The sequence below is a fragment of the Biomphalaria glabrata genome, chromosome 1 (assembly GCF_947242115.1).
Source record: "Biomphalaria glabrata chromosome 1, xgBioGlab47.1, whole genome shotgun sequence".
Lineage (NCBI taxonomy): Eukaryota > Metazoa > Mollusca > Gastropoda > Planorbidae > Biomphalaria > Biomphalaria glabrata.
Genome location: NC_074711.1, coordinates 50,936,209 through 51,080,387, shown reverse-complemented (window position 1 = coordinate 51,080,387; position 144,179 = coordinate 50,936,209). Strand labels below are relative to the sequence as shown.

Here is a 144,179-nt window from a genome sequence, read left to right as displayed (position 1 = left end):
TTCTGAATCCGGCCTGTTCTTCCCTTAGGTGTTCATCACATGCTCCCTATATTCTGTTTAGTAGGATTCTGCTGAAAATCTTGCTTGGTACTGACAGCAAAGTGATGCCTCGCCATTTCTCAGATTGTGATAGATCTCCACTCTTTGGTATTTTTATTAGCAAGCTCATTTTCCACTCACCCGGAGGTGTTTCTGTTAACCAAATTTTGTTAAATAGTTTGTACATTTGGTCAACTATTTCACTTCCTCCTTCTTTTAGGACTTCGGGTGGTAAGTTGTCAATTCCAGCAGCTTTACCTGTCTTCATTTGTTTGAGTGCATTCCTTATTTCTTCTTTTGTTATTTCTTCCATGTTTATGTCTAGTGTTGGTCCTGCATTTAGATCTGGTGGATTTCGTGGTTTAGGTCTATTGAGCACTTCTTGAAAATATTCTTTACATCTTTCAAAATGTTCATTTATTGAAGAAAGTAGTTTTCCGTATTTGTCTCGGACTGGAACATTACAATTAGCCTTTTTGGTACTGAGAAGTTTGGTGATTTTGTATAGTTGTTTTATATCTCCTTTACCTGCAGCTTCTTCTGCCTGTTCTGCCAGATTATTGTAAAATGATCGTTTGTCTTGTCTAAGCATTTTGGTGACTTTCTGTGAAACTGCTTGGTAGTCTTGTTTTGATTGTTGCTTGTGGTTTCTTGTTTTTGCTAGGTTAACTGCCTGTTTAGCGCATTTCCTCTCTTCAATTAATTTCCATGTCTCATCACTAATCCACTGTTTTTTCTTCTTAGGGTTAAGGCTTAGTACTTTATTGCTTGTTTCAGTAATAATTTCTTTGAAATTTTGCCAAGATTTATCAACGCTTTGTTCTGCCTCATCTAGTTGTAGCACAGCAAATCTATTTTGAAGGGATAGTTGGAATTCTTTTTAATCTGGGTGTTGTGGAGCTTGTCTAGTTCAAATCTTTTCCTTTAGTTTCTTTCTGTTTTATTGCTGGCCAGCTTCATTTTTAGTTTGGCAACAACTAGGTGGTGGTCTGAGCCAATATCGCTCCTCTTCTGTTTCGTACATCTAGTAATGTGCTTCTCCAGTTCCGCCGTATGGTAACGTGGTCGATTTGATTCTCTGTTTTATTGTCTGGTGAAACCCATGTCACTTTGTGGCATTTTTTGTGGGGGAAAATGCTGCCTCCTATCATTAATTCATTAAATGTGCAGAAGTCTGCAAACATTTCTCCATTTTCGTGCCAAGTCCATGGGTGCCCATACTTTTCTCTCTCTCTCTCTCTCTCTCTCTCTCTCTCTCTCTCTCTCTGTTGTCACTTCCCACTTTGGCATTCAAGTCTCCCATGACGATCAAAACATCTCTTGTAGGTATTTTTCAACTATACTTTGCAGTTGGTCATAGAATGTATTTTTGTCAGTATCACTTGCAAGGTTGGTGGGAGCATAGCACATAATGATGTGAACATTTTTGAACTTAGACAAATATTTGGCTCTAATTAATCGTTCTGAAACTGGTTCCCATTCTAAAAGACTTTAGAAAGCTTCCTTGTTTAGTAGTAGTGCTACACCATTTTCAAGTAAGTCATCTTCTTTTTCCTTTCCAGAGAAGAGAAGGGTTTCTCCAGATTGCAGTCTTGTTTCACCGAATGTGTTCCATCGAACTTCACTCATTCCCAGGATCTGTAGTTTGTAGTTGGCCATTTCCTTGGCAATTTGTGCACATCTACCTGGTTCTAGTAAAGTGCGGACATTCCATGTTCCCAAGTTAAATGCTGCCTTCTGAATAAGGTTTAAGTAGAGTGGTCGGCCTCACAGGATTCGTTCGACGTTCCCTGCACAGCTTCATGAGTCTCCTTTGTGGAGCTCTACTTTCGCCCCTGACAATGTTTAGTGTTTGTGCTTTTGTTCTGGTTTCTATAACACTATTTTTTTCCATGGACAGGTTGTTAGCCTATCGCACAACCCCTGTGTCCCGGGGAGGGGGAGGCACCTTTTGTCTGGCCTCTTTCCTAACAGACCTGTCCGGCTTGGTAGTACCTGTCAGGAGTGATGAGCTCCCGCCGGTATAGCTCTGAGGGTCATTGAGGCACTCAAGCTGTCACACCACGGCAAGACATGTGCATCAGGTGACAGCATCATGAATATACATACATAAAAAATCTTAATCAACCACAATGGTTATGTATGCGCTAGTGTGGCAAAATATGTAGGTCACATCTGGGGCTGCGTAACCACGGAAATTACTGCATTCTTCATTAATCTTCGGACTCGTAGACAATTATTAATATTGCTAAAACTAATAATCACGTTCTGACTTTGTTCAACAATGTATAGCTCAAGTTTTAGGTCCTTATTACAATAGGGATTTGAAAACTGTAAGTTTATCTCGAAAAACTATAACATCTAGAGTCATATTTAATTAATACATTAAATTTCCCATCACAGTTAAACCTCAAGGATTAGTAGATGAAAACTCTGCTCCTTTGATATGGACCATAGACTATATATTACATGGACTGCCAACACTGCCAACACTAAGGTAACTAAGAATAAGTTCCATTCACCGAGGCGTCCTTGGTTGCATGGTAAATTGACTTCCGGTAGAATTTTTTTACTATATAAAGAAACCATTCCCGAAGATTTTTATGACCACTTTTACAGCAAATCATAAATGGAAACTTAATTGTCATATAAGATGTTACAGAGGTAAGTGTGCACAAATCAATTTGTGACTTAGATCTATGACTATAAAGCTTTGTAACTGGTTTTCTTAGCCAATATAGATAATTAGCCAAGCCTGTATTTCGTGTATTCTTGTTTACGACATTGATTGTCTGCTAATTGGTGCTGCCAGTTTGGATTATTTGTTTTTCTTTTTTTTCATCACATTTGATAATTATTATTTTTTTTTTACAATGTATATTTTAAATGTGATATGCGATTTACTGTAAGAGTCAATACATTTTTTAGAGTGTCATTTATTAACTTTGTATATAATGGGTCAGTGGCGTACCGAGGGGGGGGCGGGGGGGGCATCCGCCCCGGCGCCGGAGAGTAGGGGGCGCCAAAATGGGTATTACCAGTGGCGTCACTAAGCAGGTGCGGGGGGTGTGGTCCGCACCGGGTGACACCCATAAGGGGGTGACACCCAAGTGAAAAAAAAACAACTTTTCAAAAGCAGACAACTTTAAATCTGGCACATATTGCGAACTTATTTACGCAAGTAGAATCTCCTCTCTCTTTTTTCCGTTCTCTGATTCTCTCTCTCAATATGTTTCTATAAATAATTTTGGTTCCATCAAACGCGGGCACGTTGCCCTGCCTCATCGTGGCGCCCGCGTGGAAACGGCCATAAGAGGAATTGGCTAGGCAAAATGGGTAGCAAAACATGACTCCCGTGGGGATGCCCACGGGTAGACGAGAGTCAACCCATAGCACGGGCGGGGTTGTAAAAAAGTCCCCACGAACACGTCCCACATCCATGCGCTGTTCCTCAAAGGGACCGTTACATCAATGGCGGTTCCCACACAGCTAGCTTGGTACAACGAAGGAAAATGACGGTGGCTCCCGGTGCCCTCGGCCTTCGGCCATGTGCAGCCAAGCATGCGTCGGGGCCAAAGGCATTGGAATCAGCAATGTTTTACATAGGCATTGACTCGGGTCCCTCTCAAACAGAACTGTGTTCCCACAGGTTTGTTTTTTTTTTTACTGTTCGGCTGGACGACCAAACAGGTTTTTTTTTCAAACTTAGAGCTCGAAGAGCCTTCGGCTCAGCTCTTAGACATCAACAAGGTTCCATCAAATGAACCAAAACGTTACACCATACTAATTTTACTAGCAAAACATTACACCATACTTTCAGCGGCATGGATCGGAAAACTTCTTTGATGAATGGAACTGTGTCATCGAGGCTATTGTGATTGTTGCAAGCTCTTGTCGCATTGTGCGATGGTGTAGAAGTTTACTGTCATTTTTTTTAATTCCCCCCTGTATTAAAAAAAAATCCGCCTATCGTGTTAACGAGAAAGAGGGACAAGTGCGGTAGGTTAATAAAACATTGATGTGTTGTAGAGTAAAATAAGGGGTGACAATTGGATACTCTTGAAATAATATATAAAAATGAACTCACATGGCACAGTTGCCAATAACAAATTATTTACAGATAAATCCGGGTAAATTTTTGTATTAATTAAAGGAAAAGTAAGTTTTTTTGTTGTTTATTTTGGATAATGTAGAACTATAAATACTAAGTTTTAAGCATGCAGATAAAATTAATTATCAATTAGAATGTATTTAACGTTTGCAACTTCAATCATTGTAATGTAGAATATTTGTAAATATGTATTGAGCAGCTAATGAAAGAAAGTATATTTGAGGATTATGATAACAAATATCAAATAAGAGTTATCACATTACAATGTACATTGAAATTGTCATTTTAAAACACTTTAAATTAACTAGTAAATACAGATTTAGATCTGGGTATTACACGCTCTATATAGGGGAGAGCACCCATGAATAGGCTATCAGTCTCGTAAATGTTTTGCTAGATTTGTACGGTAAAATATGTCAAATTCCCTATGCATTTTAAAGTAAGCGATAATAGGCAGCGATTACGCTGAAGATTAAGGCAGACGCGTTTTTGGAAGTGTAACCAATTAGAAAATTTCACATTTATTTAATTTAATCCATCAATGAATTTCCATGACGCAGCACTGGATTTAGAAGGACTGCAGCAACGGCTAAGTAGCATTCGAGAAGATGTTTGCATCACTGCAGTCAATGCAGCTAAAGTTCTGTGTGAAAAATTGGGAATTAGGATAGAAGGAAGAATTAAACGTCGAAAACAGATGCCTGGTGAAAATGCTGGTGATGCAGGACTCGCTGCGGTTGAAGAAATAACTCGCATTATGAAATCAGTTATTGATAGACTAATCCAGGAGATGACAACACGATTTGGTCGTCTGAAGACGTTAGATGAAAAGTTTGGATTTCTATTCAACATCAGCAAATTGTTTGCTAATGATACCTCTAATGATATGTGGTGGGTTCAGCACAGAATATGACAACCAAAATGACGAAGCAAGTCAGGAGGCTTATTTCAAGTTTAATGTACACAAAAAACCTGCCAAAGGCAAACATACAACATGATTACTAATGAGCATAAAATAAACATAATTATATGGTCTAAATGAACAGACCAATTTGTAAAAAAATGTAAACAAAACATCAGGTATAAATACTAGATCAAGTAAAAACAAAAAAGAAAATCTTATAGTGTGAACCAATCATCTCTTTTATAAACATAAGAGAGATGGAACACCACCAAACATTAATAAAATAAATGAAAAAGTAATTTTCAAAAAATAAATCAACTAGTTCTATAGAAAACTAACATACATTGAAGAGCTTCGCTCTTACATTTTCTTACAAAAACTATGACGATTAAATAGAACAAATCTATGCACGGTTTCTTAACAGCCAGTATCTACAACTGGTTATAGGAATATATTTACAAGAGGGACAATTAATATGGTGAGCTTGACTCACAAACAAAAAATACAATGGGCTTGGCTCATAAGATATGAGCTCAACTGACAAGAAAAAACAAAATAGGAACTGAGGTCCCCACATTATATACAGAGTGGGCCTTCCTTCCAAAGGCATCTCAAAACTACAAAACAAAGGTAGTCCGACAATGAGGACAAAACCTGGGTAGCAATATGCTATATAAAAAATAAACAAGAACATAAGATATACAAGAAACAGTAAAAATGTGTTTACCTGCAGCCTTGGTCAAAACAATGAACTTAGGACAAACACAGCAGGATCAGACAAGGTGGTATTGGAGTAGGTGTGTAGCAGCAAGTTTCAATGGAGGATGCCAGCAGGAAAAGGAATTCAAATCTCAGCTACCGGGGCAGAGGTAACTTGACCCTGTGCTGACCGGTGCTTGGTCAAGTTCAGCCGACCCGTATACCAGGTCCTCCCCACTACAGATATTCAACAGCACTGTGCTACGCTGGCTGACTTTTATAAAACTGATATCGATGGAACTGAACTGTTCGTAGAAATCAGTGACTGCAGTATGTTGCTGAAAACCCGGCCAGATGCTACCCCAAGCAGCCCATTAGAATTACTTTCATTTATTATTTCATGTGGCAATGACATATTTCCAAACTTGCGAATTGCTTTGCAAATTATGCTGACAATCTCTGTGTCAGTTGCTAGCTGTGAGCGTTCTTTTAGTAAACTAAAAATCATTTTAACTTATTTGAGAGCTTCAATGGGTCAGGAGCGTCTGTCAGACTTGGCATTGCTAAGCATAGAAAAGGAGCTGGTCGAAACAATTAATTTTGATGATGTCATTGACAACTTTGCTAGTGCAAGATCACGAAAAGTAGTTCTATAAGAAATGGCTAATGTTGCTTCAGATTGTTCATTAACTTTGTTTACAATAAAAACATTTAATTTATTGATTGGTGATTGTTTTAATGCAAATATAGATTACGCATACTAATAGGGGGGGGGGGGCAACAGACTATGCCGCCCCGGGCGTCTGGCACCCTCGGTACGCCACTGATCACACCCTCTATTAGGCAACTATTTCTGTTTGACTGCCCCAGACTTGCTGATCTCCGTCTCGACAGGTCTGGAAAACCAAGAATTCTCGACCTGTATGGCGACATTTATCATGGGCGTAGCCAGGATTTTTTTTCGGGGGGAATTATTTTCTTCCCAACTCCCCTCGCCCCCCCCCCCCCCCGCAAAAAAAATATATTTATATGTATGTATATGTGTTTGTGTAATACTAATACTAATAATAATAATAATCTTTATTATCCGTAAGGAAATTTGTCTTACAATTTGTGCATTACCAAACAAAAAACATTATAACTATAAGAAACCAAAGTGTACATTCACACCAGACTCACTCATAATTTACATGTGACAAATTTTGTACCAGATTGTTCTTATTTAATGATTTGATTGCCAGGGGAACAAAAGAGTGTTTGTGTCTGTTTGTCTTTGCTATCGGTGTCTTGTATCTCTTTTGTGATGGTAAAATCACAAAATCCTGACACAAAGGGGGATTCTTTATTTCAAGGATCTTGTTAGCTTTTTTATAGATGTTTGTCTCAAACAACTGCCCAAATGGGGTTTGTTTTTTGCCAATGATTTTGCCAGCAGCATTGAGGATTCTATTAAGTTTATTCCTATTTTTAATGCTCAGATTGCCATACCAGGCAGTGATATTGAAACTGAAAACATTGCAGATGTGAGCGTGATAAAACATAGCCAAGGCCTTTTCGCTAACATTAAACGAGGACAGTTTTCTTAGTAGTCGTAATCTTTATTACATTCTGACCCATCATTCTCTCGGAAGACGCTTATTGTTCCCTAGAATAGGTTCTTCCTGGAGTTAGTATGAAAATTATAGACTCCCCGCCATAGTCAGCAAGGGGGTCTGGGGGAGCGCTAAGAGCTCCCCAAGCGCGGGGGGGGGGGGAGCCCCGACGCCAAGCACTATTTCTGATATTGAAAGCCAACAAAATGCATATTCTGAGGCATCTACAGTGCATTTTCTGCTATTAAAAAGTTTTATTTCAAAAACCTAATGTGCTATTCTTACTAACTTAGACCCTCCCGCGCCGTTCGGCGCATTTGCCGTCAAGCTGTTTTCACAAAAATCTGTCACTGGTAATGTCTGAAGCCTCTTCCCACCTGCTCTGAGGCCCTCCATCAATGTGTGGCGCCAAGTTGTACTAGGATGTCATCGCAACTCTTCTTATGCGTAATTCATTTTGTCGGAGAACATGTCCCGCAAACCTCATGCGACGCTCTGTCACAATCTTACTAAGGGGCCGCTTGCGGGGGTTTAAACTCAAAATCCCTTTGGCTGCGCTCATAGATTTCTGAGTGTGTAATTTTCTTTTTTATATTGAAGATGTATTTTTTAGCTTCAAACTCCACTGGAGGGGAGTTTAAACTCAAAACCCCTTTGAATACACTCATAACATGTTGAGTGTATAATTTGCTTTTTTTTTAATATTAAGAGGTATTTTGTACCTTCAAACCCCGCTGAAGGGGGGTTAAAACTCAAAACTGAGTCAAAACCCATTAAGCTACGCTCATACCATTTTGAGTGCATAATTTGCTTTTTTTTATATTGAAGAAGTATTTTTTAGCGTCAAACCCTACTGAAGAGGGGGTGGGGGTTAACTCAAAACCCTTTGGGTACGCTCATAGAATTTTGAGTGAGTAATTTTCTTTTTTCATATTGAAGAAGGGGTTTATCGTAAATTTTGGAGGGGGGTTTAAAAATAAAAATCTTCCGTAACTGTGCTCTTGAAAATTGTGGGATTGTCGTTTGCATTTTTTTTTTGTTTTGTTTTATAGAAGAGGGGAATTTAAATTAACTGCGAAAACCCATGGTGGGGGGGTATTAAACTCGAACCCCCCTGGTAGGGGTTTTAAACTCGAACCCCCCTGGTAGGGGGTATTAAACTCGAACCCCCCTGGTAGGGGGTATTAAACTCGAACCTCCCTGGTAGGGGTTTTAAACTCGAACCCCCCTGGTAGGGGGTTTTAAACTCGAACCCCCCTGGTAGGGGTTTTAAACTCGAACCCCCCTGGTAGGGGGTATTAAACTCGAACCCCCCTGGTAGGGGTTTTAAACTCGAACCCCCCTGGTAGGGGGTATTAAACTCAAAACCTCCTTTGCTGTCCTGGGGCAAGTGATAGTTTAGTACTAAAATCTCACCTAAAATAAACGAAATCAAAGCAAAAAATCAGTCACTAAAATCCGTTCCCCCCTCCCCCTGCGGGAGGGGGGATCTCATTTCGGGGGGGGGGGGGTGCCCCCCTGCTAAGCCCATGACATTTATGCACTACGCAAGACAGCAGGGTTTCTGTCCAGGGCTTTTGCAAGAGAGGATTTGAGCCTCTCAAGCCCTCACTCAAATGGAGTTTGATGATGATGATTAGGCAACTCTAGTGTAAGCCTATCAATTCAGAGGAGTGCGCGTACATGGTCGAACATCAATGCCTATGCCATAGTCTAGGCCCTACTACAAAATTAACGTATTTTTACAACTGTAGATCTTATTTCAGTAGAAGCACTTGTTGTTCGTTGCAATTGCTACTTGGAAGTAACACCTTCAGTAAAATCACTAAATTTAGAAAGCCTTCAGGAGAGAAGACTCAGAAGTAAAGTAGCAATTATGTATTTTTGAAGTAACGTCTGTATTATATAAGATAAGATAATTGATTTGATGGTGCAAAAAAACAAAAAAAAAAGCTAGAATTTGGCTAGTCAGAATCCAGGGGGGTACAAGTTCACCTTTCCTCTGCGGACGCCCATGGTCAGAGAGAGAGAGAGAGAGAGAGGGAGATCTATGCTATGTCGCCTATGCATTCATCTCATTGTTTTCGGGGAGACTACTCTAATAAAGTGATATAAATCTTTTTTTTTTTTTTTTGCCGCGAAATATTGTTGACATTTGGTTTCAGGCTTTACACTTCTATTCAGATATCTCATCTAGATTCTAGATCTAGACTATTTATATTTTAAATAGATATAGATATATAGATCTATAACTATATACTAAATCTAGATTCTACAAGATCTAGAATATATATCTCTTCTAAGTAAGTATAGGATAGGGGGTAGGTCTGTGGATCTAGGATTCTAGGCAATCTAGGCCATAATTCATAATCATAATGATTCATAATCATTCATAATGCCATGATAATGATAATCTAGGCCATCTAGAGTCTAGGCATATATCATATATATATATGATAGTCACACTATCAATGTCAATACTATCATAGTGCCGCATAGGCTATAGTATAGGACTAGTCCGACTAGGTCTGACAAGGCGGATAGGACATAGTGTCACATAGCAGCGACATAGGACAGGTCATATATACTTATAAGAGATTAGGTGTAGGCATTGTTATTGTAGGCCTGTACTGCTGTAGTGTAGGTCTAGTACTAGATCTAGTAGTAGTACTAGTTACTAGATTTAGATTAGTCTAGTTAGTCTAGTACTTACTAGAGTTACTAAGAGTTAGAGTAGTATAATGATAATCTAGTACTACTCTAGATAGTAGATAAAGTAGATCTAGAATCTTATCTAGAGTCTAGGTCTAGATGTAGTTACACACTCAGTAACTACTAACGTGAGTAAGAGTCACTCAGTCAGTACTAGATGATAGATCTAGACATTCTAGAATAATCTAGAAATAGATGTAGATCTAGACTAGTTATTAAAATATTATATGACATAATCAGTATAATCATAGTATAATGAATAATAATGTATATTAATAATAAAAAATAATAAAAAAATAAAATCAGACTAGATTCTTGAGACCCCCCCCCCTGTTTTTTTCTTACTTCTGTAATACTATTAATCTATTAATGGTTTTATTTTTATGACAATATCTAATAGATATAGATAGAGAAAAAAAAAGAATAGATATAGAACAATCTGGCAACAAAACTCATGATTACGGCTAGCCACCATTATAATACTAGTCTAGACAGTGTCACTCAGTGAGTAAAGGAAGCGCAGTTGCTGGTTGGTGGGCGCCTAGCTTAATTACGAACCAGCCAGGAGTACTGAGTACTGGGTTCGAATTCGGGTGAAGACTGGAATTTTGTAGGGCACCAAGCTCAAATGTGCATCTAACATTAAACATGGGCCACAGAAACAGAGATGACATTTTCATCATCTACCTCATAAAATGCAAGATAGATCTAAAAAGGAAACTTTTCTTAACTTTACTTTTACCATAACAGGAAACCTGATGAAAGCAGTTCCTTACAAGAGAGCAGGGGTGGGCAAATTACGGTCCGCGGGTCACATGCGGCCCGCCAACACCTACAGAAGTCAGGTGTGCCCACAGTGGTATATACTTTATAAAAATGCAAATATATATATTAAAGATAATATAAATATAAATTATTGAAATTGGAAGACAGATTTCATGTTTCATAATTGACATTGCAATGAGTATTTTGCATATGAATAATGAAATGTAAATGGATGTTAAATCTTTTCAAACAAGGCCATTTCTACAAGTAAGCAAAAGAAAACACGTTTTGTCATTTTCCTTTGCTGAAAGGGGAAATTATTTCAGTGAAATGATTAAAAGTACAACACTTATTAAGATTCTTTAATTTTGCAATTATTTTAATAAAAGCAAATTTTAAAACGTCAAGAACCGTTTTTCAATACCATTAGCTAACCATTTAGCGCAGAAGCTGATTTAGCTCCAGAGGACATAAAAACTCCGAGCAAAGATAAGTTCCAGTCAGTACTTCCACAGGAGTCTTATGAGTGCCAGAATCTGTATGCCAACACTTAAAAAAATGTGCTGCTGTTCACACTATTTGTGTACACATACATCTGTTCTTCTTCTTCTTTGTTCTCATTTTACATGTTGGAGGGTTCAGCAGACATGCCTACAGTCCCGCATTATGCGGAACCGTCCCGCAAAAGCATCAAAAAAGCTCACATGTTCCGCCGTTCCGCATTCACGATTTTTTGTTCCGCCAAGTCTGAATTCCGACACAAAAAAAAAAAAAAAAAAATCGCCGATTTTTCATTATTTATTAATAATGCGAAATTAAAATACTGAATGCAAAATAAAATATATATAGGTCTGTGTTTATTGTTTACATTTCATCTTCTCCCGGACCCGGTGTGTCCTAAATTTACGAAGATAAGGTTGAGCTAGATCTAGACATAGATCTAGTACTCTAGGTCTAGATACTAGATCTAGATTTATTCTTAGAATCTAGTAAGTGCTAATTATGCTAATAAGCCAAATGTTTCATTCAAATCCCTTTCTTTTCCCGACAATGGCTATACTACTTAGTCTACTTACTTGAGTACTTACTACTAGTCTAGACTAGATCTAGACTCTAGACTACTCTATCTCTAGACTATTGGCAATTGGAATTGCATTTGCCGTATTGCCACTATTGGAGTCTATAATTAGTATAATCAGAGTATTGTCACTATTCTAACAGTAACTAACACTAACTCAACTGGTTTCTTAGGTTTCTAAGTCCTAATTAATCTAGAAAAGGATTTTTTTAAAAAAAATACGTTATTAAAGATCTAGATACTAGATCTAGACCTAAATGTAATTAATTTTATTAGACACAGTAAGGCTAAGGCCTAAATAAGGCTACAGTTAGATCTACTATTCTACTTATTAGTATTATTACATCTTATAGTCTAAATTAATTATTAGTTTAGTTTCTAGATCTAAAAGTAAAAGTAGGACTAGCACTTCTGCTAAATCTCTAGAGATCTGTCTAGAAATAGACTTAGAAGGTGATAGATTAGATTCTAGTTTATTATGTAATAAATTTACTATTTATTTAGATCTAGTTCTCAATAAGTTGAATAAGTCTATAGATTAGTCTGATTAGTATAGATCTAGACTGACTAGACATTAATATTTAGATCTATAATCTATAATATTATTTTTATAATCTGTGTTCTTAGACTTATTAGGACTTATTAGATGTAGGTCTAGACTAGGTAAGTCACTAGTAGACTCTTAAATTATTTTAGTTAGATCTAGAACTAGAGACAAGATCTAGGGTTATTAGAGTGATTAGAGTAGAGCCCTAGAAAAGGATAGATAATCAAGTAGATCTAGAATAATCTAGATCTAGTCAGTAGATTTATATCTAGTAGTAACAAATAAAAATAGATATTAGTAACATTTGAGTCTAGGTCATTAGAATACATTTTAGTTAGAATTCATCATTTAGGAGTTAAGAACTATTGATTTCAAACAAAGGACATAATTATGAATTAAAGGTTTTCTTACTTTTAATTATAATATTTACATCTAATTTATAAGAAGCATGCTATTGTTGTTTTTAAAGTAATATAATTGAAGTTTTATTTATATTGCGTACAGTATTGCAAACAAACGCGTTTATGTTCCACATTGGGGCTCAAAATTCCACATTTTCAACCTGAGTGTTCCACATTCTGGGTCTTGGGGGTAGGCATGTCTGGTTCAGATCAGTAATCCTATATCTGAGATGAACCGCACAATGGTTTCCAGATCAGGCAGTTCTCCGAATATTTTTGGTTCTATAGGAGGGCCTTGGGGCCAAGGTCCTATTCGGGTCTCTGATTGAAGGACATGGTCAGCATTCTGTGGTGATGCTCCAAAAGGGAAAGTTTTGCTCGTCCCGACATTTAACTTCCGGAACATATATTGTCTCATCCAGTGATTGTTTTAATGCAAATATAGATTACGCATACTAATAAGGGGGGGGCGCCAACAGACTATGCCGCCCCGGGCGCCTGGCACCCTCGGTACGCCACTGTAATGGGTGATATAGGCCTAAGTTAAGTCTGTGAATGAGTCAGTCTAAATAAAATAACAATATAGTGAGTCAATAAGCCTACAATCTTACATCTTTACCAACTTTTGTTTAGAACTACAAATATTTTTTGTATTCAATTTGATTTTAATTTCTAGATAATGTGCATTTTTATCTATAGTAATGAAAAATCAACCATACAAAAAATGAAATCAATGATGTATGTATGACTAACTGAAAAATCTGCATAAAAATGTCGGCCTTCAAGTTTTTAGTTGTTTTCTTTTTACTAACTAGAATCCCAAATAACATCCAATTCTTCTAAAACCTATAAAAAGATCTGATATTGTTTTGAATAATTCTTCGCCCAATAAAATTTTAGAATCATTAGGCTCTACTTCAATAGAAAGTGATTGTACACATAAACATGTAGACTTTCACCCAGATGTAGTGACCTATTGCTATAAATTTTATCTACAAATACGACCGTACACGGTACACAACACACTACTATATATATATATATATATCATGGGCGTAGCCGGGGGGGGGGGGGGGGGGTTCTTGGGGTTCAACACACACACCCCGAAATGAAATATCCCCCCCCCCCCCCCCCCCGCGCGCAGGGGGGGAACGGAATTAAGTGACTGATTTTTGCTTTCATTTTGTTTATTTTAGGTGAGATTTTAATACAAAATCATCACTTACCACAGCACAGCCGAGGGGGTTTTGAGTTAAAAACCCTCTACCAGGGGGTTTTGAGTTTAAAACCCCCTACCAGGGGGTTTTGAGATTTTAAAAAAACCCTATCAGGGGGTTTTGAAATACAAATCCCTCTACCAGGGGGTTTTCAGTTAAAAACCCACTACAGGGGGTTTTGAGTTTTAAACCCCCTACCAGAGGTTTTTGCAGTTAAATCCCTCTCTTCTATAAAACAAAACAAAAAAATGCAAACAACAATCCCCAAATTCCAACAGCACAGTTAAGGAAGATTTTGATTTAAAAACCCCCTCCAAAATTTCCGATAAACCCCCTCTTCAATATAAAAAAAGCAAATTACACATTCAAAATTCTATGAGCGTAGCCAAGGGGGTTTTGAGTTTACCCTGCCCCCTTTCCAGTTGGGGTTTGAAGCTAAAAAGTACCTCTTTAATATATAAAAAAAGCAAATTACACACTATAAAATCTATGAGTGTAGCCAAAGGGGTTTTGAGTTGATGGCTTTTTCTTTAAAGTTTAAAACCCCTCCAGATGGTTTTGAGTTTAAAATTCCCCTACAGAACGTTTAGAGTTGAAAACCTTTCTCTTCAATATTATTTTAAAGCAAACTACAGTCACCAAATTCTATGATCGCAGCTAAATGGGGTTTTGAATTTAAAAAAACAACAAAAAAAACTCCAGAGATTTATTGGTTTAAAACCCCTCAACAGATGATTTGACGAAAAAACTTTCCTTTTCGATGTAAAATCTAAATCGAAATACAGGCATGTAATTCCAAGAGCGTAGTCAAGAAAGGTTACAAATTTCTACCAGTGGCTTGGGCTCCATTAATAGGCCTAAAGTGTCTTCTGTCGAAATTGAAAAACATTAAATGTGGCTCAACAAGGATGGCTAGGACAGATTTTAGGAGTCAGTCATAGAGATCGGGTCTAAATCAAAGAAATCATATGCCGAACTGGGAGTCGAATCCTTAGTAAGGTTGTGACAGAGCGTCACATGAGGTTTTGCGGGACATGTTCTTCGACAAAATGAATTACGCAAAATAAGAGTTGCGGAAACAGCTTGCCGGAAAATGCGCCGAACGGCGCGAGAGGGTCTAAGTCAGTAAGAATAGCATATTAGGTTTTTGAAATAAAACTTTTAAATAGCAAGATAATGCACTGTAGATACCTCAGAATATGCATTTTGTTGGCTTTCAATACCAGAAATAGAGCGCTGCGAGCTCCCCAAGACCCCCTTGTTGGCAAGGGCGGGGAGTCTACAATAAACAATAAACGTCTTCCGAAAGGGTCAGAATGTAATAAAGATTAATTATGTACACACACACACACATATAATTTTTTACACAAATAATTTTTTTCTGCTGGGGGGGGGGGGGGGCGGAAAAAATCCTGGCTACGCCCATGATATATATATATATATAAAGAGAGAGAGAGAGAGAGAGAGATCTATATATAAATGCCCCTTTTTTAAGTTGGTAAAATAATAATTTGTTTTTATAAAAATCTGGCTATGCCTATATATAGTACTCTTAACAAAATTATGACTAAAAATATTATGAACGGTCGAGTTGCTAGATTCATCATCTTTTTGTGTCTGATAAGCCCAGAGAATCAAGATATACAATCTATCTAGACCCCCTATTATTTAGAATCTAGCTTTAGTCGACTCTAGACTAGATCTAGGATAAATCTCAAGTCTAGATGATCAGATTCATCTTACCTTGATCATGGCACGATAAACATGATCATGATGATTAATCATTAATCTGACTTGTTAATTTAAACTTCCCCTTAACCTTAGTCTTAGGCTAGGCGCCTTAGCTTCTTCATATGTGAATCATGAATGGAAGTGCTTGGCTCACAGTGACAGTGTCACAGATCGTTCTTTAAACTATTTGAAGATCTACTTTATCTTAACTAACGACTCTATATCTAGATCTAGTTTATATCTATATTTTATATAATAATAATAGACCTAGGCTGGCTAGACTCATATACTTATATTTATAAAAATCTAGATCTATTCCTATACACTGATTATACACTACAGATTTAATGTTTCTGATGAGCAATACTACTGTCTACAGCCATTGCCCATTAACATAGGCCCTATAGATATACTCATGTACTAGATCTAGCTCTTTTGATCACAACTTATATCTTGCCTAGATATAAACAACTGCACTAGATTGGACTAGACATTCTAATTGGTTATATTTTCTTTTTTCATTATTCTCAGACATTCCAGTAGGTACCAATTGTGCTATTCTTCACCTAGATCTAGATCTTAACTTTTCTCTTAACTACCAAAGAAGTACACAAAGGATGTTGAATGGTACCCAAAGGGCTCTAATTGCTACCATTCAATGTGTGGATTCAAGTATTTACCCAGATACTGCCACAATATGCTCTTATTGTTTTCAAAGGAGTTTGCACACAGTGCCATAAGCTGTATAATGTGCCATAAGCTGTATAAATACATTTAACAGTAAGTTTTTAAGTAATTATTAATTTATTTTTAAACGTTATGTAAGTCTATTTTAATTGTAAGAATCCATGTGCTATTTTATTTAAAGCTAATTTGTAGGAGAATATTTACACAATATTATTGCTATGTTGTAAATAAAACATATTCAGCCTGTGCAGGGTATTTTTAAAGAGATAATTGGCTCATGCAGGCCAATACCACTCTTTTGTTATCTAAGGTGTTTTCCTTCAAATTATACTTTCTTGCACAATTAGAAGTACAGATTAACCAGTTATCTTGGTGGAAAAGGATGTCAGATGAGTTGAGAAAATGTTTAAAGAAAGTCTTTACATAATTCTTTGAACTAAGTCACTATAAATATTTTGGAGATTTTTAAAATTTAATTAGAATTTTATTATTGCTCACATTTAAAGCAATTGTTCTTTTCTTTTCCGCAGATGTATATTTCAAGAAGAAATGATGCTTTCTTATTCCTAAGAGTTTATCAATAGGATGGATGCCACAAAACTCACTTGTTATGCCAGAAACTCTTCCTACGAAACTTCCAGTAAGTAAATAAAAAGTTAAGTTTCCCTTTCAGACCTTGTGATCGATAGGGCAGATGATGTAAAGATCATCTGTTTCTGACATCTGTTGCCTACGGTTAACGAGGGTGTCATGTGGCCAGCACAATGACCAACCGCCTTTACTTTCCCCAACTAATGTCAGGTACCCAGTCTTCACCAGGATTCGAACCCCTGTTCAGAAGCCAAGGGCTTTACCGCTAAGCCACCAGGCCTCCTTCCAGTAAGTAGGGCAGCTTAAAATTTAATACTTTTATCTTAGTGCGAAAAGAATAAAAGCAGTCTTCAAATTCTCCCTTTAAATTTGCAAAGATATGTTTATAATTTAATGTATGCAGTAAAAAATTATGTTTCAAACACTCAGTACAATATTCAATGACTCTCTTTATTTTGGTTACCTCAGCATGCTTGTGCAGAAAATTTCCTAAATTTTTTAAAAAATCTGTTCCCTTCACTTTCAAGTGCATTTAATGATTCATTAAATTTTCGTAATATTACTGAATATAATGTCAAAGATTAAATATTGTTATTATTATACTATTCCTTTTTTTTTGTAATATTTTTGTTTCATAATTTGTTCCCATAGCATTTTTTAGGTAAAACCTCTAATATACTTTACTATACTCCTAGTATAATTTTTAAGGAACTGTTTTGTTAGATGTTTTCAGAATTGATTTTATCCCTAAAAGACTTGAACATATGGAAGTTTGGTACTATATGAAACTAAGATTGAATTGGTGACTTGTTATGAATTTAATGTATGTTGTTTCTATTCCATGAACAGTACTAGAATTTGTCCAGTGCCTGTGATCCTCCGAGTTGAAGGAGAATGTGCTCCATAATATCTACTAGGAGCTTGCTGATAGCTGGAAGTTCATGAATACTATGTTGTCCTTGATTTGATGATTCTGAAAACTACCATTTCTCAAGACTTGAGCATTATTTCTAATATTTAAAAAAATCTTTTCAGGAAATATTGTGTTTATAATACTAAGAAAGTGAAGATAATATTGTTCTTACTAATATTATTGACATATTAAAATAGAAAGCACATCATTACCAATATTCACTTGTCAATAAATATTAGCATTATTCAATTTTTAGTTACATGTTCAGACTATTAAATTTTATTATTTAAATTATAGCAACTTTCTCTTTCAGTCAAGCTTAAGATACATTCCTGTAAAAAGTCTAGAATAATAAGTTAATGTCAAGTAGTATTGTTCAGACACTTACAAGTTTAATCATCTATACTTCACAAAAAAAAAAGTGTTTGAATGGTTTTCATTTGTTTGTACATCAAATATGTATTAATATAATTATCATTTTTAAATGAAACATCAAATACTGAAGATGACCATTTCAATTTCTGATGTAGGTCTATTCTCATTTCATAAAACAAACAGAATATTATCTGAAATTTCATCCCTTCATTGTAACTGTAACTGGCTTCTTAAAAAAATGGAGTGATGACTGGATTGACTATACATTTTAGTATAAATAATGCATCAATGAATGTAGCTTATACTGTTCTTTTCCTCATCTTGAAATGTGTGGACTGATAATTTGCTGTTGCATTTTGTTTTCATAAGTCAATGACACATGATACTCTAAATGACAAATATACTCATTACAATAGCACATTTCCATGCTGTTTGTCTAAGTGGAAGCAGATAAAATTTGTTCCTCTATTCTTATCTTATCTTCTTATGTAATACAGACGTTACTTCAAAAAAGAAGATGATTACGTCCTACGCATCATTCATTTAGTCATGCATATTAACCAATGATTTAAATTCTGCCAAGTCACTGGTTTTCCTAGCTAGCTAAGAAGGAGTATTTGTACAAATTTGTCCTAGCATATGGGACGAGGAATGTGCCTTTATCTTTGTGTCTTTCAGAGTATTTTATTAAATTTTGTTTTTGTATTTGAAGATTATGGTTCAGTGTTTTATGTATAATTGCTACTTTACTTTTGAGTCTTCTGTCCTGAAGGCTTTCTAAATTTTGTGATTTTACTAAAGGTGTTACTCTAGTCAAATGTGAATATTCGTTTGTTATGAATCTCACTGCTCTATTTTGTGTCTGTTCCAGTTTCTTAATGTTTTCTTGAGTTGAGGGGTCCCAAACGGAGGATGTATATTCTATTATTGGCCTAACCAAGGTTAAATAACATTTTAGTTTTATGTTCTTATTTGATTTATAGAAATTTCTTTTAATAAACCCTAATGCTTTGTTGGATTTTTTTATAGTTTTATCAATATGTGGATTCCATGACAGTTTTTCATTTATTATAACACCTAGGTATTTAGCGTTTTTAGTCTGTGTTACTGGTTTGCCATGAATAAGATAAGTGGAATTAATTTGCTGTACAATCTCAAAGAAATTAAAACTAGTTTAGACAATATATATATTTTGCTAATAAAAAATGTAAGACTACTTTATGTTACAACAATGGAGAGCATCTTTTAAAGCTGATTTCAATACAATCACAAGAAATAATTTTTTCTCTACAGTTAGGCCTGCTTTACTGATTTTTTTTTTAATGTAAATAAATTTTACGCATAGGATTAAATATAACATGTACTTAAGGTGATTTTTTACCTATTATTTCACAATGACAAGTAATTTAAAGTGATACATGTATGTTTTTAAAAATTACAACACACAATGTTATTGGAGAAAGTAAAAAAAAATCTCACTTGTAGTAGATTCCCTTCAATTTGAAATTTAGTGACAATCAAATCAGGTTTTTGGAAGTAGTATTCACCTTTAGTAAAAAATTTTAAAAATGCATTATAAAAAATTTTCGTTTTAAATAAAATTTCTCTTGGGTGACTTGAGTAGAAAGTAATAGAAATATGAACTTCATTTAGCAATATGCTCCCACTAAGCAGAAGTGGTTTTTACTAGTGAAAATTGTCTGTCCAAATAAGCTATTGAAACTACTGTCAGCTTCACATGATAGGAACTGTAAAGTTTGACAGTTCTTACTCTAAGACTTTTAGGTACCGGTATTATCTATCAAGAGCAGGGTAAAACAAGGATGGGTTTTGGCCATCGACACTATTCGGAATTGTTTCGTCTGTACTCTCATAGCGCCTTGGAAGATGGAGTATATATCCACAGTAGATCGGATAGAAGGCTTCTTAAACTGTCTTGACCAAAACGAGAAGACGACATATCCTGATTAGGGAACTGATGTTTGACGACGATGCGGCTCTCACTACCGTTCACAGTAATGATTACAAAGGCTAGTCAATACTTCGACAGCTACAGGTCACTAGTTCAGTCTTACAATAACTCTCACCAAGACAGAAAAAAGGGCATAAAAAATCAACATCATCAAACTCCATTTGAGTGAGGGCTTGAGAGGCTCAAATCCTCTCTTGCAAAAGCCCTGGACAGAAACCCTGCTGTATTGCGTAGTGCATACAGGTCGAGAATTTTTGGTTTCTCTGACCTATTGAGACGGAGATCAGCAAGTCTAGGGCAGTCAAACAGAATATGAGGCATAGCCGTGAGAAACATGAGGCAACAGGACAGTGGCCTGTCCTGCACTGTGTTATAATAACTTGCCATAAAACATCACAGAATGTACTTTTTCTATTTTATCATCGAAATCATATATAGGACAAACGTATTTTTCTTACATTTTTCAACTTGGAGAAAACTTTACATCTAGACTTATTACCTTTACTTTAGGCCTACACATAATATAGGACTATCTAAAAACTTGTAAACGAAAGGTCATTTTAGCCTATTATAGTAAGAGCATATAGATCTAAATTTACCGGGTTATCCTTCTGAATAAGTCTTACTATTTGGTTTATATATATATATATATATATAGGCTATGCTCTCACAAGAACCTCAATTCCATCAATGTCGTAAACAAGAAAATACACGAAATACAGGCTTTGCTAGTTAGTCTATATTGGCCAAGAAAATCAGTTATAAAGCTTTACAGTTATAGATCTAAGTCAGAAATTGATTTTTGCACACTTACCTCTGTAACTTCTTCTTTAACAATTCAGTTTCCATTTATGATTTGCTGTAAAAGTGGTGGTAAAAATCTTCGTGAATGGTTTCTTTATATAGTAAAAAAAATCTACCGGAAGTCAATTTACCTTGCAACCAAGGACGCCTCCGTGAACGGGACTTGTTTATAGAAAAATATAGGCTTAGTGCGTAGAGTTGGCAGTCCATGTAATATATAGTCTCTGATATGGACACACGTACTGATGCGACTAATACTGTGAAATAGATCTTCTACAATAAGAAAATGTATTTGTTGCAATTGGTATTATCTGTGAAGACTATTTTTTTGTTACTAAGAGTTAGTATAAATGCAAAAGGTCCAGATAATTTTCAGGAATTTGTGGAAGGTCTAAGAATTTCGGAAGTACCTACATCAAGAATAAGCAATATTACATCAGATGGAGGGGGCGCGGTGGCTGAGTGGTTAAGCGCTTGGCTTCCGAACCCTAATTGCGCCCCTGAGTCTACTCAACTCTAATGGAACCTGACTTTAGTTGGGAAAAGTAAAGGCGGTCGGATGTTGTGCTGGCCACATGACACCCTGCTCGTTAACCGTGGGTCAAAGAAACAGATGACCTCAACATAATATGCGCTATAGATCGCAATGTCTGAATCGGGGACCTTATATAATGGAGCTCCTAATAATGACTACTATGAAAACGAAAATCTCTAATATGTCTAAACTACTCTGAGAACAAAACTGTTTCCTTTTACATCAAGACATCATGTATAAAACTGACGGAACTACTCTGAGAACAAAACTGTTTCCCCTTACATCAAGACATCCTCTATAAAACTGACGGAATTACTCTGAGAACAATACTGTTTCCCTTTACATGTATCAAGACATCCTCTATAAAACTGACGGAACTACTCTGAGAACAATACTGTTTCCCTTTACATGTATCAAGACATCCTCTATAAAACTGACGGAACTACTCTGAGAACAATACTGTTTCCCTTTACATGTATCAAGACATCCTCTATAAAACTCACGGAACTACTCTGAAAACAATACTGTTTCCCTTTACATCAAGACATCCTCTATAAAACTGACGGAACTACTCTGAGAACAATACTGTTTCCCTTTACATGTATCAAGACATCCTCTATAAAACTCACGGAACTACTCTGAAAACAATACTGTTTCCCTTTACATCAAGACATCCTCTATAAAACTGACGGAACTACTCTGAGAACAATACTGTTTCCCTTTACATGTATCAAGACATCCTCTATAAAACTCACGGAACTACTCTGAAAACAATACTGTTTCCCTTTACATCAAGACATCCTCTATAAAACTGACGGAACTACTCTGAGAACAATACTGTTTCCCTTTACATGTATCAAGACATCCTCTATAAAACTCACGGAACTACTCTGAAAACAATACTGTTTCCCTTTACATCAAGACATCCTCTATAAAACTCATGGAACTACTCTGAGAACAAAACTGTTTCCTTTTACATCAAGACATCCTCTATAAAACTGACCGAACTACTCTGAGAACAATACTGTTTCCCTTTACATCAAGACATCCTCTATAAAACTCACGGAACTACTCTGAAAAAAATACTGTTTCCCTTTACATCAAGACATCCTCTATAAAACTGACGGAACTACTCTAAGAACAATACTGTTTCCCTTTACATCAAGACATCCTCTGTAAAAATGCCTGAACTATAAAACCTTAATTTTTGTCTAGTTTTTGATGTATAATAAAGTTTGTAAATACTATTCGCTATAAGGGTCTACAGACTATTACAAAAGTCCCTTGATTCCGTGCAAGATAAATACGAAGATAAGAATATTCGGATTCAGCAGTGTTCGCAGATCTTCTGATACAATGAAAAATAAATGTAGTGACGATATCAGGGAGGGGCCACCTTAGAGATTTTATTTAAAAAAAAACTTTCTATTTTCAGATAAGCTAGCTAATACAAAATACTTTTATAAAATAATTTATCGAAGGGTAAGAACTCCATATGTACAACTGCATCTATATATAATGTAGAAGTTATTTTTGTTCCATATAAAAAATAAGTAATTACCAAGAATTATTTGATTAATTAGATGTTTTTGTTGTTTTTTTTTTGTAAATTAATTGATGTTCTGTTAGGTACAATAATAATCTTTTTGAAAGTTTTAATTTGAGCCGAGAACGGGTGTGAAAGAAAAAAAAATTGTACAATTATATATGGGGACAAAACACCAAATATTTAGCCATGTCTCCATACTTAAGCATTTCTCTTGTCGATATCAAACAAAAAATGTATTGATGAATGCATTGTATATGGTATGGTATGCCAATGAGTAATTGTGCAAAGTTTCAACTTGATCCGAGAATGGGTGTGGGGAAAATCACGTGTACAAACTTTTAAACAGACAGAGTGACAGAGAGTTGATATAAGTTTTGTAAAAACCTTAATGACGACGGACTCAAGACGAAGCAGTTTACCGTCCTACCCAGAACGAAGCAGTTTACCGTCCTACCCAGAACGAAGCAGTTTACCGTCCTACCCAGAACGAAGCAGTTTACCGTCCTACCCAGAACGAAGCAGTTTACCGTCCTACCCAGAACGAAGCAGTTTACCGTCCTACCCAGAACGAACAGTTTACCGTCCTACCCATAATGAAGCAGTTTAACGTCCTACCCATAACTCTACCCAGAACGAACAGTTTACCGTCCTACCCATAATGAAGCAGTTCACCGTCCTACCCATAATGAAACAGTTTACCGTCCTACCCAGAACGAAGCAGTTTACCGTCCTACCCAGAACGAAGCAGTTTACCGTCCTACCCAGAACGAAGCAGTTTACCGTCCTACCCTGAACGAAGCAGGATCTACATATTTTGATTTGTAGTCAGGATCAAAATATTTTGCTTTGTTGTCAGTATCAAAGTATTTTGATCAGGATCTAAGTACTTTGTTGTTGTTGTTTTTTTTCAGCATCTAAGTATTTTGATTTTTTCAGCATATAAGTATTTTGATTATTTCAGGATCTAAGAATTTTTTTTCAGCATCTAAGTATTTTGATTTTTTCAGGATCTAAGTATTTTTTTCAGCATCTAAGTATTTTGATTATTTCAGGATCTAAGTATTTTTTTCAGCATCTAAGTATTTTGATTATTGCAGGATCTAAGAATTTTTTTTTCAGCATCTAAGTATTTTGATTATTTCAGGATCTAAGAATTTTTTTTCAGCATCTAAGTATTTTGTTTTTTTCAGGATCTAAGTATTTTGATTTGTTGCCAGGATCAAAGTATTTTTATTTTTTCAATATCTAAGTATTTTGATTTCGGCCTCACTGTGGACGAAAGATGTTGATTCGACCTCCCCTTACTTAATGTTCAAGATAGAAGCCGTTTGTCCTTTCTGGCCGCATGAGAAATCCTTCATGTTCTGCAAAAGTTTCAAGAAATAAAATCCAAACTTTTTTTTACTGGCAAAGCTAGAAATCAAACAGACCTTCTTTATACTGCCTATGATAATCTAACTAAAATGGGAAGAAATATTCAAGTAAATAATAATAATAATAAAAGCATTATGAGATTGTTTTCTTAATATTGTTTTTTAAATATATTATCTCTACAGCTACTTGGCCACTTTTACATTGAAGGTTTTTTTTTTATTATTTTTCAACTTTAATGATATATTATATATATAATGATATATTATATATATAATGAGGTTCTACTGAGAATTAGCACTTTGACTGATTGATGGAAGATTCCATTCGACTATAGAACTGCCCACCAGGTTGTGTTGTATACATTGAAACTACGTTGTGTTGGATGTGTTCAAATAAACTAAGAAGTTCACGCTCTGAATATTTCTCAAACGTTGCCCGTAGCACTGTGATTCAGGATTAAACCTTTATTTGCGAAATCTTATTCTTTAGGAAGGTTCATACAGCTTCCACTAAGACCTTGATAGGAAGTACATTTTAGTTCACTGTTGGATCCCATTCTGCTGCTCATGTCCCTGTCAGTTAGACTTCTGTTGGTCGCCCCACATTCGGACGTACTTCCCCTGTAGTCGCAGCTGCAGCTTAAAGTGGCAGATCTGTTATCTCGTGAGGATAAAAGTTTGGAATTGTAGGAGATAGAATTGGTCTGATATGGGTTAGACATGGATGCAGCAAATACAGGACTGTATTTTGAGGGCGTATTGGAATTGATTTTAAATCTTGACATTGAGCTAGACGAATACGGAGTTTGGGATCTTGCCTCGCTGAAGGATCTTCGAGGTTCATAACGGCAGCCCGTCTTCATGCATTTGTCGCTTTTAAAACCCGAGCCAGTATCCCTTAGGGAGGAAGAATAAAGTGCAAGCTGGGAAGTGGAACGCCCGCACCCGCTGCCACTATAATCGTTGAAGCGTGTGGCTGTGTCCATGTAGTGATTTCGCCTCGAGGCTGCGCTTAGACTTCTGTGGGAAGGGAGAGTGGAGTCTTGCTGTACGCGCTTCCAAGAGCTGGTATTAGTGTAACTGGGTGTTTTCTGTGAGGAGCCAGCCTCCATTTCGCACGTATTTGCAGAGCAAACAGGAAGATACGTTATTCCTCGATCATTACAACAGTAGTCGTTACATTGTGATACAGGGCAAGTGATTCTTCGCGGCAGGCATGCCGACGACCCTAAAGTCTGTGGAAAGCATGAACATTTGCCTTGTGCTCTATAAGACTGTCTAAAAGAACGTAAAGCCTGACATTCGGGGCTGACGTTTGGAGTTGCCCTTTTTCTAGATACAGGGCTAGAATTGAAGCGTTGACACAATGGTGACTGCGGGCCGCTTTCTTGAGCTCTAGTACAGCATCTTCTTGATGGAGACATGTCTTCGTGCTTCAGGCAACACATTTGTCTTGCTGGCTGAGTAATTCTCATTGACGGATTGTCTCTGGAAGGCATGCATTGCCTTTGATTCTGGTATCCTGTTCTTTCAGTCATGTGTTGACATTTTCTGGTAGTTCCTGTTGGTTCAGAACGTTTCGACCACCACTCTTCACGTAGTTGGGAAGGAGAAGTGTTACATTTGGGAGCTCGCCCCATATATCTGTTATCGTTATTAAAAGAGGTCGATCCATGCACATAGTGACGACTTTTAGGAACGTCGTAGTGGTCTCTATCGTCGTCTCGATATTGACAATACGTGTCCCTGGTGCTATCAGCTTTCGGCTTCCGGTAAGATTGCGTTTGTCTGTAATCCATTTCCGGCGACGTAGAGTAGTATGACTTTTTTTTTAAATCAGACTCTTTCTGGTCGGGAAGACAAAACTGTCTGTTTCGGTGAGCTTGACGCTCCTCATTGTTGCAAGTGCATGGCCCCCACGTCTCTTTTCTTCTCACGCCATCTTGTCTGTCCCAACACCTATCTCTTGTTTGCTCATATTGCTGTGCTCTCATCATTTTGTCTCTGTCAGACTCGCGATCTCGAGATTTAAAGCTTTTGAATTTTTTGTTTTCATTCTCTTGATAGTCTTGAGAGCACCAATCTCTTTTACCATCTCTTTTTTTTGCTGAACTCATTTCTTTCCTAGAGTCATCACCTTTCTTGTCTGCTTTCTCATTGTCCGTTTCTTTACTAGCCCTTGACGATTGCTGCTTCTCGTCTGCTGACGGTCTTGTTTTCTTTTTACTTTCACGATCTGTTTCACAAGCTTTATCCTCTTTGCTGCCGAAGTCTTGTTTTCCTGGTTTATCGGACTTACTTGGTTTTTTGCTATCTGCTTCCTCTTGTGTGTGGTCATCTCGCCCCTTCGATTGACTAATTTTAACATCGTCCTTTTCTGAAGATTTCTTCTTAGGCTTTTTCGGCTCGTCAGGAACGTGCTCCTGAACCTTTTTGTCATCGTCTGCTAATTCATCAGAAGTCGGCTCTACTTCTTGTGTATATCTTTCAGAAGCTTCAGGAGACAAAGGATCGGTTTGTTTCGGGGAAGGTGAAAACTCGTTTGTGCTGTCTTCGTCACCAGAGACATCGAGTTTGGATTTCTGCTTCGAGGCAGACTCGCTGGGAAGATTAGGACTTGATAAAACCTTTTCTTTGCTTTTAGTGTCCTTCAGTTTGGTATCGCTTTTTCCTTTTTCGTCTTTCCTACCTTTAGGGTCGTCTTTTTTACCTTTAGGGTCATCTTTTTTACCTTTAATGTCTTCTTTCTTGCCTTTACCTTTCTGTTCTTCCTTGGAGTATGTTTTTTTTGGTAACGGTTTGCTCATTGTTAAATCTAGACAGTCTTTAAACTAAAGTCTGACTGTCAATGTTCACACTTAAAGCTCTTGAACGTCTTCTGGGCAACACAAACATGTCAATGACATAGTGCATTGAAGTCATTGGGAAATGCAGCACTTTCAAATATTGCTTCCTGCTGCTTGGTAGTTATACGAACGTGATTGGTAGAAGTTTTCTACGTTAGTTAAAATGAGCTGTATTCTTTTGTTCCTTCTTTGAAGAGTTCCTATCACTTTTGTGGTTGGACGTCTATCATTTTACAGTTTCCGTGTGCACTGAGGACTAATAGAATATGTAAATGTAATGCAATCATTAGATTAGACTCTGGATTGTATGATTTAAATCAGTGATGCCCAAAATAAGGCCCGCGGGCCGGATTCGGCCCGCCGAAACGTCGGCACAAAGTGGATAAAATCCCCCATCCAAAAAAAAAAAGTTGAAAAATGTATCTTTACTACTTTAGGACTCTTATATTTTCTCTGATGTATTGATACCATGACCTTTAACGTTTGTGCGTGTATAAATAGGAAATGTAGAATCTACCAGGAAAAGTGGGCGGATCTTTACCTAATAAGCCAATATATTTGTTTTATAAAGAAAGTGATGTTTAAAAAAACAACATATATATCAGCAGCAGCATTATAAAATAAATATGGCGGCATCATTGTTTTGAACCACAAATAAAAGATTGACTACAGCTAGACCTTAGAGGATTGATGGGAATATTCACCAAAACGAGACAAGAAAATTAGTCGGTTTTAAAGTCACCTACACTGTTGCTAACCTTTTAAGTAAAAAAATGAAGCTATTTTCTGAAGTGGAAAAAAATAAAATCGTCAAATATCAATGAATGTAGCACTAAATCTAGGCGGTTCTGGTAAAATAGTTTCAGAACAGTTACATTTAGTTTTTGTAGCTTTTCGGTCATGTGGCTCGCGAGACGAGTGTTGGAAATTAAAATAGCCCTCAGGTCGAATTAGGTTGGGCATCACTGATTTAAATGAACAATTGCTATCAAGATGTCATGTAATATACTTTTGGCTTGTTGGTTTTATTGAAGTCTATGTAGTCATCTGTGGCTCCCATTCTTTGCTTAAATGCTTAGACTCACACCCTTCTTCGTCTATTTGAATTTACTAGATCTAGTGCTAAGCTAGTCAAAGGTGTAGCGCAACAATTATTTTCAGTTTCACAATAGACACAGTTTCTCTCACCGTCAACTCAGAATATTACTGTTATTAATTGTCGGTTCATCGTGGCTGAGTGGTAAAGCTTTATGCTTCCAATATGAGTTTGAATGTCGATGAAGCCTTGGATTTTTATTTCGGAAACTTTTAGGACGCATCTGAGTCCACCCAACTCTAATGATTTAAGTTAGGGAAAGTAAAGACTGTTGGTTGACACCCTCGGTAACCGTTGGCCATGGAAACAGATGACCTCTACATCACCCTATAGATTTAAGGGTCTGAAAGTGAAACATAACGTTTTTTTAATGCCTGTCTCTAGATATCTGTCTCTAGATGTATGTCTCTAGATGTCTGTCTCTAGATGTCTGTCTCGAGATGTCTGTCTCGAGATGTCTCTCTCTAGATGTTTGTTTCTAGATGTCTGTATCTAAATGTCTGTCTCTAGATGTCTGTCTCTAGATATCTGTCTCTAGATGTCTGTCTCGAGATGTCTGTCTCGAGATGTCTCTCTCTAGATGTTTGTTTCTAGATGTCTGTATCTAAATGTCTGTCTCTAGATGTCTGTCTCTAGACGTCTGTCTCTAGATGTCTGTCTCTAGACGTCTGTCTCTAGACGTCTGTCTCTAGATATCTGTCATGACTTTGCATATGGAAAACTTTTTAAAAATTCCTTTAACGTCAAAGAATCACAATTACACGATACTAATTGCGGTACATTGAATTGTTGCGGGTGTAAAAGAAATATGACCAGTTAATCTGTAGAACAAGAACACATCCCAAAAGTGTTCCGTTTTTAAGGCAAATAAGAAGTCAGGTGTAAGATAACAGTAGCAAGGTGTGGCATGTCAATAGCCTAATAAAGATTTAAGTTGTGAGACGTAAGTATGAGCTTGTAAAAGTGAGTAGCGTGATTAATTTAAAGTGAGATGTAAGATGTAGGTTGTCAGTAGCGAGATGTAAGATGTGAGTAGTGAGATGTAAGAAGTATGATGTCAGTAGCGAGATCTAAGATGTAGGATGTCAGTAGCGAGATGTAGGATGTCAGTAGTGAGATGTAGGATGTGAGTAGTGAGATGTAAGAAGTATAATGTCATTAGAGAGATGTAGGATGTCATTAGCGAGATGTAGGATGTCAGTAGTGAGATGTAGGATGTCAGTAGCGAGATGTAGGATGTCAGTAGTGAGATGTAGGATGTCAGTAGCGAGATGTAGGATGTCAGTAGCGAGATGTAGGATGTCACTAGTGAGATGTAGGATGTGAGTAGTGAGATGTAATATGTAGGATGTGAGTAGTGAGATATAGGATGTGAGTAGTGAGATGTAAGATGTAGGATGTCAGTAGAGAGATGTAAGATGTAGGATGTCAGTAGCGAGATGTAGGATGTCAGTAGCGAGATGTAAGATGTAGGTTGTCAGTAGCGAGAAGTAAGATATTGGATGTCAGTAGCGAGATGTAAGATGTAGGATGTCAGTAGCGAGATGTAGGATGTCAGTAGCGAGATGTAAGATGTAGGTTGTCAGTAGCGAGAAGTAAGATATTGGATGTCAGTAGCGAGATGTAAGATGTAGGTTGTCAGTAGTGAGAAGTAAGATATTGGATGTCAGTAGCGAGATGTAAGATGTAGGATGTCAGTAGTGAGATGTAAGATGTAGGTTGTCAGTAGCGAGATGTAAGATGTTGGATGTCAGTAGCGAGATGTAGGATGTAAAAAAAATCAGACCAGGAGATAGAAAGTGTCTTCTACTAGCTATTGATCTTATAAACAGTTTGGGCCTGCACCTGAATACAAGGCAACTCAAAAACTCATTTTAAATATCACACCTTATTCTATCTAGATAAAGAATGAATCTAGATTCTCGATCTAGCACTTGATTTTATCATTAATGTTGCAGTTCTCCTGATTTGGAACAATGCTCCACCATTGTTAAGCACATAACATTGTTTCCCAGTTTCAAATGACATGAAAGATGGAAGTCTCGGCTATTGACTAAACATTTTGGCGGCATTTTGTAGACTGAAATAAAAGCAGAAAAAGCTTTTATTTTTTTCTAACACATTTAAACACTATTGCCGCCATTTTATTTCTAAGTGCCACTTCCGTTCTCTGCATTAAAGAGGTTCAAGACTTCGAGTGTGAATTTCAAATTGAAACACATCTGCAGTATTCTAAAGAAGAGCTTAGCGCAACTTGTGAGCCAGGCCAATTCAATGTCTAATAATTTGATGGTGTGGCTTTTTTAAAAATAATCTTTAAATTATTTTTAAAAAACTAAATGTAATTATTCAGAAAATGCAATTATTTATTGAGTGTCTTGATGCAAGCATTTCAAATGACTCACAATTTAGTCAATGTAGGCTATTTCTTTGATCCAAACTTTAATTCCGATCTCTCTGTTCTCTAGTTCTCCTTTCACATATAAGACTGTTTTTTTTTTCGCTATCAAAAGAAAATAAGAAGCCTATTATTTTACAAATAATTTTATTTATTTTCAATGGCGATTTTTTGCATTTCAAACCTAGATTCGACTGGATCTCCATCGTTGATTTTACTGGATCACCACTGACCACTCCATTGTAGCTTTTATTTTATCTCAATCCTAAACGCAGTTTTAATGTTTCAAGTGTAGATTCTATAAGAAACAGTTTTCAATGCTCGAATTATCTTGCACTCGTTTCCTTTATTCAACAACTAATTTATCGACTACGGTCTGTTGGTTGTTTGATTATTTATTGTTTACTTATTTGGCGATTGCTTGTAAGCAAACATCTGGTCTGTTCAAGATATTTGTGTAGAGCACCTAGTTTTTTATGTATGAATTTATGTTCATACAAACATTTCAACTAGTCATTAAATAAAATATAAAATATACAAAGCTTAAATTAATAGAAATGTATCAATTATTTTTACTCAATTATATAGTTAATTTGTAATAGATCAAGAACACCAATGCGCTATGGTTCAATCACTTGTGGGGACCAAGCTGAGCAAGAAGATTTCAAGGCTGGCTTTTCAAAAGTCATTTTTTTAAATTGCTCGACTTGCAATCCACCTGGAGGACTGAAGCCTCATTGGTCTAGCACTAAGCTAGACAAGTGATTATGAAAATAAAAGGTTTTTTAATTCTATACACAAGATGATAGAAGCTTTGTACCAACAGACAGAGTGAGATGATAGAAGCTTTGTACCAGACAGACAGAGTGAGATGATAGAAGCTTTGTACCAGACAGACAGAGTGAGATGATAGAAGCTTTGTACCAGACAGACAGAGTGAGATGATAGAAGCTTTTTACCAGACAGACAGAGTGAGATGATAGAAGCTTTGTACCAGACAGACAGAGTGAGATGATAGAAGCTTTTTACCAGACAGACAGAGTGAGATGATAGAAGCTTTGTACCAGACAGAGTGAGATGATAGAAGCTTTGTACCAGACAGAGTGAGATGATAGAAGCTTTGTACCAGACTGACAGAGTGAGATGATAGAAGCTTTGTACCAGACAGACAGAGTGAGATGATAGAAGCTTTGTACCAGACAGACAGAGTGAGATGATAGAAGCTTTGTACCAGACAGACAGAGTGAGATGATAGAAGCTTTTTACCAGACAGACAGAGTGAGATGATAGAAGCTTTGTACCAGACAGAGTGAGATGATAGAAGCTTTGTACCAGACAGAGTGAGATGATAGAAGCTTTGTACCAGACTGACAGAGTGAGATGATAGAAGCTTTGTACCAGACAGACAGAGTGAGATGATAGAAGCTTTGTACCAGACAGACAGAGTGAGATGATAGAAGCTTTTTACCAGACAGACAGAGTGAGATGATAGAAGCTTTGTACCAGACAGAGTGAGATGATAGAAGCTTTGTACCAGACTGACAGAGTGAGATGATAGAAGCTTTGTACCAGACAGACAGAGTGAGATAATAGAAGCTTTGTACCAGACAGACAGAGTGAGAAGATAGAAGCTTTGTACCAGACAGACAGAGTGAGATGATAGAAGCTTTGTACCATACTGACAGATTGAGATGATAGAAGCTTTGTACCAGACAGACAGAGTGAGATGATAGAAGCTTTGTACCAGACTGACAGAGTGAGATGATAGAAGCTTTGTACCAGACAGACAGAGTGAGATGATAGAAGCTTTTTACCAGACAGACAGAGTGAGATGATAGAAGCTTTGTACCAGACAGAGTGAGATGATAGAAGCTTTGTACCAGACTGACAGAGTGAGATGATAGAAGCTTTGTACCAGACAGACAGAGTGAGATGATAGAAGCTTTGTACCAGACAGACAGAGTGAGATGATAGAAGCTTTGTACCAGACAGACAGAGTGAGATGATAGAAGCTTTGTACCAGACTGACAGAGTGAGATGATAGAAGCTTTGTACCAGACAGACAGAGTGAGATGATAGAAGCTTTGTACCAGACTGACAGAGTGAGATGATAGAAGCTTTGTACCAGACAGACAGAGTGAGATGATAGAAGCTTTTTACCAGACAGACAGAGTGAGATGATAGAAGCTTTGTACACACAAAAAATGAAAGTCAAGTAGATCTCTAGACTTCAGACTTTATAGAACAACGAATGAGTTCATATTTGAATTTTGTAAGTGAAATGGTTCAAATAGGTGAGAAAATACTATTTCAAATTAATATTTTCAAAGCGTCGTTACCAATAAACAACGTGATGAATTTGAAATTGTCTGGAATCAAAACTAATGGGCAACCAATTTGCCGTCTATGTTTGTAGTGTTTTGGACAGAACAATAACACTGCGCTTCGGAAAATCAGTGTCTACCAAGAGGTGGTTCTCTCAACCCTTCTTTATGCATCTGAGACATGGGTATAATACATAAAGCAACTAAGACTACTTGAACGCTTTCACCAAAGATGCTTGCGCTCCATCATGAACATACGGTGGCAAGACCGCACTACAAACAGATGTCCTTGCGAACGCCGGTATAGACAGTATAGACTAGTATAGAGGGACTTCTTATGGTCCGACAGTTACGCTGAGCAGGGCAAGTATCCAGTATGGGGGACGAACGTATGCCAAAGGCAGTCTTTTTTGGTGAGCTAAAAGGTGGTCGACGTAACAGAGGTGCCCCACGGAAACGCTTTAAAAACTAGCTTGCCTTAGCTGACATAGAAGCGAGCATCTGATTGCATGCGGCCTCAGAACGAGACTGATGGAGGTCACTCACAAAGGCCGCGGGATACACCTTTGAGACCAAAATAACATCCGCTGTCAAGGACAGACATAGACGGCCAAACGAAAATCTAAATCTATATTTGATATCAATCTGTTAGATAAACTGGTCAACTCATTGTCACACACTTTCATTTCCCTCCGCTGCCCCGCCAATAACAACACAAAAAAAGCTAGTCCTAATGTAGAATATTCTTCGGCTTCTCAATTCAATATTTAATATACCCTATGGTTTTTTTTCTGCCGCAACTACACATATTCATACACAGGATGCATATATATTATATTACATATATATATATATATATATATATATATATATATATATATAAAACAAACAAACAACACTAGTCAAGAAACGACGATAGTCTCATTGTAAATAAAAGTGCAAGTTTTCATTTAATCTCGAGAGATATTTAGAGAGAGATATTTAGAGAGAGAGATATTTTGAGAGAGATATTTAGAGAAAAATATTTAGAGAGAGATATTTTGAGAGAGATATTTAGAGAAAAATATTTAGAGAGAGATATTTAGAGAGAGATATTTTGAGAGAGATATTTAGAGAAAAATATTTAGAGAGAGATATTTAGAGAGAGATATTTAGAGAGATATTTAGAGAGAGATATTTAGAGAAAAATATTTAGAGAGAGATATTTAGAGAAAAATATTTAGAGAGAGATATTTAGAGCTTTGATTGCAAACAGTTGGATTTCTTGGCAGACCTGCAGACTAGTTGACATTTATTATAGACTTTGACTTGACCTACTTTACTTAATCCTGTGCACTCCCATGGGAGCATAGGCCTCAACCACACCTCTCCACCAAATTCGGTTCTAAGCAGCTTTTTTCGTCTGCTCCCATGTCATTCCAGTATCCTCAGCTTCACTGATGAATTACCTCTGATTCCTAATATCCGGCATAGGCATCTGTTAACAAAGGTCTGGAGCTTTTCCATATTTATTTTAGTGACTCTGCATGTCTCTGAACTGTATAGAAGGATACAGGCTGTGACATTAAGCATACTTTAAATCCCACAGGCAACACAAAACCACGATACACAGAGAGAAGAGAGCGAGAAAGATACAAATTTGTTTATTGATGTTGGTGCATACATGTGTGCACAAAACTAATTTTACTAGAACATAATTTGATCTATAACGAGAACATTGTCATAGTGAATAATGAAAGTGAAATCAATATATTGGAGGTGATATTAGAAACAGGATGATTGGTAGCATAATCTGTAGTGTTGGAATAACTGATGGTAGTAGATATCATTGGCAATGGAAATCGGTTTCGTCCACATGATTGATGGTATAATCAAAGGTATCCCTGGATGATTGCTAGTCAAATCACTGAACAAATGCTGCATTACTTTTTCACAACTATTGTCTTCTCGTCAGCATGGCTGTCGCAAGCTTGAATAGGATGAAGCACAGATAGAGAAAGACACAAATGCAATACCACTTGTACATAATACAGTCCATGCTGTAAGACTTGTCATGGGAAGCTGCTGAGTCCGAAACAAACAAACAAGATCAAATAAACGAAAGAATACACAAACGTTTTGTTTGGTTCTAGCTAAACCTAGATTTGTGTTTTGTTTGTCTTATCTAAACCTAGAGTTATGTTTTGTTTGTCTTATCTAAACCTAGAGTTATGTTTTGTTTGTCTTATCTAAACCTAGAGTTATGTTTTGTTTGTCTTATCTAAACCTAGAGTTATGTTTTGTTTGTCTTATCTAAACCTAGAGTTATGTTTAAATCCTTCCAACTGTAATGTATGGGTGAAAAAATTAAGTTGGAAGCCCAGAGCAATTAGATGATAAGTCACAACTGAGCGGAAAGAGACTTGTAGTTGTTTTTTTTTATTTATTTCTAGGTTAATGCGATTCTACTTGACTTTCTCATTTCTCCAGACTGTCCTACATTTCTCTGATAGGCCTACTTCTTCTAATCAACTTTTTGCTACAGAGCTGTTGGCTCTTTTGTAGACTGTACTAAGTAAAAATAGCTTGTATTTTTTTTTCATCAGCTCAGCACTTCCTTACGGTGTGTTGGTTGGGTTGTATTGGTTTTAGGGTCTGCCTACGGGGACTTAAAATTAGGTAAAGATGTAGGCTACAGCTCCATAAAGGTATACGCAGTGTCTACAGATAGATGGGTGTAATGGCCGTACAACGATCGCGTCCATTAGATAACTTAAAGAACTAAATTACTAAATGAGCTTGTGTTCAAAATACTTTTTCAGGCATCACTTGACCAGGGAAGAATACCAAGGGACTAGAAAAAAAAGCTAATGTCACTCCCATATTTAAAAAAAAAAGGAGATGTAGCCTATCCGATCCAGAAAACTCCAGACCAGATCACTCAACAGCATCCTGTGTACAATACTGGAACACGGAATATGTAGCAACCTCAAAAACCACTGAGATAAACATAATGTCCTTTCTCCATACCAACATGGCTTTAGCCTTTTAGGAAATATAAGTCATGTGAAACATAACTACAAGATCTAATTGATGTTTTTTTCATAAGGCTTAGATTAAAAGAATTGGAGATAATGTTTTCTTAATTTAGTAAATACAGTAATCTGTTTAACTTTTCTCAGCAAGTCATTCCCATGGCTGTTTACCTTCTGTCCAACCAGTGAAGAACTGAAGAGGATGCTGTTCAACCAATGAAAATACACACACACAGTGCGGTGCCAATAAGAACTTTCAAAACAGTTTAGCTGTAACTTAAACATTTCGTAAACCTTTAATTAAGGCACCTACATTCCAAGTAGCACTTGACAATATCAATGATAAGAAAGAATGACAGATCAAAATTTATTTCCAAAGGAACTTCAAAACTTCTCGAAAGCATTTTTTTTATCAAATTAAAAAATCTGAAAAGTGTAGGCCCTATTTAACAGTTTGCTAAAAAGATTTTTTAAGATTTATATTAGTATTAAATTATCCATGAGAAACTTACACATGATAATAGTGTATCTTTATTTGTCAAAGCTGACTTGTGCGTGCGTTGAAGTGTGACAGACAGACTTCTCTAAGGATGAGAGTTACAAACTGAGAAAATACAAAAAAAGACTTATTTGAGTCGTCACTTACATTTTGTGGTTAAATTTTAGATTAACTTTGAATCAATCATGGAGAAAATTGTGGATACGTGATGAATAGGTTGTTGATGAATTTAAATAAGTGGTGAAATAAGTTGTTGATGAATTTAAATACGTGGTGAAATAAGTTGTTGATGAATTTAAATACGTGGTGAAATAAGTTGTTGATGAATTTAAATACGTGGTGAAATAAGTTGTTGATGAATTTAAATACGTGGTGAAATAAGTTGTTGATGAATTTAAATACGTGGTGAAATAAGTTGTTGATGAATTTAAATACGTGGTGAAATAAGTTGTTGAGGAATTTAAATACGTGGTGAAATAAGTTGTTGATGAATTTAAATACGTGGTGAAATAAGTTGTTGATGAATTTGGATACGTAGTGAATAAGCTGTTGATGAATTTGGATACGTAGTGAATAAGCTGTTGATGAATTTAAATACGTAGTGAAATAAGTTGTTGATGAATTTAAATACGTGGAGAAATAAGTTGTTGATGAATTTAAATATGTAGTGAATAAGTTGTTGATGAATTCAAATATGTAGTGAATAAGTTGTTGATGAATTTAAATATGTAGTGAATAAGCTGTTGATGAATTTAAATACGTAGTGAATAAGTTGTTGATGAATTTAAATATGTAGTGAAATAAGTTGTTGATGAATTTGAATACGTGGTGAAATAAGTTGTTGATGAATTTAAATATGTAGTGAATAAGTTGTTGATGAATTTAAATACGTGGTGAAATAAGCTGTTGATGAATTTAGATACGTGGTGAAATAAGTTGTTGATGAATTTAGATACGTGGTGAAATAAGTTGTTGATGAATTTAGATACGTGGTGAAATAAGTTGTTGATGAATTTAGATACGTGATGAATAAGCTGTTGATGAATTTAAATACGTGGTGAAATAAGTTGTTGATGAATTTAGATACGTGTTGAAATAAGTTGTTGATGAATTTAGATACGTGGTGAATAAGTTGTTGATGAATTTAGATACGTGGTGAAATAAGTTGTTGATGAATTTAGATACGTGGTGAATAAGCTGTTGATGAATTTAGATACGTAATGAATAAGCTGTTGATGAATTTGGATACGTAGTGAATAAGCTGTTGATGAATTTAGATACTTAGTGAATAAGTTTCGATGAATGTAGATACTTAGTGAATAAGTTGTTGATGAATTTGGATACGTAGTGAATAAGCTGTTGATGAATTTAGATACCTAGTGAATAAGCTGTTGATGAATTTAGATACTTAGTGAATAAGCTGTTGATGAATGTAGATACTTAGTGAATACGTTTTGATGAATTCAAATACTTAGTGAATAAGCTGTTGATGACTTTAGATACTTAGTGAATAAGCTGTTGATGAATGTAGATACGTAGTGAATAAGTTGTTGATGAATTTAGATAAGTATTAAATATGCTGTTGATGAATTTAGATTAGTAGTGAATAAGCTGTTGGTGAATTTAGATACTTAGTGAATAAGCTGTTGGTGAATTTAGATACTTAGTGAATAAGCTGTTGGTGAATTTAGATACGTAGTGAATAAGCTGTTGATGAAGTTAGATACTTAGTGAATAAGCTGTTGGTGAATTTAGATAATTAGTGAATAATTTTTGATGAATGTAGATACTTAGTGAATAAGCTGTTGATGAATGTAGATACTTAGTGAAAAAGCTGTTGATGAATTTAGATACGTAGTGAATAAGCTGTTGATGAATTTAGATACGTGGTGAATAGGCTGTTCATGAATATTGTAGATAAGGTATTGTTCCAGCAAATATCTTCCTTAGCATTATGACCTATGTCCGCGAATTGTCAGTAAAGTGTATGCCCACCTAACGACCTGACGTTGAACTGTTCCAAAAACAAGCAGGCCTACTCTATGTCGGTTCCCGTAGGCGCTGGTTGTTTGTGCTCTTACAAGTAAACCAATTTAGTCAACGTTAGACGTGATCATTGACATGGTAAAGAAAAAGAGCCCTTCCAGTGTTTGGACATTTCATTTAGTAGCTTAGGCTATAGTGTCTCTTTCCTGACAGTGTAATTAGGCCTACTTTATCATTCGACTCTATCAAAGCGTTGGATGAACACTTTTTGTTTCAAGATATCTTCAATCTACTTAAGCCCAATACAAGGATTTAAGCATAATATGTTAGTCAAATGTTTAAAAATTAAGTAGGACAGTATAGATTTAGGCTTAATATATTATTTTGAGATATATATATGACTATGGACTAATTTGTAATAACAAGCTAATCTAACCACTTCCAGTGTAAGTTCCGCGATAGGTAAGATTTCTAGTCATAGATATTTCAATCTACATTTATTCAGTAATACTACACTCTATGGAGGCTAGATGTAGGCTTAAAAGCTTATAATTAGCTACTAAATCTAATCTAGTAACCAGATTTTGGTCTGTATCTGTATCATATAGTTTCTGAGTTTAAGGCCAGATTGAGATTCAGCTGCAGCAATTAATTAATTTTGATGCTTTAAGAAAAAACTCCCTTAAAGCAAATCATATCTATTATCAATAAAAATTTACTGACATACTTTGAAATGAAATGGATAGAATGAACATTTCCAATTAGATTTCTATAGACCTACCTAGATTGGTGGTAATCATCATAAATCTAGGTTCAACTGTCAGAAAAAAAAAACTTATAAATACGACTATAGTTGAATTTGTTTGCTTTAACGGAAACTTTTTCCCCCGGAAATCTACTTTATAGACACGAGAACTGTTTGCGACTTCAGCATCCTTATTTTTATCACAACCTAGAGACTTGATAGTATATGGTAAAGTATATGCATGTTAGCAATATTTTGCGAAGTTGAATGACAATCTAGATGCAAAATACAATCCCACAAATAATTTGTTGCAGAAAATGTGATTCCATCTTATGTAGAACTCTTTACCTGTCTCTGATTCCATCTGGTGTAGTTGAACCTATTTTCAAGTACTCTGTGTACGTTGGAACTATAAGTTTTATAACAGAGTTTTTTCTTATCAGCTTTGTGACTAGACTGCGATAAAGTGTTTAACACTTACTGGTTTGACCAATTTTTTCTGGGACGCTGTCAAAACACACATGTCAGTTGCACTACGCTATCTCGCTAACCTAACCCTTGCCTCATGCTTAAACCTAAAAGATGATTAAGACAAAGTTCATCTGCGCCCAATACTCATAATATATTGGAACAGGAGCTTTAGGTAGTAGTTGATGGACATGCTTACGCGATAACAGCTTCATCTACTTTAAATTAGTGTCCAGAAATCTGTCCAATAACATTCTACGAGGCAGCAAAATGAAAATGGACGTTTCTCTTGAAACTTGATCCTTTGATAGAGAATTGTTTCAAGATTAAAGCTAGCAGCGCATTTTCTTCAAAAGAGATCGAAATAAATCTCGGGTCTCCTGACAAAGCTTAGAGTACAGAGTATCTGAAACGCTTCCCAGAAGTGCAATGAAGACCAGCTCAGAAATGCACATGATAAGCTTTGGTGGAGAGCAATTTCAAAAGACAGCGGGAACCAAGGAAGTCTAGTGAAAAGCGCAGAAGATAGCTCCGTCTATTCTAAGGCATTGTGGGAAAATTTCTATCACATCTGCCTCCTCATAGGCACTTGCGATTCTGCAAAATCTTTCATCTTGACGACTTTCGCATTTATCCTTCAAAATAGATGTCGATTAATGCAATGGTTTTCCTTTCTCCAGCACAAGGCAGACAAGTTCCCCCAGATGAAAGTACGGTTGGGAATGACAGCAGTGTACGAGCACAGACATGGAGTGAATAGCGTTGGTTGTACGGCACGCTCAAAGCACTGGTTCCGTGAAGACAAAGATTAGAATTAGACGTTTTAAGCTCATTGGTTTAGTATTGACCTACATGCTACGATCGTTAATTTGTTCCAGACATAGCCCACTTTATAAATAATGGAACTAGAAAAAGGTAATGTAGCGGTACAAACAGGGAGAACTGACAATGTGGTTAGAAAGTATTCTGTAGGTAAGCATTTACAAATATATATTCACTGCGAACAGCTCATCTAATTATAGATCACGAGTTCTGCTCTAAGCTCTACAGCTTAAAACAACCAGTGAATCCCCGAAACCACTGACAGACTGACACATACTGATAACCTAAATAAAACAAAACAACTGCCCACGAGACACATCCTTTATTGGAAGAAATCACAGACATAAATTACAGTTGTCAAAATTAGTTAAAAATTAAAAAAAAACAAAAACATGATGAAAGCACACAAGTGATGAGTAGTTCATGATGTGAAGAGAACAAATGTGTTGAACTGCTCCAGTTTATTTGTGTCTCTACAAAACCAAAGAATAGATTGCAGTTCAACTCCATTCTAAAACGTTACACTCATAGTTGACAACAAAGGTTCAAAGTGGTAAGAAGGTGTCAATGATCTATGGAGTTAGAACTGAGTTGTAAAGGACTGTGAGACATGGAATGTTTCTTATGTTGACACTGAACTTAATTCGCTCTAATAAAGGCTATCACATTAACAGTACAATTTATTGCACAGCCTGGTAGTAGCCTTTTATTAGAGGCTAATTAGCACAATGGTTATTTCTTTTTTTGGCAATTACCAAAGTCAGGCCAGGTTATTTCTGAAATATAATGGCTGAAAATCGCTCAAAGACTTCATGTATGACTTAGATCTAATGGTGATTGCCCACAACAACAAAACCTGGCACATATTAACCAACATATAGCATAAGAAGCTAATTTACAAGCAAATGATACATTGTATTATGTCCCTATCAAACTGGGAACAAAGACAAACTTAGGGTAAGCCGTTCTCATTAAAACAAAAGAAACATAATCATTATAGACATTAACAGTTCAATACTTTGTTATTTTTGTGAATACAATTTAAATATATCAAAGTTTGTAGAAATGTCCACCTCTAACTAGAATATATCAAAGTTTGTAGAAATGTCCACCTCTAACTAGAATGTATCAAAGTTTGTAGAAATGTCCACCTCTAACTAGAATGCAATCTATTGGCCACACACTAGTCAATGTGTCAATAGTCAAGAGATCAAACAAGTTATTTACTTCACAAGTTCTATGGTGGTTTTTTATGTTTCTATTTCCCTGTATGTCAGTGGTTCATTGAAAGTCATTTTTTTTTTTATATTTTGAAGCAAAAACAGTTATTACTGTAAATAAACACTTCAAATCATAGCTGAATTTTTCTTTTTAAAAAAATGAAAATATGTATACAAGTAAAAGAAAAAAAAAATATGGGTAATCTAATTTTGGAATTCTTTAATTATCAAAAGGAAACCTTTACTGGATTTACAATGTCAATGCAAGTTTCTGCATAGCATTGAAGTAACATCTGTAATTTATAAGATAAGATAAAAAAAATTAAAATGTGACATTAAAGTATTATTCTGGAACATTCTGTACAACAAAATTCAAACTACACAAGTCCTACCAACGTAATCATTTTATCCACAAAACGAGCACAAAATGTCTTCCCCTCCTAGTCCATGTGTATTTGTGTCCTAGTCATATATCTCATGAACTTCTCAGGAATCACTTCATTTGTTGAATATCTCTTATATATGTAGTGATTACACAGCTTCATAGAAAGTGGCATTAAATAAGACTTTGTGACTGGGTTCCATACACCCATAAATAAATACAAATATGATCAATTAAGATCCTGAACTTTTTTGTTTCATTGTACTTCATGAGTCAACAAAATATTAAGTGCCAAATCTCTGTCTTGAACATATTGTTTATGTCAACAATATAAATATATTTATAGAGAAATACAAAATAATACTCATGTAAAAATAACAACAAAAATATTGAAACATATAAAATATTCAAAGTTAAAGAAAAGTTCTACTTTTTGGTTGCTATTTTATTCATTGTTACATATCCAAAGGCCCTAAATCTAAACAAATTCTAATAAGAATTCAATCAACAAGGCCTTAAGTTTAACAACCTACTAGAATTATGTTTGTTAAGATCCTAAACCAAAATATCAACTAATAGAGATGCTTTTCTCAAGATCCTAAGTCTAAAATTAATTCTACTAGAGCTACATATCCTAAGTCTAAAATTAATTCTACTAGAGCTACATATCCTAAGTCTAAAATTAATTCTTATAGAGCTACATATCCTAAGTCTAAAATTAATTCTTATAGAGCTACATATCCTAAGTCTAAAATTAATTCTTATAGAGCTACATATCCTAAGTCTAAAATTAATTCTACTGGAGCTACATATCCTAAGTCTAAAATTAATTCTACTAGAGCTACATATCCTAAGTCTAAAATTAATTCTACTAGAGCTACATATCCTAAGTCTAAAATTAATTCTTATAGAGCTACATATCATAAGTCTAAAATTAATTCTACTAGAGCTACATATCCTAAGTCTAAAATTAATTCTACTAGCGCCTTACCTCCCAAGATTCTAAGGCTTAACTTAATGATCAACTCGAAGTAAAGGAAACATTCATGTATGTACAGAATATAAATGGTAAAAAGTTGTTCACTGTACAATATTAAGTCAAATGTTTTAAACATCATACAATACAAATTAGTGCATTAATAGAATCTGAATAGAAGAAATACAGAAATGATTATTAATAACTCATTTCTTTGTAAGCAAACAAACATTAATATAAGTATCAACCAAACATTAATATAAGTATCAACCAAACATTAATATAAGTATCAACCAAACACTACCAAAATCAAAGGCTTATAATTTGAACTAACTTTACTAGTGTTCTAATATTTCAACAACAAAAAATCCATCTTTTAGAGTAAGGCACAGTAGAGAAGACCTTGTTTCATCTTTAGCTAATCAGACTTTTAGGATATATTAGAATTTAGCTAATCAGACAATATATATAATCAATAGCAATATATATCTTTAAATTTTTAACAAAATAGAGATTGAATTTTATCTACAAAACCAAACCATCCAGCAGATTTAGGAAGACTTTTGTTATTGTTTGATGTTGCATTACTAGACAATTGAAAGAGTAATGCTGCCAAAGTAATTGGCAATTTGTTTTAAAAAGATTTTTAGACAAAGACATTTTTTCAATGACTCAAAGCTGTAGAGTCATGTTGTAAACAAAAACTAAAAGAAAAATATCTGAGCATGTCATAGCATTAAAATTGTATTTACAGTCTGGAATTACTTACTACCCTAAAACAATACCATTTACTTCAAGCAAAGACTAGAGGTTTTTGTATGTCTTAGTATTGAGTCTTAGTATTGTTCCTTATTCTGCTATTCTGAAAATTTGTAAAAATAAAAAATTCAGGCACTTAGTACCCCAAAAAAATCTTGACCATTATTTTCTTGATTGTAGCTTTATCAACATTTTTTAACATGTACCCAAAATGAATAAAATATATCTAGGTAATTTTTCAGTACAAACACATGGCAGGTTTATGCATCGAATCTTTGGTATGGGGCTTCATCTTTGACCAAACCTGAAATGATGAAAAAATTTGGTTTATTCTAAAATACAATAAACAAAAATATATTTGTAGCACTTTAAAAAAATATGGATTCATATTAACATCAAAAAGTTTGTAGCAGCTGTATTATATTTATTTATATTTGTATAAAAATATACATTTAAATGTATACAAATCTATAATATCTTTCTTTTTCTCTCTTATATATGTTACCGGCAAAGTGCGAAATGCAGGAATTCTATAGAATTTCCTACTTTACCTTGGCATTCTATAGAATGACTAGTTCTGCATCATGCAAAGTAAAAAATGTTTTATTTAGAAAGAAAAAAAAACACACTTAAACAACAGGATTTCTTAAGACTAAAAATAAATTTTTAGGTCCATGTCTATACCCTATGCTAAGTGCAGTTTCAATTTTCAAAAAATCAAATAATTCTTGAAATCAACGAATCATTACTAGAAATAGTAATATTCATAAGTAAATATAAGACTGTTTCATTTCTTCTAGCTAGACTACAATGATGCTGAAACAATGAGCGGGTAAAACTGTCTACATGCAACAGCAAAAGAGGATCTAAACTCTTAAAAGCTGCGCTTATTATAACATATTTGTTTTAGTTTCTTCTTAAATATAAAATCAATATAATTATGTTTCAATCAGTTGTCTTAATTTATATAATAAAAAGGTACTTTTAAAAATCTGCTGCTAAAGCAAAAAAAAAAAAAGTCCCATCTACCACATGTTCTGTTTGTCATTGAATTTAAAATGAGAAAATACTTTATTATAACTATTTTAAACATCATTTCTTTTTTTTTTCTTTTTGTAAAATAGCCCACTGAGTTAATTAAGATCAAGATGAGTTTATAATAATGGGATATAAGCACTTTTGTGTCTCAGACAAAAAATTAATTGTACTGAAGCCTTGATTAATATAATAAATTAACATGTGTTTTCCACGATCGTCACAACAAAATGTTTTATCCACTTTAAAAATCCATATCTGGTCAAGTAGTTCCTTCTTGGTAGTTTTATTTGCCTTGATTACATAATAGACATACTTTCTTTTTATGTTTCATACAACATAATAAGACAAATCTTTTGTATCAACTTATTCCCAAGTACAATGTAGCTGTACAAAGCATATACACTAAGGCAGTTGTAATTAAACACACTTTAAAGAACAAGATTAAATTATTTAGATTACTAGAAAATAGAAATATTATCTGAGAAATGTATATTCTTAATAAACTAATTTAAATCAACATTTCACACATTGCCTAAAGCAGTTCTAGTCATTCTTTTTCATTAACTGTCTACAGTATATCTATGTTTTTATACCAAAAAAAAAAACAACATTGTTTGAATAATTCTAAAAACACAAAAAAAACATTGTTTGAATAATTCTAAAAACACAAGAATTTTAACTAAACAAAGGAGCCTGGGTGTGGTGTGGGGAATAGAAAAAAAAACTGGAATAGAATAGCTGCCAACATTTAAAGAAATGGTCATTTGAGCATATTTTATAAGACCTATTTTTTTTTTTTCGATTTCTACAATACGGCTTGTCTTTGAGTCCAAAGATTAATGAATAGTGCAGTAGTTCATGTGGATACGCAGCCCAAGCTGTGACCTACATATTTTGCTAAATCCACAGCAGACATTACCATTCTTATCCAGCGATCAATTCTTTTTTTCGACATCTACATCTGTCCTCGGCAGTGGATTTTCTTTTGGTATCAAATGTGTATCCCGCAACCTGCAGTCAAGTGCTCTTTTCTATGTCAGTTAAAGCAACTTGGCATCTAATCTGGTCTTTAAAACATTTCTGTGGGGCACCTCTGTTACATCAACCACCTTTCAGCTCACCAAAAAAGACTGCCTTTGATATATGTTTGAAATTACTATTACAGTATCAATTTACTTTTTTGGTAGCCCCATTAGGTAACCAAATACTGCCTGCTTAGCCTGGTGAAAAATGACCACAGCAGACATTACCATTCTTATCCAGCGATCAATTCTTTTTTTCGACATCTACATCTGTCCTCGGCAGTGGATTTTCTTTTGGTATCGAATGTGTATCCCGCAACCTGCAGTCAAGTGCTCTTTTCTATGTCAGTTAAAGCAACTTGGCATCTAATCTGGTCTTTAAAACATTTCTGTGGGGCACCTCTGTTACATCAATCACCTTTCAGCTCACCAAAAAAGACTGCCTTTGACATATGTTTGTCCACCATCCAAGTTACCTGTCCTGCTCAGCATGACTCTCAGACCATAAAAAGTCCTTCTATCCTATCCAAACTGGCATTTGCAAGAATATCGTTGTTTGTAGTGCAATGTTCATGATAGAGTGCAAGCATCTTTGGTGAAAGTGTTCAAGAAGTCTTAGTTGCTTTCTATATAGTGCCCATGCTTCAGATCCATATAGAAGGGTTGAGAGAACATGAAGCTAATTCAGAATGGATAAGATTGTAGGTGGGCATCCAAGCCTGGTCAAAATCCTCCATAAGCCATCATGACTGACCATGTCAAAAGCTTTGGTGAGATCCACCAAGCTAGTGTATAAGTTTTGAAACAATCCTTTCAAATCTAACACCAAACAAATGACTGTCAAACTTTCTTTGAAATGTATGAGCCAAAAAGTTTAAATCAAGCATGGAACTTTCAGTATGTTGCAAGATGCAAACTATTGTGCTTAAAAAAAAAAATGGTTTCAGTTGCTAAACAGAAAGTTTGAGACCTTCCTGCTGACTACAAAAGTCAATTGTAGAGAAAACTGTTTGGATGGAGTTCAAGAGTTCAACTCAATGTAAAATGTAGACCTCTAGGTTGCATTACAATACAAGGTGGGATAGGTTAAATTTCAAATAGTGAACTCCTCAAATAGTGTACAACACTTCATTGTACCAGAGTAAATGGACAGACCTCAACATTTTATCAAGGAATATATAAAATATGAATAGAGAAAAATCATATGAAAAAGAAGAAGCAATTTTTACTTATGCACTAATATTTTTAAAAAAACAGGACCATATCTAAATAGTTGATACTGTCATAAAAGAGATTTTTAACAATCACAAGGGAGTAAAAAATAAAGTACACATTTATATGTAGCCAACTCTATTATAGTAATTAAACCAAAAAAATCAATAATGAACATTCTAATAAGCTCTAGATTTAAAACAGACTGAAGAAAGTGAATAATTTAAAATTGTCAATGCATGTATCCAATGCTAATTACATGTACTCAGCCTTGATGGGAAGTCTTAAGATAAGATAGATGCTCTTATTTATTGACAGATATGTTGTGGGAAGGTGGAGCAAGGGGAGACTAAGGTTGGAAAGGGAACCAAATGGATTGATTGTACCTGTGCTTTACTTTTTGTCTTGAAAGCCTGAGAGGAATGGGCAGAAAATAATGCTATATACTGTCATTTTTGTCAGCAAATAACTAAATTTAAAATACTGTATTAAATTATTCCCAACAAAATTGTTTTTGTTATTTCTCAACAATGTTTGATTTTTTTTTCCAATTGCATATCACATCCTCCAGATTCAATTGTGTGAAATAGTTATAGGGAAAAGCCACCTTGCCTTTGTGTTGTTTGTTCATATCTCAAAAAAGAAATGTGACATTGAAAATTCAATGTAGCTACTGGTTTAGTTTAAAAAAAAAATGCAACAGTTGGTCTTCTGAAATCATAATTTTTAAAATTAAGTTGGATAAGTAATCACATACATATTGTTGCAATATATTCAGATTCTATCCTAAACACCATTAGACCTATTTCAATTTGTACTAAACACTCTTAAATACTAGTTTTGTATTCCTATAGCAGGGGTGGGCAACCTTTTTGTATCGAGGGCCACATTAAAAAAAGTTTGGGAATGGCGGGCCGCATATATGTATATATCTTAGAAAGATACGCTTGCTAAGTGTGTAGAATGTCTTTTAATTCATATTTACACTGTATTATATTCACGTTTCTTTTTTTTTTGTTTCCACAATCCACGTTGAAAAATTACAACAAAAGTTAGCAGTTTTTGAAACCAATTTTACGATTTTTTTAAATTTCTGTTGTCTTTTTATAGCACAATATCCCCACAAATATACATTTGTACTTATTGTGCAGTATTTTACTTCTTACACTCATGCATAATGTTCTGGAACTGTGAAACTATATTTTTAGTTGTTACCCTTGTGACTGCTGTCAAATTACAGTCAGTCAACATTGACCAGTGATTATACTTGTTAAGTTTCAAAAAAAAAAAAAACGTTTGCTCACTGAATGAGACAATATATGTTCCGGAAGTTAAATGTAGGGACGAGCGAAACCTGCCCTTGTGGAGCATCACCAGAGAATGCTGACCATCTCCTTCAATGGTGCATACTAAATCAAGAACAAGACTCTCCAAAGACTATTTGGAGAACTGCCTGACCTGGAAGCCACTGCGCGGTTCATCTCAGATATAGGATTACTGATCTGAACCATCCAACATGTAAAATGAGAACGAAGAAGAAGAAAAACTGGTGTGCACCCAAATAGTGTGAACAGCAGCAAAGTTTTTTTTAAGTGTGCTTCTGGCACCCATATGACTCCAGTGGTAGTACTGACTGGAGCTTCTCTCTGCTTGGAGTTATGTCCTCTGGAGCTTAATCAGCTTCTACGTCAAATGGTGAGCTGATGGTATTGAAGACTGGTTCTTAACGTCTTAAAATTTGCTTTTATAAATTGCACAATTACGGATTCTTAATAAGTGTTGTACTTTTAATTATTTCACTAAAAATAGTTTCATCTTTCAGCAAAGGAAAATGACAAAAGCTATTTTCTTTTGCTTGCCTGTAGAAATGGGGAAGCCTCGTTTGAAAAGATTTAACATGCATTTGCATTTCATATGTAAACAACCAATTGCAATAGCAATATACAAAACATGAAATCTGTCTTCCACTCTTCATTAGAAATACTGGTAACAAAATCACAGTCAATGTCCTTCAAGTAACATAACAATTTCTTCCTTAAGATTTTATATCTCATTTGCCTTGACCATGCTAAGCTAGCGGATACATTGGATTATTTTGTTGTAAATCGGAACTACCCCTGGTTAACATTCCTACCCCTATTAAGTTTGGTAACTGTAATATTTATGCTTTAATAAAAATTGAATTTTTATGCAGCTTTGTGCAAACTTTCCTGTTTAGAGTTTATGGTTGGGATATTTTTTATTTAAAAAAATATTTTTTTTCTCAGTCAAAGATCGAGCTCCATCAGTTGTTACACTTGCCATCTTGTTCCAACACTCAGAGATTGTGTCTTGAATCGGGTGTATTAATGTATAGCGTATAAGCATAATCTTCGTTTACTTAAAACTTTTATAATGAGACAGTTTCAATAATTTATATAGATATTATTTTTAATATTTACATTTTTATATGTATATACTGTGGGCACACCTGATTTCTATAGGTGTCGGCGGGCCGCATAAAACACTTCGGCAGGCCGCATGTGGCCCGTGGGCCGTAATTTGCACACCCCTGTCCTATAGCAATGATGTCCAACCTATTATAAGACTTTGGGCCATTCAAATGTCTGACATCCGTGATGAGTGCCACAGCACAGAAAAGTAGAAAAAAGAAAAGAAACTGACTTGAAACCATTTTATTAGAGACCTGTGGATCTAGTAGACGTTCTCAATATCGGGCTGCATAAAAGAGACAAAGTCGGAGCACTAAATCTTATGCTCATATGTCATACGATTAGCCAATGCTTCTCAGAAATTTAAACATTTTTAAGAATGTCTGACTTTCTTAGTCAATAAGTTCCAGTTGGATTTTCGAAAAAGAAAATCGTGAAAATACACAGATGATTCTTTCAAAGCCCCTGAATTTGGATACTTCATTCTTTTTGGGAAAGACGAATTTAACTGCAGATCATAGTCTAGAGTGGCACAGGTGGAGTGGGTGCACTTTGTCTGCCTGCTGAATGAAGAGTTGCAGTTTTGTTTGGAAGGCATTTATGTCAGCATAAGCATTAACTTGTCTTTCCTTTGTATGTTGAGTTTATTCATATGTGACATAAGGTCGCATTAATCGCTAAATTTCACAAGCACTAGGGGTCTTTCAGTTGAAGCGATTGCTTGAAATTCTCCATAATAAATATTTCAATTTCATGTTTAAAATAAAAATAATAAAGATATATAGATGGTCTTCTGCTATTTCAAAATTGCTGTTTTTACAGCAAATAAATACCAATAGTGGACTTGTCAGCAGCAATAGTGGACTTGTCAGCGACACTAGTGGACTTATCAGCGGCAATTGATAACATTTCAAAATCTACTGCTTTTGTCTCTTTAATTATTAATCAAGATTTACTCATAGGCTGACGGCTTCAACTACTCATCAGGATGCATTGCCTCCACCACAGTTAGAAAACATTTTTTGGGGGGCAATCTTGCCCTTGCTGCCCAATTATTTTCTTGTCTTTCTTTGGTAAATGTTTTTGTCAATCTTCCAATCTTAAGACCGAAGTTTCTAAACTCAGTCACCTTTATTCATAAATAGCACAGCACCAAAAGAACACAACCCAAAATGCAGAAATGATACCCTGTTTCACAAACCTATGATGTCAAAAGCAAGGTCAGCTCTAAACAGGATAGGAAATGTCTACAAACTAAACATAACTGTCAACTCATATTGCTAATAACATAAATATTGTTTTCTTATCCCTCCCCCCACCCCAAAAAAAAAGGAATAAAATGAACCTAAGAAAGATTGAGAGTGCAACATAGGGAAAGACAGATTTTCTTTTTTGAATTTCTATACTTTTGTGTCTAAGTTATGGGCACCCCTAAACTACAGTAGAAACTACTTTTTAAAAAGGTGTAAATTTAGCCCAAGTTACACAGCAACTCAATTGCTAAAAGCTAAAAAAGGTAAGCTGTGACCTTCAAGGTTACTTTTGTATTATATACATTGTATTGTATTGCGATGAATAGTTTATTATATACTTAATTGTATTATACTAAAAAAGTGATATTATTTTTAGTGGCCCCCGAAAGGGGAAGGGAAAAGACGCTATTAGTTTTGAACGAAATGTCTGTCTGTCCGTCCCATTTAGATCTTGTATACTACAAAAGATATTGAAAATCCGACATCACAATATTTTAGACTATTCAAAGTTCTGATGCAACAGCTACTTTTTTTTTTCTGAAAGCGAAAAATCTAATTTTTAAAATCAGTTATGCAAGCAGTTTTTTAAAGAGAAAAAGCTAATTAGTATGCAATATAAGTTAGACCTAATTTAAAACGAATAATAATCTTGTAAATGTAATTTTTGTGAACTTTTTTTTTAATTGCGGAATTTTTTTATATTTTTTTTTGAGGATTTGATTTAGAGATTGAGCCTTTTCAAAACAATTAGATCAATTATAAGACATCAGTTAGGTCAGGGGAGGCGCGGTGGCTGAGCGCTAAAGCACTTGGCTTCCGAACCGGGGGTCCCGGGTTCGAATCCTGGTGAAGACTGGGATTTTCAGCTTTGGAATCTTTGGGCGCCTCTGAGTCCACTCAGCTCTAATGGGTACCTGACATAAGTTGGGGAAAAGTAAAGGCGGTTGGTCGTTGTGCTGGCTACATGACACCCTCGTTAACCGTAGGCCACAAAAACAGATGAACTTTACATCATCTGCCCTATAGACCACAAGGTCTGAAAGGGTAACTAGTTAGGCCAGGTTCACATCTAACTTTACATTCACTTTCACCTATCCTTTGATCTGCGGGATCGTTGGGGCACTACACAAGATCTGTTAACCTTCTTTCTCCATTCTTATCTCTCATTTGTCTTTGATATAATTTCATTCAGATGTTCTTTCTGAAAATATTGAAGCCTGCTTGGGTGGACCACTTCGGGGGCCGATTTTGAGTTTGTGTTTCCACACAAACTGTCTTTCGTAACCTTGTTAGAAATATATTAATATTTCTATTGCCAAAGTTTATTGCCCTATACAGTAATATGTTTCCACCTACTGCAAATCTATAGACTTACTTCTTTCAAAATTACTATTACAGTATCAATTTACTTTTTTAGTAGCCCCATTAGGTAACCAAATACTGCCTGCTTAGCCAGGTGAAAAATGACCAAACAAAAGTGGTGAACTGTGCTAAATGAAGACAGCCACTAGAAATCTAACTCTGTCATGTTTATCTTTCACAACATAATTGCAATGGGTAAACATAATCTTCCAAAAAAAAAAAAAAAGCATCCAATTTGAACTCCAGAGGTAACAAAAGATCACAAGCAACACTTTCAAATCTTGAAATTGTCAAATGGTTTTGAAATTGGATTTCAGCCAAAGCATAGTTGAAATAAAACTATGACTAATACTGCTTTATTGACCCTTATAGGACATTTGTTGTGATTTCAGGGACTCTTTTCTCAAATAAAAACAAAAACAGACATATAAATAGAACAGACACAACATTCAGAAGTTAATCGAGTGACTGACTACACACAAACGTCTTGATTCTTTTCACACTCCCTAGTCAATAAGTAGCACTGATACAGTCTGACCAAGTAAGGAATGAATGAGTTTTTCTTCCATTCGGTTCCAGTCTTGATGGACAGAAGTTGCACACATCACGACAACTTGAGACAGTTAAAATGGAGCGGGTGGCAGTTGTTTATTAAGATTTTTCCGACTTTGGGGATACATTTTTGTTTTAAAAGTTCATTTAAATAAGAACGAGAAATACTGCTCACTAGTTTTGTCAATACATGGCCTAAGAGTTGCAAAGGTAATTTAAAGAGACACCTAGAATTTGCCAATTAAGCCTTTTTTTTTATTGTAAATCATGATATGGGCAAAATACTTTTGAATGGAAGTAGTTGGCAGCTATGATCCAGTAATTAATTCTTTTACTTGTAAGCTCATAATGTATAAAATGCTAGTATAAATGTCATAGTCACAAAAAACTGTAATTTTGTAATTTAAAAAAATGTGTAGCATTAACATTTTTTTTAAAAATCCTACCATATTTTCTACGAATTTCATCAAGGCGACCTTTTCGCTCTGCTCGACGCTCATCTTGTTTAGCTTTCCTCTCCATTTTTTGTGACTCAAATTTGGCTTCCTCTCGCTCCAATCTGAATTTTGTAATAAAATATTGAATCATTTAACTAGCTGTAAGATTGTTTTAGTGATTTTATAGTCACAATAAAAGAGTCTAAATTTATGAGATAATTACATTTGTTTACACAGAAACTCTACATGATGATTTTATTTAGTCATTAAATCTAACGTATCATTTTATTTCAACATGAAATCTAAGTGATAATTTTATTAAGACAGTAAATTATTTAGACAGTAAATCTAAATGATGATTTTATTTCATCAGGTTTCAATCAAGACTTACTTCTGTTTGTTGTTTCCTCGACAGCAGCAACAATAGATACATGTGCAGGTAATTGTCAGAATGATCACACCTCCAATTACTCCCATGGAAATTATCAGAGCCTCAAAATTGACTGCAAAAAAAAAATATTTAAATACATATACATACAAATACATATACATACAAATATATATAAATACATATAAATACAAGGTTCCCGGTCATTTCATCCCCTGGTTATTTCATTCTCTAATCCATCAAATAATTGTAAAAGTATGAAATTAACAATATTTGATATATTTATTTTTATTTACATGACAAAAAGAATTACACATTAATAAATAAGAATACAATATAATGTCATCAAAAATCTAAAAATTTAGCATCTATAGATATAGAGCTAATGTAAAAATTGTTTTTGAGTGTTAATTGAAATCAATAAGACTATTGATCCATTGATTCGTATTGCTGTAAATCATTTGTAATTTCTAGGCCAGAGTTACATATTTCTTGATGTCTGCGTTTATAAGAATAAACAAAATGTTAGATCAGGGTTTGAAATGGCATGATCAAATTCAAGAAATTACGATTGACAAATAAAGATAAAGTGAAAGATGGCCGTTAGGAGATAATTTATCAGCGGCATGATATGTAATTATTCTCATCTCTCAAAAGATTCCCACTATTTTCACCACACCTCTGCCTTTGATGATAAATTATCAATGCAGAGTGGCATGATCATAATTATTCTAATCGTACTTCTATCTCTCAAAAGATTTTCCCTACTTCCACCACACCTTGGCCTTTGATCATTACATCACGCAATATGCACAAGATAATATTGAGATCCCTACAACAAACAGAAACATTATAACTAAATACAAACCCTGCATAACAATATGTCTACTTATTGAAATATATTCTTTCATTTCTCCACAAGTCTGAAGAGAGTAGGGGGAGCACTATAAACACTGTAATAACATGTCCAAAATATCAAATAGTATTCTAAATAAGCATATTTATATCTTAGATGAAATGAGTGCTTAAAGGCAAATCATTAACAACATAATTATACAATGACTACAAAAAAATATTTAATTGGGGATGAATTGACCGGGGATGAAATGACAGGTCACCAAATACAAATATGTACAAATACATGCATACAAACACATACTTACAAATAAATATACACCGTGGAGAAAAATAAGGTGAGCACACTATTTTTTTTCATTAATTTAGTAGTTACTATAGATTTTTATCTTTTAACAGTGGAATATGTCAAGGTGAAAATACCCTGTGGGTGCAGTTGTTCATTGAACCAATGAGATATCAACAACATAGAAACCCTTTCTTAGTCAGTTCAAATATTTAAGAATGTGAATGCTTCTTTTATCCACTCTTTGACTTACTATGTAAGTCTCTGCTTTGAATGCTCTCAAGTAGTAAATAACTCAAATTACACATTCTGGCAAGAAGTTGATTTCAAAAAGAGATGTTTAATTGTGAAATTTAGATTAAGTAAAGAAATGATAGGTCCCTTGTCAACAGTTTGGAAAACTCACACAATGTTAATTTTCTTGTGCTTGTTTAGTGAAACACAGATCAGACATTAAATAAATAGTTAATTATTTTTTTATTTAAATGACAAAAAAGGTTAACTAGCCATGTAAGAAATTAAACAAGGAATGTTTTTTATGTACCAGTAAATTTGTATAAAATACAATGATGGTTTCAAGTAGCTTGAAAACTAATCTACTCACCCCAGCAGACACCCCATCTAGCATTGGACAAGGAGCAGAGAGAGCTAGGGGGCAGAACTTTTCCAACTGGGTACAGCATACATTCATCATTACTGTAGCAGTAGAGACACTGCAATTATTTAAAAAAAATGTTTTAGTATTTTTCATAATGTATTAAATAGTAGATAAACCAACAAAGTCATGCATATGTTTGTACTTAATCTATTATAGTTTAATTACAAACATTATTTTGTTGTTTTATTTTGTTTATCTAGTTAATATTAAACCAAAAAAAAATTAAATGTTCATTTCTGAGTTTTCTGAACTCCTTGTTTCAAATTCCTAAATGTTGAAACATACAAGCATATTAACAGGCAAAATAAACTTTTACAAATTTATAGATTTTAGATTATTGCACATAGTAAGATCTTAGGAGTTCATTAACCTCAATGACATCTGCCAATATCCCATTTGCCCCCTTTTTTTTTAGGGAGGAAGTTTTATATAATAGACACAGGGCTGGATTTAAGTATGTGGAGACCCCTACACTTTTTCAAAAGCGTTAGTAAAATTAAGATCCACTTAAGTTTCACTTATGAATAATAATAAACTTAAATCTAATAGCATGTCATATATAATGTGTATATTTTTTAGTTTGTGGAGGGCAAGCAGGCTCTTGGTAGACACACTGACGTAAATCAGGAGCTACTTTTACAAATATGAACATGCTACAGGCTGACATTTCTTCATCCCGAGTGTTTCCAGCCATAACTTGGTAAGATTTAAAGTGTTGGTGGTAAAAATGAGAAAAAAACAGTAGAAAAAAACAGCCTTAAAGACCAGTTGAAATTCAAAATATTTTTTATCTCTTTTGTGGAGGACCCAAGGCAGTAGCTTTTTATCACTAGCAGTTATTCCTATTTCTATTTATAGCTAATGGCTATTAAATACCTTAGCATTGGAAACACAATCACTGCAAGATCCATTGTGCTTGCTACATTCTAAAATAACAAACAAAAATCTGTATTTTAGAAGAGAAATGAACAAAAAGTACAAAACCAATTGATTCTAAGAAGATTTGTTTCAAATATTTACTGTTTACATCTATCCAGTACATTACCTTGCTCTGGTGTCAGGGTAGTTGAAATGTGAGAGCTTGTTGTAGTTGAGAATGTTGAGGTCCTGGTTGTTTGTGGGCTTGATGTAGAACTACCATTTAGTGCAAACACAGCAGTAACAACAGCTAGCCCAAGTAGTACGTACAGTGATGAGTTCATCCTGCTTGCTAGAATTAATACAAGTGACTACTTGATGTCTCACTTTTGTTTCTGTAATGAAGTAACAACAGTAAAATTAACCTAAAGCTGAAGATATAAACTAAACTTTACTAGTACAGTCCATTGCACAAGTTACAAGTTACATTAATACAAGTGACTACTTGATGTCTCACTTTTGTTTCTGTAATGAAGTAACAACAGTAAAATTAACCTAAAGCTGAAGATGTAAACTAAACTTTACTAGTACAGTCCATTTAGTCTAATTAGGTCAGATAATGATGTGATCATTCTGATCCTAAAAACAAGCTGGCTCATTCATACTTACAAGTACTACAAAATAATTGCTTATGAACTATATAAATAAACAAAAAATTTCAAGCACATATTCTGAAATGATTTACAAATCAAAGTCTTATTTCCATTCTAAACAAAATACCAGTGCAAAGCTTGAAATTTCTTTTTCAAGCTATTTCTGGGACCCTGCATTGTTGCTTACAACAACTTAATAGGGTATAAAACACCACATTTCTAGTCTACCAACGCTATTATGGTGTGGTGTTAGATTTTAAGAAATCTAAATGGAGTAAGCACAGTGTTCCCAGCGACAAGATCGTTTAGTCTTGTATTCCATCTTGGACATTGGACAAAGTCTCTGGTGTAAAGTAGCACTGGCCTGTGGCCATTTGCATCGATTGACTACACACATTTACCCATATATCCCCACCACACCAAAGATTTAACAATACAATATCTGAAGTGCTTATCGCAAAATGACGGGAAAATATTGATAAAATTTAAAATATTTATTCTGCTAATACAGTGCTTTGGTCTATCGATCTCAAGCCTGACCAAAAACCGGCCTGCTCTGGCACCTGGATACCGGCAGTTTGAAAACACCAAACAAGTTGATCATTAAACATCCGTCCTTCAATTTTGCCTACTGTAGAGGTAAGTGATATGGGTCTGTAGTTGTTCTTGAAGATTAAAAAAAACATCACTTAACAATTGTTAAAAGAGTTGATTTACTGTTGGTGTTATGACATGCCCCAGTAACATTATCCACAAAACAAATATTTTGCCAAAACTGCTTGATTTTTTGCAGAGACAAATGTGAAAACTACATAGAAGGATACAGACTTTCAGAAATTGAAAGCATCGACGAAGACAGAGATCCAATTGTTGTTGAGATTGATGAAACAAAATACATTCATTGGAAATACCAAGAGGTCAGTGGAGAGAAGGCCACTTGGTCTTTGGAGGTGTTGTGTGTTGAAATACATTCATTGGAAATACCAAGAGGTCAGTGGACCTCCTTCTTCCCTAGTGCTATTAGAGCATGGAATGGGTTGCCTGAGCTAGCCAGGAAAACCAGTGACTTGGCTGAATTTAAGTCACTAGTTAATATGCATGACTAAATGCATGACGCGTAGGGCGTAATCATCTTCTTTTTTGAAGTAACGTCTGTATTATATAAGATAAGATAAGATAAGGCCACTTGGTGTTTGGAGGTGTTGTTGTTGAAAGACTTTTCAAAAAATGTTTTCTAGTTGAAGTGCTTAATTGCACTGCAGCAACTTTAACACAAGCTATAACACTTGACAACACATTTGGATGGAACCGACATAATATGATATAATATTGGCTGCTTATGCTAATGTAGCAAATATAAAAATGGAGTCTACAGTCATTCTGAAGAAAAACATCAAGACAACTTCATATACCCAAATGACAACGATACACACAAAACACACACAACTTAGAGAATCTATGGATGAGACATTATTAATTAACATGCATGACTAGATTGACACAAATGAAATTTTGAAATGCTTAGGATGTCTTCTTTTTTTGACTGAAGTACCAATCTACAATCTAGTCTCACCTACTCAGCCTACTGACCAAGGCCTAGCCAGCCTAGGCTTTAAAAAATCTAGTCACTAAGTCAACTAAGTGGCACTAAGTGTCTAAGCCTAGTCAGGCTAGTCACTCACTGACTAGTGTCATACAATCATACTATTACTTCTAAGTAGTAATACTACTAGATCTAGTAAATAAATACTATATATATATATATTATATATATATATATATATATATATAACTATAGTATAATAGTATTACTCTAGACCTAGACTCTAGTCAAGTCTCTACTACTCTCTAGATCTAGTTATTTAGTATTAGTTTAGTAGTATCTACCATTTTTTATATCTTATCTAGAGTCAATAGAGTAGAGTATTAAATTTAAAATAGATCTAGATCTAAATCATTATCAGTAAATCTTAATTATTCTTAATCTAGTCAATCTAGCTAGATCGTAGATCTTAAATCTTATGTCTTATCTTTATTATAATTATAATGATAATCTTATGCTCTAGTTAACTCTAGTTACTATAGTAGCTTCTTATATTAGGCACAGCTCATCGAATTCTCCTTTAAGAAACACGTCGCTTTTTTTGTTTATAATTAATTTGTTTTTATGTTTGGAGCTAAAAACGACGTTTCGGGACAGTGCATGTCCAATTTTAGATAAGTTCCTGTATTTTTGTTCCGCTTTTCCAAAGCAGATGGCAGTTTTTTAGATTCTCGGTAACCAAGTATGTAAAGCTATTGTTTTAACCTCCCCCGCAATTCATACCCATATAAGGGATGAAGGCTATATTATGAGCCTGTTTGATCGTAGGCTGGTGGATCTATGAAAATAAGCTTCCAAACATCTTTAGAAAGACATTCCAATCACATTCATACTGTTAGCTGTTAAATAAAATTAAAAAAGGAGGCAAAATCGTAATAAGAAATATTATTGGGATTAATTAATCTATGATTTTTTTCAATAAATAAATGGTGACCTAGATCGAGATATCTAGAATATATAATTTATGAATGAAAGAAAAAGTGCGGGCTGCTAATTTGAAGCAAGAGACCATGCCCACTGCAGGTGATCACGCCAGGTGAGCGCTGGTGGTGAGGAGAGGTATACACTAAGCGTGTAGTGTCACAACCTATCATACAGGCAGTGGAGGGAAGGGGGAGAGAGTCATGAAAAGAATTATAAGCATCTATGGGAGGGAGGGGATGTTAAGGTGTAACAAAATGAACATCCAAATTATAAAAAGAAGAGGGTCCTTGGATGGGAATTAAAAGAAAGAGACAGAGAATACATGTAGCCTAGTTGAAAATATCATGTTTATTAAATTATATATATATATAATAATTAATGTATAGATCTATAATTATATAGATTTATTTCTGTCTGTTTCTACACATAGATTATATAGGTAGGCATATATATATATATATATATATATATATATATTCTACTATTACTATAAATTATAATATACTATTCTAGACTCTACTACTGCTACTATTAGAGTCTCTAGTTAGTACTCTACTAGAGTCCTAGACTCTAGAGTACTCTAGACCTAGTAGTCTAGTAATAATAATACTTTTTAATACTTTTACTTATTATTATTATTTATTATTAAAATTATATATTTGAAGAGTCAGAGTCATTTCATTATTATCATTATGATTAGTTAGATCTACAATTGAATTAGTGATTAGTATGATTAGTTAGAGTCGAGATTAAATGTAGATCTTGACCTAGATATATATTTTTTTCTAGATGATCTAGGTCTATTTCAGTTTAAGCATAAAAAAGGGCGTGTATTTAATTTATATTCATTAACTTGCCTGGGAAAGTAGTGTTTTTATTTAATCTATATCTAGATCAGAGTAGTCTTGATCTATCAATATCAGCTTCCGTTTTGTCTAGTTACTATTTTTACAATGCAACGTCACTTCCTTATTGATTCTTTAATGATTTAATGCTTCAAACATATAGGTCTGTGGCTTCAAACATATTCCCGGCAGGTTGGGAATAGACAACAAAATACAACATTAAGACGTTCTAATAAATTAAACTGTAAAATTAAAAGATGTTCAACTAATATTTATTGACCAGTGTTTCACAAACTGCAATGTGTTCAGCGGAACCCCAGTGTTCCGCGAAGGCTGAATATGTGTTCCACGAACTAGTAGGCTATCGCGTGAATTAATCTGTGTAAAACAAATAATTAGCAAAGTGTTCCGCTAAATACTTAGAATGTGCGAATAGTGTTTGGGAAACACTGTTATAGCCAATAGCTATCTGATATCCATACTACGCTTCGGTTGAAATAGTTGTATATGTTTATATAGTCTAGATTTAACAGCCCTAATTACAATCAAAACTCTTTCATGTAATGGGCGTAGCCAGGATTTTTTTCGGGGGGTGGCAAAAAAATGTGCGTGCGTGCGTGTGTACATAATTAATCTTAATTACATTCTGACCCTTCATTCTTTCGGAAGACGTTTATTGTACCCTAAAATAGGTTCTTCCTGGAGTTAGTGGAAAAATTGTAGACTCCCCGCCATTGCTAGCAAGGGGGTCTGGGAGAGCGCTGTGAGCTCCCCCAGCGCGGGGCGGATCCCCGCTGCCAAGCACTATTTCCGGTATTGAAAACCAACAAAATGCAAATTTTGAGGTATCTACAGTGCATTATTCTACTATTAAAAATTTTATTTTAAAAACCTTATGTGCTATTCGTACTGACTTAATTAGATCCTCCCGCGTCGTTCGGCGCATTGGGCGGCAAGCTGCTTCCACAAAAATCTGTCACTGGCAATGTCTGAAGCCTCTTCCCACCTGCTCTAAAGACCTCCATGAAAATGTGGCGCCAAGTTGTACTAGGATATCCTTGTTTGCGATTTCCTCGTAATGGCCACCATGTCATCGCAACTCTTAAATATGCGTTATTTATTTTGTAGGAGAACATGTCCCGCAAACCTTATGCGACGCGCTGTCACAACCTTACTAAGGGGTCGACTGCCGATTCGGCATAGGATTTCCTTGATTGAGACCTGATCTCTATAACTGACTCCTAAAATCCGTCTTAGCCATCTTTGTTGAGCCACATTTAGTCTTTTTCAATTTCGCAGATGACTTTTCACTGCACTTTATTTATGGAGCCCAGCCACTGGTAGAAATGTGTAACCTCTCTTGGCTGCGCCCTTGGAATTAGGTGATTGTAGTTTGCTTTAGATTTTATATCGAAAAGGGAAGTTTTATAATCAAAATAATTTTTTGGGGGATTTAAACGAATAAATCTGTGGAGTTTATTTTTAAATTCAAAACCCCCTTAGCTACGCTCATAGTGACTAGTTTGCTTTAAAATAAAATTGAAGAGAGGTTTTCTACCTTAAAACTCTCTGTATGGGGATATTTAAACTCAAAACCATCTGGAGGGGTTTTAAGCTTTAAAAAAGCAATCTGGAGGAGGGGTTTAAACTATAAAAAAAAAAAAACTTGGCTAGGCTACGCTCATAGAATTTTGATTGTGTAATATGTTGTTTTTTTTTATTTGAAGGGTTATTTTTTTTAGCTTCAAACCCGCCGAAGGGAGGTTTGAACTCAAAACCCCTTGGACTATGCTCATAGATTTTTAACTGTGTAGTTTGCATTTTTTGTAGAATGAAGAGGGTTTTTTTTTTTTAGCTTTAAATCCCGCTGAAAGGGGGGGGGGGGTTAAACTAAAAACTCCCTTTGGCTATGATCGTAGCATTTTGAGTGTGTAATTGCTTTTTTGTTTATATTGAAGATGTATTTTTTAGCTTCAAACCCCGCTGAAGGGGGGTGTGGCGAGGTTTTCAATATTTTAAATGGTTATTGGTTCGTTTACTCTAGGGGAAGTAATTTTGAGTTTTCCCCGCTCACATAAGTAAATTTTGAACAGGCACACTATATACGAGCAACAATTAGAACAAATGAACAGACTATATGTTGAAAATAAAAACAATTTAATTTAACAACAACAATATAACTACTAGCTTGGGTAGTGTGTTAACAATGATTTTGATGGATTAATTTCATCATTGATTGCATATAAAGGAGTGGATAAGTGTTTCTATTTTTATTTCTTATCTTTCTTTGATGGTCGGTTGGCCGCTGGACTCGTCTGGTAGATGCAGGAAGGACTCGGAGCTGAATCTTCTTGTAGATAGATGAGGCTTGACTCGAAGAGGAATACGTCTGCAGCGAAAGGGGGGAAGGGTATTCTCAGGGCCGTAGTTAGTGGGCAATAGATGTTGGGCAGCAGACAGCTGGAGTATGGAACTGGGCAGTTTACGCTGGGCAGTAGGTGCTGATCACTGGGCAAGCATCTGGGCACTGGACCGTAGGCAATGTGTAGTGGGCACTGAGCTTTAGGCCGTTTGCAGTGGGCATTACTGAGATTCCTTCTCGCTAACAGAGAGGGACGGGTGGGGGGAGTTCTGGCGTTGTCGGCTCAGTTTTGGTGACGCTGCAGATCCAGTCGAAGCTGACGATCTAACAGGTGTAGACAGTGCAGATCTAGTGGTGAAAAGACTGCACGTCTAGTGTGCGTACTATTGCACCACCAATAACAACCAGGCACGGTTGTTAAAACTATAGGCGGCTTTACGAGGGAAACTAAGTTCCAGCCTTGCCTATTAAATACAGAAATCTGTCTGGCGGGTGTGAGCGTCTGTTATGTGTTCAAGTCCACTCTTATATAGATTGGGACTTGAACTCATTAGCATAGCCACTAGTGCCGGATCCAATGGATTCGGGGTATTTTGAATTTTATTTTAAAATAACTTTCATGCTTGACCAAATGGGATTAAAGCTCCTAAATTCCCAATTTACCCTCGTCCAGTAGAATCGAACTTTGAATTTTTATTAAGCTAACCAAAGGGGCCCTATCTAAACTTGTGATCAGGTCAGGAGTTACTAAGATGGCAATTTGTAAAGTTATCTATTCCCTAGTAACTACTTGGACGGGAAAATGTCACTACCTGACTCTATTGTTGAGCGGACGTTATTCTTTTTATGGGCAGATGTGTCCTGCCTGTGGAGAATGGGATGATGCAGATATCAATCTCGCTGCCCAGTTCGCTGGACTCAGGGAGGGGGGTAGTTAGGTGGATGAAGGTCATCCTGGATGAGTTTTATCACTTTATAACACCTGGTCAAGTTGGTCAAGGGATGGGTAATAAAAAGAAAAAAAATCCTAGTAGCAAAACTTTTCTCTCGAACGTTTTAAAGCACAAATGAAACTTGTATATGCAAGCGTTTACGTATCGTCACTAGGGGGTTAAACTCAAATCCTTTGGCTACGCTCATAGAATTTAAAGTGTGTAATTTGCTTTATTATATTGAAGAGGTGGTTTTTAGCTCTAAACCCCATGGAGGGGATTTTTAAACACAAAACCCCTCTTGGCTACGCTCATAGAATCTGGTGACTGATGTATGGATAGTCTTATATTGAAGAGGGGTTTTATCGTAAATTTCGGAAGGGGTTTTAAAATCAAAATCTTTCTTATCTATGCTTTTGGAATTTGGGGATAGTCGTTTGCATTTTTTGTTGGTTTTGTTTTATAGAAGAGGGGAATTAGACTGCAAAACCCCCCTGGTAGGGGGTTTTAAACTCAAAACCCCATTGGCTGCGCTGGTGCAAGTGATGGTTTAGTATTAAAATCTCACCTAAAATAAACAGAATCAAAGCAAACAAAATCAGTCACTAAATTCTGATCCTCCCCCCCTGCTCCATCTCCAACACTTTTTTCTAGCCCTCAAATTCTATCTTATCTTATAAGATTCTATATATCTAAAAGTTCCTCTCTCTATCTCTCATCCTTTAATCAATTATAACGGCCCGCAACCCCCCTATAGAGTAGGCCTAAGCACAAACATTAGTTGTGGCCTTACTGTCTATCTGTATTAGGGCCTATAACTCCGCCCCGGGAGAGAAAGGCGATACTCGAATTTACGGGCCAGTCCAAGTTATAAGTAAGAAAAAAATAAGGCAGGGAAATCCATGCCAAAATAAACAATATTTTCTATGTAGCCTGAAGATTAAATCAACTTGCATAGCCGGTGAGTAATGCTAGTTTACATATAAATATAATTTTCATCTAGATCTAGATTAGAATTACGAATTCACATTATTGTCACAATAAATGTGAACCTACTGGTATAAAAGCGTGAATATGTTATTGTGTGTGTGTGAGTGGAAAAAATTAAATTACTACAGTTTGAAATGTTAAGATAAATGTTTGTAAAATGTTTTACATGTTTCGGATGTTCCTTCAGAGTTGAAGATAGTTTACTTCCTAGTCCAAACCAGGGGCGGACTGGATATATGGGCATTTGGGCAAATGCCCGGTGGGGCCGGTACCCAAATGGGCCGGTAGAGCAACCGAAATGGCCGCATCGATGTCACTACGGCACGTAAGAAATTGTTAAAGGTTTTATACTATTCTCTTATAAAAAGGCCCTCTGAGCTCTGAGCGTTGTGTTTAAAAGCAAATCTTTCACAGACTCTACAGTGTAATACCATTTTAATTTAACACATTTTCCGAAATAATGTAATGGCCTTCATACGTAGACAGTGCTACTAGTAGGCTTCATCCTTTTAGGGCCTACATACTTAGCGATTAAAAATTTAAGTAACATAATGCCTATATTTCTAATAAAGATGTAGAGTTCACTGTATACATGCATATTAATACATTATCAAACTTGACACAATGACTTTGAGGACAGGTAGACCTAGAAATGGATGCCCATCATATGATATATAGAATTTGTGGGCCGAATTGCATAGAAATGCCCGGGCCGATTTTGACAGTCAGTCCACCCCTGGTCCAAACCTCCCGCAGGACGACGGGGGAAGGGAGCGGGTAGGGTTTCGGTACCCCCCCCCCCCGGCTTAATAAATTAAGTTATTTCAATCATTTCTGGCTTAAATGTACTGTTAGTTAAGAATTTAAGGTACCTTTTACCTATTAAGCCTATATTTATTCTTGGTTTTGGCCTTGTATTTTGAAGAATTTTTTTTTTTTTTTTTGTGGAAAGGTGCATACACACGTGTCCTTAGTACAAAATGTACTAAATTGATAACACGTCACATACACAATGTATATAGGTATGTAGCATTGTTTACTCTCCGCTAACAAAAATTTTTCAACGATTGACCTAGCAAACAACATTATGCAACTTCAAGCATGTCTTTCAAATGGCAACCTTGCGGTCTCTAGATCTAAGACTAGAGTGAAGAGTGTCTAGAGTAGTCTAGTCTTTTAGGTCTAGATATCTATATAGATAAAATCAATGCTTGGGCCAATGTCGCAATGTGGTCGGTTCGGAGTTTGAGTTAACATTATCAAAATGATTATATTTATATTACTAAATAATATTAGTATAATTAGATCTACATCTATATTAGTATATTATTATAAATTATAATTATTAGATCTACATCTAGATCTAATCTAGATGTAGATATAGATTTATTATTATTTATATAAATATTTTATTAAATTAAATGTATTAAATTATAATTATTATTTAGATTTCTAGACCAGAGTTGTACTGGTAACGATCTAGATCTAGTAAAAACTTTTGTAGAGTACTATTACTAGAGATATTCAGATAGAATCTAGAGTCTATATCATATATAACCTGCGATACCGTAATTGACTAATTCTAGAATCTGTAAATACTATGTCTAAATGTATTCTAGATTCTTACTCTTAGTTTAGTATTCATAATTCAACACTAAATTTAAAATTCTACTAGATCTAGAACTCTAGACTAGAGTAATCTATTCTAATTCTAGATATAGTCAATATAGATAATATAGTGTCTAGAGATCTATCACTTAACTAGGTAGTAGATCTATCATCTAATCTAGGCCTAGGAATCTAGACTTACTAGTCTGGAATACTTATTGAATTGATCTAGAATCTAGACTCAAGACCTAGAATTAGTAGAATCTAGGTCAGGGGTGGGCAACCTTTTTCTTTTGAGGGCTGCATTTTAAAAAATTGGGAAATGGGGGGCCACATATCTATTATATTATTATACATCTATATATATATATATTTATATAGAGTAGAGAGAGAGAGACCCTGTCTCTATAAATATAATAGTAACTCTATACTCATGTACATATTGTATAATACATTAATATGTACTTACAAATTAGAAAAATGTGCTAGCTAACTCAATAACTGTGTACATGTCTTTTAATTCAAATTTACAACAAGAGTGTATAAAATGTGTAGTCTATATAATGTCAATAATGTCCTGTACTTCACATTTACAACAAGAGTTAACAATTTCTGAAACTAATAAGTCACCAATATTTTAAAAAATTTTGTTGTCTTTTTACATCACAATTCATAAAAAGAACAGTTGTACTTAATGTGAGGTATTTAACTGTTAAAATTCATGCACGATTTTCCGGAATTGTGCAAGTAGCTTACTAGTTGTTATCATTGTTACCACTATTATTCTATTATTATATTTTCAAACAAGAAAAAAATTCCAGTTCATGATGTATGCGCACCCAAATAATGTGAAAGTTTAGTAGCAAGTTGTTTTTTTAAGTGTGGAAATTCAGCTTCTGGCACCCATAAAGTGATAAAGCTTCTGTGGAAGAACTGACTGACCCTATATAACTTTTTTTACAGGTCTTGATTTGCATGGAGGTATGTCTTATGGAGCTGAATCAGCTTCTGCACTAAATGGTGAGCTGAGGTTAATGAAAACTGGTTTCAAGTTCTTGGCGTTTAAAAAGTTTCCTTCCAAATTCCAAAATCAAGGAATCCAAATAAGTCTTCTACTTTTCAACCTTTTCACCTTTCAGCAAAGGAAAATGACATAACCTGTTTCAATTTGCTTGCCTGGAGAAATGGGAAAACTTTGCTTGAAAAGATTTAATCTGCTCATACATTTTATGTGCAAACAACCAATTGCTACGCTCTCTATGTAAAACATGAACTGTCTTCCACTCTTCATTAGAAATATTAGTAACAAAGTCACTGTCAGTGTCCTTCAAGCAACATAAAGTTTCTTCCTTGAGATCCTATTTTCTTTTCTCTACCTTGCCCGTGCTAAGCCAGGGGTTAATATGCTTGACTAAATGCATGACGCGTAGGACGTAATCATCTTCTTTTTTTGAAGTAACGTCTCTATTATATAAGATTAATACTACAGTGGTACCAAACATCGAAATGTTTTGTTTCACCAAATCTTCAGGTACTTCTCTGAACTGCCTGTGGTTAAGACTTCTAGCTCTGATAAGTTTGATCACTGAGATATTCAATGCAGTTTAGAGATTATGATAGAGATATTGTTCTTTAATTTATTTGTCTAGGTCATAGCACAGACTCCATCAGTTGTTATACTTGCTGTTTTGTTCCATGCCAACTCAACATATTCAAAATAGTTCTTCATAATATTGAATAAATACTGGCCTGAGTTTGTGTCTTGGACTGAATATTTTGAAATAAGAATAGTAATAAGAATAATCTTTGTTTGCTAGAATAGCATGTTGAGGCAATGTTTCTTTAGCCTCTTCATCATAAGTGATAATTGTCAGAAGTTTCAATAATTTATATAGATATTTATAACTATTTATTTCTAAAATATTTGCTTTTTTATATGTATAATATCTATGAGCACACCTGATTTCTGTATGTGTCCTTGGGCAGCATAAAATATTCTGGCGGGCCGCATGTGGCCCGCGGTCCATAATTTGCATTCCCCTAATCTAGATCTTTAGACTAGAGTCAAAGAGTTTTAATCTAAAGACTATACTATAACAAAATTAGTCTATTCTGATACTAGATCTATTGAAAGCCTAGTCGGCCATAATGAGTAGTATTAGTTACTTATACTAAGTTATACTAGATTCTAGGTCAGGTGATCATCTGTGATGAATTTAGATCTAGTTGTCTAGATCTATATATCTAGGTTATAGTACACTATATTAAATATAAATTTTAGTTTAAAATATTTTTTCTTTAAAAAACAAAAAAAAAGGTGTATTTGTAAACATTTTTTTTACAAGCTTATAAGTGGATCTATGTTTGTTATATCAGCTCACTCTGTCTGGTACAATTTTTTTTACATGTTATTAAGTTTGGAATATTTTGCTTGTTTTTCTTTTCATTTTTTTTATATCATATATCTATTGCAGCCTTACTTAAGTTCCTGTATTGTTTAAAAAAAAATGAATTATTTTTTTTCTAAACAATGCCATTTTGTTTTTTTCATTGTTGTTGATGGAAATGTAATATATCTGTCTGATATGAATAAATCTCTTGAAAGTTTACTCCCTTATGACTTTCCATATTACTACCAATAAACTACTATTAATAGAATTGTTAACTGGACACCTGTGCAGGACATCAAAACAAAGATTGCAATGTGACACTTGTCACAACTTAACAGATACATTGGTGTAATTTCATTTCCCAGGCTAGAAACCATTCTCTTGTGGGGTGTTTATAATTATATTTTACAAGTATTACCTTATTTATCATCCACATTCAATGTGGATGTTTCATTTTATACTATTGTTGTTTTTTTGTTTTCAGAAAATTGATTTATTCTCTCAAATTGTGTATTTACAGATCTATGTAAAGAAAAAAAATGCAAGTGGATACCCTGCAGCTCAAGCTAACTCAGACATTCAAATTTCAGATTGTCACTTTCTTTTGCTTAGGAGCAATTTATGGCAGAGGAGCTTGGAATGTGTTTGCTGTTTTATTTTTAGCTGGGACTACAGGACACAGCTGCTCTACCAGTGGTGTACTATGGTTTGGGAATCTGACACAGGAAGGTAGTGAGCACATCACACTTGGAAATCTAACTGCCAGTTATTCCCTTGGAGATGTGACGCCAACTTTGATCTCTGGGGAGTGTGATGTGACCATTGCTACAGAGAATGGAACAAATGTAACAAGAGATTGTCCTCATGGTTGGGTGTATTACAGTGAATTTGAGTCAACAATTATTTCAGAAGTGAGTTACATTATAAACTACACTTAAAATTTAAAAGATTGTGTAATATATTTTATAATAAAATTTGATGGTGCATGTTTAAAAAACAAACCAATCTTACATTCTTTTTGGCTCAAAGTGATTTTTGGAACGAATTGTAGAAGAAACTCTTTAGTGGCTTTATTGAGAATGTACCATATATTGCCAAATAATACATAATCAACTAACTTGCAATTATTTGATGTAACATTAAAACATTATATATCATGTAAGGTTTATTGGAAAATGGAATATTAATTCATTACAATAGACAATTTGGCTATGGAATTTTAGGGAAATACTAGTGTTTTCATTATTTATTTTTTTAATAGATTAGTTCATTTATAGTTTTTATGAATGTATTTGTCCAGCTAAGGCAACAGTTGATACAATGCTTCATAAAAAATTATTTTTTTTCCATTTTATTTTATGTATAGCCTCATATTTATATGTTAGAAATACTGGAGAGATGTACAAAGCAGGGGTGACCATTAACTATCTACATATGCCTATTAATTGTATCATTTAACACAGTATTTACAAAGCTTATTTAAATATCTGTTATCACTGTCTATCTGATAAAAAGTTAGTTCATGTTATTTCACCGACACCAATGTCGGATCAAGCTGAAATTTGGCACAATTGTTTCTTTTACCTTACAATACAAGAATCAATAAATTAACCAATTCGTTAATTAACTATTGGTAAATAATTATTTTGTTTGGTATCTTGAATAAGGGAAAGAATTGTACTTAACTGAAGTGATGGTGTAAGCTGAATTAGTCTCCTTTATAGGTCATGCTCTAAATTGAAACAAGCAATACATACATATTGTTATGACTCTGCCATAATTCTTCTCTAATCATAAGTACCTCATTAGCAGAGTGGTTAGCACATCGGCCAGAGGAGGTGTGAGCCACAAGTTTGAATTCAGGTTGTTCCCCCTTTCTTTTTTTTTTATTGTTACTACTTTTAAAACTAATTCTGGTAAAATCCTCACAGATAGCCCTTCCCCCCTCTTCCATGTTTCCCACTGGTCCAGATAAGTGTGATAGGATCATAGCGTAGTGAGAAAGCTAAAAGCATGAAATAGCGCTTAACAAAAAAAAATTGATCGCACAGATTTATTGTTGTTGCTCTAGATCTATTATTAATTTAATTACATGACTGATCCAAACTTATTGATACAATTACACTTCGTATAGGCTTTGTTGTTTTGTTTTGTTTTTTTGAAAAAAGTATTTTTTGTTTTTCTTGTTTCTTTTGTTTGTCTCCTCAGTGGGAATTAGTGTGTGTTCGAGCCTACCTTTCTGAATTGTCCACAACAGTTTATTTATTAGGATCCATGTTTGGAGCTTTGTTGATCTCTCCTTTATCTGACAAATACGGGCGTCGAGTTGTTCTACTAGTCAGTCTCATAGTCCAAGCTGTAGTTGGCTCTTGTGTTTCACTGTCGCCAAACTATACTGTTTTCACTGCCCTGAGATTTGTTGTTGGATTTTTCAATATGGTAAGCCATGCTGATGTAGTCATTAATATGTAAGAGTTTCTTAACAAACATAGTACCAAGTGCAATCTGAAATTTGCTTTTTTGTTTTTGTTTTAGAGCATTGGTTTGAGCTCATATGTGATGGTGACAGAATTATTTCCTGAAGTCTATTGTACTCTAGCTTGCTGTGGTCTGCAGATATTTTGGGCAGTAGGAATAATGCTGACATCACTGTTTGGTTTTATAGTTAGAAACTGGCGCCACCTTCAGCTTCTTATTTCTTTGCCCAATATACTGTTTATTGTAATGATTTGGTAAGGATTACTTTTCTTACTTTTGTTTTAAAAAAAAAACTATTGCTGTGAATGAAATTGACCCAAAGTCGGCATCCATTTCATTGCAAGTTGTTGCTTAGTTTTATTTGTAGTGAGACATTTTCCACCATTAGAAGTATACACCCCCACCTCTTATGCCTATTTATTTTACCATAAAACTGGTTGTAAAGTTATTTTTGTTTGTTGTAGGGTTACCTTGCTTTAAGGTAGAGGAATTTCTCCAATGAGATATGCAATATTAAAATTATTAATTATACCATTTATAGATCAAAGCAAATAACTTGCGTTGATAGTCAATGATACAATGTTGTCTTAATTTCTTATCATATTATTCTTTTTTGGTCAGGTTTTTGCCAGAGTCCCTGCCTTGGCTAATCTCTCAGGGGAAACTTGACAGAGCTCAAGCTGTAGTGAATAGGATTGCTAAGTTCAATGGTATAAAAAATTTGGATGTGGATGAAATATTGAATGTTCAGCACTATTCACATAACAGACAGACAGCAGAAGAACAGAGACTTGTCCAGCACTCTGACAAACAAAATCAGCTTGAAAAGGAGAATGAAGAAATTGATGGGCAGAAGTTCCAGAGTTCTCACAATGAAGAGAACATAGCTGCACAGAACTATACAGCTACTAGTCAAACTTTAGATCCATGTTCATATTCTGATCAGAGTGACAAGCCTTCAGGAGGAAAATGCAAAAGTTTGTTTATTCTGTGCAGCAACCCAAGGCTAAGATTTTATTCATTGATACTATTTTATCTGTTGTAAGTAATAATGAATATAAATCTAGTAGTTCTTCTAGTAAGTTTTTAAATGTTATATATAAAAAAAAAGGTAAACATGTTTACTTTTTGATGCTATTGGTTTTACTAAGCAGCATTGTGGTTGGCTGACCTTGTCATATGAAAACCACTTCAAGAGATAGTATAAATTGACTGGCCTCACTTTTTTTGTTGTTGTTTTGCAGACATCATTGTAGACCAACAAAATGTGCCCATGTAAAAAGCCATCTTTAATGTATTCTAGGGTACAGCATGTACTGCTATTCATGGTTGGGGTACAGCATTTTGTCAAATGAAATATCTTCAAGTCATAATACATATAGTGGCTCAAGTATTGATGTAGATTATGTTATCTTTGTGGGACACATTCAATGTGCTGCTGTTTTATTGATTCAATAAATATTGTGAAATGTTTACATGAGATACTAAAGTTTGTCTTGCATTAAAATGCTAACATAGATAATAAAGGTAGTGGAGGTTTTTCAAGCTATTTTAATTATAGTCCAATGCCTGCTGTACCAATGTCCTATTAGTTTCTATTTTACACAGTTTAGGCCAAACAGTGACTTACTACTATAGGAAAGAAGTGGGAGTGGTGTTGTGTTTAAAGGTTGGAAGACACTTGCCTTGACTTGTTTGGAAACATCAAGCAACTCCAGGGTCCAAACAGTGACTTACTCCCCCAATCTGTAGGAAAGAAGTGGGAGTGGTGTTGTGTTTAAAGGTTGGAAGACACTTGCCTTGACTTGTTTGGAAACATATCAAGCAACTGCAGGGTCCAAGACTTTAAAAAAAAATGAAACCTCTCACTTCGATGGAAGATGGAGTAGGATATTTTTACACTTAACCAGTTGTACTCACATTTTTAAACTTTTGAACCTGCCAGCCCGATTTATCGGTCTGCGTGTAAAAAAAATGCATGCCCTGCCAACCCGATATATCGGTTTCACGCACCTTACCTTAAACCTAATGTCCGTAATTAAAAATGCAAAGAAAAAAAACAAAAATAACCTGTTTGTACAGTGATCAATTTTATTGCACCAACATAATAATAGTCAACAGAAAATCTACAATAATGCTTTATGTATATAAGTCCATCATAACATATAAAACATTTGAAGAGCTCTTAAAATCCTTAAAAGTAATATTTTTCTTTTAAGGAAAATTTATATTGTAGAAAGAAAATTGAAATAAAGGTTTTTAGCATATTTGGCTAAACACTATTGACTTTTTGATATAAATAAAGATATTAGAATAGATTTTTTCTATGATTAGTAAAAAAAAATTATTTAACAAAACTTTATTTCTAAAATTGTAAAAAAAAATTTTTATTGAATAAAATGTATATCCTTGATTGTTATTCTTACAATGAATGTTACTCTAATAGAATGTTAATTTTTTTTTTTTTTTGTGTGTTCTTTTTCAGTTTTGTGAGTAGTTTAAGTTATTTTGGAATCTCTCTAAGTACACCAGTACTTCATGGTGATCAGTTCATTAATTTATTTCTCCTTGGAGTGGTTGAGATTCCAGCCTACATTCTCTGTGTTGTAGTTGGTGGCAGGTGAGGCTCTATGTCTTTGTAGTCTTGTCGTTTTCTGGTTTTAAATAGTTTAAGATATGAGTTGTAGATGTTTTATGCACAACATTTGTAATTAATGTCCTTTATAATTGAGTACAAGTATGTAGTGATGGGAACTAAACTAAATTTAAAAAGTTAAACTAAAACTAAGTTTCATCTAAAATAAAGTAGTTAAACTAAAAGTTTATCATGAATTTCAAAATATAGCTTAACTAAACTAAAGAAAATTAATTAAACTATACAAACTTTTTCATAACTTTGGGGGGAGGGTAATCTAGACATATGCTATAATTATCCAACTCTGTGCCTACATTTGATCTAATTCTTTTAACATTGTAGAAATATTTATCCATTATAAAATCAGTAATAAAGAAGATGTTTCGTACATAAACGTTAATGCACAATAAAATTTGAAAAAAAAAAAAAAAAAAGATGTCTAAATAAATATGTGTGCTTGTATTTTTGCCTTGAATTAAAACCTTTACCTGGTACTTTTTTCAAATTTTATATTATTAACTTATTATGTAACGGAAGATCTTACTTATACCGTTAAAGTTTAAAATCTCATTAAATAACAGATTTAGAATTTTACATTTAGATCAAGTAACCAAAGCAATAGAAATGAAAGGAGTTTTATGAAACATTTGACCTGTGTAACTATTTTAGTGTAAAATACATGCTTGACCATGTCAATGTGTTATTTTCTTGTCTGACCACTGACCACACAACAAACACTATTGCACAACCGTTAAACGGGCAAGGGAAAAAAACATGGGGTGGTCTTGTCATTATGGACTGCACACTACAGTACACTAGGCCTACATGTGTATGTCTATCTGACCAGGTTGTTAAAATCAGTCAGACACATGGTCTATTTACTTTCTGGGCAGGGTGGGTGTGTAACTATTTTAGTGTAAAGTAGCTCTACGAACATGCTTGACTAACCATGCCAGTGTGTTATTTTCTTGTCTGACCACTCCTCATTAAGCAAACACTATTACATAACGCGCAATGAAAAAAATGCAGGGTAGTCATGTAGTATAATCGACTACACATGTACAGTACACTAGGCCTACATGTGTATGTTTATCTGACCAGGTTGTTAAAATCAGTACCGGTAGGACACTGTTTTTTTTTCTATAGTTGGTTATCCTAATGCTTTTAGATCTTTATAGGCCTGTCAGTTTAAACCTAGATCTCTTAGTCTTAAGACTAGAATCTAATATACCGTATGTTTCAGCTTCATCTAATGTTTAAATTATAAAAAGGGTGTACATGATGTTCCTGCAGTTAATAAATTATTGTTTGCTGCAAATGAATTGATTAAAACCACTAAATATTGACCTAAATAGCTATTCAAATTCCCACTATAAACTGAAATTAAACACTACCACATGACTCAGAAAAAAATTTGGTACAACCCCATTCATAATATTGCATAGAAGCTTTTGGCAACAATGTTTAACAACATTTTATAATACTGCTACTTTCAAGTGCAGATATTGACTCCCATAACTTCTGCTTTACCCTCTTCAAATGCAGACTGACAAAATAGTTGTTAACTGCATAATCTTTTTGATAATGAAAGTTGTTGACATCACATGACCAGAAAACAGGAATGTGCGTTTCAAACCCTAGCACATGTTGAAAAGTTTTACAAATTTTAATTAAACTTTATAGTTGATAACTAAAAAAAATTTAATTAATTAAACAACGATTTTAACTAAACTATTTTTTTCTAGTTAAACTTTGGCCTTAATTAAATTGTTTTTAGTTAAACTAAAAGTTTCTAACTTTTTAGTTAACTTTTGCCCATCACTGCCAGTGTGTAACCCTCTCATATGTATTTTAAAATCATATGTTCGTAACCTTTTGTGATATAACTATCTTCAATATCACATTTAACAGTTTTCATAATTATATGTAGCTATCCCAATAATTTGTAACTATTCCATTATGATGAAGAAACTATAAAAACAAAATAATTGAATTGACGTTTAGTACCGGTAATATTTATTAATGTGTGTTAATAACTAAATAGCCCTAACTCAGTGCATTATTATTATTTTTTATTTCTTCAGGTTTGGGCGTAAAATTCCCTTGTGTGTTTTCCTTTTGATTTGTGGTTTGATGAATATTATTGCAGCGTTTACATCCAATCAAAGGAGTATGTTTCTTTCCTTCATTGTCGTTTTTTTTATTTCAATTAATTTTAGTTTTAATTCGGATTTTTTGTCTGTTCCCATTCCCCCCTTTTTTTTTCTTAACCATGAAATCATTACAGTTATTTTTTTTAGTTCATTTCTGACCTGTTCCAATTCATTTTAAATATTCAAAGCACCAGAATTTTATTTCTACTTCATTTTTAAAAAGGCTTTTTAAACATTAACAAATGCAATCTGATTGGAGACTTTCACCATTTGCTAAACAATCTCAGGGGAGGTGCGGTGGCTGAGCGGTAAAGCGCTTGGCTTCTGAACAGTGGACCGGGGTTCGAATCCTGGTGAAGACTGGGATTTCTAATTTCGGGATCTTTGGGCGCCTCTGAGTCGTCCACCTAGCTCTAATGGATACCTGACATTAGTTAGGGAAAAGTAAAAGCGGTTGGTCGTTGTGCTGGCCACATGACACCCTTGTTAACCGTAGGCCACAGAAACAGATGACCTTTACATCATCTGCCCTGTAGACCACAAGGTCTGAAAGGGGAACTTTACTTTACTACTAAACAATCTCAGGGACACTAAATAGAACTTGCATGTTGCCAACTGACTACAAATACATTGAGCTACAAGAAGAGCTTTTAGAAAATTTGGTTCTGCAGTGCAAAAAATGAATAAAAAATTTCAAATCACTTGAAAAAGACACAACTTAGCAACGCTTCCTTTAGTCCCTAGACTGAATAAACATTGCTTTTTATAGTAAACATTGCTATTTATAGTAAACATTGCTATTTGTAGTAAACATTGCTATTTGTAGTAAACATTGCTATTTGTAGTAAACAGAGCTATTTGTAGTAAACATTGCTATTTGTAGTAAACAGAGCTATTTGTAGTAAACAGAGCTATTTGTAGTAAACATTGCTATTTGTAGTAAATATTGCTATTTGTAGTAAACAGAGCTATTTGTAGTAAACATTGCTATTTGTAGTAAACAGAGCTATTTGTAGTAAACATTGCTATTTGTAGTAAACATTGCTATTTGTAGTAAACAGAGCTTTTTGTAGTAAACATTGCTATTTGTAGTAAACAGAGCTATTTGTAGTAAACATTGCTATTTGTAGTAAACAGAGCTATTTGTAGTAAACATTGCTATTTGTAGTAAACAGAGCTATTTGTAGTAAACATTGCTATTTGTAGTAAACATTGCTATTTGTAGTAAACAGAGCTTTTTGTAGTAAACATTGCTATTTGTAGTAAACAGAGCTATTTGTAGTAAACATTGCTATTTGTAGTAAACAGAGCTATTTGTAGTAAACAGAGCTATTTGTAGTAAACAGAGCTATTTGTAGTAAACATTGCTATTTGTAGTAAACATTGCTATTTGTAGTAAACAGAGCTATTTGTAGTAAACATTGCTATTTGTAGTAAACATTGCTATTTGTAGTAAACATTGCTATTTGTAGTAAACATTGCTATTTGTAGTAAACATTGCTATTTGTAGTAAACAGAGCTATTTGTAGTAAACAGAGCTATTTGTTGTAAACATTGCTATTTGTAGTAAACATTGCTATTTGTAGTAAACATTGCTATTTGTAGTAAACAGAGCTATTTGTAGTAAACATTGCTATTTGTAGTAAACAGAGCTATTTGTAGTAAACAGAGCTATTTGTAGTAAACAGAGCTATTTGTAGTAAACATTGCTATTTGTAGTAAACAGAGCTATTTGTAGTAAACATTGCTATTTGTAGTAAACAGAGCTATTTGTAGTAAACAGAGCTATTTGTAGTAAACATTGCTATTTGTAGTAAACATTGCTATTTGTAATAAACAGAGCTATTTGTAGTAAACATTGCTATTTGTAGTAAGCATTGCTATTTGTAGTTAACAGAGCTATTTGTAGTAAACATTGCTATTTGTAGTAAGCATTGCTATTTGTAGTTAACAGAGCTATTTGTAGTAAACAGAGCTATTTGTAGTAAACATTGCTATTTGTAGTAAACAGATCTATTTGTAGTAAACATTGCTATTTGTAGTAAACATTGCTATTTGTAGTAAACAGAGATATTTGTAGTAAACATTGCTATTTGTAGTAAACATTGCTATTTGTAGTAAACAGAGCTATTTGTAGTAAACATTGCTATTTGTAGTAAACATTGCTATTTGTAGTAAACATTGCTATTTGTAGTAAACAGAGCTATTTGTAGTAAACATTGCTATTTGTAGTAAACATTGCTATTTGTAGTAAACAGAGCTATTTGTAGTAAACATTGCTATTTGTAGTAAACATTGCTATTTGTAGTAAGCATTGCTATTTGTAGTTAACAGAGCTATTTGTAGTAAACAGAGCTATTTGTAGTAAACATTGCTATTTGTAGTAAACAGAGCTATTTGTAGTAAACAGAGCTATTTGTAGTAAACATTGCTATTTGTAGTAAACAGAGCTATTTGTAGTAAACAGAGCTATTTATAGTAAACAGAGCTATTTGTAGTAAACAGAGCTATTTGTAGTAAACAGAGCTATTTGTAGTAAACATTGCTATTTGTAGTAAACAGAGCTATTTGTAGTAAACATTGCTATTTGTAGTAAACAGAGCTATTTGTAGTAAACAGAGCTATTTGTAGTAAACAGAGCTATTTGTAGTAAACATTGCTATTTGTAGTAAACAGAGCTATTTGTAGTAAACATTGCTATTTGTAGTAAACAGAGCTATTTGTAGTTTTTTCTTTAATAATTCTTAGGACATTTTGAATAAAATTTCTGTATTTATTTATTTTTTTTGTCGAATCATTTCAGTTTCAGCCATTAAGATTTTAAGTGATGTGTGTGTGATAATCAGTAAGTTTGCAATAACCGGAGTGTATACAACTATATATTTGTACGCAGCTGAGATGTTCCCGACATCGGTCAGGTATATATTAATTCAAATTGATATCATAGGTCAAAAAATAAATAGCATTGTTGGGGGCATGGTTTCAAAATGGTAAAGCATTTGATTTCTGAACTGAAAGTTATCTCATTTAAATCAGGTGAAAATGTGGATTGTGAACTTAAGGTTTATTAGAATGCTCCTGAGTCCACTTGGCTCAAATGGATACCTGACAAATATTTAAGTAAAGGCAGTTTGTGATTGTGCCTGCAACACGACACAGTCATTAACTTTAAATCTTATGCACTATGGACATGTTATGACTGTGTAAGATTACTTTTTAACATATGTAGTCACCATTTCTGAAATAAGGTGAAATTTAAATGAGTTTTTAACATATCTTGTCATTTGTTCCATAAATCAATTTCAATGTAAATTGTCATTTATATTAGAAGACAGGGAATATCTACTTGAACTTAAATGCATTACCATTTTCAGTCCTTTGTTGCAAATGCTTAAATTTGTCATGGTTTAGTGAGACTTGTATATTGGATGCTTGTCCTCAGTATAGACATTGTGGAAAACATCTTGTTCTGAGTGGCTGTAGGCTTGCCTAGGAAACTCTTGCTTTACATCCTAAAGTGCAGTAAAAAAAGATAAATGAAACATTGTGTTACTAATAAATTTGAAATTCTTTGCACAGAAAAAGGAATAAAGTAAAACCACAAATCTACATACTTGGTTTTAAAAAGTCATCAGCACCAACTCTCCTCACTTTTTTTTTCTTCTGGAGGCGCAGTAAGAATATGCTCTTCTATTGTATCTTTATCTGCGTCATCTAAAAGGTTTCTTTCTCTGCATACTCTTTCCATGTTACCTTTTACAACACATCTTGTCTAACTATATGTTCATACTATTCCAATTATTTGGTGCTTCACATTGTTCAGGAACCTTTATGTTTTTCTGCTAAAGTATTTCCAGCATGAATTTGTAGCATGTTTTCTTTATCTCATTTTATATACTCAGCTTTATTTACTTATATTTATTTCCACTCTCTTAATTATCTATGAGCAGACAAATTAAATAGCCTTAAAATTTCATTTTTTTGCCAATGTTTCTATATATGTTAGATTTTTTTTCAATAACAATGGTCTGGGGAAGGTGTTTATGTTTGAAGTAAAGAAGTTCCTTGACCTAATTTATAAGATTTTGTCAAAAAAAAAAAGTTGAATGCAAAATATTTGTTATAAGAAAAAATAATACATTTGAGATACAAAATATTTCAATACCTATCTATTTTATGATGTATGTAATAAATTCGAGACATGTCTATTTCACTTAGAAATCAAGCCATGGGGCTGTCTTCCTTTTTTGAAAACTTGGGAAGTTTAACTGCACCATTTATTATATTTTCAGTAAGTGAATATTTTTATTTGATGAGTTGACAGTTTGAAAGATGACAAATAGAAAGCTAGATAACATCATAATATCTTTTTGAGGTGAAAACTGGTGTTCCAAATTGTTATGCATCTTCTTATACAAAAATATAATTTCTTGACTTATTCCACACCTCATTAAAGACAATGGATACTTATTCAAAACCTCGTTAAAGATAAAGGATAGCTGACAGAAAACTTTGTTAGACTGTCTGTTGTATGTACTAAAGCAGTTACCCTTGGTCTAGTCTAGTTCTAGTTATAAAGGCTTATAACAGGCATCTAATACATTGAAAAAAAAAAGTGTTTTTAATTATTTAACAATTTATTATTTTATTATACTATTTTGTTTCATATTAATTAATAGGCCAAATCCATTCCTGAATTACCAATGATTCTCTTTGGAGCTGTGTCCATTGTTGGTGCTATTCTTGTGATGATAATGCCAGAAACTCACAGAAGACCTTTGCCAGTTTTTATTGAAGATCTTGAATCTCTAGATAAGCGCAATACAAAAGAGCATCTTGAATTATAAGTTGTTTTCTTTGTTATTTGATTTTTTTATGTTTAATCTTTGAAATGTACAATTGTTGGTTAATGTTATTTATGGTTTTCAAACATACTTTTTTTATGTTGAGAAGATAAACTTACAGCTTCCCCCCTTTTTTTTTTAAAATTATTAAACCTATTATAATTATGGATGAGATAACCAAAGAAAAATGTTTAAAGTTATTTTATTAATATCAAAAGACTTATGGAAAAAGTAGCAGTGGTGTTGCATTATTTTTGTTTTAAATATACTAACGATTCTGCAAACTCTAACTATTTTAATTAGCTGTTTTACTTTTAATCAAAATTGTATACCGAAAAAAAATTCTGTTTTTATTTTTGTTTACATTTGTAAGCGTTTACCACTTTTTTTTTTTTTTTTTTTTTTTAGAAATCTAGTTCCAATTTCTTAGTAACTTTACAGGATTATACTTGTAAACAATGTTCTTTATATTTAAAAAAAAATGATCCCTGAAAAACTATTTGACTTTTAGATGATACTTTTCCAAAAATTATACATTTTTAAAAGAAAAACACATGTGGTACTTATATACAAAGCGTACCTTTATGCTATATTTTTTGTTTTATCATATTTATTGTTAAGTGTTTGTAAACCTGCATATATTTTAAAATGTTTTTCAAAGTGGGAATTTCTTAATATCCTTTTGTTGTTATTTGTTGTATTATTTACAGAATTAGGTTTAATTAATAAATTATATCAGACTAGTCGACTGGCGGCGTAGCATACGCCGCTATTTTGCAGGGCCATTACCTTAGGCCACTGCAACCTATGCGACCGCAGTGGGCCCCGAACTTTTATAGGACCTGTGCTAATATTAGGTGTATAAATTATTCAATTAAACCATTGTATTACTTATAACAGATTTCCTGCTGCCTCCTGTCGATCTCCTGAAATTGAAAAAAATACGAAAATGTCCTGGAAATATCTGGAAATTATTAAAATCTTTTGAAAACTCATACAAATCTCATGTAATATATAAATGAAAATTGTCATTTTGGGGTGTCATTCAATATGGAAAACTCCAATCCTACGCCCGATAATAAAAAAAACCTGGCATTATGCAATACCCGCAATTGTGGAATCTAGTGAAACATTTGGTAATTCTAGCTATTGAGCATGATCTATGTAGGAAATATAATTTTTATGATAGACTGTATGACTTCGCTACACGCGAGGCTCGTAAAGTAATTCTATATGTAGTAAAGAATGAATAAAATGCCAAGACAAATTTATTTTCTAATACAAACTCTTAATTTTCACTTTTTATCAATATCCCTACCCAAACTTGGCCCACGAAATCCGTTTCGCATAGGGTTAATAGTTAAGTCCGGTTCTGCTATCTAGTGACACATGAATACTACTCCCCCCCCCCCCCCTCTTTTTTTTTGCCTCTTACATTACCTAGGATAACTCCCTCCATCCGACTTGCAATAAAAAATAAAATAAAAGAGTGATCTTTCCATGGTGTCCAAACTCTTGAGTATGCTCTGTGTCACCTCGATAGTTACTACAGAGAAGATTACTCCCCCCCCCCCCCTTTATTTTTTATCATGTCTTGGTCACAACAGTCCGGCCCTGCTATTTTGTGACTACATGTTTCCCCTCCCCCTCTTGTTTTCTCATGGACTATCCGCAGAAATAAGAGAGTGATCTTTCCTTTACTTCTTCTTCTCGTTTAAACTGTTGAGGAAAGAAGAGAATTATATATAGAGATATTTATAGACAGATAATGAATCAGATTATTTTGTGTCTTGAATAACACAGTCTTGAAACCAGGCACAATTTATGAACTAATCACATAGAAGAAATAGTGAATCTCTTAGTGTTTGAATGTTTTTGTTCATTTGATCTGCGGTTTTATACATTAGGTATTTTGGAATAGTTTTCATTTTGTATCATAGAGAGTGATACAATTTTTTTAAGGCCTAACATTGATATTATATATTGTTAATACATATTTTTTTTTAGTTATTTTTTCCTTCTAAAACTATATTTAAGTCGAGGAGACTAAGAAAATTAATATTTAATGTAATTAGATTTTCTTTAGTTTTTGTTTTTTTTGGGGGGGGGTGGTTGCTTTACCTCCTTAACAATGTAGATAGATCCTTTTTTTCACTTGACTACATATAAAGGTGTATGCTCATTTACTTATTTTCCTGTTCTCACTCCAAACCTAGAAAATTGTGTTTGTGCCACAGAACATTTTTTTCATTTTCTTTGCTCTTGTATTGTAAGCTAGGTTTTTTACTCCTATATACAGGTTTGTTTTTTTTTATTTGCTTTTGCTTTACGAGTTTATTAATGGACTTAACATTTCACAGCAAGGCTTTTTTTTTCCTATTTTTATGATTAAACTGAATTACTTTAACTTTTTAAATCAGTATCTCACACATTTTTTTTGTGTGCTGTGAATCAAGTTGGCTATTTGAAATAATTTTGTGTTCAAGTTACATTATTATGAAATTTTATGAGGCACTTTAGCTCTACCTTTAACTCAAAGAGTCACATTACACCATTTTATTTATGCTATCAAGGGCAGCTATGCTAATTAGTTAACAGCATTGTAATTCTATTGGACTTAATTCCTAGTGTTCTTAGTTTGTCTGCAATAGCTGAATGATCAGTTTATAAAACAATGATAATTATCCACATGGGAGATATAATCTAGTCCTTGTCTATCTGAAATGTATCTTCAGATAATTTATCCATATTTTTGACAGACATTGTTGCCATTGTGTAGGCTTTCATTTTAGGTTTAATTGCTATTTAATGTGAATTGAAATTGCCTAATTCTACATATGTATTGATATTTTAATTATGGATTCTGTAAATCATACTGGTCATAATGAAATACAAATTAGCTTACAGTTTAAGTTGTTATATCATAGATAACTTAATACAACATTTAAAAAAATGTCATGTTTTTTTTATGACTTCTTAAAATGTTTTGATCTCAATAAACTGTGTATTTATGATGAAATTAATCTACTATATTGATAAATTTTAAATGCAATTCATATTTTATTCCAGATTATTGACATTTTATAGAATTACACCAGTAGTTTGAAATATGTTTTAAATGTAACATTTTTAAACAATATTACATTTAATTTATAAAAAAGTTTAACAACATATATTTTTATATGCAAATGTTTTGTTTTCTTTTGGCTCATTAATCCTTCAGTACATATCATATATTTATTACATGCACAAATATCACCATTTATATACAAACAGCATTATATTGATTTATACATATATTTCAAGTTTACATTGAAAACAATTTGAAGTTCACAGTGGATCAATCATGATATTTGTTGGCTTATGCTTAGATCAAATCTAAACTTAAAAATCTTTAGCATGACCATATCAATATTGACATTATTCCAATGGTCTTCAAAATTTGTTCCATCCAAGGATAATTTGCCATGGCAAGTGAATTGGTTAGAGTTACCAGCCTTGTTGGCTGTTAGCCAACTAATTTAAATTTTGTGTGTGTGTGTACATTGCATTGTGTGCAAGGAATGAGTTTCTGAACATTTTAGAGAGAGTATTAAGACCTTAGGTTGAATAACTTAAGAGTAGCTACTATCAGACTAGAAGCAAAGTTCACCCCAAAGATAAAGGCCTCCTACAATATTTTCTATTTTGTCTAGTCTTGCTAATGAACCAAGTAGACAATGTTATTTACCTCCCCTTCCCTTTGCTAGTCTTTACAAGTTTATAGAACTTTATATACAGGATTTGTTTCAATGTTCATTAAAATTGAAATTAAAATCAAATTTGCACACAAAAAAAAACCCACCCATATTGAGGAATCATTGTTGATGATCTTGAATGCAACTCATTAATCAATGCAAACTTTATTATTATATTCATTAAATAACAAATTCAACAATTTTAATTTAAAGATAGGCCTTATGATGTGACTGTATAATGTTTTTGCAAACATGTTACTTTGTTTATTGTATATATAACAGTGTTAGACAACATTGGAGGTTAAGAAATCTTTTTTTGTTCTTTTACGTTTCAGCTGTGCTTGCATTATTTGCCTTTGAGACTTGCTTTATGTTGAAATCCTCAGTGCCATGACTTATGACTGTGAATACATTTTTTAATTGGGAATTAAAGCTTTGATAAATTGTGCTTAAGTTGTTTCACCTTTGTTAATCAGTAATTACCAGTCAGTTCTTGCTCATGCTTGTTGAACATATTCCATCACTTCAGCAAGCAGCAACAGAAAAGCCCCACAAAAAAAAAAAAAAAAAAGCTTATACGAAGTGTAAAAAGTAAAGTTCCCCTTTCAGACCTTGTGATCTATAGGGCAGATGGTGTAAAGGTCATCAGTTTCTGTGGCCTACGGTTAACAAAGGTGTCATGTGGCCAACACAATGACCAACCCAATTTTCTTTTCCACAACTAATGTCAGGTACCCATTAGAGCTGGGTGGACTCAGAGGCGCCCAAAGATCCTGTAATAAAAAATCCCAGTCTTCACCAGGAAAAAAATAGGGGGGGGGGCGGACTACCTGAATTGCCCTCATTCAGATGTGCTAACCTCTCTGCTAGTTGGGTAATTATGACTGGATAAGATTGTATAGTTATATACTGTTTACTACAATTCAGGGCGTGACCTATGAAGAGGACTAATTCAGCTTATACCACCACTTTAGTCAATTATAACTTCTTTCCCTTGTTCAAAATACAAAAAAAATAATTTATTACAATAGTTAATTAAATAATATGTTAATTTTTTTAAATTGATTCTTTTGTCATCAGGTAAAAGAAATAATTGTGCCAAATTTCAGCTTGATCCGACATTGGGTGTGGAGAAATAAATTGTGCAAACTTTTTACCAGACAAACAGAGTGAGTTGATATAAGCTTTGTAAAAAAGGTTAATGCTAAATATCACTCAAAACAAAAAAAATATCTTCCTAATTATGCTTTGTTTTAATGTTATGTATCATTGGCCATATGGATTCTTTTAAGCCCCAATGATCAATAGATGTTTCCAGATAAATCAGCAGCACCAGAGTTTTTTCTCCTGGGCCTTGGCTAAAGGGATCAAGTTTTTTCATATACATCATGATCCTATCTCTTGATCTTGCTGGTGTGATCCGAAGTTATGCCTCAAGCACCAACTCAGTAGCAGAAACTGTAGGAGGCAATATCTTAAAAGAAATTCTCAATGCTTAATGGGCTTTTTCCTTGAGGTAGATTTCTAAATCCTTAGCACTGCAAGGCTTCAAAGCAGTCTAGCCCTGTCCTAAAGGAATTATCTTACTAAGATGATGAGCTCCATATGCATGAAGGTTCAAGGCTCGAGACCTATACTTTCACCTTTGAGTAAGATCAGTTTTGCCAAATTTGTGTTTAATCCACACAAGACGACTGCAACAAGGAAATTGCGAAAAAGGAAATCCTCATTATTATTGGGAGACTGGAATGTCAGGATTGGAAAGGATGCGTTTGAGCAATGGGCAGGAACTACTGGACGCTTTTGATTAGGAGAAACTAATGCTAGAGAAATGTGGCTCTTAGAGTTTGCCAGCAGCTCTAAACTCACTCTATTGCCAAGCAAACCATCCAGAACAACTACGTGGCACACACCACACAACAAAACGCACAGCCAGATCGACTATATACTTATAGGCCTATTGTTACCTTTGAGGTTTGAATCAAGCATCAACAAAGCCAAAACAAGAGTTTTCCCTGGAGCTGACTTTGGTAGTGACAATGACATGGTTTTGATGATTGTGAAACTGAAATTAAAAACGAACCGCAAGCCTACACAAACCTACGTATTAAACAAACATTCTAAGATCCAAACATTGTTGAAGTGTTGCCTTTGGCAAACGTTCGTCTCCCATACGTGCCCTGCCCAGCGTAACTGTCGGATTATAAGAAGTCCCTCTATGCTTTCCATACAGGCGTTTGCAAGGACATCGCTGTTTGTAGTGCGGTCTTGCCACCGTATGACCATGATGTAGCGCAAACATCTTTGATGAAAGCGCTCAAGTAGTCTTAGTTGCTTTCTGTTTAGTGCCCATGTCTCAGTCCATATAAATGGGTTGAGAGAATCACAGTCTGGTAGACATTGATTTTTGTAGGCAGGCAGAGCTATTTATTCCGCCAAACTCTCACCTGAAGGCGTCCAAAGGCGCTACTTACCCTGACAAGACGGTTATCAACTACCCTTGAAAGTGAGGTGCCATTTGATACTTCCCAGTTATGTGAAATGGTCTACCGCGTTAAGGGGCTGTCTGTTTACGGTGATCTTTGGAGCTGAGTAGGTTTTATTGGGTGATAAAGATTAATTAGGAATACACATAACACCTAAACACCCCCCCATATATATATATATATATATATATATAAATATATATATATATCACTTTAAAAAAAATAGGTGCCAGTATTCAGTGATTAGATGCCGATACTCAGTGATGAATTGCCTAACTTTAACTACTAATATATTAATAATAGTCCTAAACATTAAAATACAAGAAAAGTACTTTTTTTTCCCCACATTGAAAAAGGTGCGGTACGCCTACCGGTGCTTACGTCACAAAAAAGCCCTGTGTGTGTATATATATATATATATATATATATATATATATATATATATATATATATATATATATATAGTTCATCCATCGTGGTTCGATGATGACCACTTTGTCATCCAGGGGGCTGAGGGCTTTGCAGTGGGGTTTTATGCCTCCTCATGTGGCTGGTGAGACCTATGTGAGCCCGGAATGTTTGGCCGCACACTGGGCAGGTTATTCCAGCTGGAGCTAGTGACGTTTGTCTTGCTTTTCTTTTCTGGCGTTTTTCTTCTGCCAGCGTCGTTCTTTTTTCCTCAGCAACCTGTGCGCCAGTTTTCACAGCGCGACGCCATGATGCTCTGTCATGTGCCTCTGTCTCCCAGGTGCCTGGGTCTATGCTGAACGCATTCAGAGAAGCTTTGAGGGTGTCCCTGAAGCGCTTTCTTTGACCACCATGCGAGCGCTTTCCTTCGCTTAGTTGGCCATACAAGAGTCGTTTAGGGATGCGGTGGTCTTCCATTCTGTAGACGTGACCTGCCCATCGCAGCTGGGAATGCATCAGGATTGTGTGGATGCTTTGCAGACACGCTCTTAGAAGGACTTCGGTATCTTGTATTTTGTCTTGCCATTTGACATTTAGTATTTTTCTCAGGCATGTCATGTGGAAGTGGTTTAGTTTCTTTGCATGTTTACTGTACACTGTCCATGTTTCTGGGGCATAGAGCAATGTAGGGAGGATGACGACTCTATAGACCCCTAGCTTGGTGTTTGTGGTGATACCACGTATGTTCCAGACATTTGTAGACAGTCTGCCATAGGATGCACTGGCCTTGGCGATACGCAGGTCGATTTCACTATCGATTTTTCCATTTCTGGAGAGTGTGCTGCCAAGATATGTGAATTTGTCCACTGCGTTTATATCCTGTCCATTTATAGTAATGCTTGGATCCGAGTAGGCTTTCCCAGGAGCAGGTAGATATAAGACTTCAGTCTTGTTCGTATTGATGGTAAGGCCAAAGTCTGAGCATGCTCTTGAGAAGTCACTGACGATACTCTGCAGATCATTTTCAGAGCAGGCATTTAGGGCACAGTCGTCAGCAAATAGCAAGTCTCTGATTACTGCTGCATTTGTTTTTGATTTTGCTTTGAGCCGCCTCAGGTTGAATAGGCCACCATCAAATCTGTATGATATATTTATCCCGTTGTTTTCTCTATTTGTGAATGCATCTGTCAGCATAGCGGAGAACATGATACTGAACAGTGTAGGTGCTAGGACACAGCCTTGTTTTACCCCGTTTGATACTTCGAAGGGCTCTGATGGTTCTCCACTTTCTTGGACACGAGCCTTCATGCCATCATGAAACAGTCTCACCATGGTTATGAATTTTTGTGGACAGCCATACTTTGACATGATCTTCCAGAGTCCTTCTCTGCTAACAGTGTCGAACGCCTTTGTTAAGTCGACATATATTGAGAACAGGTCAGCATTTTGTTCTTGGCATTTTTCCTGCAGCTGCCTTGCTGCAAAGATCATGTCAATGGTTCCACGCTCTTTTCTGAATCTGCACTGGCTTTCTGGTAGTAGACCATATTCTATGTGTTGCATGAGCCGATTTAGTAGGATGCGTGCAAGGATTTTCCCAGCAATAGAGAGAAGAGATATTCCTCTGTGGTTGTCGCAGATCTGGCGGTTTCTTTTTCGCTTGTATAAATGAACAATTGTGGCATCTTTAAAGTCTTGTGGTATTGACTCTTCTTCCCACATAATTAAGAAGAGCTTATGAAGTCTTTCAATCAGGGCTAATCCACCTTTTTTGTAGACCTCTGCGGGAATGGAGTCAGCTCCTGGGGCTTTTCCGCTTGCGAGCTGTTGAATGGCAAGATCGGTTTCCTTTAGCGTAGGGGGGTCATCCATTTTTTCATTTATTGGTACTTGCTGTAGCCTGTCTATGACCGCTTCATTTATGATGGAAGGTGTATAGAGAACCTTTTCGAAGCGCTCTGCCCAGCGTATTAGGATTTCTTCCTTATCTGTCAATAGGATTGTCCCATCAGCATTTAATAGAGGGGATGAGCCTGACTTTGTGGGTCCATAGATTTCGTTTATGGCATGGTAGAAGTTCTTCATATCGTGCTTGTCGGCAAATTCCTGTATTGTTTCCACTTTCTTGCTAAGCCAGGTATCTTGCGTTTGGCGTAGATGTTTTTGCACATTTTTGCGGATGTTAGTGAATGCATCTTTAGTGGACTGGGAGTTTTGGGTTGTTCAGACACAATTTGTGGAGCTTGTGCTCCATATATATATATATGGCGGGGGGGGGGGGCATGCATGCATCGTCCCCTGAAACACTGGCTATGTTGAGGTGGTGTTAATTTTACAAAATGTTGATTCTATATTTTTTGAGGTAAAGTAATTTCATCTCCTTAAAGAGTGTTGTTTTTTTATTTTGATAAAAGAACTCCATGATTAGCCAATCTGTCCTTTCTTTCTTTCTTTTTTTTTTTTCATAATCGCTATATTGATTTTTCTGCATTATACATTTCAGGATGTAGCCATGGCAAGATTCTATTATGTCTGGCTTCTCACTTTCTAATAACATTTCTAAGTCTGCTGATTTGTTCCTAATACTTTAAAGGTTTATTACTAGATTTTGAAGTATAGGCTACTTTAATTGTTAATTGGTATAACTACTTTAGTAGGTTTATTTAAAATGTAATGAGGGTGTTGTATTAGTTTCAGTAGATTGAACAGGAGTGGATCTGGTCGGTGAGCTTGATTTGAGATGGTGGTTCAGACGTATGTCTTAGAAGTGTCTGCATCAAAGGAGTCAAACAGTTCTTAGTATCTAGGCCTATTATTGTATAGATTATGACATGGACGATTTGTTTCTACTTTAAATTCCAACCATATTTAGATCTAAGTAGGCCTACATTATAGTCTATTTAAAAGACAGCCAAAAAGATAAAACATACCCACATTTTTCCAAAATTTCCTCTAATTTGAAGATTTGATTAACATTAAAAATCATTAATATATATATATATATATATATACGAGGCAATGAGGCTAAACGCTATAATGCTTTAGTTTTAGACCTTAGCCTCTATTTTAGCTATTTTTTTAAGCCGAAAAGTCAAAGTTGGCATTTGGACCACAATGGAGTTGTTTAGGCAGTAGGCTAGTTTAGCAGTACTGAATGTAGAGAACTAGGTTTTACTATTATATTTATTCTGTAGGACTACTTCTAGATCTAGATCTAGATCTAGGAGATCATCTTGTCTAGAATCACATCGTTATAATTTGGGTACAAGGGTGCATTAGATAGATCTAGATTCTAAATCAGAGTGAGTTGAATCTTTTAATTTAAAATAAACTCTGAGACATAAATAATAATAATATTATAATAAAATAATAGAATGGAATGTAAAAATGTACATTTTTTATAATCATTTTTAATCTTCTCCCGCCAAACCTGGCTGAGGCATGTTCATGTCATTTAATTCATTTATGAACTGATGTCATGATGTCGAACCTTGTTCATATTCTTCATCAAGTTCATGCCATCCTCATAATTATTCCCAACCCACAATAGGTAGAATCTAGATCTAGATTTCTAGATAGAAAATGCATTAGATTATATAGACTATATCAAATATATGTGTGTACATATCATAATTAATCTTTATTACATTCTGACCCTTTCGGAAGACATTTATTTTATTGTGCCCTAGAAAAGGTTCTTTCTGGAATTAGTGGAAAACTTGTAGACTCCCCGACTTTGCTAGCAGCAAAGCCCCGCTGCCGACCACTTTTTCTGGTATTGAAAGGCAACAAAATGCATATTTCTGAGGTATCTACAGTGCATTATCTTGCAATTAAAAAATTTTATTTTAAAAACCTAATATGTGCTATTCTTACTGGCTAAGACTCTCGCGCCGTTTGGCACATTTTCCGGCAAGGTGTTTCTGCAACTCTTATTATGCGTAATTCATTTTGTCGGAGAACATGTCCTGCAAAACCTCATGTGACGCTCTGTCACAACTTTACTAAGGGTTCGACTCCCAGTTCGGCATATGATTTATTTGATTTAGACCCGATCTCTATAAATAACTGACTCCTAAAATCTGTCTTAGCCATCTTTGTTAAGCCACATTTAGTGTTTTTCAATTTCGGCAGAAGACTATTCACACTTTATTAATGGACTCCAAGTCAATGGTAAAAATTTGTAACCGCTCTTGACTACGCTCTTGGAATTACATGGTAGAGGGTTTTTAACTCAACACCCCCTCGGCTGTGCTGTGGCCTATATTTCGCTTTAGATTTATATTGAAAAGGAAAGTTTTATCGTCAAAATCATCTGTTGAGGGGTTTTAAACGAAATGTGTTTTTTTAAATTCAAAACCCCATTTAGCTACTACGATCATAGAATTTGGTGACTGTAGTTTGCTTTAAAATAATATTGAAGAAAGAGGTTTCCAACTCAAAATGCTCTGTAGGGGAATTTTAAACTCAAAACCATCTGGAGGGGTTTTAAACTTTAAAGAAAAAGCCATCTGGAGGAGGGGGATTTAAACTCAAAACCCCCTTTGGCTACGCTCATAGCATTTTGAGTGCGTAATTTGCTTTTTTTTTTAATATTAGAGAGGTAGTTTTCAGCTTCAAACCCTGCTGGCAGGGGGTTTTAAACTCAAACCCCCTTTGGCTACACTCATAGATTTTATAGTGTGTAATTTGAATTTTTTTTTTTATATTGAATAGGTACTTTTTAGCTTCAAACCCCAACTGGAGGGGGGGGGGGGTTAAACTCAAAACCCCTTTGGCTACGCTCATAGAATTGTGAGTGTGTAATTTGCTTTTTTTTATATTGAGAGGGGGTTTATCGTAATTTTTGGAGGTGGTTTTAAAGTTAAAATCTTCTTGGAATTTGGAATTGTCGTTTGCATTTTTTTAGTTTTGTTTATAAAAGAGGGGGATTTAACTGCAAAACCCCTGGTAGGGGGTTTTGGTAGAGGGATTTGTATCTCAAAACCCCCCGATAGGGTTTTTTAAAATCTCAAAACCCCCCTGGTAGGGGGTTTTAAATTCAAAACCCCCTGGTAGAGGGTTTTTAACTCAACACCCCCTCGGCTGTGCTGTGGTAAGTGATGGTTTAGTATTAAAATCTCACCTAAAATAAACAAAATGAAAGCAAAAATCAGTCGCTTAATTCATTTCTGGGGGGGGGGGGGGGGTTTGTCACTAATGACACTAGGCATCACTAGGTCACAGGTCTATCTACTAGTCTAGATCTAGACTATTCTAGACTCTAGAGTAACTGATGCCACTCAAACACCTTCAATCCTTTATGTTAAGATACTTATCAAACACCCCAAACTGTATTTTTTTTAAATTTTAAAATTCACCTTTATTTCAATGATTATGCCTATGGTGAAACTATCCATAGTCCATTCCTATTTGTGCATCATCCATTTCTTTATAGTTTAGACATAGATCTATAGTAGTCTAATTTTTCCACTTGGTCTTAGATTCAAAGTGAATTGGTATAATGTCCCTTTTGTTTATCTCTTGACACTTTGGGAAGAATGAAGTTGGTCTCGGGTTAAGGGTATTTTTTTTTTTGCCAATGATGTCTCAGCTCAACAAAACCTATATATTTTGCTTCTAATTAGGCACGGAAGCATATGTGCAATTAATTGCCTAATAGAATCTGTGTCACGGCTTTACATTCCGTATCTTGATTCGTTGGTTTCTTCATTAACGTCTCACTTTTCGAGCAATAATAACAATAATAATGAACTGTTTTGCCTGCTTCCAATAACAATGCAAGAGCTGGAACGTGAAGAATTCAGAAGTCTACTTACTGTCAGCAGCCCACAATTCATTCATCGCCAGCTTGTCCATTGCGACTTGAATCTATTCATCAGTAAACTTATTGACAGTTTCGTAAGCCACAGTTGAAGTTTGCAGTTCTTGTTAAAGCTTCAATAGGAAAGCATGGGCTGCACATATAAACTTAACAGCGTCTACAGTAAATAGTTTCTTCACCTGTTTGTTATATATTTCTTTTTAAATTTCATGAAAAGCATTTACAGTGCACTTAATATCGCAATGATAATGTTAGTGAACAGATGTCAGGTAAAAGGTGACGCCAGATTGTTTTCTACAGAGAGATTGGGGGGGTTCAATAGCTCTTTTAATATTCTCAGTACGGTAACAAGAAAGTTGAAAATATAACTATGAGCCAGAGATCACACCTGCCTACTATTCTACAGGCAGCCCTGACTGAACATGTCTATTTAGCACCTTTTTATGGGGGGAGTGGGAAATTGTGGCTTAAATTGCAAAGCAAAAGTTGCCTGTCAGAAATGAAAGTTTTCTAATCCCTGACCCAAATTCTATATTTTTCATTTATGATTTATGAAAGTTAAGTATTGTAATGTATACTTTCACATATTTATAGATTATCATCTCCTACACTACCAACACATACGTGAGAGAGAAGGAGAAAGTGTCTAGAAAGTACAATAATACATGCACAATGACATGGCTAGGAGAAAGTACAATGCTACAGTAAGACATGCACAATGACATGACTAAGAGAAAGTACAATGCTACAATAACACATGCACAATGACATGACTAAGAGAAAGTACAATGCTACAATAACACATGCACAATGACATGACTAAGAGAAAGTACAATGCTACAATAACACATGCACAAAGACATGACTAAGAGAAAGTACAATGCTACAATAACACATGCACAATGACATGACTAAGAGAAAGTACCATGCTACAGTAACACATGCACAATGACATGACTAAGAGAAAGTACAATGCTACAGTAAGACATGCACAATGACATGACTAGGAGAAAGTACAATGCTACAATAACACATGCACAATGACATGACTAAGAGAAAGTTCAATGCTACAATAACACATGCACAATGACATGACTAAGAGAAAGTACAATGCTACACTAACACATGCACAATGACATGACTAGGAGAAAGTACAATGCTACAATAACACATGCACAATGACATGACTAAGAGAAAGTACAATGCTACAATAACACATGCACAATGACATGACTAGGAGAAAGTACAATGCTACAATAACACATGCACAATGACATGACTAAGAGAAAGTACAATGCTACAATAACACATGCACAATGACATGACTAGGAGAAAGTACAATGTTACAATAACACATGCACAATGACATGACTAAGAAAAAGTACAATGCTACAATAACACATGCACAATGAAATGACTAGGAGAAAGTACAATGCTACAATAACACATGCACAATGACATGACTAAGAGAAAGTACAATGCTACAATAACATATGCACAATGACATGACTAAGAGAAAGTACAATGCTACAATAACACATGCACAATGACATGACTAGGAGAAAGTACAATGCTACAATAACACATGCACAATGACATGACTAAGAGAAAGTACAATGCTACAATAACACATGCACAATGACATGACTAGGAGAAAGTACAATGCTACAATAACACATGCACAATGACATGACTAAGAGAAAGTACAATGCTACAATAACACATGCACAATGACATGACTAGGAGAAAGTACAATGCTACAATAACACATGCACAATGACATGACTAAGAGAAAGTACAATGCTACAATAACACATGCACAATGACGACTAAGAGAAAGTACAATGCTACAATAACACATGCACAATGACATGACTAGGAGAAAGTACAATGCTACAATAACACATGCACAACGACATGACTAGAAGACTACAGTAACACATGCACAATGACATGACTAGGAGAAAGTACAATGCTACAATAACACATGCACAATGACATGACTAGGAGAAAGTACAATGTTACAATAACACATGCACAATGACATGACTAAGAGAAAGTACAATGCTACAATAACACGTGCACAATGACATGACTAAGAGAAAGTACAATGCTACAATAACACATGCACAATGACATGACTAGAAGAAAGTACAATGCTACAATAACACATGCCCAATGACATGACTAGAAGACTACAGTAACACATGCACAATGACATGACTAGGAGAAAGTACAATGCTACAATAACACATGCACATTGACATGACTATGAGAAAGTACAATGCTACAATAACACATGCACAATGACATGACTAAGAGAAAGTACAATGCTACAATAACACATGCACAATGACATGACTAAGAGAAAGTACAATGCTACAATAACACATGCACAATGACATGACTAAGAGAAAGTACAATGCTACAATAACACATGCACAATGACATGACTAGGAGAAAGTACAATGCTACAATAACACATGCACAATGACATGACTAGGAGAAAGTACAATGCTACAATAACACATGCACAATGACACGACTAAGAGAAAGTACAATGCTACAGTAACACATGCACAATGACATGACTAAGAGAAAGTACAATGCTACAATAACACATGCAAAATGACATGACTAAGAGAAAGTACAATGCTACAATAACACATGCACAATTGAATGACTAGGAGAAAGTACAATGCTACAATAACACATGCACAATGACATGACTAAGAGAAAGTACAATGCTACAATAACACATGCACAATGACATGACTAGGAGAAAGTACAATGCTAAAATAACACATGCACAATGACATGACTAGGAGAAAGTACAATGTTACAATAACACATGCACAATGACATGACTAGGAGAAAGTACAATGCTACAATAACACATGCACAATGACATGACTAGGAGAAAGTTGATTCCTGTGAGATTAATTCCTCGTGGACCTACAACAGTATAAAGTTGATCGCCCTGATGGTCATGTGTAAAATGTTGTTTCTAATTTTTGTAGCTACTAGTAAAAATTGGTACTCACTATCCCAAACTCAAGATAATCATCTAGCATTTGATAAGATTCAAATGTGTATTACTTGTTTCAGCCATAAGTGTGGCCCCTATATGTTGCTTAACTATCCAGTTTACAATGAACTCTTGTTAGATTTTGGAATACATCTAGTACAAGTACTGCATTAGTTGAAGGTAGAGACTCATGACCGAATGGTCCAAAGACCCAGCTGCATGTCATGGCTCTGATGTTCCTCTCTTTTATGAGCGATTCATTGTAAATTTCGTTGTACGAGTCAACAATAAGCTGCCGTTGTGAGATGCAGAAAGTTTCTACATTACATACCTAACTCTATATCGTTCTCTAGTTGTTTAAGTGACTTAGACATTGCCTTGTCCTAGTCTGTATATGTCTAGTAAGACTCGTGTTTTACTGGGACACTTTCTCTTCACTTCTGTTTACCTGGAGACGGAGCTGTCTTAGTAGACACTGTCTTCACTCAAGGTCACTGATTTTCTGTCGCGTCAAGGGCTATCGTTTAGTGGTCCTCAAACTTTCCTATTACTGCCACTATCCTACAATCTGTGCCTTGTTCAATGAGTAGGACCTTCACACACTGGTACAGTCGCATTGGAGAGAACAAAATAGATTTGTCCAGGTAGGGTCATTTTGTCTGCTCAGTTATCTTGATTGAAAAGATCGTTTCGGAGGGGATTAAAGTTTGTTTTTATTTTGGGGAGCGGGGAGGCATGAAAATCAATTGTTTATTACATTGGAATGGAAGGGACTTACCGACCATAACATTATAGCCTTTTTTGTTTTTGTTTCATCTTTACACTATGTTTGGAATCTAAATTTACCTAATGAATTTTGCTTTTTAAAAGTTTGTATCCTAGAATTTTTTTTTCTGAAGTCATCAGGCTCCCCTGCCTTGTTAGGGGTCCGTGGGAGCGATGTAAATCTTCCTCAGCGGGGTCCATGGGAGCGATGTAAATCTTCCTAAGCGGGGTCCATGGGAGCGATGTAAAGCTTCCTCAGCGGGGTCCATGGGAGCGATGTAAAGCTTCCTCAGCGGGGTCCATGGGAGCGATGTAAATCTTCCTCAGCGGGGTCCATGGGAGCGATGTAAATCTTCCTCAGCGGGGTCCATGGGAGCGATGTAAATCTTCCTCAGCGGGGTCCGTGGGAGCGATGTAAATCTTCCTCAGCGGGGTCCGTGGGAGCGATGTAAAGCTTCCTCAGCGGGGTCCGTGGGAGCGATGTAAAGCTTCCTCAGCGGGGTCCGTGGGAGCGATGTAAAGCTTCCTCAGCGGGGTCCGTGGGAGCGATGTAAAGCTTCCTCAGCGGGGTCCGTGGGAGCGATGTAAAGCTTCTTCAGCGGGGTCCGTGGGAGCGATGTAAAGCTTCCTCAGCGGGGTCCGTGGGAGCGATGTAAAGCTTCCTCAGCGGGGTCCGTGGGAGCGATGTAAAGCTTCCTCAGCGGGGTCCGTGGGAGCGATGTAAAGCTTTCTCAGCGGGGTCCGTGGGAGCGATGTAAAGCTTCCTCAGCGGGGTCCGTGGGAGCGATGTAAAGCTTCCTCAGCGGGGTCCGTGGGAGCGATGTAAAGCTTCCTCAGCGGGGTCCGTGGGAGCGATGTAAAGCTTCCTCAGTGGGGTCCGTGGGAGCGATGTAAAGCTTCCTCAGCGGGGTCCGTGGGAGCGATGTAAAGCTTCCTCAGCGGGGTCCGTGGGAGCGATGTAAAGCTTCTTCAGCGGGGTCCGTGGGAGCGATGTAAAGCTTCCTCAGCGGGGTCCGTGGGAGCGATGTAAAGCTTCCTCAGCGGGGTCCGTGGGAGCGATGTAAAGCTTTCTCAGCGGGGTCCGTGGGAGCGATGTAAAGCTTCCTCAGCGGGGTCCGTGGGAGCGATGTAAAGCTTCCTCAGCGGGGTCCGTGGGAGCGATGTAAAGCTTCCTCAGCGGGGTCCGTGGGAGCGATGTAAAGCTTCCTCAGCGGGGTCCGTGGGAGCGATGTAAAGCTTCCTCAGCGGGGTCCGTGGGAGCGATGTAAAGCTTCCTCAGCGGGGTCCGTGGGAGCGATGTAAAGCTTCTTCAGCGGGGTCCGTGGGAGCGATGTAAAGCTTCCTCAGCGGGGTCCGTGGGAGCGATGTAAAGCTTCCTCAGCGGGGTCCGTGGGAGCGATGTAAAGCTTCCTCAGCGGGGTCCGTGGGAGCGATGTAAAGCTTCCTCAGCGGGGTCCGTGGGAGCGATGTAAAGCTTCCTCAGCGGGGTCCGTGGGAGCGATGTAAAGCTTCTTCAGCGGGGTCCGTGGGAGCGATGTAAAGCTTCCTCAGCGGGGTCCGTGGGAGCGATGTAAAGCTTCTTCAGCGGGGTCCGTGGGAGCGATGTAAAGCTTCCTCAGCGGGGTCCGTGGGAGCGATGTAAAGCTTCCTCAGCGGGGTCCGTGGGAGCGATGTAAAGCTTCCTCAGCGGGGTCCGTGGGAGCGATGTAAAGCTTTCTCAGCGGGGTCCGTGGGAGCGATGTAAAGCTTCCTCAGCGGGGTCCGTGGGAGCGATGTAAAGCTTCCTCAGCGGGGTCCGTGGGAGCGATGTAAAGCTTCCTCAGCGGGGTCCGTGGGAGCGATGTAAAGCTTCCTCAGCGGGGTCCGTGGGAGCGATGTAAAGCTTCCTCAGCGGGGTCCGTGGGAGCGATGTAAAGCTTCCTCAGCGGGGTCCGTGGGAGCGATGTAAAGCTTCCTCAGCGGGGTCCGTGGGAGCGATGTAAAGCTTCTTCAGCGGGGTCCGTGGGAGCGATGTAAAGCTTCCTCAGCGGGGTCCGTGGGAGCGATGTAAAGCTTCCTCAGCGGGGTCCGTGGGAGCGATGTAAAGCTTCCTCAGCGGGGTCCGTGGGAGCGATGTAAAGCTTCCTCAGCGGGGTCCGTGGGAGCGATGTAAAGCTTCCTCAGCGGGGTCCGTGGGAGCGATGTAAAGCTTCCTCAGCGGGGTCCGTGGGAGCGATGTAAAGCTTCCTCAGCGGGGTCCGGTGCCTATCGTTTACCTGCATTCTGAGCTTTTTTGTGTTCCCATGTTAAAGAGGTACAGGCCCAAACTATTATACCAGTGACATTCGATGTACATAGAGGAAGTACAGGCCCAAACTATTATACCAGTGACATTCGATGTACATAGAGGAAGTACAGAGGCCCAAACTATTATACCAGTGACATTCGATGTACATAGAGGAAGTACAGGCCCAAACTATTATACCAGTGACATTCGATGTACATAGAGGAAGTACAGGCCCAAACTATTATACCAGTGAAATTCGATGTACATAGAGGAAGTACAGGCCCAAGCTATTATACCAGTGACATTCGATGTACATAGAGGAAGTACAGGCCCAAACTATTATACCAGTGACATTCGATGTACATAGAGGAAGTACAGAGGCCCAAACTATTATACCAGTGACATTCGATGTACATAGAGGAAGTACAGAAGCCCAAACTATTATACCAGTGACATTCGATGTACATAGAGGAAGTACAGAGGCCCAAACTATTATACCAGTGACATTCGATGTACATAGAGGAAGTACAGAGGCCCAAACTATTATACCAGTGACATTCGATGTACATAGAGGAAGTACAGAGGCCCAAACTATTATACCAGTGACATTCGATGTACATAGAGGAAGTACAGAGGCCCAAACTATTATACCAGTGACATTCGATGTACATAGAGGAAGTACAGGCCCAAACTATTATACCAGTGACATTCGATGTACATAGAGGAAGTACAGGCCCAAACTATTATACCAGTGACATTCGATGTACATAGAGGAAGTACAGGCTTAAACTATTATACCAGTGACATTCGATGTACATAGAGGAAGTACAGAGGCCCAAACTATTATACCAGTGACATTCGATGTACATAGAGGAAGTACAGAGGCCCAAACTATTATACCAGTGACATTCGATGTACATAGAGGAAGTACAGAGGCCCAAACTATTATACCAGTGACATTCGATGTACATAGAGGAAGTACAGAGGCCCAAACTATTATACCAGTGACATTCGATGTACATAGAGGAAGTACAGAGGCCCAAACTATTATACCAGTGACATTCGATGTACATAGAGGAAGTACAGGCCCAAACTATTATACCAGTGACATTCGATGTACATAGAGGAAGTACAGACCCAAACTATTATACCAGTGACATTCGATGTACATAGAGGAAGTACAGGCCCAAACTATTATACCAGTGACATTCGATGTACATAGAGGAAGTACAGAGGCCCAAACTATTATACCAGTGACATTCGATGTACATAGAGGAAGTACAGGCCCAAACTATTATACCAGTGACATTCGATGTACATAGAGGAAGTACAGGCCCAAACTATTATACCAGTGACATTCGATGTACATAGAGGAAGTACAGGCCCAAACTATTATACCAGTGACATTCGATGTACATAGAGGAAGTACAGAGGCCCAATGGAGCGCACGTACGTCTGTAATGGGTGCGATCGTCGTGAGGTCTTTGTGTTAAGTAAGACATCCTGTCGTGGCCATTTTTTTAAACACATAAGTCGTCAAAATAACGATGTACGATATTGGATAGAAATTCAACCGTTCGACATAAGAAAGTCAAGAAGAATCACGTCTTCTTCAAACAGTTTGAAGTCGCTAGTGTTGCAGATGCTTCTCGCTAAAACGTTACATGCTAGGGCCCACAAGGTTCTACTTACAAGCTGAAACAATGTCTGTCTTACTTGAAATAGTTCATTTTGGTCATTTGGTGCAACAAACATGGATTTATAACTACAATGAAATTCGTTTTTTTTTTTCTCTTGAAAAATAGACTGGCCTCTCGCACACCAGTTTTAGAAGCTCTGGTCTATTTAGCTAGCATAGCAGAACTGTTTTGTGTGCATTGCCTTTATTTAATTTAATTTTTTTTTTTTTTTGTTACTTCTACCACGAGTTTTCAACTTGCCTATAGATTTGTTCCTCAATGTATTTTACAAAGCCTATTGTATAGTTCTATAACCAAGTCCGTGGATCACTGATGGTGGCAGACTAACTCGTAATATAGGGCGAAAAGGACAAGTTTCATGGCTGGGATGAGTGGGAGCGCATAAATGGAACAGAGTTGTCTCTCCACAACCCCCTTTCCACCTCTCTCTCTCTCTCTCTCCCTCTCTCTCTCTCTCCCTGGTATCTGTTTTTGTTATTGTCAAAAGTAAGGACTCCCTAGTTATCATTTGGCATGACTATTATCAGCGTGCTTGGATGTGTGTCATTTCACGAACTTCACGGAGTTTCTCTGTGCTGCCAGTGGACTATTCGTTGTGTGTAACTCTACGCTCAGAGTGTAAGCCTACATACCTTAAATGATGCATGGTGGATGGGTGCATTAGAGCGCTTGGCTGCCGAGCGGGACTGGGTTCGAATCCCAGTCTTGCTAGCAATATATTCAGATGAAAAGTAACTGTTATTTTGAGTCCAGATAGATATATCGATCAAAATACACGACAGTATGAAAGAACAAAAAAAGTAGTTGGTTGACAGTTGGCCATTCAACACAACTCGACATCTGAACCTTTTGAAAATATCGCATATGACTTCGTTACTTATAGTTAAAGTAGTCGCCCACGGGAAAATGCTTCGTCTGCGTAACAGGTGCCAAGTTATGCAGGTCGCAGCTGAGTTTGTGTATCCAAGGGAAATATTGCACTCGTCCTTAATTCTGTGATTTTCTTTTTTTTTTTAACTTAAAAAAAATAAAGTTACTTAGTAATTATAACAGCGATAATTGATCATTATAATCATAGAGTACAAAGTTTAATTTTTCACATGGTATAATTATGACTGCGATAAAAATTGAAACACATTCATAATTCTTTTGTTCTTGTCAAGTTGATAACGCTTAGACGGACAATTTAATGTAACGAATCGATTTTAAGGGAGAATCGATCTGCTGGCCTCCATTGTTTAATGATAGGGACGATTTGTACACGACGAAATTCCATTCTTAAAACATTGTCTTGTACCGCCACACATGTGAGAAAGGAACTTTGGGTTCAAAGGTCGATGTTTAATGTTTTTATCTCTCTGTCTCTCCCTGACTCGCTCTCTCTCTGTCTCTCCCTGTCTCGCTCTCTCGTTTCTCTCTCCCCTCCCTGTCATCATTTCAACGTATCACCATGTGTCAAGGAGACTGTGAACTATGTCCAGACATAATGTTATCTCAGAGTCCTGTTGTACTGAAGGCTCTGTTAGCACACTGGTGATCTCTTCTGCTAGCTTTTGACCGGAAGGGATAGACTAAGCCCTGTCTGGAGCATCGCACCCTGGAGACTTCTAAGAAGAAATGTTCAACATTTTTTGAACAGTGCTAAACTCCACATCGTGATTAGTTGTGTGCCCAACAATCAAGTCAATGTACAGCATACAAAGCCACATGTCTCAGAACAATGCTCTCCTATCTAGTGGAGTCGTAGTGTAAGCAGGAGAGTATTCCTTACACCCAGCATTTCTCAACTAAACACTCTAGTACCAAACACACACTTTGCTTGTAAGACAACAAAGGGGAGATAATCATCAACTAGGATTCAAACTGACAACAAAAATCTAACTAAGAATAATGGGAATGAGGGATTCAAACCGTTGCCTCTGACAACAATGCTAACTAAGCATAAATTGTCTAGTTTGAGGAAATAGACATTCTATATCTACCTATCTCTGATGTGTTAGTGCGAGAAGCAGGTTGTCACTGTACAAGTCTTATAGTGAGTGATCAATCATCAACAATTTGTTTTTTAAAGGTTGGAGCTAGACATGTTCCTAACACATATCATGTTCGTTTGTCTAATGTTATATTTGTGTATGGCATTCTTTATTTTCAAATAGAGCTCGAACAATGGCTTCGCTCAAAACATGTGGCTGGAAACTAATTGTAAACAGCATGTGTGGTAGGCTGTGATGAGACGTTACTAGAAATAATCAATTTAGTTCACATAGCAATTTTTTTTTACAAACACTTTACTTAAAACACCACCTATAATGTAGTTATACTGTTGAGGACATGTACTTTGACCCTTAAAACGCGTGTGGTAGTTTAGCCTCTTAACATCAGAATTGTAATTCCAATTTGTATGCACTCATTCTAAAACAGCTCAGCATTTTAAGGGTTAATAAGCTCTTGTAAATGATTCAGATTTTTGAATGTGCGAGTTCAGTGGGAATCTTTAGAATTCCTTTGAAATGTATTTGTAGTGGTAAAAACAAGCAAAATAAAGAAAAATTACTTTAAAAAACAAACAAACCAAAGCTTATCTAGGGGGAAAAAAACGCTAATTTCTGCTGTTTATCTGAAAATGGCAAGGTTTAGCTTTTTTTTTCTGCTATATAAAACACAACTAATTAATTATTACTAATTCATTAACTAATTTAAAAGTAGTATTCATTCCCCTTTTTTCGATATCAAACAAATTAATTAATCACAAGAATTAATTAACTGTTTTTTTGTTGTTGTTATTGTTTTTTAAATTGATTCATGTGTTGTCGGGTACAACGAATAATATTGCAGTCTTAATTTGATCCGAAAATTGGAGAAAAAAAATTACAATTTTTTTACCAGACAGAGTGAGTTGATATTAGCTTTGTAAAAAAAAAAAAAATGAGTGCTTAAGAAACTCAGAACTCTCCTGTCAGGACTAACGTGCAGTCACTGTTTCTTTAGATCCAAGTTTATTCAAGTAATGTTTTCTTGTTGTTAAAGCCTAGTGAAAGTAAATGTCTTTCTTTCACTCACCAGAAAGTCAAGATTGGAATAAACCATGAGTCAAAATGTGCAGTTGATTACTTTTGGCAAGCGTGAATCTTCTCTGGAGCGTTCTCATCATGGCCAGGACGAGACGTGGAGTCAGTCTCCGCTCTACAGGAACCAGGCTGCAGGTGAGAGACACTTTGTACTGTCTTACTTGTTTGTTTGTTTGTTGTAGACTGTTTGTTGTAGACTGTTTGTTGTGTATCTTTCGCTAGTTGGATTCTGTGTTGGCACTTGTAATTGAAACAGAATCTCTTGATCTTGTTCCCTTTATCCTTTTACCGTATCTGATAGGAAGAAACCATTACTTTTCAAACGCTTTTACACATTTAAAACTATATTTCAAAAATCTTTCTCGATATATATATATACACACTCTCCCTCCCTCTCCGTTCATAGAAATCAAAACCGTTTGACCAATCTTAACTTGGCTTGAGCGTTCCTTAGTTAGATACTAGCGGTGTGATCTGAGGATATGCAAAGGTGTCCTACAACATAAGAGTTGACTAGATTTAGGTCAATGATGCATCTTGACATTGATTTTAACCTTTATTACTGCAGAGATGCCTTTTATTCTAGAAGAAAACGAAAACAGAACTTTAAAAAAACCCCGAGTAAAGCCGGGTAAAACCATAGCTAGTTTATTGATACAACTTACCTTCAGGGGCCTATGCGAGTTTGTGTGTAACAAAAACGTCTTCGTCACCTAGAGTCTAGGTTGTTGTTTTTTACACCTCTTATCTTTCTGTACGTCTGTTTGTTGACACTTGTGATGTTGCTAGTTCAGGCTGTCTTGAAGTCAACCAATTACTCTGCAATCGTTTGGGTGTAATTGTTCGGGTGTATTACGTGTAGTTGACCAACAACACAAACAAGAACTGGCACATCAATTGTAACAGGTGAAGAGATGTAGTCAACGATGATGAACAAGTTAATATATATTTATTATGATAAAAGGCCACAGTAGAAGTCTCTGTCACTAAACACGTCGTTACCCTGGAGTGTTCTAACGCTAACTGATTTTCCGGTCTCTAACCCAACATATCCCAAACGTCACTAGTCCCGTTCAATATGCGTCTACTATGGTGCGTCGCTAAATAACTAAAATAACTAACCTATATAAATAAGGTGTCTAACAGATTCCTCCCCCCCTTGAAAAAAAAATATGTCAATATTTTTCCACTACTGTCAAGTCTTACAAGGGCATTTTCAATTTAAGGGGAAGACCACAAACATAAAATCTTGACATCTTCATCTTGACATCTTCATCTTGACAGTTCCTCATATTCATGTCAATGTTCATAACAGTTCATAACATTCCAAAATCATCTTCATTAGTACACAGTTCATCATGGAGGAAAATGTGGCATCATATGGGCACGTCACACGTCACAAATGTTCTTCACTGGCAGTAATCTGATAAAATACAATATTTCAAAAAACAATTATAAACTTTATTTACACATTCAATAAATTTTTTTTCTTACCACCCTTTTATACGCTTTTGTCCATTTTTCTTTTATACTCACCCTTTTCCATAGAACTAACTTTCGTCAATGATATATGAAATGATTCACATAAAAAAAAATATCCATACTTACTTTTAAATGCTTAACATCAAATTTACTTATCTCCCTTTTCCATAACATATAAATGGTGTCAATATATTAATATATATTACATACTCAATATAATCATAGTTTATTTACAAAATTGTTTCACTTCAATGTCATTCTAGACAATAGATCAGCTACAATATTCACAGATCCACTAATAGCTTTCACTTCAAATTTATATTCCTGTAGTGCTAAGAACCATCTATAAACACGACTGTTTTTCATGCTCTTTTGCTGTATATACTGAATAGGTTTATGATCAGTTAATAATATGAATTTCCTTCCTATTAAATAGCTCTCTAGCTTAGTAATTACCCATATTACAGCTAAGGCTTCTCTTTCAATGACACTATATTTTTTCTCTGCCTCTGATAATTTTCTGCTTACATATAATATAGGATGTAAGTTATCATAGTTCTGCATTAAACAACCACCAATAGCATTACCAGATGCATCAGTTGTGACATAAAATATTTTGTCTTTATCAGGTAGTCTTAATATTAGTTCATGACTAAAAACATCTTTAATTCTGTCAATAGCTTTCACACATTCCTCATTACAAACTACTTTTTGAGGTTTTCCTTTTTTAAGTAAGTCATTTAGTGGATTCACTATTTCTGCTAAGTTTTTTATAAACTTTCTGTAATAATTTACTATTCCCAATATGCTTTTAATTTGTCTTTTTGTTGTAGGTATTTCAATATTAAGTACTTTCTTTATGTTATCTTCAATAGGGCTAATCATGTTGTTATTTATTTTATGTCCTAAGAAAATTATTTCCTCCAATCCTATTTCTACTTTTTCTGCTTGAATTGTAAGTCCACTTTCTTTTATTATTTTGAATACTTCTTTTACATCTACCAAATGTTCCTCCCAACTATTATTAAAAATACATATGTCATCCAAATAGCAAATAACATTTTCTTTGTTTCCAATTATCATGTTCATCATTCTATTAAATGTGGCAGGTGCATTTACTAATCCAAAACTCATATAATTCCATTGAAAAATACCATATGGTGTTACAAATGCTGTGTAAGGTTTTGCATTTTCTGTTAAAGGTATTTGCCAATAACCTTTAGTTAAATCTAATTTAGTAAAAAATTTTGCTCCATTTAATTTATGTAAAATATCCTCTATATTTGGCATTGGATATGGGTCAAATTCTGTGATGTTGTTAAGTTTCCTATAATCAATACATAACCTTATATCTCCATTCTTCTTTTTGGCTATCACAATTGGTGAAGCATAAGGAGATGTTGATGGTTCAATTATACCTGATTCTAGTAAATTGTCTATTTCTTTCTTTACTTTGTCTTGTAAATGTAGCGGTATTCTATATGGCTTAAGCTTGATAGGTTTTGAGTCTGTTACTTTAATGTCATGTTTAATAATATTAGTTTTTCCTGGTATGCTGGAAAAAATTTCTTTGTATTCCTGTATTATTTTAGTTATATCTTTTGACATTTCCTTAGTTAAATTATTAAGATTAATCTTTTGCCAAGTTTGATTCTCTTTTGTTTCTATTACAGGTATTTCCTTAATATCATTTTCATTATGATTTTCATTTGTTATTATCATCAAGCATTCTTCTCTTTCTGAAAATTTATTTTCTATTTCCTCCTGAATGTTTTGTATCAACTCATCTTCTCTATCATGATACAGTTTCAAATTATTTATGTGATATGTTTTAATTTTCCCATTTATTTCAATTTGATAATTCACATCACTAATTTGTTTTATCACCTTAAATGGACCTTTCCATTGTTTACCAATTTTATTTTTCAGGTCATTTATCAATATTAATACATTGTTTCCTACTTCTAGTGTTTTCAATTGTCTTTTCTTATTTATATTCTCATGAGCACTTTGTTTGTACTTCTTATTGTTGTTATATGCTTGAGTCCATATTTCTTTCAATTCTGTTGTGATTGTTGTTTCACTGTCATTATTTAATTTATTCTCATTGCCTATTAGATTTTCTTTAAAAACATCTAATTCATCTCTGGGTTTTCTTCCATGTATTATTTCATATGGTGAAAATTGTGTTGCTTCATGGATGTTGTTTCTATGAGCAAATAGTACATAGTTAATGTAATGATCCCACTTGTTCTGATTATTCTGAATTATTTTTGTTAGTGATCTTTTTAATGATCCACCATATCGTTCACATAAACCGTTACTCTCCGGGTGGTAAACCGAAGAGTATATGTGTTGTATATTGTATTGTTTAGTCCATTTCTTAAATTGTTCTGACTTAAACTGAGATCCCTGATCACTCAATATAATTTTAGGTATACCATGTCTTGTAATTACTTTTTGAGTTATGGCATTAATGATATTTTCTGCACTTGTATTTGATAATGGGATTGCCTCTGGGTATCTACTAAACATGTCTATTACTGTTAGAATGTATTTGTTATTATTTTCAGTTTGAATTAAAGGACCTATTAAATCAATAGATACTTTCTGAAATGGTGCTGTAGGTTCATCCATTTCTTGAATAGGTGCTTTATTCACTAGACTTTTGTTCGATCTCTTTTGACATATGTCACATGAGTTTATGTATTTGTTGATTGTTGCTTTCATTTTGGGCCAAAATACTTGTTTTGACAAATTCCTATAACATTTCTTTACTCCCCTATGTGCTGCTAAATTATTATCATGTGTCATGATTAAAACATCTTTCCAATATTTCTGTGGTAAGACAAGTTGTTTTATTTTCTTGTTATCATTACTTGTTTGTCTAAACAATATTTTATTCTCTATGCAAAATTTCTCCATTGGATTATTATTGTTTTTATCTGATATTCTCGAATAAATTTTCCCAATAATATTGTCATTCATTTGTTCTAATGCAAATGTGGGTGTTGTTTCTTTTTCACTTTGAAATATTTGTGTTTCAAGACTATTTTGTGTTTCATTTTCTATCTCTCTTTCCTTAACATCTGTATTTTCTATTTGTATTACATTACTGGTTTCTTTTTCTTTATCATTACTTATTACATTTATTGTATTTTCCTGTTTCTCATCTTTTTTATCCATTGATCTTGTTATTATCATACTTGTTATATTTTGTGTTTCTATGTTTTCATGATTTTGTCTTATGTTTTTGTATTTGTTTTGCCAGTCTTCTAATTCTTTTCTTGAACATTCTTTAACTCCTTTTATGTTTCCTACTAACATATCATATCTCATTTCTGGTATTGCAATGCCATCACAATAACCAGTGAAAAATGGAGTTTCAATGTACACCCTTATAGCTTTAAATTCCCTTACAGTGCCATCTGCTAATTCTACTTTCTTAGTAAACCCTTTATACCAATGAGGTTTGACAAATTTAGTTTTTACTGCCAAAGTGTTACAACCTGAATCCCTGATTAATTCCACCGGAATTCTATCTACAAACCCTGGGTACACTGCAAAATTGTTCCTATTTCCTTCCATGAAATATACCCTATCTGTACCTTTATTTTTGTATTCCCTACTGTAACTCCTATTTCTATAATTTCCCCTGTCATTCCTATCTCTACTCCTATATCTATTGTTATTTTGTTCATTGTATCTATTTCTACTTCCAGACCTACTATTCCCTCTTCTACAGTTAGCTGCTATATGACCTTTTCCTTGACATTTAAAACAGGTTATTTCACTATATTTTCTATTTCCACTATTTGATCTGTTTCTATTTCTACTTCTATCAACATTTTCTTTGGTGTATCCTATTAAATCTACTTTGCTCTTATCCCTATCAGAAAATGGTTTATTTGGATAGGCATTTTTGTATACTCTCATTATCTCTGTTATTTCATCTATAGTTTTTGGGTTTCTTTCTCTAATAAAAGATTGTAATTGAGGATCACATTTATTTACAAAGTTGTCCACTAGAATAAAATTTTTTAATCCTTCATAAGAGTTATTCACTTTTTCTAATTTTACCCACTTATTGAAAAAATCCTTTTCCATATTAATGGTAGTTTGGGGTTCTATTCCTAATGATGGTATATTGTCAAAGTATTTCTTTCTAAAAGTTGTAGCATTATGACCATATGCATTTAATAACTCTCTTTTTAAAACCTGATAGCTATCATCAATATGATGGTCATGATTTTGGCATATTGTTAGAGCTTGACCATGAACAAAGTCTATCAGTATTTCAGACCATTCTTCTTCAGGCATATTAAATGTAGACATTTTTGCCTCATATCTTTTCAGGAAATCACCAATGTCATCCTTCTGTTCATCAAAACTTTGTATCTTTCTCTTTAGCCATGTCTGTGAATTAGGGTTGTCTCTTTGAGTGGTATAATTATTTGAGTTATTTGTGTTATTTCTTTGTTCAGTTTGGGCTCTGGCTTGTGCTGCGTCCAATCTCATCTTCTCCATTTTAGCTTCATGCTCTCTCTGCCTTTCTTGGTCTTCTTTTTGCTTTTCATATTCTTCCTTTCTGATCCTTTCTTGCCTCTCTATCTCTTGTCTTTGATGTTCTTCTTGTCTTTCTATCTCTTCTTTTTCCCTTCTTATTTTATCTTGACGTTCCATTTCTTCCCTCACAACTTGCTGTACATAAGCGGCTAAGTCTTTTCCTTTTAACTCCATGGCCTTTCCATCCTGCATAGCTGTTTCCTTAACCTCCTTAAGGTCCACATATGATGATGTAGCCATTGTGTTTTATATTTTATATATATTTTTACTTAGCCTATATTGGTTATGGCTATACTTTAAAAGTTTTTACACACTTTTATACCAGTTTTAAGTGTTATGTCTCTATCTATAGATTTAGTAAATGTGTAAATCTAGTCTGAGTTATTATGGTTATATTCAAATCTGTATATTAGGTCCAGTATTACACACAAATTTAAATCTAGTATATTATAGTATGTATAATAATACTATTTAGATCTATAGTTATCAAGAGCACTATGACTTTTAGATCTAGTATGAATAACTATGATCAATTTTAAAATCTGGTATGACTGAAGTCACAGTGAAGTGTTTAGAGTAAATTCAAAGACTGTCTAGAGTCTAGATCTAGATTAGATTATGGTTCTATTTAACCATACGAAACAAATATGTGTATACAATGTCAAATATATCTTCAACAAGATACATATATCTAGAATGTACTACCTTCATTCATTTTTCAATTAATAATATTTCAAATTAGAGTCTAGATGATTAAATTGTACCAAAGAGATGTACAACAATTTGCAGATCTAAATTTAGCCAGACGATAGTGTTTGACTACATAGCCAGTTTCGGCATTATTCTCATGGCAAAATCATATTTGATTTTAACCGCTCAAACTAAAATTATTTTAGTCTGATTCACAATGAAAGAATCCTACCCGCACTTTCTATCATTAAGTGAAAAAAAAAAAATACAGATCTAATTAAATTAATAAAAATAAATAATTTAAAATAATATAAACAAATGAAATAATTAAATGAGACTATCACTATGGGTTGGGATGTGACAATATGGCACACAATGATAACGTCACGAAGTAACCAGGCAACAACGGATATGACGTTTACACAAACAAAACAAATTACAACCCTAAACGTATAATATAGCTTTTCATCTAAATTACGTCTTCTACCCCGACGGGTTTTAAGGCGCACCACCTGATTTTACTCAGGCTAACGTACCAAATTTAGACAAAATCTATTTCTAAGGGCAATCTAAACATATACTAATAAGAAAAATGGCACTTAGCTTTTGATAAGAAAGATCCCTTTGTTCGGACTCCCGAATATGCTAGATCACAACAAATTCCACTGCCTCTCTTCCAGTTCTGACTCTGTTCTCCGGTGCTACCAGTATCCCACGTAATGCCACAGATGTCCTGATATGCCACAGCAAAATGTTCCAGTTTCTTTGACGACTGTTGATGACCGTATGTGTAGTTCCGACGACTTTGTATACACAGTTACTGACGAATAGGTTAACGGTTCTTCTAGCGATGACTTGACTTGTGTAGATGATTACTGACAAATAACAGTCTCTTGACGACAACTTGATCTGGACGACTGACGAATAACGAATTTCTTGACGATGACTTGATCTGGGCTGACGAATAACGACTTTCTTGACGATGACTTGATCTGGGCTGACGAATAACGGTTCTCTAAAATAGTTCACTGCTTCTGCTGCTATTCCGGTAGTACGACGAAGTTTGCTGTTGTACTCTGCTTCAATAGACCAAACTGTCCAATGTAGACTAGGTGAAACCAAGGTCACCTCCGACGACGTTCCGTTACACGATTAACGGTTTTCAACGAAATTAAGTGGATGTAGCTGTTTCCACAACTTCACTGCTAACAAGTCTAGGTATGGTCTAGACCGACGAATACTAGATATATCAATGTTCAGTACTGATAAAGATTACTTCACTAACCTTCCAAAGGTTAAACACAGTGACCGTTATAAACGTGGCAAGCAACCGGTTCAATGAGCAAACTGCTCCACAAGAATCTCTCCAAGGGTAAGACGACAGAGCGATTTCGATTTAGTTAGCTACCAAACTTGTAGTACTCACAATACTTCTGACAGCGGGCAAACTGTCCTTCTCGAAACTGACGAGGTAAAACTTGATACTCAATGTGGCTCCTATGACGAAGAAAAAATATGTCCAACAGGTTCACTAACGATCCCTCACTCGTTATGAATGAACGGTTTCTCTGGTTGTAGGTCGATTCAGCATATGAAGATCAGGCTTTGATAATATACTGGTTAAGCAGACCAGACGTTGCGATGATTACGGTCCTGACGAAGGTCACCCTGAGTTAACGGCTCGTTGAACGTGCGATCAAACAGGCGACGACTGTATGTAGATCCAGAACAAAGTCACTCTGCGATGCTGCTGTGTTCAGCCGTACTCCGATGAAATCTTATAACTTCGAGTGCACGACCCTCACCTGAGTAAACGTTCTGCTTCGAGGTCCGGTTCGATGTTCGGCTTCATCAAGGGTCCGGCTTCGAGGTTCGGGGTCGCCACTGTGATGTTGCTAGTTCAGGCTGTCTTGAAGTCAACCAATTACTCTGCAATCGTTTGGGTGTAATTGTTCGGGTGTATTACGTGTAGTTGACCAACAACACAAACAAGAACTGGCACATCAATTGTAACAGGTGAAGAGATGTAGTCAACGATGATGAACAAGTTAATATATATTTATTATGATAAAAGGCCACAGTAGAAGTCTCTGTCACTAAACACGTCGTTACCCTGGAGTGTTCTAACGCTAACTGATTTTCCGGTCTCTAACCCAACATATCCCAAACGTCACTAGTCCCGTTCAATATGCGTCTACTATGGTGCGTCGCTAAATAACTAAAATAACTAACCTATATAAATAAGGTGTCTAACACACTACAGAACTACCATTTTTAGCAGCCCCCCGAAAGGGGAATAGACGCTATTAGTTTTGTGTGGTATGTCTGTCTGTCCGTCCGTTCGTCCCGTTTAGATCTCGTAAACTAGAAAAGATATGTAAAATCAAACATCATGATATTTTAGACCATTCAAAGTTCTGATGTAACGGCTACTTTTTTTCTTTTCTGAAAGCGAAAAATTTAATTTTTCAAATGCAAGCAATTTTTTCATAAAAATACACCATTTTAACAACTATTCACTATTAATGGTAACAAACACGAGAGACTATTTAGTAAGGGGGATGACTCTTTAGCATATTTTTAACATATTTATGCTAACGGTTTTAGATTTTTATAGAAATTTTTATTTCCAAAATTGTATTACTAAGTAATCTCAGTCCTACAAACTACCTATATTTAAAAAAAATGTTTACTTATATTTTTAAAGAGAAAAAATCTATGTAATATGCATACAAGTGGAATTGAATTTAAAACAACAATTAATAAGCAGTGTTTCATATTATAGACATAAACTATAGCGTAAGGCAGGGGTGGGCAAATTACGACATGCGGGCCACATGCGGCCCGCTGAAGTGTTTTATGCGGCCCGCGAATACCTACAGAAATCATGTGTACCCACAGTATATACATATAAAAATGCTAATCTATTAAAAATAATTCTAAATTTCCCTACATATTATCGAAACTCTATCATTATATAAAGTCAAAGACACAATCTCAGGCCAGTATTTCTTCAATGCTTTGAAGAACTGTGTTGAATGTTGGGTATGATTGGAACAAGATGGCAAGTGTAACAACTGATGGAGCTCGATCTTTGACTGAGAAAAACTTTTTTTTTTTTAAAGAATATCCCAACCATAAACTCTAAACAGAAAAGTTTGCACAAAGCTGCATGAATTCTCTTCATATTACAATACCAAACTATTGTTAATAAAAGCATCAGACTTACGGTCATAACCACAGGCAGTATAGAAAAGCACTTGTAGATATATAAACTAAATATTCCGATGCATCCGCTGGCTTAGCATGGGCAGGTAATGAGAAGAATATAAATTCTCAAAGTAGAAATGTCCATATTCTTAGAAGGATATTGACTGTGACTATGAAACTAATATTTCTAATGATAAGTGGAAGATATTTTATGTTTTTCATGGTAGCTATTGCAATGGGCTGCTTGCTTATGTAATGCATGTTAAATTTTTCAAACAAGGCTTTCCAATTTCTCCAGGCCAGCAGGGGAAAATAAGTTTTGTCATTTTCCTTTGTTGAAAGGTGAAAATATTTCTAGTGAAATGGTTAATATTACCAGACTTATTTGGATTCCTTAATTATGAAATTTATGAAGGCAAATTTTAAGACGTCAAGAACCAGTTTTCAATACCATCAGCTCACCATTTAGTGCAGAAGCTGATTCAGCCCCAGAGAACATAACGCCATGCAAATTATAACCTGTAAGAGAAGTTCAAGTCAGTACTTCCACTGTAGCTTAATGGATGCCAGAAGCTGTATTTCCACACTTTAAAAAAACCTTGCAGCTAAGTTTTAACATTATTTTGGTACACATACATATGTGAACAAGTATTTTTCTTGTGGAAAATAAACAAGTGTAATCACAGGTCGATGGTGAATGACTATAATTTGACAGCAGTCACAAGTATAACAACTAGAAAGCTAGCTCCACAATTCAGGAACATTAGGCACGAGTGTAAATAGTTAAATTCCTCACATTAAGTACAACTGTACATTTGTGGTGAAATGTAATATGAAAAGACAATAGCAAATTTTAAAAAAATTGTTAAATGGGTTTCAGAAATTGCTAACTCTAGTAATTCCTCAATTTGGAATGTGAAAAAAAAGGAAAAGTGAATGTATGATACAGTATAAATATGAATTAAAAGACATTATACAGTTAACTAGCGTGTATATATATATATATATATATATATATATATATATATACATATATGTGTGTATATATATATATATATATATATATATATATATATATATATATATATATATATACACACACATATATGCGGCCCCCCATTCCCAAAATTTTGTTAATGCGGCCCTCAATACAAAAAGGTTGCCAACCCTTGCGTAAGGCAATACATCTAGAACACTTAACTAAAGTGAAAAGTTTTATTTGTTGAGACTTAAAGAGATTGGCCCTTTACAAAACAATTAGATAATCATTCAATGACATCAGTTAGGCCAGCTTCACATTTAACTTCACCTTCACCTATCCCCTAGTCTGTTGGACCACTGGGGCACTACACACGATCTGTCTACAATCTTTCTCCATTCCTCTCTGTCTTTTGCCTTTGATAGAATTTCCTTCACTCACAGGTTTGTCCATTCTTTGATGTTGTCTTCCTGTCGCTTTCTGTGTTACTCTTTATCTTCTTCCTGAAGGAAGGTCTTTGCGAGTCCCGAGGACCTTGTGATGTGTGGCCATAGAGTTTTGAGTTTACGTTTTTTGACAATGGTTAGCAGGTCATCGTGGGGTCCAATCGCTGTATTAAACCTGCTTCTAATCTTTCATTCGTGATTCGGTCCTCGTTGTTGGTTTTGAGTTACAACTTTTGGTACAGAATGGGTTCCCCAAAAGTCACCGAACTCGCTCTATAATTCATCGACGATAATGACGTCATTCCAAAAGGATTGCAAGACGTAATAAAACAAAATGTTAGACCTTTAAATTGTGTGAAATCGAGTGTTTTCAATAAAATATGAGATTGTTTTCAAATCGTTGTAATGAGTTTGTTCTGCTATTTGACACTGAAGTGAACTGATTGTCTTAAGGCAAAGTTCTAAAATCACTTTTTTTTTAATCTTTTTTTTTTTTTTACAAATCAAAACCGCGGGTTGAAGTTGAAGCGTTCATTAGCGATGAAAGTGAACTACAGCAAATAGCCCCCTGGTTGACATCTTTGTCATCTTTAAACGAGTTCAAATTTCCCAACTCCATATCTTTGCGAAACAGGAAACTTGTTAAATACAGAAGTAGAGTTGATGCAGAAGATGACATTCGCTCTGACCTTGCAAATATCTCCCCTAAAATTCCCAATATGGTGAATCAGAAACGCGCTCAAACTTCGCAATGACGTTGTCTGGCTAGCTACCCTGCCTCACCGTGGCGCCCGGGGGGAAACGATCGTGAGAGGGGACGATTAGGCCAAAGGGTAGCAAAACATAACTCCCGTGGGGGTGCCTAAGGGGGGTGCGAGAGTAACCCCATTGCACAGTGCGGAGTTATAAAAGACAACCTTTGTTCAACGTCCAGGCGACGTCCCTCAAGGGGACGTTACATAAAAGGCGTATCCCGCACGGTCAGCCTGGGAGATTAAAGAAATATGGCGGAGGCTCCGGTGTATGCGTTTAACCCCGAGTCTAACACCCGCCAGACAGAACGGTGTATGCGAGGTGTACAACGTTCATTCAGGCCGGTAGAAGGGAGCTCTTGTTGGCTTTTGCTGACCTTAGGGCTCCCAAGTGCGGTGCATAACTCTACATGACAATTTCAAAAAGTGAAACAGAAACACGCTCAACCTCTGCAACGACGTTGGCTTTTTTCACAAACTGTCACAACAGTTATGTAGCAATCTAGGATTCAATAGCTGGAGTTGTTTACCATGTCCAGTCAAGCTTTGCAAATTGTCACATGAACATGAATATAGTGAATACGCAATTGAAAAGTAAATAAGTGCAAGTCATAAATATACACTTTCATTTATTTGCAATTCAGCTTTAAGCAGAAATGTTGAGTGACTTGTGGGAAACAGCTTTTGCAATTCATATCATATATTTACATTTTGATTACGATATTATAACATAACTAGGATTTAGGGGCCAATGGCTAAAAGGGGTCTCAGTATTAAAAAGGTTGAGAACCACTAATTTAGAAACTACCTATATATAAAATTCTCTTCATGGCTCAAGAGTTTGGACACGCAAAAAGAAGTAAAGGAAAGATCACTCTTTTATTTCTTCAAGTCGGACGAACTAGAGTTACCCTACGAAAAAAAGAGGGGGGGGAACAAGTAGTATTCATCCGTCACAAAATAGCAGGGCTGGACTTAACCGTTGTGACCAAGAAGTCATAGAAAGCTCACTCTTTTTTTTTTCTACCTCACGTAGTTTTAGTCACTAAATAGCAGGGCCGGTCTCAACCGTTTTGAGGCCCTATGAAAAACGGATTTCGCGGGGCCAAGTTTAGGTAGGGATACGGATAATAAGTAAAATTTAAGAGTTTGTATTAGAAAATAAATTCGTCTTTGCATTTTATTCATTCTTTACTGCGTACAGAACTACTTTACGAGCCTTGCGTGTAGCTAATGCATACAGTATATTTTAAAATTTTTATTTCCTACATAGATTACGCTCAATAGCAAGAATTACCAAATGTTTCAATCTATCTTCGAAAATTGTTTAACTCAACTCAAGTAATTCTTCATTAGTTTGAGGCGCAAGAAGCTTCTTTCACTAGATTCCACAATTACGGGTATTGCATAATGCCGTTTTCCATATTGAATGACACCAAAATGACAATGTTTGTCTATATATTTCAGGGGAATTTTTTTAGTTTTCAAAACATTTTATTAATTTCCGGAGATTTCCAGGACTTTTGCGTATATTTTGCAATTTCAGATTTCCAGGAGCTCCTGGTAAAATCATGAGCCGCCGGAAATCTGTTATAAGTTATGAAATGGTTTACTTTAATAATTTACACACAGAATTAGCGCGGGTCCTATGAAAGTGCGGGGTCCACTGCGGTCGCATAGGTTGCAGTGGCTTAAGGCCGGCCTTGCATAATAACGTCGTATGCTACGCCGTGGGTCGACTAGTTCCATAAGTCGACTCTATTTGAAAACAGCATTGAATAAGTAGCGGTGTTTAGTATCATAAAAGTAGTTTGCACAATCTCATTCTGTAAACCCTTGTAGACAAAGGCTTCTTCCTTGAGACCTTAATGAGATGTCTTTACAAAACCATTAAGGAGATAATCAATACCATTCAACCATATCGACTTAACAATACAATAATATCGGCAACACTTTCAATACTACATAGGCCTACATGTGTCTTCTTTTTTGTATTGGCGAAGATAGGATTGTGGTTATTGATAGTTTGCAGTTCATTGCTTCTGATATACAAACTGAAAATACGAAAACCTGCCTGAGTGGACCACTTCGGAAGCCGATTCTGAGTTTGTGTTTCCACACAATCTTTGTAACCTTTTTCTGTTTGTTGTTTTACGACATTTGACGCTATTAGAATGTATGCACTTTTATCAACGCTTGTTGTCCTGTATGAAACATAGACCTACAGCTAGTCACAAAAACTTACGCATGTTTTGTATGCTATAGTATGTTTTGTATTTTTTTGTATTGCTGCTGGCAGTGTCTGTCATTCGCTGGTCATTTGTTTAGTCTAAGTTGGAACCACCAACCTTATATAGTTTTAGGATGCACCTTTTATTATACAGTTGACAATATCCTGGCCTTAGGCATTTTTAGGGGAAAAGCGAATATTAGTTTTGTGTGGTCCGTCTGTCAAAGATTCGAACAAAAGTTAAAAATACAATTTCACCATCTTTTGCACAATGAAAAGTTTATGTGCGAAGGTTACTTTTTATCATCTGAGAGCGAACCGTTTAGTTTTTTTAAGTTTATTATCCAAACCAGTGATGCCCAAACTACGGCCCGCGGGCCACACCCGTCCCGCCTAAACATCGGCACAAAGTGAAGAAATTTTTAAAAAGATCGAAAAATATATTTGTAATTACGTTAGGACTTTGTCTTGGATAGATTTGTAATTACGTTAGGACTCTTTGTCTTGGATAGATTTGTAATTACGTTAGGACTCTAACTTTGTCTTGGATAGATTTGTAATTACGTTAGGACTCTTTGTCTTGGATAGATTTGATTCTAATCTAGTATATTCTAATTGTTATATTATTATTTATTGAAATGAACACGAAGTGTTTTTTTTCGATGACAAGTGTTGACAGTTATTTGAGATTCTTGGATAATTCCGCTACTCCTATCCCCACTGAAGATTGTTTCGACTTATCTGCAAAAGGAGCTGATTTCCTTACAAAGCCAGAAATCCTTGCTTGAGAAATTTAGAGCGATGCAGGTCATTGATTTCTTCTCCGTGGTGTAGGAAGAAACTTTTCATTTCTCCGAAATGAAGTGTTACGGACGATCACAATGTTTACAAGCACTTCATTGAGTAGACAAACGTTTCACTAATAAAACAGATGAAATCGATCTTACATAATTGACATACGTGTGTATGTAGCCCAAAAAGTGCTACGGGTTTCTAATAAAACTATTTAAAATGGTTTATTCTCTATTTCTTTTTTTTTTTGTATCTATTCGATGATGTGGCCCGCGAAACGAGTGTCGGAAATTAAACTGGCCCGCCGGCCGAAAATGGTTGGGCACTACTGATCCAAACCATTTTTTTTTTGGATCATTAATATACACCACTTTTAAAACAATACAAGAATACATAAATGAGATTATATATTTTGTAAAACATATCTCCTAGCCCTAGAGTATGTCATTTGAGAGTAATGGTATAAAAAATGTATGTATTACTTATTTGTGTAATTTCTTAAGTATTAGCTACAAGCAGTTCACAGAAAACGTGTATTTTTATTTAAAAAAAAAAAGAATGTACAATATGTACATATTCCTACCTTCATCTTCCCTTTTGTTGAACCCTTAGGGCAACACACATGATCCGTCGACGTTCTCCATTCCTGTTTTTTTCCCTCGAATTGAATCTCCTTTAATGACTTCCTTGATGTTGTCTTCTCTGTCTGCTTTGTCTTTTTCTTGATTCTGTTCCGTGATGGAAAGTCTTTACGAGTCACGAAGAACTTGTGATATGGCCATAAAGTTTAAGTTTGTGTCTTTTTTGACCGTGGTAATCAGGTCATCGTTGGGCCTAATTGCCATTGTGATCCTGTTTCGAATCTCCGCATTTTGTGATGCGGTCCTTATTGGTGATACCTAGGATCCTTTTAAAGCATCTCAATTCCATTGCTAGGATTCTCCTCTCTAGTTTTGCGCATTGAAAAAGAAAAAAAAACGAGATTTACTAGTCAGTGTTGGCATGTGACCTACATGTACATGGTAATAGAGTCGTACCAAAAGGCCCTTGAGAACCAAAGGGAAGAAGTTCACCCAGAGTTAAAGAATGAGAACTGGCCTCCTAGATGTTCTTTTAATCGCATCAGTTGTGAGGTTCTTCAGAGGTTCTTTTGAGCCACTAACCGTTAGGATGCCGCCACCACAGAGTGCGATGCAGCGTGTGGCGGAAAATAGCGAGTCCTTCATTCTTCTGTACCACTTGCACTACACTGGGGACTCCCAAAGCCAACCGCAAGTTATTTTTGACTGTTTGACTTCCAAAGCCAACCACAAGTTATTTTTGACTATTTGACCTCCAAAGCCAACCACAAGTTATTTTTGACTATTTGACCTCCAAAGCCAACCGCAAGTTATTTTTGACTATTTGACCTCCAAAGCCAACCACAAGTTATTTTTGACTATTTGACCTCCAAAGCCAACCGCAAGTTATTTTTGACTATTTGACCTCCAAAGCCAACCACAAGTTATTTTTGACTATTTGACCTCCAAAGCCAACCACAAGTTATTTTTGACTATTTGACCTCCAAAGCCAACCGCAAGTTATTTTTGCCTATTTGACCCCCAAAGCCAACTGCAAGTTATTTTTGCCAATTTGACCTCCAAAGCCAACTGCAAGTTATTTTTGCCAATTTGACCCCCAATGCCAACTGCAAATTATTTTTGCCAATTTGACCCCCAAAGCCAACCGCAAGTTATTTTTTTTCCTATTATTTCTTGTAAACGTTTCCACAAGGGTGCCACGTAGAATCTTTCACATTCATTGGTCAGACACCATCAGCAAAAATAACCTCTTGCAAAGAACCAAGCAAGCTCATATCGAAGAATAGATTAGAAAGAGAAAATGGACGCTGCGCAAAACACCAACTAGCATCACAAGGCAAGCATTGAAGTGGAACCCACAAGGCGAGAGAAATTGAGGGCGTTCTACAAGCAGCTGACGATACGAACTAGAGGCAGACACTTTGGTTACTCCTGGAACAAGATGGAAATGATGGCACAGGCCAGGAGACTAATGAAGATCTATTTTTAGCGACCATATTCTAATAGGTGTGTGGGCTGTAAGTAAGAATTCAGACAGGACCTCTTGCGAAGGCAATCATACTTTAAACGTTTAAATGAATATTCTGGTGATTCTTATAAGTGTCATAGCTTTTTAATATTCGTGCTGAAAATGTCGAAATTATTTTGTCTTACTGCATGGCGGACACGTTGGATGCCGCTTTTGAGTTTGACTGATAACAAAAACTCTCTTCTTATTATTATTGTATCTTGACGAACTTATGTCTATCGAACATTTCAACACTTTGAAATCTTTGGCTCTTGTTCGTTGTCCCAATAAAACAAATAAATAGAAATTCAGTTTTTGTTGTTCTTCCCTTGACTCTCTCACACACACACACACACACACACATTGGTCTTCAGTTCGTGTCCCCTCCATCCCCCTAGTCCAAATGTCCAGAACCAATCCGCTGTCACTATTGTCTTCTTACTGCATCCCAATAGATGCTACGTCTGCTCTGAGTCATCTCCTAACGTAGCCTTTGGGTTTTCAAATTAACTATGAATAATGTATGCACATATGTTAAAACCATTCTTATAACAAGATGGATAAAGGTAGTTTATATTTAGCCAATTATCTTGTCATCCATTACGGATTATATGCATCACTCTTAAATAACAATCAACGATTACTAAATTTACCCTGTGTTTACAATTAAGGTGGACTCAAATGTTCTATGTCTGATAACTATGGTTTCCTAGACGGGGGCATTATCAGTGCATTAGCCATTTAATGACTTGAAGAATGTGGGCTTGTACCACTAATCTTTCCCGACATGCACAGTACAACACAAGACGGGTGGCTGCCTCTTGCTTTCAGTCATTTTGGGTGCAAAAACGCAGTCTTTGGGCCCGAGGCTGTAAAACAAAATGGAGAACCTATCGTGACGTTTTCAGATGTGTCTATTTCTATGTATGTGTGTATCTCTCTCCCTCACATAGATGAAAACAAAAATCTTCACATTGATGTAATAATGACATGAAAATTATAAACGAAATTTGCTTGCAACCTACGTTGACTTTTGAGTGTTACTTTCTGTCTCACTCTGTGTGTCGTATGTTGTCGTTGCGTGACTCTTTTCCTCTCTCACTAGATCATCTTGTTAGCTCTTTGTGTATGTATGTTCCTCAGTGTGGTTTCGTTCATTGTCTCTCTTGGTATTTGAATGACTTGTCTATTGTGTTGATTTATAGTTCTGGCTGGCTGCTTTAGAACTAAATAAAACTCATAGCTTATAAAACAAGTGTGCTTGTGTGAGACCAATCGTTGTAGGAGAGACCTGTCACGTGACAACCTGTGGTCAAGGAAGACCAATAGATCGTTGCCACGTCACAGGTCTGTGTTCAGACTATAACGATTGGTCTCAGTTTGTGTCATGCCAAAAATTAAGCAATTAGTTTACTACTAATTATTTAATTCTGTTTTCTAAAGCAGAAAGGGAGCAAAACCCGGTAATTTTCAGATGAATGGAAGTAACTAGCAGTTCTTTCCCTTAGATAAGCTTTGTTTTTAAAAAGTATTTTTTTTCTACTGCTTGTATTACTTGACTATTTTGCAATCTGCTCAGGTAAAATGAGGATAATTAGCAATATGTTTTTTCAAAATTATTAGAGATATTTACTATTTCATTATTAGGATTTTAAAAAATCAAAGTACAAAATAAAATGGGAGAATATAAATGTTGAATTTTTTTTCAGCAAACAATTCCTATATATAGATTCTCAGTAGGATTCTTACATACAGACATTATGACTGTACTTAGCTTAAATCGACCTTGACATTTTTGTATGTGATGACAGTCAAATTGACATTTACCATCAAAGTACATTGAGTCTCTGCTTGTATTTTGTAGATTCTACAGAACGTGAGCGCTTCCTTCCCCCTGTCAAACTGGACCCTGGCTGGGACAGCATGATGGAATCAACTATAAGTAAAAAAAGCTCCACAGCTCAGTTGATAGATGAGCTTGAGAAAGATGTTCCTGATGACAGGTAAAGATCAATAGCAAACCAGCCAAACCAACATTTCTAAGGACCTCTATAATATTTTACAAGGAGCTTGAATGTAGATTCATTCAGCACTAATCACAAACTCTCCACTTGGCTTGGATGATAAAATAAGAAAATTTAACTAATTTATTTTGTATCAAGAACAACAAAGTACCTTTCACGATCGAATCTGCAACAGTTAATTTCCTCCAAATGATTTTTATTGGCAGTTTCTTTGCAGTACGTTTTTTAAAAAAGCTGATATACTATTGATAAATAGTAATAAATTCTACTTCCTGTTGTTTTTTTGTTTTTTTTTACAAGAAACCTGTAGAGCCTATCAAATATTTCAAGATAAAACTGAGAAGCTATTCACTATTTCTCCCACTACGGGGCTAAAAAAATTGAAATTTAACTCAGTTATTTCTAACATATAACAGAATGCACAGAATATAGTTTAGAAAAAGATGATTCCTGACATTTTAAATAAAAGGGGGTAGGGTTTACAGGTCAAATAAAATATATATATACCTGAAAACAAATCAACGGGCGTAGCAGGTGTTAAATACTATCTTATAACAATGATTATACATCCAATCTGCCATAGACAGACATTAAAATGTTTAATTTTTTTTAAAGATTTCTTAATTTGTCACTTCTTGTAGGTATCACATTGTATATCTCATTATGATTCTACAAGGCATTGCTGTACTCTTGCCATGGAATACATTCATTAATGCTAAGGACGTAAGTAGAATGGATTATAGATAATGAAAAACGTACACCTTAGATTTTTTACGCTTCCCGAGGTCGTTAAACTGGGCTCCTCTTTCCTTAGCTCTTTTGGAGCTCAAAAGTGCCCTACTTCTTTTCTATCATTGCATCTGCCTCCTCTTTCTCAGTCTGCCTTCATTACCCATCACTCTGTCTCCTTATTTGTAAAATCTCCCTACGTCTTAGACCAGTCCATAAGCGACGGGTAAGGGGGGATAAAGAGATCCTGGTATATAAGTAGGTGTCTATCCGAAGATAAACTACCACAATACAATACTTTGGCTCCAAGTTTCTCTAGACCTGAGGCCCAGATGGCCGGCTGGTCACGCTGAGTTACCAGATAAGTCATCGACTTATGCAGGAGGGCAGTGGCTGGAGGGTCAATCAGGGAGCAGCTGACTTGAGTATAGCACTAATGTAGCCCTGGCAGGCTCATTCTGGATATCCGAATGGCCTGTCCCCTTGTTGGACTCGATGGCATGTGGGGAGCACAGTTGCTGAATTACTACTAATGTCCATGGACAAAAAAACCCCCAAGAAAACTACTTGCCCCAGATTTGTGTCTGGGCAAGAGACGTCGAATAGAGGCAAAAAAGGAGGCCACAAGAAGTTGTGGTCATGTGCACAGAAGAGGGGAAAAGCCTGACAAAGATGAGCACTTTTCTCATCTACAAGGACTTAAGTCAGTAGTGGGAGAGCCCAAGAATGTATCTAAGCTGCACAAGACAATGGAACTACTCATAGAAGTTGATAGTAAGATACACTCTGATGGGCTTCTACGATGCAGAAGAATCTGTGATCTCCAAGTGGAAGTCATGCCACACAAGAGTTTGAACACCAGCAGAGGTGTATTCACCAGGAGGTGTAAATCAGTTCTAGAGACCTGATATGACACCGCCAGAGTATGTGAAGGAATGATACATACGAGTTCCAATGAGGCCTTACATACCTAACCTCATGAGGTGCTTCAAGTGCCAGGGTTATGGACACGGCGCGGCAGTCTGCAAGAGGAACACTGTGTGTGCCAGATGTGCTGGAGAGGGTCATGAGGATAAGGGCTGCACAGCCCTGTTTAAATGCTCAAACTGTCACACTGGCCACTCAGCCTACTCCAGAGACTGCACTCTGTGGAAACAGGAGGTTGCCGTGCAGGAGTACAAGGCAGGAAATGGATGTACCTTCAACCAGGCCAAGTTGGCTGTATTGGCCCTACCCAAGGTGGTAATTGCCTCAATTTCAGCTTGAAAGTTTGAGCAGTAGTTGCCACAGGGTGCGCTTATTTCAAAGTGTTTTTTGGGGGGGAAAGACCAGGAAGGCACCAAGACCTGCATTAATGGTGGCTTTGAAGGTATTTATACATACAGATGTAGAACTATACAATCGAAGGCCTAACGTCATACAGCCGTTGAGCCTTCGAATGAGAGAATCCATCCAAAATTTAACCCCACCCACTGACCAAATTTCTAAAATAAAAATCCCACAGAACCCTCCTTGATTGAAATTAAATTTATCCTTCCTTAATTTCAAAAAAGAAAAAACTGACCCAAGTATACTACAAGTCCACTTTAGGGAACTGCAGGAGAGCTACAGAGATTGTGGCACCATTTACACTGATGGAACCAAAATGGATGGAAAGGTCGCTTGTGCCTGCTCCTTTCGGAACAAAACAATCTCCCGTAGACTCCCCGATGGATGCTCCATCTTTACTGCCGAATTACATGCAATATCGCGTGCACTTATGGCCATCAAAGCATCAGAAAGGAGAAAATTTATCATATGCTCCGACTCCAAATCTGAATTGCAAGCTTTGGGGTGGATGAAGACTGACATTCCATTGGTACATAAGAGCCTGAAGCTTTAGACCAAATAACATCTGACCATAGGGATGTCACCTTCATCTGGATCCCCTCCCATGTGGGCATAGAGGGAAATGAAAGGGCCGACAGAAGCAAAGAGAGCCCTAAATCAAGCGGTGTCAGCAACCCAAATCCCCCTGCTCGGACCTGAGACAGAGTATTGCCTTTGCCACCTATCGAGAGTGGCAGGATTGGTGGGAGGCTAAGACCCACAACAAACTCAGACAGATTGTGGCTGATGTCAGGTTGCGGCCCACATCTAAGGTCTGACAAGGCGTGGAAGCACGACCATGTCCAGACTTAGGATTGGCCACACCTACATCACGCACTCCTTTGTGCTGAAGAGAGAGGAGCCCCCACTTTGTGAGTACTGTGACTCTCATTTCACTGTGGAACATATCCTCATTGATTGCCCCAGATACCAGGATATTAGGGAAAATTTTTTAGGGCGCACAACCTAAAAACACTGTTCGATAGTGTTGACCCTGGGAAGGTATTGGGCTTTGTCCTGAGGTGGGGTTGCTCTACGAAGATTTGATTTGTGAAATTGTGAATATATAATATTTACAAAAGATTTTTACTAAATTATTAAATTTTCACTTTACTATTTTAACTGTGAATAGACCTTGTTTTTAATAACTTAACTAAATAAAATTTAGCTCTTGTGGTATGAATGGAGAGTAACCTTTTAGGGATTACGGGCACGATATGGCCTAAAATGTGCCGATGTGCCAAAAAACTCGAAACTCAAACTCAGATCTTTGACTTGCATCTCTGGGGCAGTGACATTTACTGTTACCAATTTCTTTGATCGGTCATTTGTGGTGACAAGCCTATTCTTCCAACTTGTCCTGGTAACTTTTCTGTCATTAACTCTGTATCAACTGACTTTGTTGGAAGATCATAAGACTACTGCTGATACCAAATGCCATTACGTCAATTCATAAGACCAGGTTGGGTAATATTGGGCTCAAGATTTATCTATTGTTGTATTGTAGTGTAATCAGACATCTACTGGAAAATAACTGAAGAACTCTTCTTATGGCAGACACAAAACATCGTGTGGGATTTAGTACATAAAATATCCTTGTTCATAACACCTCATGTTGAATGGTATACATTTTGTTACGATTCTCTCTACCAAGCCTTGTGTAAACACTGCTTAACAACACATAAATATCAATAAATAACAGCCAATACTCCACACTAACTTCAAATGCTTTGTTGTACTGAACTGCTGTAATAAACTCTACTAGTCTCTCTGTCTTCTCCTGGACTCATACAGCTACGTTCTACAGGACTCACATTGTACTGTGTCATCCTTACTTTCTTGCTGTCCTCGACTGAGCTCCTTACACACTCTGTCTAATGTCCACGAAGGCTTTTGATCACATGACCATAACATATTTGCACATACTGTCCCTTGTCTAATGACAGCTGGTGACCTGTGTCATTTGCATGAGTCACGTGTGTCAGTAGGTCACACACACACATTAATCCTATTGCTCCGCCACTCAAGTTAAAACAATATAATACTCCAAGAATAACATTCTTGTGTCTTAGTAACACAATTCACTGTCATTGAATCATTGTACCGACAGCCTCTGTCACATACTTTTTTTCCCATTAATGTGTCATTTGATTTTTTTAAAGCCAACTGTCCTTGGATTTGTTTGCAATAATCTTCCTTTAATCTTCCTTAAAAGACTGGTTTGGCATTCACTTCCCAAGCTTCAAACATGTATTAAATCAATGAGACTGTAGGAGACTAGTTTTTAACTATATATGTGTCACAACGTGCGTTGTGGTGCCGGGGATTTCACTTGAATTAAAATAGTTGAATAAATGACGATCTAGGATTCACAATAAAAGATTCTTTGTTAAAACACAACTCTGGAACTTTATTTAAATATAAAACGTAAGTACAGCTTATGTACAGGTTACAGATCAACAAGCACAAATAACATTACAAAGGCTTTAAATCAGAGCTCTTAGAAAACGCCACTGTCTACTAGGAAATTCTTTCATCGACTGGCGTTCTTTCTACTCTCGTCAATTCTCTGGCGCTAAAATATCTTTATTTATTTTCAAATCAACCAATAGATTTGCAACATCGTAATTACGTCTCGGGTAAAACCTGAGGCGCTGTCAAGGATCTAGATTTGTGGGGTAATTCCTGAGGCTCAGTCAAGGGTTTATATTTCTATTTACACATAAGCTTTTAAATGTGAAATATACAAATAAATCTATAATGGCATCTGTGACAATGATTATTTCATTGGTTTCTTTTTAAGCTTCTACTGATGTTCTTAAGATGTTCATAATACAATAATTTTGTATTCTCCTTAATATGGGTTAGGTAGTTGTATAGATTACATCTAATGTGTACCTATGTTACTGTTATGTTTGAACCAGTATTTTGAGAATTACAAGTTACAATCCCACAATGTCAGCAATGGCAGCAGTGGCAGCACAACTCTGGATGACTACAGGACAAACTTTATGTCTTATATTGGTATGGCCTCACAGTATCCCAACTTTCTGATGAACATAATCAACATATTTGTCCAGTGTGGAGGGTAAGGGTCAATATTGTGTGTATGTGTGTGTGTGTGTAATGTTAACCTATTGATTAGGAACAAGAAACTTTGTAGTTGTCTGTTCTGGATGTAATTGTCTTACTTAGTAAGCACTCATTTGATTCAGTTATTACTACAAACCTAGTAATGGTTTATTATAAAAAGAACCAGCTGCATAACAAAAGCTTTGAAGTAACTCTAGGAAATTCTTAAAATTAGACTTTGCAACATTCTACATTGAAATTGCAAATCAACTCAAAATCATCACTTTTGTTCTGTTTTTTTTTTTTTTACTTCCTACCCATTTAAGTCTGAGGTCATCTGTACTCTACTTTATGAAATGAATCAAAAACTTATTTCCAAATGATAAAGAACTTGAAAATACTTATAGGTCTGCAATATACTTTGTTACTGTTTGGCACAGAAAAGTTTTATGATAAATATTAAACGTAAAAAAAACTATTCCCTTTAGTGTTCTTTAGATTATCATTTTAGGATGTTGTTTCATTGGGCCCCATTCTAAAAGCATTTTTTAATTAATATTTACCATAGCTAAGAAGAAACTTGTGTTTTGAAAAAGTGTAATTATTAAATAAGTATCATTCTTAAATGTAATAAACATGGTATATCCTGTTAACTCTTTAAAAGTCCATTGTCTAATCTTTTGTATAGAAACACACTGGGAATAAGAATTCTGACGGGAATAATGGTGATGGTTTCAATGCTTGTAGTGACAGTAGTACTGGCAATGTTGGACACCACGACATGTAAGTGCTAGGAAAATAAAATAGTCTTTTTCATCTCCGACAGATTTACATAGGTACTTAAAAGAAAATCAAAATTAGCGAAATGAAACTTTTTTTTTTTATGTGAACAGGGCCTGAAACATTCTTTTGGATTACCATTGTGACAGCTATTGTAATAAATGGTTAGTACACTTTAGTTTATTTCAATATTAGATAAGCAAATTCTGTATATAACAGGACATTGCAATGCTTGCTTATTATAGCTGTAGATTTCTATTTTGAATGAAATCCATTTTTTAAAATGAATATTATTATGCTACTTTATTGACAGCTGCTGTTGGTATTTATCAAAACAGTCTTTATGGATTAGCAGCTTCTCTGCCAATGAAATATACAAATGCAGTAGTCTTTGGGAGTGTGAGTTGTTGTTTTCATTAATTTACTAGCATACGAACATTTTTATTAAAATGTGTTGGTGCAAGGTAGTTGAACTTTCTAAAGAACAATTAAATATACTTTTAATAATGTACAGTAATGTCAGTATAAGTATGGTGTATTTTGCATTCATTTATTTAGTAGACCATTAGATAATAATTATTTATTTTAACCTTTTTTTAGCATAAGGTTATATCAGGCCCCATGTCTTATCATGTCTATTAAATATTCTAATATGAATTTCTTTGATAAACTAATTTTCTACAATTTCTTGAACTTTTGTAATCTTTATTTGTAGAGAGTTAGGATTGTGACAGAATATAACTGAGCGGAAAGGGGCACCAGATTCATTGCGTAGACACTTACAAAATTTCCACCAACTTGATTTTTCTTTGGGTTCCATGAAACTTCCTAATTATAAACTTTAGATTTTTAATGTTCCTTGTTTAAACTCTGCTCAGCTTCATTCCCCTGCTGTTTGGTTTCTGTTATAGTGAGAGAAAAAAAAAAAGAAGAAAAAAAAAAACAACAAACAAAAAAACAATATTATAGTTAATTATTGTTTGTAGTCCATTTTATTTGAATGTGAATGTTAACTCCAACTCAGTTTGCCAAAAGTCATTGTTTATTTTTGCAAACAAATAGCACAGCTCAAATGAAAAGAAATAAAATTGAGAATGATGTAAATTTATGGAAGAAAGAAGGGAGGGGAAATCATGTGACTGTTACAATGTCCAATCATTGCCATCTAACTTCTTCTCCTTGAGAAATTCAGCTCAATATCTTATGGATGGGCAAGAGCAAATGAAAAACCAAAGGAATTCACCATACCACAAACAAACCTGTTACTTCATACAATATTTAGCCTAACATGTTTAGATCTCTTAGTCATTGAGAATTACAATGTTTACATACATATTCAAAACTTTAAAAAAAATAAAATTAGTGTATATTGTATTCAAATGCATTGGACCCTCATGGCTCACATTTGTTTCACATTTTGTTGTATTGTCCTTTTCTCCACCCTTTTTATACACATACACATACACCTGTTTTGTTTTACATGAACAAAAAACAAACTCATTAATTTACATTTCATCACACATGCACACATGCTTCTTTAATACGTAAGTTTTTATTACATTCTAAGCATAATGGAAGTATTTTTACAAAGCTTATATTAACTCACTCTGTCTGTCTGTCTGGTAAAATCTGTGTACACGTTATTTCTGCCACACCCATTCTTGGATCAAGTTGAAACTTTACACAATTAATTTGCATTTCCTAAAAAAAAACAAGAATCAATAAAAATAAAATTAACCAATTAGTTAAGTAATTATTGGTAGTTTATTATTTTGTTTGGTATTCAAAAAGGGAAATAAATGTTACTTATTGATATATGTTGCTGTATATGTGAAGCTATTCCCCTTTTAACACTTTGTCCAAGCTTTTTCTCCGACTTCCCATTCTCAAGTTAAAATTTTGCTAATTATTTATAGTCAATGACAATGCATGCATGAATCAATAAACAAATTAACCCAATAGTCAGTCATTTTGTGGTACTTATTTATTTATTTTTGTTATATATAGGAAAAAGGAAGCTTATTCCTATTGTATTGAGATATATTGCATTGATTTTGCTTTTTTTTTCCCTTAGATAAATTTTGTCTTAAAAGATTTTTTTAAAATATATATATATATATTATATATATTCTATGCTAATCTTGAGCTCTAACTTGTTTTGTAGAACCTATCTGGAACACTAGTATCTGTGACCAATATCCTTCTCATTATCTGTAAGTAACTTATTTATTTTACTCACTAACTTTTACATCTTTTTGTCTTTCACTCATAGAAGTGGCACTCAAACCTTACACAGCACAATTGAATTCTAAATGGCAGCCAAAACTAATAAATCTTCTCAAAACAACCTTTTCTTTTATCTTAATCACCTGCTAGTTTCTTAATAAATTAATTATCAACACATTAGACAGCACTATCTTACTACTGACATTAGCCAAACAGCTCTCTCTTTAGTACATGAAAATATATTGATGCTCAGCATAAAATGGAATATATGAATGTTTGGGTGACATGCGCAGAAAAGTTTTTGTTTTCGGGATCTCCGTTTATAAAGAGTAAAAGATAAAGGAGACATGAATGCTACCAAAACCTGGTGTATGCATGAAAATGATAAAATGCTATCAAAATGGGGTGTTCAACAAAATATAGAAAGCCTTTGGAGAGTGTAGTTTATTTATGACTGTCTTTTCTGGTGTGTCTACTGTTATATTTTGTTGAACAAATGTTGGTTTGGTTAAACTGTATAACTTAGTGTTGCCTTTACTTGATTACATACTGAGGCAATGCGATGTTGGTGAAGTAATGTACACCATACTTATGCCAAGTGCTAACTGCTATACAGAACATCGCCTTGTTCATGCTAAGTTCAATATTTCTATCAAGGCTCGACAGAAAAAAGGCTATCTTCATATAAGGAAGCTAAATGTCGAAAAGGACCAATTTAGAGTCATGCTTGAGCTCAGAAAGCCGCTGGAAATCAACCCAGAGGCCAACTAAAAGGTGGGCTATTGCAGTAAGCCCATCAGAGATTGGTTGGATGAGAACAACACTGCAATCCAAAAGTTATTAATTAAATACTGCACTCAGTACTGTTCTGTGTTTGTGAACCCCCGTACACAGCTTTGTGTAGTACTCAGCAGGCAAAAGTTTGTAAATTAAAAAAGAAAATGGTGGCTGGAACTTTCAGAACACATAGACATATTATACTATTATCCATGTAAAAGACTGGATTCATCCTTAATCTTTGGAAGCAAAGACATTGCCATTAATTAATTAATAACATAGTGTTTAGTCTAATTCCACAATCACACTCATTGTAGCTAATTGGTATTTATATTTTAAAAATTCTGCAGATTACATTTTTAGTTGTCTCGTATTCTTGTGAATGCTAATTTAAACACTTCAGACTGTTCGACACATAGGGCAGCAAGCTCTCTCCCCAGAGATCAGTCATAGGCAACTTTCACAGTCATCTCCCAGCTGGTGCCCGCTGATTTTAGATCTCTAAGAAGGTGTGACTCCATGTTATGGATGACCTTCTTCTCTGTTTCCCTGCTATAGCTGACTTTGATCAACTTTGTCTTGCCTAAAGTTATGTTCTGCAAATCTCATTTAATGTTTGGTCACCATTTCACTATAGAGACCTTAATTCTTCTTCTTGAAATGTATATACAGTCCAACATTTGTTGATGTAGAACTTTGCAAATATTTCAGAAGATTTATTATAAATAAATTAAATAACTAATCACTTCTCTAAAGATATTGAAATAGAACTGTATATATATGTTTTTATCTGTATATATATATATATATATATATATATATATATATATATATATATGTTGTGCATTACATAGTATTTCTCTTACACAGTATCACCCAGTCAGAAAACATCAGCCATCTACTACTTTGTGACAGCCATTGTTATTTTACTGATGGCTTTTGATGGATATTTTATCCTTCGTAATACAGTAAGTAGACACTTAGCTGACTCAAGTCTTTGAAACATTACAGCTTGTCGGATTATTGGATTCATTGTTTTTTACTAAAATTGTATACCTCACAAAATTTACAGCTAGTCAAATTTTTTTTTAATATTAAAATGTAGTCTTTAAAATCATGGCCTCAGTCTCATGGAGATGAGATGAATGTCTGGGCATTAGCTGTGGTTGTAATGATATCACCCACACATAAGTTCCCCCTCCCCTCTCCACACAGCTGATGTATCCAAAAGAACTGCAAGTGCCCATACAGTTTGGGGTCAGCGGCGGCACATGATCTGCCAGGGTGTAGCACTGAGTGCTGCAAACTACGTTAGGGTTGCTGGCTCCGGATTTTTCCTCAGGGTTAACTCCCAAAGCCTTTCCCATGATAGGGCACAGCTGCAAGACAGCAGAGTTTTTGAATTCAGAGTTTTCCTCTCCTAGTCTTTGAAATAGTTCAAATTGAAATTGAATGCCAATTATCGTTCAATGTGTCATAATTATTTATCAGGATTTTATCTCCTTTATTTAAAAGTATTTTTATATTGAAACTATGAGAGCATACACTATATTTTTAGGGTGCTAACTTAAATAGCAAAGCACTAATATCTTTGTAGCTTCACTAGACATTTGTATGAAAATAGTATCCTAATTTTGATCAATGTTTAACTATGACTTGTATTTCTTCATTTATCTTTTAAAGAAATTCTTCCGTCACTATATGAAATTATCATTATTGAAAAAGCAAGAGTTTCAAGAGAGTAATATAAGCAATGAGCCTTTCTATAAAATTCTATTTAGAAGTTTTGGGAGAGTTGTTCGACAGGTAACACAAAGTTTTTTTATTTGTAACTCATCTTACATTCTATCAGAAAAAACTCTTTTCATCTTACATTCTATCAGAATGTCTCTTCATCTTACATTCTATCAGAATGTCTCTTCATCTTACATTCCATCAGAATTCTTTTGAAAATATTTTCTTTACATTCTGTACCTATTCATTGTTTGTAAAGATATGTTTTATTCAATCTTTTTTTTCTCTAATGTAGATAGATTAAACTAACAAATTTTTTTTATATTATGTTAATGTCACTTTATTATATTTCAAACTCTTAAAAGCTTTTTTTATCTGCTTAATAATTTTCTGAAAAGTTTACCTGACTGCATATTTTTTTAATTAGAAACACATTTTATGACTTTTTTTCTAGCTGAGTGAAATAATAAGTTTTGTAATCTAGTGTTGAAACTCCTTCCCTGTACTGGCATTTATTGTGTCCATTAGAACCCTATTGGACACTGGTCAAGAATGAGCTGTTTACAGAGAAAGAGAACAAGTTTTCTTTCCAACTAAATTATAAGAAGGAAATTTGGTATACAAGTGGAAAGAGGCATCCTTCAACCAGCTCAGTAACTTTTTGAGGATGTCACTGTGGACTTGAACAACACTGGGTATTGTTTTGTTGGTGTGGCTGAAATGAACCCAAGGCCTGACAGTTGCCCTTTAGTGAGCCTGTCTGTTTGGGATGAACAGAAGTAAGAAGAGGCAATGCATTTTTCATTGCAACAAGAAGTGGGATCTTAACATCTCAAGAGGGTGAAAAATCACACTATTCAGGAGGCTGGATGAGCTCACTGGTAGACAGTTGAAGTAAGAGATCTGAGGCAAAGATCAGTAGGAGCAAAAAATGCTGAATCATGTTTCTGGAAAGCCCTAATCAATGAAAAGCAATATCCATAGACCTACATATTTGAGGGAGATCCAGAAATCTGTCAATTCCTGAAAGTGATGTGATAATAAAGCATTTTCATGCACAGAGAGAGGGAAACAAACATGCAGGATTCAGGAATGGAGTAAACTGCAGGGCTAGACTCTAAGGAGGAGAGAAATACATCGTTGTTACCTAACCGATGCTACAGCTGTACAGTAACAAGAGAGGTGCTGGTGGTGGTAGTCTGCTGTGATTGTTAGAAACTGTATGAGCATGGCTCCCATGACAAGAAAAGTGACATGTTTGCTGGGACTATCTCAACCATAAGTAATGACATGAGAATGTAAACATGATTCCCCCTGCACTCAGGCATTTAAAAGAGAACTGTATATTGGTATATTACAGGTAGAATGCTAGTGCCAAGAAACTTAAAAACATGTATGCCAAGATTTTTGAGAATAGCCCAGATTATGTTTAGGAAGACCCATTGAAACTTGTGGTGGTTGATTTACATTGACATGCTGAATGTTGTAAAAGTGCCCCTAAGTGATATCTTAAAACACAACCAAAGATGACATGTTTGACAAACTGCCTTCCCCTGTGTCTAGGGCTCAAAGCCATAGGCACTGCTTATGTGTCAAAGGCTCGACTAGAGGCATTGATCTAGAAAACCTACTGAAGCAAGGGGCTGGACCAACAGTCTGGATGACCATTGCAGGGATAACTACTGCTTTTCTATGTGCCTAGCAGCTGGCATTAGCGACAACTGTAATTAAAAATGCTTTTCAAAACCAACATTGTCTCAGAGAAGGAAGACTTGCCAACTGAAGGAGGATAAAATGATGCCTGCAGAACAGTCTCAATGGCTTCATGGAGAACACTCTCCTAGACGTCTGTTGCTCTCACAGATTGACCTCTATTGCCAACCATAGACATCCTCCTGCCCTTTAGTGAGCCTGTCTGTTTAGGATGAACAGAAGTAAGAAGAGGCAATGCACACCAGAGCACTTGTCAACACAGAACAGGAATTTATTGTTCAGATATACAGAAGCTTCCTTCCTCCTACCTATAAAAATAAAGAAAATCGTAGCATTTAAGTTCTGGAAAAAAAAGAAAGAGTTGTCCTTCATTTTGCCAGGTAACTTAAGGAGTCGCCATTGACAGGGAACAACACTAGAAGTGTGTTGGTGGTGTTGTACGCTGGGGTGCCTGAGGCCTGGACATGTAGAAAGGACTGGTAAAAGTAGTGGTAGAACTAAGTGTGGCTGAAGCAAAAGCTTTATAGTCACTGTTCTGTTTGTTGTGATCCAATCATACTATAAATAAACATCTGTCATCTAACCTTGCTCCTTTGGTGAGTTCCTTAAATTTACAACAAAATACTTCAAATGTATCCAGGGCCAGACTTAGACCTGATAAGGCCCTTATCTATTTGAGATATGGGACCCTTGCAATCGAAATAAGTTAATTTTTCATTCTTCAAAATGATAGCAAATATCCCTGGTGGAGCCCCAATAGCAAGTTAGGGCTTCCCTAGCAAGTGGAGGCCCTAAGCTATTGCTTTCCAGCATTGAATGTATCTTGTTTTCATAATAATACTAATAGCACTCATTTAAAGCAATGTGGGTATTTGGCATCAACAGCTTGGCTAGAGTTGTGCCCACTTGCTGGTACATACGTTTTGGTCAAGAGAGTAAAAAAAAAGGATCTATTTTGTTAAGTGATCACAATGGTTTCTCTTCTTCCAGCAGAATCATCCGGATGAGAGCAATAATGTCAATAAATTATAAACATGTCCTACCTTTCAGATTTATCATCTGATTTTTGGAGTTTTCTTCACATTCTTCATAACACTTCTTTTGTTTCCTGCTGTGTCTAGTGACATTAGACCCCTGGTTGCACCATATACAGATTCATTTGCAGGTAATGATCTCATACATAAAGTGGCTCTGACCCATAGACCTATATATATATTATATCTAGACTGTAAAACGGAAACAAATTCTTATCCGATAATGATCAGATCACAGACATGTATAAAGATTTTATTTATGTAGCTCTTTTTTTTTAAGCTGTAAGGGAAGTCGCCCCAAATCTAGGAAAAATCTTTTCTTTCTTAGAAAAGTAATGATCTTTAGTTTTCAAAGTTAAGAAATAAATCTGCAAAATGATATTGTATTTAAATAGAAAGTGCTATTAATCACAGGTTCATGCAAATATATGAAAGCCATTTCCGTTGAGATAATATTTTTAAAATCCTAGATCGAAATAATTCAAGTCTATGGATTTTAATCATCTTATGTACATTTAAATAGATTGATTACCCAGATCTTTCTAGATTATGTATACAAAAATTGCAAAATAATAATTATGAGATGACAGTACTCTTATTTTGTATGTTCATTTACTAAATCTAGATCTAAACATTAAATTATTTGTTACATTTGTTAGGGTATAAAAAAAACAACTTTACTTCTTATAACTACTTTACAAAACATCACCTTGTTTCAGCTTTTTAAAAGTTTTTCATGACATTTTTTTGTATTTCCATGTCAAGTTAAGGTATAATATATGTCTGTGCTCGACCGAAACTAGCACTGAGATAGAATATGATATAAACGACCTGTTTACTTAAAAAATAATGAAAAATATGATACAACTCCAATAAAATATTCTTTAATTTGACTACCTAATATAAAACAAAAATTCTATTAAATAATCATTTTATTGGATTTTTTTTTTTTTTTTTTTTTTTTTTTTAAACTAATTTTATTTTATCCAATTTTGATTAACTTGGTGTTTACAAAATATAGATGTATTTTAAAAACAGACAAAATGCTGTTTGCTAACAAATTTTGTTCTTGATTAAAAATTGATATTTTTAAATGTATCCCAAAATGCATCTTGTTTTTTCCTGGAAAAACATTTCCTCCCCATTCATTGAATAAGATTGTGTTAATAGTCCTTATGGTTTGAACAATTTGAATTGCAATAATACATTTTGATATGTATCACTTTTTTGCCTATTGTCTCACTGAACTAAAGGAATGTCATATTTTTCTAACAGTTTATTGGACACCAGTGTTTTGTTTCCTTTTCTTCAACTTTTTTGCCACACTGGGAAACTTAGCAACAGTTTTTATCCAATGGGTAAAGTTGTTTGTTTAATTGTGTTTGCTAACAGATAATTAACTTTTGTGTGATAACTATTTAAAAGAATAATTAGATGTTTTTCTTATTTGATGTTAGTGAAGCCAATTACGATTTCCTTTTATTTCAAACTTCCATCTCTTAAAGTAGAAAATTATGCATATGAATTTTCATTAATTGTCTTACAGCCTAATTCAAGGTGGATTAATGTTTTGGTCATACTTCGGATCATCTTTATCCCCCTGATGATACTAGCCAACTTTCGTCCAACACAAAGAAGTTTGCCTGTGTTAATTACAATTGATGAAATCTACATCGTTTCATCTGCATTATTTTCATTTTCCAGTGGCTATTGTAGCAGTTTAACTATGATGTATGCTCCAAGGTTAGTTGTTATTTTAACTTTGTATGTTTCAAGCTGAGATGCTGTATACATCCACTACACATGCATGTTTGAATGGTTCAAAGAAAAGTCATGTGACTTATTGTTGGTGTAGAAAGAAACAAAAGACTATTTCAGATCTGTTAATAAATACTTGTACATTCATGTAATTAATGGATACATTCATACATATATTTTTAGAATGTAGATACTAATTTAGCACAGTATGTGAAAGCTGTGGGATGTGTCGCAGAGAGGCTTAAAACCACTTGGCTACCTATCATGGGGGCTTGGCTACCTATCATGGGTGCTTGAGTTCAACACCCTCTACCTAGTGGTCTACAAAAGAGATTGGACCATAGCGCTATGAGTATGCTATAAGCATGAAAGTTGCACTAAATAATAGCTATTTTAAAAAAATCACATATGCTTTCTATTCTTAGATCAATAATTTTTCAATCATCTATTTTATTTCTTTGAATGTCTAGGATAATATTTTATAGCATCATAAATAGAATTTTCTTGAATGTAGGTTAAATTCTTCAAAGTACATCTAACTTTTGGTAATTCAAAAGTTTTTTGGTAAACTGACATCTTCTCTGTGCTGTAGCAGTTGGACTATTAATAGTCAACTGTAATGTAGATTAGAAAGCAAAATAGATTTTAATTAATTTATTTCAAATTCTCCCATTTTTTGGTAATAAATACATTTCTAAATAAGTTTAATGCAAAGAACTAATAATTTAAAATTGTATCTATTTTATAGTATTTCACCTGAGTTACTAATTTAGCAAATGTTGGAATTTGTTTTTGAAAGTATTGTAAAAGTGTAATGGTGACATAATAGCAGAATTGGACAACAAAGATCTCATTTAAAAGAATCTTTGTTCAGGACTACACTAGAAACTTTTCAGCATTTAAAAACTAGGATGGTTTGTTCATGCTCATGAAGCCATCAAGGAACTGACTTGCTGAATACTCTTTACAATGGAATATGTTAAGAGTTATTATAATATAAAACTAAATAAATATAATGATAGATATTTTTTAAATATTTGGGAAAGTATAGAGATTCATTTTAGTCGAGAATTAGAATTGTCCACTATAACAAATCTCTATATTTTCCCAAATATTTAAAAATATCAATCATATTTATTTAGTTTTATATGTAAAGGTAGTTAATCTTTTATGTAAAAAAAATTATTATATTAAATTAATGAACCAATTTGCCTTTTCTTCTGAGCATATAAAGCAGATGGTATTTTTATCCATGATGAATTTTAATTAGTCTTCTTGTCTCCTCTCCTAGCTGTGTTGCTCCCAGTGATTCTCCCATAGCTGGCATGATCATGGCTCTTTCTCTGGCATTTGGCATTTTGATTGGAATTAACTGTTCAAGAATTTGGGGGTTCCTGGTATGAGAACAGAGCAAAGGAAACTTTTAGGAATAGAATTATAATATAATGAAACTTACTTTGGAAAAAAAAAAAATTTTCAATCAAATTTATTTTTATATTTTAAGCATTTAAATCTGTTTATCCAGTCAGAGTTTTTAGGCGAAAATTTGATCTCTTCACATTATGTTAAGTTCATCAAAATATGTTTTACAAGAAACATTGATCATGTCTAGTGATAAAAGACATTGATAATAAATTAATACAATAGTTTATATATATATATATATATCTATATATAATTATTTGATATGGTAGATGACATTGTCTTAAAACTTACTAGATATTTGATATTTGACAGGAACAAGGATGACCTAAATATTTTGTACATGTCATTGTAGTCAAATAGAGACATCAGTGCATTGCTAAGCATTACACTTTTGCAGATGGTATTTGAGCATAGGAACTAGTGATTGCTTGGACTTTGTGTATGTACATTGCAGGATTCATCCACTCTATAGTGTCACCTGGTAGAGTTCAGTTTTTACTGGCACCTAGTGGAATTCAATGAATAATACTTATTACTGTCAATATGGCAAGTTAAATGTTTTAATTTTAAAAAATGGACATTGTAATATGTCTATAAACAAATATTATGTAGTGTTTTCCCTCAAAGTTTTATTGAAAGGCAGTCAAATAGTATGTTTCAATATTAATTAGTAAACAATATATTGGCCTAAAAATGGATTCAGTGTGCCATACTTTTGGTAAAGGCCATAGTAAGTAAAGTCTAGGCCTCCTGAGAATTTCCTATTATATTTGAAGAATCATTCATGTTTTTGTACGCAAATGTTTACTAGATATGTGGGCCAGCCAAAAAAAAAATGCCTTTAGTTTGCCCACAAGTGATTATAGATATAACATTTAACCACATTCAGGATTTGACTATTTGGTTTGGCAAACATTACATTTGAATGTTCACACCAACCTGATGTACAGTCATTGAGGATAAACTATGTAATGATCATCATGTAAGTAATCAACTCCAACAAGGCATGATCCTCCTCTCTCTCCCCTTGCCTCCAAGCAATGTATTTCCCATGTCACTTCATTTTGTTTTCATTGATATCATGTACATACTATATTTATGTAGGGGCTCATTAGTTGGCATTGAAGGCATTAAACTAAAATTGACTTGAACAATATAAATATACCTCATTGTCAAAACTGCCTAACCTAATGGAGACCACAAAACATGATATTGTTACTGAACTGTGACTAAAAATATTACTGGAGTTGATTTAAAGAAAGATATTGTGTTTGAAATGTCTGCTTTATGTTTTGAGTTCAGTCTAATGAACTCTGTTGTAGCACCTTTATACAAGAAGTATTCTCAGGGATGTTACACACTGTATTCTTCAATTACTTTGGTATGAGAGAAATTTCAACTATTCATGAGGGAAATTACGAAAATAAAATACTTAAATAATAAGTATGGTTATGTAAATTTCAATTTGTAAACATAAAATAGAGATTCCAAATTGTGTATTTATTCTAATGATAATATGCTGAGAGCTATCCCTCCTTCCTAGTTGACTGTACATGTACCGGTATTAACCAAGTGACCTTTTACTTTGTGTTCAAATCACAAAATATTTTCTCTGATATTGTTGCATTATTTTCTTCTTCAGTGTAAGACATTAGTTGCATTTATCAATTATAAGAGTTTGAATTTATTTATATGCACCTTTTTTTTTAGCCTTTTTTTTTTGTAAAAATTTTAATTTATATAGGTCCTTATTTTACACCTCCCAGACACCACTTTTTTGACATCTGGTTTCAACCCACTTGCAATGGTTTGATTGCTATGTTGTTTTTTTTAAGTTGTTATTCTAATATTTTCTGAAACATTTTGCCTAGAGCCACTGTGTATGTTGGAGTGTCCAGTTATTTTTAGTTTTTATAAGTTGCGTGTTTCTATTGAATCTTGTACAATTTTCATTGACATTTTAAATGTAAACTTTTTTTCTGCACTTAGTACAATTGAACATTCTAAAAAAAATGAAGTACAAAAATAATTTCAATAAATGTACACTCAATTAATGTACTCACAAACAGAATCTCAATGTAGCACTTTGAAAGAACAACATGAATACATTGAATGTGCCTCTGCTACAAATGAAATGAAGAGTGAACATGTTCTTGATATTTTCTCATGACACCATGGACAACAGTTTTTATAATCTTTGAAGTTTCAGACTTGCCCTTGTGTTGACAATTTCTGTTTTGTGGGTTATCTGCTTGTTTCTTCAGTTTTTGCTTTTATTTTCTTACACATTCTGATAAAATCTGGCCATGACAACATGGCTGTCTTGTGATTTGATTTTGTGATGACTGCACTCTACTTTCTATTTGGTGCCATAAGGAGCTTATTAAAATGTAAATAGCAGATGTTTTTTTTTAAACATTTGTTTGTTAGTATTTTGCTGTTGTTTCATTATGAATAAAATGTGACAAGAGTTTGTTTTCCCACTTGTTGGCAGGTAGTGGGGCAAAGGGCAGATAATCATGCAGATACATTGATGCCTCAGAAAAAAAAAAAAAGAACAATTGAACAACCTGCATGAGGAATTGAATATTGAAATACTTAAACAACAAACATTGTTCATTCACTTCCTTGTATGTGTGTGTATTTGTAGTTAACTCTGTTGCAAAATATGTCTGAAACAATACCACAAAATGATTGAATGTATGTTTTAATACTTGGCAATCATTCCAGTTGCTTATTTCCTGCTTTGCTTTATTTCGTCCTTGTGTTTTATCAGTTATTTTGTCTTTTTACCTCATTATTTTACCTCACTCGGTCAGACTCTATCACCGCCACTCATTGATCAGGGAACATGAAATGCACCAAGATACCTGTGTGTAGTTGCTGAATGAACTCTTTATGTTGTCTGTTGTATTTATGTGTATTTTTCTATTGTGTTGTCTTTATATGAGAAAAGTCCTTGTAATCACAACAAATTTCCGTAAGGATCAAAGCAGTCTTAGTCTTAGTCTTTTATTTTGCATTAAAATGACATTTAGTCTTGAAGCTTGTAGGTTTTTGTTTTATTCCAGAAAAGTCATGGGCATATAACTAGTTCAGTAAGTGCTAGAGACATTGAGCTAAGACGACATTTTATTATCATTGTTGTTGTCTTCTAGTGTCTGTAATAAATATATATTTTTTTTTACAATCTTGTTTGATTTTTTATTTTTACTTATGTTCTGCTTGTAGTTTGTGATCTTAACCTTAGCCATTGGATGCTTCTTTACAAGTATTGGATATCTCAATAAAATTGACATTTCCACTACAGTTATAATTGATTCAAGCAGGCCGCATAATGGCTTTCGTTAAATCTCATATATTACAATCATTTCATAAGTCTCAGGTGTTGCTTATCTCCTAAACCAAAAAGAAATGAACAATTGAAGGTTAGATTTCAAAGTGTCTAAAAAATGTTGTTTAAAAAAAACAAAACTTATCATATCATTTTCTATCTGCTACATAGCATGAACTCTCTAAGGAACATTTGTATTCTTTTGCAAACAATTTTTGTTCCATTTAATTAGTTCTGAAATCCATTTCTCAGTTCTTAGACATCCATTGCCTATAAACTTTTCGTTTAACCATATTGGTTGATTATATTCTTCAGTCGAATTCTATTAACAATTAAGGCCAGACTTAGTGCATTAGTGGAGGGATGAAGTCCAGACTTAGTGCATTAGTGGAGGGATGAAGGCCAGACTTAGTGCATTAGTGGAGGGATGAAGGCCAGACTTAGTGCATTAGTGGAGGGATGAAGGCCAGACTTAGTGCATTAGTGGAGGGATGAAGGCCAGACTTAGTGCATTAGTGGAGGGATGAAGGCCAGACTTAGTGCATTAGTGGAGGGATGAAGGCCAGACTTAGTGCATTAGTGGAGGGATGACACAACCCCCCCCCCCCTTATTTTTTTCTGTTACGGTACACTCACTTCTACGACAGCATTTCTCACTTTTTTTTTTTGGGGGGGGGGGGGGGGGGGAATGCTGCTCAATTTACTTATCGAGTCTTAACATTGATAAGTTTGTTTTTTTTAAATAATGTTTAGACATTTTGAAACGTTTGAATTTCACTCAACTCTAG

General features: G+C 35.2%; 4 protein-coding genes and 3 long non-coding RNA genes across 18 annotated transcripts; 3 read left to right on the top strand and 4 right to left on the bottom strand.

Annotated features, from left to right (window-relative positions):
* Window positions 1-11,372: 11,372 nt before the first annotated feature.
* Window positions 11,373-19,073, top strand: LOC129928348 (uncharacterized). 2 transcript variants are annotated; one of them, XR_008779955.1, is made up of 4 exons: window positions 11,373-12,353; window positions 16,328-16,576; window positions 17,014-17,123; window positions 17,924-19,073. It is a non-coding gene; the product is annotated as an uncharacterized LOC129928348 (long non-coding RNA). The 2 variants fall into 2 exon arrangements; XR_008779954.1 differs by having other exon boundaries at window positions 11,374-12,848.
* Window positions 19,074-24,835: 5,762 nt separating this feature from the next.
* Window positions 24,836-39,829, bottom strand: LOC106062463 (cylicin-1-like). Of its 6 annotated transcripts, XM_056042397.1 has the most exons (5): window positions 39,540-39,695; window positions 36,786-36,877; window positions 34,577-34,796; window positions 30,943-31,040; window positions 24,836-27,697 (listed from the first exon to the last, which is right to left on the bottom strand). In XM_056042397.1, the coding sequence occupies exon 5, from the start codon at window positions 27,400-27,402 to the stop codon at window positions 25,075-25,077; it is 2,328 nt and encodes a 775-aa protein (XP_055898372.1). In that variant the 5' UTR covers window positions 27,403-27,697; window positions 30,943-31,040; window positions 34,577-34,796; window positions 36,786-36,877; window positions 39,540-39,695; the 3' UTR covers window positions 24,836-25,074. The 6 variants fall into 6 exon arrangements, 4 of the variants coding, with proteins under 4 accessions (XP_055898372.1, XP_055898377.1, XP_055898386.1 ...); XM_056042402.1 differs by lacking the exon at window positions 30,943-31,040; XM_056042411.1 differs by lacking the exon at window positions 36,786-36,877 and having other exon boundaries at window positions 39,540-39,672.
* A 1,271-nt stretch (window positions 39,830-41,100) lies between these two features.
* LOC106065888 (pituitary tumor-transforming gene 1 protein-interacting protein-like) lies at window positions 41,101-60,631 on the bottom strand. Of its 2 annotated transcripts, XM_056042380.1 has the most exons (8): window positions 60,521-60,631; window positions 56,671-56,878; window positions 56,502-56,551; window positions 55,572-55,680; window positions 53,830-53,941; window positions 53,448-53,560; window positions 47,789-47,815; window positions 41,101-44,434 (listed from the first exon to the last, which is right to left on the bottom strand). In XM_056042380.1, the coding sequence occupies exons 2-7, from the start codon at window positions 56,825-56,827 to the stop codon at window positions 47,796-47,798; spliced, it is 561 nt and encodes a 186-aa protein (XP_055898355.1). In that variant the 5' UTR covers window positions 56,828-56,878; window positions 60,521-60,631; the 3' UTR covers window positions 41,101-44,434; window positions 47,789-47,795. The 2 variants fall into 2 exon arrangements, with proteins under 2 accessions (XP_055898355.1, XP_055898348.1); XM_056042373.1 differs by lacking the exon at window positions 47,789-47,815 and having other exon boundaries at window positions 60,521-60,630.
* A 5,217-nt stretch (window positions 60,632-65,848) lies between these two features.
* Window positions 65,849-85,085, top strand: LOC106065889 (organic cation/carnitine transporter 2-like). Of its 4 annotated transcripts, none has more exons than XM_013224806.2 (11): window positions 65,849-66,024; window positions 67,364-67,420; window positions 69,311-69,701; window positions 70,999-71,229; window positions 71,326-71,522; window positions 71,890-72,309; window positions 73,754-73,888; window positions 75,988-76,073; window positions 78,860-78,974; window positions 80,275-80,347; window positions 80,736-85,085. In XM_013224806.2, exons 3-11 carry the CDS (start codon window positions 69,330-69,332, stop codon window positions 80,901-80,903), a joined length of 1,797 nt encoding a protein of 598 aa, XP_013080260.2. In that variant the 5' UTR covers window positions 65,849-66,024; window positions 67,364-67,420; window positions 69,311-69,329; the 3' UTR covers window positions 80,904-85,085. The 4 variants fall into 4 exon arrangements, with proteins under 4 accessions (XP_013080260.2, XP_013080259.2, XP_055898297.1 ...); XM_013224807.2 differs by having other exon boundaries at window positions 65,865-65,972; XM_013224805.2 differs by lacking the exon at window positions 67,364-67,420.
* On the bottom strand, window positions 73,754-79,560 carry LOC129928340 (uncharacterized). Its single transcript, XR_008779949.1, has 2 exons — window positions 79,422-79,560; window positions 73,754-73,922 (listed from the first exon to the last, which is right to left on the bottom strand). It is a non-coding gene; the product is annotated as an uncharacterized LOC129928340 (long non-coding RNA).
* A 5,570-nt stretch (window positions 85,086-90,655) lies between the features above and the next one.
* LOC106072084 (equilibrative nucleoside transporter 1-like) lies at window positions 90,656-143,247 on the top strand. Of its 2 annotated transcripts, none has more exons than XM_013232351.2 (15): window positions 90,656-90,833; window positions 104,178-104,317; window positions 123,282-123,420; window positions 124,083-124,164; window positions 128,463-128,626; window positions 129,299-129,393; window positions 129,504-129,554; window positions 129,704-129,789; window positions 131,555-131,603; window positions 133,264-133,361; window positions 134,077-134,199; window positions 136,891-137,005; window positions 138,150-138,232; window positions 138,421-138,617; window positions 139,924-143,247. In XM_013232351.2, the coding sequence occupies exons 2-15, from the start codon at window positions 104,200-104,202 to the stop codon at window positions 140,033-140,035; spliced, it is 1,512 nt and encodes a 503-aa protein (XP_013087805.2). In that variant the 5' UTR covers window positions 90,656-90,833; window positions 104,178-104,199; the 3' UTR covers window positions 140,036-143,247. The 2 variants fall into 2 exon arrangements, with proteins under 2 accessions (XP_013087805.2, XP_013087806.2); XM_013232352.2 differs by lacking the exon at window positions 90,656-90,833 and adding an exon at window positions 101,590-101,732.
* On the bottom strand, window positions 105,115-113,176 carry LOC129928339 (uncharacterized). The gene is made up of 2 exons (XR_008779948.1): window positions 110,936-113,176; window positions 105,115-105,605 (listed from the first exon to the last, which is right to left on the bottom strand). It is a non-coding gene; the product is annotated as an uncharacterized LOC129928339 (long non-coding RNA).
* Window positions 143,248-144,179: the final 932 nt, after the last annotated feature.

Coding starts and splice junctions, on each gene's coding strand:
- LOC106062463 (XM_056042397.1), bottom strand. CDS start 27,402: ATGAGCAAACCGTTACCAAAAAAAACATACTCCAAGGAAGAACAGAAA.
- LOC106065888 (XM_056042373.1), bottom strand. CDS start 56,827: ATGAACTCATCACTGTACGTACTACTTGGGCTAGCTGTTGTTACTGCT. Junction 56,552..56,670: donor TACCCTGACACCAGAGCAAG/GTAATGTACTGG, acceptor TTGTTATTTTAG/AATGTAGCAAGCACAATGGA. Junction 55,681..56,501: donor ATTGTGTTTCCAATGCTAAG/GTATTTAATAGC, acceptor AAATAATTGCAG/TGTCTCTACTGCTACAGTAA.
- LOC106072084 (XM_013232351.2), top strand. CDS start 104,200: ATGAGTCAAAATGTGCAGTTGATTACTTTTGGCAAGCGTGAATCTTCT. Junction 131,604..133,263: donor CAATATCCTTCTCATTATCT/GTAAGTAACTTA, acceptor TCTCTTACACAG/TATCACCCAGTCAGAAAACA. Junction 133,362..134,076: donor ATTTTATCCTTCGTAATACA/GTAAGTAGACAC, acceptor TATCTTTTAAAG/AAATTCTTCCGTCACTATAT.
- LOC106065889 (XM_013224805.2), top strand. CDS start 69,330: ATGCAAGTGGATACCCTGCAGCTCAAGCTAACTCAGACATTCAAATTT. Junction 71,230..71,325: donor TTGTTGGATTTTTCAATATG/GTAAGCCATGCT, acceptor TTTTTGTTTTAG/AGCATTGGTTTGAGCTCATA. Junction 76,074..78,859: donor GTTTACATCCAATCAAAGGA/GTATGTTTCTTT, acceptor GAATCATTTCAG/TTTCAGCCATTAAGATTTTA.